The following is a 144179-nucleotide window of genomic DNA, read 5'->3' as shown; positions in this document are numbered from 1 at the left end:
TCTGAGTTTTCATGATCTCATTGATTCTCATTACGAAAATTCTCATTACGAAAATTTGCATTACGAAAATTCGCAATCAACACTACTCCTAAAGTCAAAGATATTGCAGCCTTCTCATTGGCCCACAAGCTAGAAGCAGGGAGGGATCATGTGTACTAATAAAAAAAAAAAACAAAGTGCCGATATTCAGGATAAAAATTCGCAATTCGAATATTCGTGATCAACACTACGCAGGACACCACTTTTGAAGTCAGACCAATGTGACCAGGTAGTCAGTTGGATTGCAGCAGATAAGGCTTCCAATCGGTTAAGCACCACCCTGTCTTCCAACAAGTCCAGTCTCAGTAGCCAGGAGTCTGGTCAACACAATCCTCACACTGATCCTCCTTCCCCCCACCATGTACAGTCTGGCCAAACAAGTAATACCAAACTCGGATATTCCGAGGACCTTTTTTCATTGCCATTCCTTGATTTGGCCCTCTTGCCAAGCACGCTTGAAGAGGGACATCATTCCCAGCAGTGACCTGGGAGTTCAGGATGCATCCAGACATCCTCCCCATGCTGTTCCCGAACCATTTCGGTGGTGTTTCCATCAATTTCTGACCTTTTCCTATGAACCAGGCACCCTCCCCTCTGCCTGGTTTAATGCTCGGGTTCTCCCATTGACTTCCATTAAACACATCCCGATGTGTTCGGCCCAAGCCCCCGAGCACTATGGTGCTCGATCAACACTACTTACCACAGGTATTCATTCTGTGAGATATTCTCAAATCATGACTGGTAGATGGGCCCTGAGGACTGGAGTTAAGGGACACTGCTCTAATACTATAATTACTTACATACAGTTAGGTTCATATATATTTGGACACTGATGTTGTTTTTATTACCTGTTTACTAAAACATATTCAAGTTATAGTTATATAATGGACATGGACATAAAGTCCAGACGTTTAGCTTTCATTTGAGGGTATCCACATTAAAATTGAAGGGTTTAGGAGTTTCAGCTCCTTTACATGTGGCACCCTGTTTTTACAGGACCAAAAGTAATCGGACAATTGACTCAAAGACTGTTTCATGAGCAGGTTTGAGCTATTCCTTCATTATTTCATTCTCAATTAAGTGCATAAAAGGCCTGGAGTTGATTTAAGGTGTGGTGCTTGCATTTTGAAGATTTTGCTGAGAAGTAAACATACGGTCAAAGGAGCTTTCCATGCAGGTGAAACAAGCCATCCTTCATCTGCGAAAACAGGAAAAAAAAACATCCGAGAGAATGCTGAAATATTAGGCGTGGCAAAATCTGCAGTTGTGGTGGATGATCGCAGAATAATTACCATGGTGAAGAAGAATAAGAAGGCTAGATTGGACTTTGCTAAAAAAAAAAAAAATCTTAAAAAGTCACCAGATGGGAACCCAAAAGAGCATTTTACTTGTTAAAGACTAAACTTCAGACAGAAAGGCCCACAAACAAACAGCAACTGAAAACCGCTGCAGTAAATGCCTGGCAGAGCATTAAAAAGGAGGAAACACAGCGTCTGGTGATGTCCATGAGTTCAAGACTTCAGACAGTCATTGCCAACAAAGGGTTTTCAACCAAGTATTAAAAATTAACATTTTATTTACAATTATTTAATTTGTCAAATTTTTTACTTTTGAGCCCCTGGAATAAAGGGATCGCGTTTTAAAAATGCCTTAGTTCCTTACATTTTTATGCAATCATTTTGTTCAACCCACTGAATTAAAGCTGAAAGTCTAAACTTCAACCGCATCTGAATTGTTTTGTTCAAAATCCATTGTGGTAATGTACAGAACATAAATTAGAAAAATGTTGTCTCTGTCCAAATATAAATGGACCTAACTGTATATCAACAATTCCTTCTTGGTGGGTTATTTTTTGTCAATGAGTGCACATTATGGATTTATAAATAAATGTACAATTATTTTAACTTCCTCACAATATTGCTGTGTTTGCTATTTGTTATTTGTAAAAAATGGTTTAATATTAATTCTACTGGCATTGGGTTGTTTGACTAAAATACTATATACCAAATACAGCTGTGCACTCGCACAAACATACTATAGGTGTGATATAAATACACTTATAAATGTAAAGCCCCTATTGTATTAAAACCATGCATAACAGTTATTATAGTTATGCTAGTTTAATATAGAGTCCAAAGAAGCAGGAAAGCCTCAGCCTACCTCGGCCTATAAGACCTGTTAGAGCTATGAATAAGAACTCACGTTTTTTTCAATAATTTCTCAGGATATAAAGAGCTTGTCAGGGATTGAGCAGAACATATGCTTATTATGCTGTGAGCCATACTGAGATTTTGATAGTCATGCCTAGGAGCACGTAGGTTCACAGAGACTCCTTGTTAGGAATAAATCCTCTCTCCTGTGAGGTCCAGGGTGAAATGATGTGGCAGCTTTCCAGGAAACAGCAATGTTACTCAGCAGTTTAGTTTATACGTGCAGGGGCGTACATAGAAATCATTGGGCCACATAGCAAGAATCTGAATTAGGCCCCCTAACCCCGCCCACCCCTGGCCCATCCCACCTCCTGCCCTGACTCCTCCCCTGCCACACCCCCATTTGTCAATAAGTATGGGTCCCCCATTCCACGCTGTTACGGTGGGATCCCCAACAATCTAATATTTATCCCCTATCCTGTGGATGGGAAAAACTTCAAACAACAATATCCCTTTAAAGCAGGAATGTCCAACCTGCGGCCCTCCATCTGTTGCAACTACAAGGCAGGGCATGAATGTTTTTTGCAAGTTAGTTTTGCACCAGCTGGAGGTCCAAAGTTTGGACATCACTCTGACTTAAAAAAGTTCAAGTGTACCTAAAAATGTTTATTAAACCCTATTGTAAGTGCCTTAAAATGACATTTTTTATGACTTTTTCTCTCTGAGAAATAGGTGCTGAATTCATATCAACATGCTTATTCGTCGCATATAATTCCCTCGCATATATGCCCTTCGCATATATTGTTTTACAGGGTCAGCTCACCAGCAGGCCCTCTCATATAATTTTTTCGTGGGTAAATTCACCAGTAGGGCCTTGCCTACAATGTTTAAAAAGGGTCAACTTAGCTGCAGGCCCTGCATATAATGTTTTACAGGGTCAGCTCACCTGCAGGCCCTCACCTACAATGTTGAAAAGGGTCAGCTCACCAGCAGGCCCTCGCATATAATTTTTTAGAGGGTCAGCTCACCAGCAGGCCCACACGTAAAATGTTTTACACGGTCAGCTTGCTAGCAGGCCCACACCTAAAATCTTTTACAGAGTCAGCTCACCAGCAGGCCCTTGCATATAATGTTTTACAGGGTCAGCTCACCAGCAGGCCCACGCAAATAATGTTTTACAGGGTCAGCTAACCTGCAGGCCCTTGCATATAATGTTTTAGAGGGTTAGCTCACCAGCAGGCCCTCACCTACAATGTTTTACAGGGTAAGCTAACCTGCAGGCCTTCACCTACAATCTTTTACAGGGTACTCGTCCATAATGTTTTAGATGGTTAGATCAGCAGGCCTTTGCTCCAAATGTTTTTGAGGGTCACCAGCAGGCCATCAATCATAATTTTTCAAGGCTGTGTATGATGCCCTCCTTTATTAAGGGTGTATTGGAGCGTCTGTTCTTTGTAATTTGTGACAGCCCTTTCACTTAGTGCATAGGCTTTATGAGTGTAGGAGTCCCACTACATGAACAATTGTACCACAATGTGAATAAGGCTCTCCTTTATGTGATATACAGGCTGTATCGGAGTGCCTCTTCCTTGTAATTTTTGGCAGCACTTGCACTTTATATACAAGTAAATATACAGGAAAGAATGTTTTCTAACAATTTTTCCTCTAAAATCGATTTTATCTTCGGATTTGTGCGTATTATTATCAGTCTGTAAAAGTGGCATACTACTCGGACAACATCGTTCCCAGCAGTGACCTGGGAGTCCAATATGCATCTAGACATCCTCCCCATGCTGTTCCCGAACCATTTTGGTGGTGTTTCCACCAATTTCTGACCTTTTCCTATGATCCAGGCACCCTCCCCTCTTCAGAGCAGGGGGTGCCCGGTTTAATGCTCGGGTTCTCCCATTGACTTCCATTATACTCGGGTGCTCGGTATCCCGATGTGTTCGGCCCGAGCCCCCCGAGCACTATGGGGCTCGATGAACACTACTCAGCATCTGTACCACCAGTGTGCTCCCTACATCTCAACATGTCCCATGTCTTGATTGGGTGGGGCAACATGGACTACTGGGACAGTAGATAGTGAAGTAAACTGAACTGTAAGGGGGACTGAGTGTTTTTGTTACTGTAATTTTTCACAAAATCCATTGAAAAAACACAATTTTGCCATTATATTGTAAAAATTGGGTAAATAATGAAAATCTTGCTGTCTGCTTGGACTTCTACAACATTAATAATACATCTAATATTAAAGTGGCACTTCAAGTCCCAGCAATGATTAAAGGGCATTAGTGTAAGTCTATACACCACGGTCAAATGAGGTTTTTCAGTGTGATTTGTGTAAAATCCCAGGAAAAGACAGTACTGCCACGATCTGCATAAAATAAGCCCAAAGTAGAGAGAAAGAAAATAAACCTGCCAGGCAAAATATGAAGCAGCTGAGATGCTGGCCATGACGGAGCTGTTTGCTCTCACTATCTGTACAATAACATCTCTGGAGCTGCTACAGTCACTGAAATGGTAATCTTCATCCCTATCATCATCTGATACGTTTATGTGTAAATCTAGTTATTCAATTCCAGAGGTCCTGGCTGAGGACAAAAGGGCAGACGCCAACAACGGCCACCCTTGTGTGAAAACAAATCATGGACTCCTTGATTTCCAATTGGTAATTTAATAGTGCATATGATATGTCTGCCCCTGAGCTTGATGTCCCATCAAATACCTAAAGTAAACACACTTCAGATGTCACATCAAACTACCTAAGAGAAGCAAAATTGTGATATGACAGCAGCTTACCGTACTGAGACCTATGATGTCACAGCACCTTACATGATAGAGACTTGTGAAATCACCACCACTTGCCTGACTGAAACACTCTTGTGATATCACATTTACTTACCTGATTAAAACCGAATTGTTGTGATGTCACTACAGCTTGCCTAACAAAAACACACTAGTGATGTCACAGCTGCATACCTGATAGAAAACCATTTTTGATGTCATGCAGCATCTCACCTGACTGACCACTTGTGATGTCACAGCAGTGCAGCAGCTCGTCTAACTGAAACCCACCTGTGATGTCACAGCATCTGACCAGACGGAAACCCATATGTTGTGTCTCAGAAGCTAGTCACCATAAGCTGTGTGGCCAGCAATCACAGAATATGAACTGAGTTCCACTTCTCCACACCAGTACATCTCTTAATAACATATTCCAGAACCAATCACGTGTAACAATCTTCTCCTCGTCTTATTTATTAGAGGTTTAAATGTTCAAAAAACGCATTAACATGTAGTATATGAGTATGTTTCAAACCTGAGTGAAAACCATTGTTCTGTCGCAGTTGACAATAGAAACAAACACTTGCATTCGTTGAACTTCATTGCACATGCACTCAGCCGGTGTCCATGTACAGTTCAGAGCCTAGTTCACAAGCGCTGAGGCAGCATGATGCCTAAACAAATAAATGTTACAGGTGATCCTCACTATTGTGACACTGTGACAGAACAATGAACTTCATGTTTAATGCAGCCATCGATGGCAAACAATAGTAGTGTTCAGTAATTAATGCAGGTTCTGCCTTGGTACTAATGATGGCCACATCAGAGTTTGCAGGAGGGCTGGAGCACGCCTACTGCCATCATTCATAGTGCATAGTGTAGAGACACACAGGACCAACACCAGGTGTCATGGCCATCAGTTACTATGGCCGTTCCTGGCTGGTATTCGTGGAGGGAACATTGGCCAGCCTTCGGTATGTCCAGGACATTGTGGAACTAGTCCTACTGCCTTTTTCACTCAGGAGACATGGTGTTCGTGTTACATGCTCATGTGTCTATGCTACACAATGTGCTCTTCAGGGTCTCCAGCAGCTCTCCTGGCCACATCAATGGACAGATTTCTCCCCCATTGAGATGGGGCAACGGATCTCCCCAGCCAACAACCACCTTAGCTGGACTAAGGGTTTAAGTTGAAAGAGCTTTAAATGACATAACACAGGAGGATATCCAGAATCTCTATGACCGTTACCAGGCCAGAGTTGCAGCAAGGGGATATGCCATCTTGTACTGATGTGACCCTGCCTCAATATATATACCCTGCTGCAGAACCCAAAACATACTAAAACATATTACTAAGTTATGTGACAAGTTAGTGACCATTTAACTAGCAATTCACAAGTATATTCTCATTACGAAAAAAAATTAATTGGGGGTGGTAGTTGCACTATTTTTACATGAAGAATTTTCTCTAACCAACTTCTAAAGTACAGTATTATTTCCAAAAAAGTGTAAAAATGTTGAGTTCTAGAGTCTTCAATAGACTTTTTCCTTTTTCTAGTTTCTTGAGCAAAATAGTAATGAAGGTCCAGAGAACATGAAATGGAAGACGTTCTGCTATTCTTTCAAATTTGTGTATTTCTAAGTATTGAGTACATGTCTCCTCATGTGCACGCATACATAGTACGTTTACTATAAATACCTGTAAGTATTTTTGTCTATGCAGCCAGTGTGTACAGTATATGTGCACTGTATGCTTGTACATAGTGACTGCATGTTCTTACGAAATACATTGTGGACTGTTTTTTATTCCCAGTCCGACCCTCATTAAGCTAAATCATGCAGTGGGTTTAGCTTATCGGCAGTGCGACGTCTCACCACGATAGTTACTTCTGCTGTAATTTCATGCTACCCCACTAGAGGTCTCTATAACCACATACAATCTGTATACAAACCACATGATAATTGAAATCTTAGTTTTCATGCAGTTGTGTTTATCAACAATATTTATCAGAATGGTGTTAGAAAAAAAAACTGATCAAAACCTGCATGTGTGAATAGAGCCAATAGATCCGAGTCCCAGCACCTCTTTTTTCAACAATAATGAGAATTCTCAAATATTTAGTAATAATGTTAGTAACAAACAATAACCCTGTTTAGCCTGCTTCTGCGATTATACTGTCTTCCATCTGTTACCTACAGGATGGTAACATTAACACGATTTGTTGTATTACTGTGATTTTATTTGTCAAGATAACATTAACTACATCTGTATGTACTGTATACTGTACTTTTGGTAGGGTTCAGATAAAATGGCTGTGACTGCAGGAAAACTGCACAGGATGTTGCTTTATGTGACCATAGAGACGCATAGCTTTTCATATAAGCTGTAGACATAACATCATTTTCATTTAGATACATTTGGAACAATAAAGAACATCTGGTTTTGGACATATAACATTTAAAGATAAATCTGTAGCTCCTTAAACTTTACCCACCACTCCCTAACCCAGTGATGGCGAAACTTTTACAGACTGAGCGTCCAAACTGTAAACCGAAAACCTACATATTTATTGCAAAGTGCCAACACCGCAATGTAACCTGAATGCTACAGTCCAATATAGTATATCTTCCATGTACTTCATCATTTAGTTATAATAGCCTGCCTACATTCAATGTGCTGCCTGCCCTGTGCTGATGAATGGCAGGAAAAGTCTACGGCATATTGGTACACCATAGACTTTTTCCAGGATGTGGGTGCCCACAGAGAGGGTCTGAGAGCTGCCTCTGGCACCCGTGCCATAGGTTTGCCACCACTGACCTAACCTAATGATCTACTTAACATTGATCTCATTTTCGCCATTAAACAATTGACATAATTTTGAGAAGAACACAGGATTCCTTATTGATTGTCTTCTCTGTGGGGAGGAGCTGGCATTATCATTGCTGACGCAGGATATACAATCAGGTCCATAAATATTGGGACATCGACACAATTCTAACATTTTTGACTCTATACACCAGCACAATGGATTTGAAATGAAACAAACAAGATGTGCTTTAACTGCAGACTGTCAGCTTTAATTTGACGGTATTTACATCCAAATCAGGTGAACGGTGTAGGAATTACAACAGTTTGCATATGTGCCTCCCACTTGTTAAGAGACTAAAAGTAATGGGACATAATAATAATCATAAATCAAACTTTCACTTTTTAATACTTGGTTGCAAAGTCAATTACAGCCTGAAGTCTGGAACGCATAGACATCACCAGACGCTGGGTTTCATCCCTGGTGATGCTCTGCCAGGGCTCTACTGCAACTGTCTTCAGTTCCTGCTTGTTCTTGGGGCATTTTCCCTTCAGTTTTGTCTTCAGCAAGTGAAATGCATGCTCCATCGGATTCAGGTCAGGTGATTGACTTGGCCATTGCATAACATTCCACTTCTTTCCCTTAAAAAACTTTTTGGTCGCTTTTGCAGTATGCTTTGGGTCATTGTCCATCTACACTGTGAAGCGCCATCCAATGAGTTCTGAAGCATTTGGCTGAATATGAGCAGATAATATTGCCCGAAACACTTCAGAATTCATCCTGCTGCTTTTGTCATCAGTCACATAATCAATAAATACAAGAGAACCAGTTCCATTGGCAGCCATACATGCCCACGCCATGACACTACCACCACCATGTTTCACTGATGAGGTAGTATGCTTAGGATCATGAGCAGTTTCTTTCCTTCTCCATACTCTTCTCTTCCCATCACTCTGGTACAAATTGATCTTGGTCTCATCTGTCCATAGGATATTGTTCCAGAACCGTGAAAGCTTTTTTAGATGTCGTTTGACAAACTGTAATCTGGCCTTCCTGTTTTTGAGGCTCACCAATGGTTTACATCTTGTGGTGAACCCTCTGTATTCACTTTGACTTTGACACACACACACCTACCTCCTGGAGAGTGTTCTTGATCTGGCCAACTGTTGTGAAGGGTGTTTTCTTCACCAGGGAAATAATTCTTCGGTCATCCACCACAGTTGTTTTCCGTGGTCTTCCGGGTATTTTGGTGCTGCTGAGCTCACAGGTGCGTTCCTTCTTTTTAAGAATGTTCCAAACAGTTGTTTTGGCCACGCCTAATGTTTTTGCTATCTCTCTGATAGGTTTGTTGTGTTTTCAGCCTAATGATGGCTTGCTTCACTGATGGTGACAGCTCTTTGGATCTCATCTTGAGAGTTGACAGCAGCAGATTCCAAATGCAAATAGCACACTTGAAATGAACTCTGGACCTTTTATCTGCTCATTGTAATTAGGATAATGAGGGAATAAGACACCTGGCCATGGAACAGCTGAGAAGCCAATTGTCCCATTACTTTTGGTTCCTTAACAAGTGGGAGGCACATATGAAAACTGTTGTAATTCCTACACCCGTTCACCTGATTTGGATGTAAATACCCTCAAATTAAAGCTGACAGTCTGCAGTTAACACATCTTGTTCGTTTCATTTTAAATCCATTGTGGTGGTGTATAGAGCCAAAAATGTTAGAATTGTGTTGATATCCCAATATTTATGGACCTGACTGTATATATACAGTATGTTCCACAATGGTCTGTTAGGATGATAAAGATCGCTGTATGACTCAAAGCTGGGTGGACTGTTGTGCAACATCCTACATTCTGTCTGATATTTTAAAGGGTTTCTATCACTTGGTATCACATATTTAGGTGTCAGACACTAGCGATCCGCTAGTGTCTGCTCTAACAAACCATCCTAATATGATAGGTTTTGGTTTTGGGGCAGCCGTTTTGCTAAAATAACAACTTATATCTATATGCTAATGAGCCTCTAGGTGCTATGGGGGCGTCATTAGCACCTAGAGGCTCCGTCTACCTTCCTAAACTGCCGCCGCCCAGCGCGTCCCTCCAGCCCGCCCATCTCCTGCTGAATGCGATCCTCTCCGTGCGCGTCTCTGTTCTGCGCATGCGCAGTGAATGTCTGACCGCTTCCCTGCTCAGACATCTCCACTGCGCCTGTTCCTCGGAGCACTATGATGTCATCGGCGCAGGCGCAGTGGAGATGTCTGAGCAGGGAAGCGGTCAGACATTCACTGCGCATGCGCAGAACAGAGACGCGCACGGGGAGGATCGCATTCAGCAGGAGATGGGCGGGCTGGAGGGACGCGCTGGGTGGCGGCAGTTTATGAAGGTAGACAGAGCCTCTAGGTGCTAATGACGCCCCCATAGCACCTAGAGGCTCATTAGCATAAAGATATAAGTTGTTATTTAAGCAAAACGGCTGCCCCAAAACCTATCATATTAGGATGGTTTGTTAGAGCAGACACTAGCGTATCGCTAGTGTCTGACACCTAAATATGTCATACGAAGTGATAGAAACCCTTTAAGATGTGACTAGTTCCCACTTTGTGATTTAGCAGATTGCTTTTTTGAGAAGAAAGTATAACAACCCATAAGAAATGGATACTGTTAAGTCTAAGACTGACACCGAATTTAGCTCTCTTTCCAAAAAGAAAATAAATTTGAGTCTCTAATGCCATCTAGAAACATGTCACAGATCCCTAGTTAGATCCTGTCTCCTAAGATCAATATTGATTATCTCAAATTCCATGTCAGGATCTGGAGGGTACTATTACTCCTTATGTAAAGCGTGTAGTAGGTCTAAGGAGTCTTATAGGCTAGCAAGTGTTCCTCTGGGGTAAAAAAGTATGCAAATTAGCTCTGTTTCCAAAAACAAAAGAAAGTTGAGCCTCTAATGCCACCAGAGTCAATGTTTCACCTTTTAAATAGGCCTTGAGACATAATTTTGGATTACTGATATAGCTAAACCAGATAGTCATCTACAGACAGTTGTTTCAGGGTGTTTGCCCCTTATTACTGGCTTAACTGGGTAAAAGGCCTTTGTCAGGATCTGGGGGGTACTATTTCTCTTTATCAATCACCCAGAAACAGCTGTCTGTAGATGAGGTACTGGTTTAGCTATAATACTAAATTATGTAACATGGCCTGTTTAAGCGGTTGAACATTGACTTATAGGATAGCTACCTTACATTTGGTGGCTTTAGAGCAGGGCCGGTTCCAGGTTCATGTGGGCCTTTGGGCGATAAATCCCAGTGGGCCCCCTTGAGGCATTTTTTTACATTTACATGTCCCCCTGTGGCTCCCACACGGTATAATGACATCCAGTGGCCCCTATATAGTATAATGACTACTAGTGGCCCTTTACACAGTATAATGACTCCCCAATGCCCCCCCCCACACTGTATAATGACCCCCAGTGGCCCCACACACAGTATAATGACCCCACAGCAGCCCTCCATTCAGAATAATAACCCCCAGTCGCCCCCCATTCAGAATACCCCCAGTAGCCCCCACACTGGGGGAATACTGTATGGAGGGGGCTCTGGGGGTCATTATACTGAATGGAGGGTCATTGGGGATCATTATACTAAATGGGGGACACTGGGGGTCATTATACTATGTAAAGGGCCCTCACAGTATAATGACCCCACAGTGGCCCTCCATTCAGAATAATGACCCCCAGTCGCCCTCACACTGGGGGTTATACTGTATGGAGGGGGCACTGGGGGTCATTATATTGAATGGGGGCTCTGGTGGTCATTATACTAAATGCAGGGTCAATGGGGATCATTATACCAAATGGGGGGAACTGGGGGTCATTATATTGTGTAAGGGGCCCTCACAGTGTAATGACCCCCCAGTGGCCCCCCTCACATACCTATCATTGCTGGAGCGCAGGGCAGCCGGCGGTCCTGTCATTCACTAACCGCAGCTCCCTGCGCTCCTTCTCTCCTCAGGCCCGCTGCAGCAGTGAGACACACGTCATGATGTCACCCCTGGGCCTGGCGTGGAGGAGAGAAGAAGCTGTGCAGTGATGTAGCTAGAACTGACTGGGCCCCACAGCAAATTTTAGTACCCCCCCCCCCCCAGTGGGTTCACATCACGCTTTTCCTATCGGTTTGATGTATACAAATGTGCAGCACTCCACGTTTTTGTATCCTGGAGAGTCCATTAAAAAAATGCATACGTTAACGTATATGTTTTTTTACAATGGAACTGTATGGTGAACAGACGCCACTGTAAGGCATCAGTCTGACGCATCTGTTACTGCATTCATTTTTGGTATACATTAAATGGATGGCACAAATGGTATGTAAACCCAGCCCTAATAAGCACCAGTACACAGCGGAGCAGCGTGGCGGAGAGGGCAGGCCGCCATGTACTGACAGAGTGCTCCCTGGTCCTGGTGGTCAGGGATGAGGACTGTGTTTCCCAAGGATCATTTTTCTATTGGGAAATACAGGGCACAGTATAATACACTAGAATCTATATACTATAAAGATATTAGCCCTACCCCCGAATAATAATACAATTAGGGGGTCATTTATAATAGAGAAATACGTCTATGTTAGGCGTATTTCTGACACAGATGTGGTGCAAAGGTCCTTAGCACCGCAATCTGTATCTTTTCCCGCTCATGCCAGGTCTAAAAAAAAGGATTGTGGGCAGGGAAGGGGATACAGTTATGGCAATACAGTTATTGGATACCACCGCCATACAATGATAAAACCACCATACAGTGACCGGATAAAAGGGTATAAGAGGGCACAGTACAGGAAATGACTAGGGGCACTGTACAGGGTGTGGTAAGAGGGCACAATGTAGGGTATAAAGGGGCACAGTACGGGGTGAGGGGAACAGTACAGGGTGGGGGGCACAGTCACATGACCCTGTGATATTAGAAGGTCCTCATGGTGAATGCGGTTCAGATGCCACCATAATGAGAGGCAGAGGAGTGATACAGGGGCTCGGGATGGACAGGAGGGGTGGACACAGCAAGTAGGTGGAAGGGGCCCCTTGGGGGATTCATACAACAAGTAGTGGCAGGAGGTCTGTGCAGGGCAGCAATAGGAGATAGCAGGGTGGAACAGGAGCTCTGGATACATGAGGGAGGAAAGGAGACATCAGGGGATCCATGAGGATAAGATAGGACAGGATATGGGGGGGGACAGGTGTCATGGAGGCAAACTGCTTAATGAAACAGTAAAACAACTAAATAGAATGAAGCAGCGTCCAGCAGCAGATCAAAGAGTCCCCCCCCCCCCCCCCCTCCTGTCCCACCGAGAAGAGACAGTCAAAGTGCAGACTCACTGACAACCTGTGTTCACACTTCTGCTCCAGCCCTGCCGGTCTCTCTCCTCAGGCAGCATGTCTTGTGTAGAAGGGGCCTGTCTGTGTCTCTGCAGCAGCCGGCCTCATGTGACTCAGAGGGCCCACCAAAGGGGTACTGTATAAGTGAAATTACAGAAATGAGAGCTTCCATCTGTATTGATGGAAGTGGTCATAGCAGCTCAGTTCTGTCCCCCCCCCCCCCCCACCCCCACCCGGAGCATTGGGCACCGGCACTTGCCCAGGTTTACCTGGTTATGATGCCGGCCCTGCTTTAGAGGCTCTACTTTTTTTTCCCAAAGGAGCACTGGCTAGCCTATAAATCTTCGGACACCTACTAGGTGCTCTCCACAAAGAGAAATAGTACCCCCCCCCCCCCAGATCCTGACATGGAAGTTTAAATACTTAAACACTGATCTTGGGAGACTGGATCTAAGTAGGGATCTATGACATGTTTCTGGGGTTATTCCCACTGTCTTCACGCAGCACTTTGTTTATTGATATTGTTAGGGGTACTTTGATGTAATTTATTTGAGTTACACGTACTTTGCTTTGAGAAACACTAGTCTAGAGCTTAGGTTCTTATTTTGTGGTACTTGGTCCTCAGGGAGAACAAGTCGTATATTTTGGCAGTATTCATACTGTCCTCACAGAGTGCTGTTAATGTGGAGCATATTGTATGACGATAGCTTTGGGAATATCTTGATATGAGTGGCGGGTACTTAGCTGAACATTCAGAAACATTGCTGTAGGACACCACAGTCTTGGGGAGGCAGCTTTTCTTTTACAGGAACATTTTGCTGTGTGTATTTATGTCTCAATCTACAAAATCATAGCTCTCAATGTACATTGCTGGTAAGTGGGAACACAGACCATCATCCTATCTTGCAGCCAAGGTAGCTTCATAAACTAAATGTGTGCAGTGATAGAAGCCATAAGTAGACTAACACAGGTATATTAATATTATAGCTGTTTTATCGTGACAAACCAAACTTCATTGTTAGTGGTAAATTTGGGTCAACGTGTTTTACATTTATTTAAAAAAAAACAAAAAAAAAAACAGAAAATTTGGCAAAATTAACAATTTTCTAAAACGTAATTTCTCGGCTTTTAAGACAGATAGGGATATCTCACAAAATAGGTATTCACCATGTCTACTTTATGTTGGCATAATTTTGTAAATGTGATTTTATTTTTTAGGACGTTAGAAGGCTTAGAATTATAGAAGGAATTTTTCACATTTTCTGACTTTTTTAAGGACTAATTCAGCTCTGGGGTGTGCTTTATATATTTTTATCACATTTGTGGATGATGGACAAATATTGTATGATCCCTGTTTCAGCTCGATCTATCATTTTTGTGTGTTACACAGTTTTAGGCACAAGTGTAAGATTTAATGTGTTTTGTTTCCTGTTTGTCACCAAATTCCATGAAGATGGACGTTGTTCTCAACAACATTTAGTATCAAGACAATTTCAATCATCAGGTTGTCTGCATTCATAAAATGCATATGGTTTTAAGGAACATTCACATTTTAAAGGGGTTGTCCAATTTTGGAATATGCAGGAATAATGACATGATCAGTTTTCTCATGGATTATTTTTCTTTAGCATTTTATTTCTCCAGAACATGTGAATGGGTTATACCACATCACTTACACTGCATGGAGAACGTTAGCGGATTTCAAGGGGATTTATACACAGAACTGCACATTAATCTTCATAAGGCTTAGAAGGGGGTGAACATATAGTCAATAACTATGGGAATGGTCACTTTTGCTCTGTATTCCTTAGCTGCTCTATGGTTAGTGAATTGTAATGAAGTTCAGTCAAGAATCACTCTCCTGGTTCTCTTTCTATTTCTCTGGCAGCTCTTTCAGTGTGTCATTCGGTGGCTCAACTTCTTCTCCTTTTTCTCGTGCTGTTGGGGTTCCTCAGGGTTCAGTCCTTGGTCCTCTAATCTTTTCTCTCTGCACAGCCCCTATTGGAGAAACTATCAGTAGATTTGGTTTCCAGTACCATCTCTATGCTGATGACACCGAACTATACACTTCATCCCCCGACATCACCCCTGCTGTATTACAGAACACCAGTGACTGTCTGTCTGTCCGCTGTTTCTAACATCATCTCCTCTTTCTATCTGAAACTGAATCTTTCAAAAACTGAACTTCTCGTGTTTTCCCAATCTACTAACCTACCCAAACCAGAGATCTTCATCTCAGTGACTGGTACTACCATTACACCTAGGCAGCATGCCTGCCTTGTCTGTGTTATGTTTGGCATTGGTCTTTCCTTCACCCCCTATGTTCAATCACTGTGGAAACAGCAAAAACACTCATTCTGATCCATTCTCGGCTGGATTACTGTAACTCATTACTAATTGGTCTCCCCCTCAGTAAACTCCCCTTCTCCAATATATCCTTAATCCCTTGAAGACCAGACAATTTTCCGTTTTTTCTTTTTTGTCTTTTACTCCCAGCCTTCCCAAAGCCATAACTTTTTTATTTTTCCATTAACATAGCCGTATGAGGGCTTTTTGGGGGGCGGGACAAGTTGTACTTTCTAATGGCACCATTTACAGTTGCATACAATGTAGGATAAAATTCTGAATGGATTGAAACTATAAAAAATACAAAAGTCTGCCACAGTTTTATGGGTTTTGTTTTTACATGGTTTCCTATGCAATAAAACTGACCTGTTACTTTCATTCTCAAGGTCAGTACGATAACAATACCACATATGTATAGTTTTTTTTTTTTTTTTTTATAGTGAGAAAAATAGAAATGTTGAGAAAAACTAATTAGTTTGTTTGCATCACCATATTCTGGTTAAATGAAATTCAATTGAATTAAATGTCATTATTTTTATGTGTATGCAGCTTTGTCAGGGCTCATTTTTTGCGGGGTTATCTGTACTTTTCATTGATACCATTTTGGGGTGTGTATGACTTTTTGAGCACTTTTTATTTATTTTTTGTGGGAGGTGAAGCGAAAAAAAGTGGCGAATAATCAATTTTGACTTTTTTCTATTTTGCCATTTGCAGTATGGGATAAATATTACTATATGTTAATAGTACAGCGTTTTCGCACACGGCAATGCCCTTGTTTATTTTTTTAATTGTTTATGTATTTTTGTTTTTATTTTGGGGAAAGGGGGTGATTTGAATTTTTATATATATTTTTTAATATTTTTAAAAACATTTATTTATTTATCTATGAGAGGCAGGCTCTCCATAGGAACTACGTTATTGTTGATTGTATACATTATTCCCGAGTGCCTGCTGTTAAAACAGGCACCATTTTTAAATACCTGATCACGACTTAATTTACGTGAGATGGTCGGGAAGGGGTTAAAGGGTTTTCCCAAGATTTTGTTTTACTGATGACCATCAGTATCTACCGTATTTTTCGCCCTATAAGACTCACCGGCCCATAAGACGCACCTAGGTTTTTGAGGAGGAAAATAAGAAAAAAAATATTTTGAACCAATAGGTGTGCTTTTGGTGGGTTTTGAACTAATTGTGGTCTGTGGATGGCACTGTTATGGGGGATCTGTGGGTGACACTTATGGGGGATCTGTGGGTGACACTTATGGGGGATCTGTGGGTGACACATATGGGGGATCTGTGGGTGACACATATGGGGGATCTGTGGGTGACACATATGGGGGATCTGTGGGTGACACTTATGGGGGATCTGTGGGTGACACTTATGGGGGATCTGTGGGTGGCTCTTGTTGGGGTCTCTGGATGGCACTGTTATGAGGATCTGTGTATGACAGTTATGGGGGGGATCTGTGGATGACACATATATAGCATCTTATGCTATGTGTCATCCACAGATCCCCTCCATAAGTGTCCCTGTAGTGAATGACCCTCAATACACGCTGGGGGCCGGCATCTGCTTTTATAATGACAGCGGGGCCCGTGCAGTGACTGTATTCTACTACACGGGCCCCGCTCACTGTATAATCCTATGTCTAATAGTTAATTGTATGTAATCACATAAGGAGCGCTGTGTATTACCGGTACTTACAACTACAAGCGCTCGCCTGCTCGGTAGGTAGCAGAGAGGAGGGAGGAGGGAGGAGGCAGGCCGGGAGGACGGACGCCGCCTGCTTCATTCATAAATGACGTATGACTCACACTGCCAGCGTCCGTCCTCCCGGCCTGCCTCCTCCCTCCTCTATGCTACCTACCGAGCAGGCGAGCGCTTGTAGTTGTAAGTACCGGTAATACACAGCGCTCCTTATGTGATTACATACAATTAACTATTAGACATAGGATTATACAGTGAGCGGGGCCCGTGTAGTAGAATACAGTCACTGCACGGGCCCCGCTGTCATTATAAAAGCAGATGCCGGCCCCCAGTCCCGCCTCCCTCACAGCTGATACACCCGCCGCACGGCATCGCGGCGGGTGTATCATTGAAAACTCAGCAAAATCAGCAGCATTCGCCGTATAAGACGCACTGCTATTTCCCCCCCACTTTTGGGGGAGAAAAAGTGCGTCTTATACGGCGAAAAATACGGTAATCGGTGGGCACCTCGGCCAGCTTTTCCTAGGCCATATGACATTAGGTTAATTGGTCACTGAGTGAATAGGGCTGCGCTGCAAATAAGAAGAAGGCCGCAGCACTACTGTGAACATTGGTGCCTTCTCAAACACCTGATTAGCTGTTGTCGGACCCCTACTGATCAGATACTGATGAACTATCCAGATGTGAAGCATTTTAATGCAGCAGCCAGGCTCATCTATCTGTCTAAACACCACTACACCCTGTGCCAGTCATTACACTGGTTGCCCATACATTAGGTTTCAATTTAAACTGCTCATTCTCACCCACAAAGCTATCCACATACTGCATCGCCTATATCGCCTTCCACATTTTAGTCTACCGCCCTTATTGTGCTCTATGTTCACCCAATGGTTCACCTACCATAATCCAATCCTCCACTTCCGTCTTCAAAACTTCTGAGCTGCACTTGTGTTCTGGAATGCCCTACTCCAAGCAATCAGGTTAATGCACAACATCCAGAGTTTTAGGCGCTCCAGAAAAACAAATCTTTTTAGTGTTTCCTATAACATCCCCTAATCTTACTCTTTGCCACTCATGCCCAGCCCCATCATCAACCCCCTAGTCAACTCTTTAACGTCATTCTTCTGAACCTGATCCATCATCAAATACTATCTACTACACCCTATGCACTCAGCAGCATTAAGGCTGTATTAGACCTGCAGATGAGGCTGAAGATTGTTAGGAAGGAAGCATTCAAAGAGACCGCCGCTATTACATGAAGCCATCTCCTCCACAGTATGGGGAGGAGTGATCACTAATGCTATCCCTCGTCCCATACAAAATCATTATATGCTGGCAGCAGACCGTGATTAAACAGCACGATCTGCCACAGGGAAACAATGACTTTTTAGACTGCATAAAAAATGTGATTGTCCGATGAACTAGTATTTGGTCGTTCATCAGGTAATCAGCTATGTTTTTACAGACGCAGATTGTCGCTAACGCGCGTAACGAAGACAGATGTCGGCTGGTGACTGGCTTATGTGGCCTTATATCTACTCTCCTACTGTGGCTGGGCCATTATAGAAAACAAGCTCTTGTTACCTTTTGTGTAACCTCTATCTCCTCATAGATTGTGAGCTCTTTCAGTAAGGCCCTCACTCCTCATGTTATTTATGACTCTGTTTGTACCTGAACCCTCTGATTGGAAAGTGCTGCAGTATATGTTGGCGCTATATAAATAAAGATTATTATTATTATTATTATCATCATTATTATTATAGATAAGACCACTTTCAGGAAATAATGCTGCTTACTTCCTCTGACCAACCTCCTGTTTCATGAATACTTGTGAAAAAATATATTATGGGAAGTTTATAGTTTCAGGAGCTTTGGATCACTTTGTAATTTAATACTAATTGTACCGCTTAACAATGTCTGAGGTTGCCCGTACACAATGCGGTCCGGCAGAGGGATCAGCATAAGGGCTAAGGCTACTTTCACACTTGCGTTGTTCTTTTCCGGCATAGAGTTCCGTCACAGGGGCTCTATACCGGAAAAGAACTGATCAGGTATGTCCCCATGCATTCTGAATGGAGAGTAATCCGTTCAGTTTGCATCAGGATGTCTTCAGTTCAGTCGTTTTGACTGATCAGGCAAAAGAGAAAACCGTAGCATGCTACGGTTTTATCTCCGGCTAAAAAAACGGAAGACTTGCCTGAATGCCGGATCAGGCATTTTTTCCCATAGGAATGTATTAGTGCCGGATCCGGCATTCAGAATACCGGAATGCCGGATCCGTCCTTCCGGTATGCGCATGCGCAGACTGAAAAAAAGGTGAAAAAATAAATGCCGGATCCGTTTTTGCCGGATGACACCGGAAAGACGGATCCGGCATTTCAATGCATTTTTTCGACTGATCAGGCATTTTTAAGACTGATCAGGATCCTGATCAGTCTTACTAATGCCATCAGTTAGCATACATTTTGCCTGATCCGGCAGGCAGTTCCGGCGACGGAACTGCTTGCCGGATCTCTCTGCCGCAAGTGTGAAAGTAGCCTAATGCACATGAACGTGTGCGCCATGTGCCCATGCTGCGGACCACAAATGGCAGTCTGCAATGCACGGGCACAGGCGGATGTGGACCCATTCACTTGAATGGGCCAGTGATCCGCAACATTTTACTTTCGTTCTACAGGTTGGTATGATTACAAAAATACCAAACATGAATAGTTTTTTTTTTACCTTTAAACATTCTGCCACTGATGTATGTGAGAGAAGTCTCTGATGAGTGTGAGTTGCCATCCCTAGTACAAGCAATGAAAGGTAGTGAACTCGCTATAATCATTCCCTGGCAACACCAGTTGCATGTAGAATTCCAGAGAGGGAGATGCAACGGCTATGCCTTTAAGTAATTTATTGAATGTACCTTGAGGTTAAGTAAAATCCTTTCTTCAGCTCTGTGAAGCATGTCTGACAAACAGGAAAAGACTGAAGGACACAGGATGTGAGTTCACTGAGAAGGAGCAGTTACAAGATGAATTACATAATGAATTACAATCATATATAACTTCATAAAGCCAAATACAACAATGGGCACTAGATGGCAGCAAAGTACACTAAATATAATGGATAAAAGATATAACACAATACAATGAAATGAATTATAGTTGAGAAACCATTAGCTGGGGCAGCACTTTACTACTTTTGCACAATAATAGTATGTCATTGGAATTTTTTTTATCTTGCTGCATTCTAAGAAACATAACTTATACATTTTTCCGCTGATGTATCTATATGTGGGCTTGCTTTTTGCGGGAGGAGATGTAGTGTTCAATGGTACTATTTTGGCGTACATATGACGATTTATTTTGGGGTACATGTGACTTATTACCACTTGCCCTATTATATTGCTTAATGTTGGTTAGTCTTGAGCGAATCAAGCTTTGGATCAGAGATTCAAAGTCGATTTGTTCAAACACTTAGATTTTAATGCTGTCTCCGTACAGCATTAAAATGTATTGCCTCCGTGTAGGCAAAATTCATTTCACCCAAGTCGCACAAGACTTCGGTGAATTAATTCAGTAATCACTAGAGATAAGCGAATCAAAGTTGATGAAGTGGAATTCGATCCAAATTTCAGGAAAAATTAGATTTGCACCGAAGTCGAATTTCCTCGCGCTTCATGGTAACAAATCATCTTTTTTCCTAAAATGGCACATGGAGCAAAGAACTCTGGGAACGTGAGATCACCCACAATGCCATGCATACAGCCAATCAGCAGCCAGCCAGCCCCTCTGATGTCACAGTCCTATAAATAGCCTCAGACATTTTGGATTCAGCCATTTTCCAGTGTGCTTAGTGCAGGGAGAGACGTGACAGGCACTAGGGACAGTGATAGGAAAGACTTTATTGTGCTGAAAAAACGATTTAGAAGTTCAGGGAAAGATCATTCAAGGTCTAGGGAAAGGGAGACATTATCTAGACTATAAAAGGAGAACAGGGTCCAATAGGGGAGTGTACAGCCTGGGTAATAGGAGCGATTCTATTACACCCTGATGCACTAACTGGGGATCCAACTTGCACTATTTGATAGCTCAGTAATTCCAGTGCTGTGTGATATTAATAGGAAATATACTGTGAGGTAGTGACAGGCCTCATGGTTGTTAGGGGAGATATATGGCAGGATTTGCTGTGTCTTCCCCACAATCACCAGAACTGAAGAAAGACCAGGTGCAGTAATCACCTGGGGATAAAGGAATCCTCCGAGTGAGATGGGTGGGGACTGGCACACAGAGGGCTGGAGTGGCTCTGTGTGGTCTGAGCCGGGAGGGCTGAGAGACCACTATCCCCCAAGAGACACTAGTGTGGTAGCAGCCTGGAGGTTGGGCGGGGAAAGCCGCATCTCATCACGGGTGTGAACTGTGGTACACTTTAGGTGAGTCAGGGAAACCTATGTGTTTAGATAGGGCCCAGACGGGCAAGGTATTTTATTTTGGCTTTGCATGTTTTTTCTTTATGCCGTGTGCCACAATAAAGCACAGTTTGGCCCCTAAATCCTGGTGTCCGGGAAGAAGTGTGTGGTTGCAACCCCCGAAAAAAATAGCTAATCCCCCACAATACATAAGTCTTATTAGCTGTTCTGCAATGAATTTACATTGCTATAAAGCCATATACGGGGTGTATAAATAGGAAATATACGTACGTCCAATTAACCGTTCTGCTGTGAATTCACATTGCTATATAGCCATTTACATGGTGTATTAATAGGAAATATACGTACGTCTTAATATCCATTCTGCCGTGAATTTACATTGCTATACAGCCATTTACGGGGTGTATTAATAGGTAATATACGTACATATTATTAGCCGTTCTGCAGTGAATTTACATTGCTATAGAGCCATTTATGGGGTGTATTAATAGGATATATACGTACGTCTTATTAGCCGTTCTGCAGTGAATTTACATTGCTATACAGTCATTTACGGGGTGTATTAATAGGTAATATACGTACATATTATTAGCCGTTCTGCAGTGAATTTACATTGCTATATAGCCATTTACGGGGTGTATTAATAGGTAATATATGTATGTCTTATTAGCCGTTCTGCGGTGAATTTACATTGTTCTAGGTTTTTTTGGGGGGTGTATTAATAGGAAAAAAAAGTACTTCTTATTTGCCATTCTGCGCTGAAGTTACATTGTTCTACAGCCTTTTTGGGGGTGTATTAATAGGGGGGAAAAAGTAAGTCTTATTTGCCGTTCTGCAGTGAATTTACATGGCTATTCAGCCATTTACGGGGTGTATTAATAGTTAATATACATACGTCTTATTAGCCATTCTCCAGGGAATTTACATTGTTCTACAGTTTTTTTGTGTGTATTAATAGTAAAACAAAGTACGTCTTATTAACTGTTCTGCGGTGAAGTTACATTGTACTACATCCTTTTTTGGGGTGTATTAATAATTTTAAAAAAGTACGTCTTATTTGCCGTTCTGCAGTGAATTTATATTGCAATACAGCCACTTACGGGGTCTATTAATAGGAAATATACATACATCCTATTAACTGTTCTGTGGTGAATTTACATTGCTATACAGCCATTTACAGGGTGTATTAATAGGTAATATACGTACGTCTTATGCCGTTCTGCAGTGAATTTACATTGCTATACAGCCATTTACGGGGTGTATTAATAGGTAATATACATACGTCTTAGTAACTGTTCTGCAGTGAATTTACATTGCTATAAAGCCATATACGGGGTGTATTAATAGGTAATATACGTACGTCTTATGCTGTTCTGCAGTGAATTTACATTGCTATATAGCCATTTACGGGGTGTATTAATAGGTAATATATGTATGTCTTATTAGCCGTTCTGCGGTGAATTGACATTGTTCTAGGTTTTTTTGGGGGGTGTATTAATAGGGAAAAAAAGTACTTCTTATTTGCCATTCTGCGCTGAAGTTACATTGTTCTACAGCCTTTTTGGGGGTGTATTAATAGGGGAAAAAAAGTACGTCTTATTTGCCGTTCTGCAGTGAATTTACATGGCTATTCAGCCATTTACGGGGTGTATTAATAGTTAATATACATACGTCTTATTAGCCATTCTCCAGGGAATTTACATTGTTCTACAGTTTTTTTGTGTATATTAATAGTAAAACAAAGTACGTCTTATTAACTGTTCTGCGGTGAAGTTACATTGTACTACAGCATTTTTTGGTGTGTATTAATAGGAAAAAAAAGTGTCTTATTTGCCTTTTTGTGGTGAAGTTACATTGTACTACATCCTTTTTTGGGGTGTATTAATAATTTTAAAAAAGTACGTCTTATTTGCCGTTCTGCAGTGAATTTATATTGCTATACAGCCACTTACGGGGTCTATTAATAGGAAATATACATACATCCTATTAACTGTTCTGCGGTGTATTTACATTGCTATATAGCCATTTACGGGGTGTATTAATAGGTAATATACGTACGTCTTATTAGCCGTTCTGCAGTAAATTTACATTGTTCTAGGTTTTTTTGGGGGGTGTATTAATAGGAAAAAAAAGTACTTCTTATTTGCCATTCTGCGCTGAAGTTACATTGTTCTACAGCCTTTTGGGGGTGTATTAATAGGGGGGAAAAGTACGTCTTATTTGCCGTTCTGCAGTGAATTTAGATGGCTATTCAGCCATTTACGGGGTGTATTAATAGGTTATATACATACGTCTTATTAGCCATTTTCCAGGGAATTTACATTGTTCTACAGTTTTTTTGTGTGTGTATTAATAGTAAAACAAAGTACGTCTTATTAACTGTTCTGCGGTGAAGTTACATTGTACTACAGCATTTTTTGGGGTGTATTAATTTACTTTTCATTTATTTCTTTTATCTTACAGTATGTCAAACAGACAAGTGACAGGCCCTTCAAAGGGAACGGGCAGTGGCCAAAATGTAGCAGCAGAAAAAGGGGGGGGGGGTGGCAGAAGGAGTCACAGCGAGAGGCCTGAGCTCCCAGAGTCATCTGGCGGTCGTGTCTTGACCAGCAACCCAGCGGTGCTTCAATGGTTGACTTGGTCTTCGACTTAGTCGCAAGTGACATTAGACACCCCCAGCCAAAAGTCACTTCGTTGTCATGGCCCGGGAGGAGGCCCTGTGCCCCCAACCTGCCTCTGTCATTTTCTGTTCCCTCAGCGCGAGAAGTATTATATGCCGTAGGCTCAGCTCCACTTTTCTGCCCAGCCAAGATCTGGAGGAGACATCTGCCGCTTCCTCCGGTAGGTGGGCAAGTAGTAACATAGTAACATAGTACATAAGGCCGAAAAAAGACATTTGTCCATCCAGTTCGGCCTGTCATCCTACAAGTTGATCCAGAGGAAGGCAAAAAAAACTGTGAGGTAGAAGCCAATTTTCCTCACTTTAGGGGAATAAAAAATTCCTTCCCGACTCCAATCAGGCAATCAGAATAACTCCCTGGATCAATGACCCCTCTCTAGTAGCTATAGCCTGTAATATTATAGTGATGATGAGAGTCGCGTGGGAGCTGGTGTTGTGAGTGGTCAGGCTCCTGGTCCTGAGATCGTTGAGGGGGACATCAGTGACGTACAGACAGTAGCGGATGATGATGATGATGTAGTCCAGGGGGCACAACCTTTATTGGTCTGAGGGCTGCATTGTCACAACGCTCTATTTCAAGAGGCCGCAAATAAAAAAAATTGTTGATTGGCGCTCATTTGCATCAGCCTATTACACAGGCCAATGTAAAGTGACTGGGGAGGAATGATCGCTATCACAGTTATTCCTCCTTCATTGATTATCAGTAGCACATCCCTGATTACACAGAGAGATGTGCGGCACGATTATACTGGCCAGTTATCATGAATGAGCGCTCTTATGAACACTTGTTCCCAGTAATTCACCAGAATATCTCGCAGTGTAACAGGGGCTTAAAGGGATTTCCCAGTAAAAATGTTTTTGCAGCATAGCCCCTGAAACCAAAGAGTTATACTTACCTGCTCCCCGTGCTGTTTTTACTTGGCAGTGCATGGCTATGGTCACATGCACCTCTCCAGCCAATCACTGGCTTCAGCGGTGATAAGGCCACAAGCAGCGTGTCACTGCTAAAGCCAGTCATTGACTGGAGCGGTGTATGTGACCATGGCCATGCACTAACAGGTGTAAAAGTGCAGGAATTGGAAGATGGAGGCAAAGGGGGCCAGGACGGCATGAAGCAGGTAAGTATGAATCTTCTGTTTCAGGGGCCATGCTTTTAAAGTAATTTTTACAGGAAAAGTGGTAACATTTCCTTCCTGACGCCTTTTCATATATCAGCGATTTCCTTCACTGCAGAGGATGGCGCTTCCTGGTTATTACCACCTCCTTGGTTAACACTTTAATAACCAGGTCTGAACAGACAATTTTATGTGGGATTAAGCGCACGTGGTAATGTTGTAACTTTTTTATGTGTTGGGACTACCAAAATAATTTTTGCAACAATTTTTCATAGGTCCTTATCATTTTTTTTTTTTTTTTTTGCGGGAAACTGTACAAAACATTTTTAAAATGTTTTTTTTTTTTTTAAAACTATAGATCCTTTTTCTTTAAATATGCAAACGGACACCAAAATAAATTATTATAATTAGTTCCCTATTTTGTGTCGGTCGTTTTGTTATATAGTATGTATTAGGGATCGACCGATTATCGGTTTTACCGATATTATCGGCCGATATTGAGGATTTTGACAGCATCTATTTTGCCGATATACCGATAACGTATTGGGAACACAGATCGCGCTGCTCTCAGCGCTCTCTGTGTTCCCTCCGCAGCACAGGGGAGAAGGAAGCAGTGTCTCCCTCCCCCTGTGATGCCGCTGCCGCCAATAGCAGGAGAGGAGACAAGAGGAGGGGAGGGGCTGTGGCCGCTGCGCCACCAATGAAGATGAGTCTTTCATTAATTCATATACAGGAGGCGGGAGCTGGCTGCAGAATCACATAGCCGGCTCCCGACCCCTATGAGCGGTAGCTGCGATCCGCGGTAGTTAACCCCTTAGGTGCCGCGGATCGCAGCTACCGCTCATAGAGGTCGGGAGCCGGCTATGTGATTCTGCAGCCAGCTCCCGCCTCCTGTATATGAATTAATGAGAGATTTCTCTTCATTGGTGGCGCAGTGTGGCCCCCCAAGCCCCCCAGTATTAATCATTGGTGGCGCAGTGCGCCCCCCACCCCCATCCCAGTATTAAAAACATTGGTGGCGCAGGTGCGCCCCCCCACCCAGTATTAATCCCCTCTCCCCTGATCGGAGCCCCAGCCGTGTAATCCTGGGGCTCCGATCGGTTACCATGGCAGCCAGGACGCTACTGAAGCCCTGGATGCCATGTTCAGCTCCATGCTGCTGTGTGCACAAAGCACAGAGCAGCAGGGACAGTGTGAGCTCCTATTCACCCTGATAGAGATCTATCAGGGTGAATGGGACAAGGGTTCTAGTCCCTAAGGGGGCTAAAAGTTAGTAAAAAAACACAAAAATATTAAGTATAAATGAAAAAGAAAGATTTACAAAAAAAAAAATACACGCTAACAATAAACATATTAATTTTCAGCAGATTTGTGTAGGAATTTTTTTTTTTTCAAAAATGAAAATTCCCACAATATCGGTATAAATTATCGGCCTGAAAGTTCACAAATTATCGGTATCGCCCCTAAAAAATCAATTTCGGTCGATCCCTAGTATGTATAGTTTCACGTGAATGGGGCGATAATGGCGGCGGTTTTGGTTTCTTTTATTATTTTTTTATCTTTTTTTTTACTTTTTTAATATATTTCTACTACAGATAATATCCCCCAATTTTTCATTTTTATTTGTATTTTATTAATATTTTATTGTATTATATATTTTTTTTTTATAATTTATTACTTATTATTAAAATATATTTTTTCCATATAATGTGTCCCCCCAATGGATCCTAAAAAGACTGTTAGGGTAAAGTGAACACTCTTTTATTTTGCAATTTTTCCTTTTATTTTTTTTCTTTTATTTGTATTTTCTTTTATTTATTTTTATAATTTCATTTTTTTTGCCACATCAGATTTTATTTCTTTTTTTTTTCTTTTATTTGTGTGGGTTTTATTATATTATTTTTGTTTTCCAAAAACATTTTTTTAATAATTTTTTGATATATTTTTTCCACATAATTGGAAAGACCTTTGGGGACACAGACTTTTTTTTTTTCAGTATTTCCACTGTAACTGGGGCATCCAAAGGAGCCCCAGTTACAGGTGAACCCAGCCTACTGTGGGGGCATTGTACACAGGCAGAGCCTAACCCTGCAGCTCTGCACTCCTCTGCCCCCAAGCCGGGTCCACGCTGCACAGGGCACCGCTCACCTATCTGAGGAGAAGGCAGAAGCGCTGATACACTGCCTCTGCCTTCTCCTCAGCTACCCCGCTGTCACTGACAGCCGGGGACCCGTCCTGCTCCTACAGTGCAGGAGCAGGAGCTGTAATGCTCCATCATGTGGCACTGCGGGCAGAAACACAGCTGATCGCACGATCAGCTGTGTTTCTGTCCAGGAGGACGGGGGCTGCAAACCTTGGTTCTGGGGGCTGCATGCGGCCTGTGGGCCGCGGTTTGTGCACCACTGATATAGCCAATCGCACTTGGGAGCCGGGTGAAGAAGGAGCTTCATCATCACCAGGAGAAGAAGGTGGAGGCTTGCACGTAAGGCAGCGGCTGAGCCAGCAAAGTGATAGCGTGGCCGTGAGTCAGCAGGGTGTCAGCAGTGGGAGGTCGGAAGCCAAACATGCCCAGGGTAGACCGCCCGCTTCGCAGGAGCCTACCTGCCTGGAAAGTAGCGGTGCATGGGTTCACGGAGGCAGCGGTCGCAGGCAGAGTATTGGGGGGAAAAAGGCCATACTTGACGGTCTGGAAGTTTTTTGTCAAGCCGCGGGAGGAGGTAAACATGGCCATTTGCCGAATCTGTGGGCAGAAGGTGAAGAGTGGCCAGGGTGCCAATGTTGGCACCACGGCCCTGCGTCAACACATGCAGTGTCACCATAAATTGGCCTGGGAGAACTGTGGTGCAAATGTAGTGGTCCAGCCTAGCAGCAACCGCTGCATCACCCAGTGGCCCGCACCCCTTTTCCGCAAGTCAAGGCTCAACCACCTCAGTCGAAGGGAGCTGTCTGTCCTTCCCATCTACTGGTCCTGAAGCTCCTGCTCCTTGTCCTCCTACTCCTCATCAGTCATTTCGTCAGCAATCGTTCACCGAAGCAATTGCCAAGTGACAACAGTACGCGTGCACTCATCCAACTGGGCAGAAGCTGAACGTGCACCTGGCCAAGTTGCTGGTGCTGCAGTCCCTCCCTTTCCAAGTGGTGGACTCTGCACCTTTTAGAGAACTGATGGCTTGTGCCGAGCCGAGGTGGAGAGTCCCAAGCCGTTATTTCTTTGCGAAAAAGGCTGTACAGCCCTGCACACCTATGTTGAACAGAAAGTGGGCCAGTCCTTGAGCCTGTCTGTGTCTGCCAAAGTGCACGGCAGCGCCAACATGTAGAGCTGTAACTACGGTCAAGGAAAATATATGTCCTTTAAGGCCCACTGGGTAAATGTGGTTCCTGCCCAGCCACAGCAGCAACTTGGCCAGGTGCCTCCACGTTGTCACGCCGTTGCTCCTGCGACAATGTCCGCCTCTGCCTCCTCATCCTCCACCGTGTCCTCAGCCTTCACTGCAGGGATAATTCACAGTGCTCTTCCAGCATACCACGAGCGACAACGCGTTTCGGGGTGCTTCTGAGCCCTTTGTCAAGTCAGAGGTTTTTGTGATCGTTAATAAACCTGGTGTCAGCGGTGCGAGAGCGGCGCGGCTGGTGTCTCAGCAGCACGAGGAGAACGCTGACATGTACAGCGCGCGCTCTCCAATGTAAGATATCTTACATCGGAGAGCGCGCGCTGTACATGTCAGCGTTCTCCTCGTGCTGCTGAGACACCAGCCGCGCCGCTCGCACCAGATTTATTAACGATCACAAAAACCTCTGACTTGACAAAGGGGTCAGAAGCACCCCGAAACGCGTTGTCGCTCATCATCTAATAATAAAATAATATTAATACCAACATCTATTGAAGTCGTGTTTGCGCCAAGAAGGTACCGCATCTGTACTTATCTAGTACATATCCCCCCACTGAATCTCACATCACTCCTCTGGAGAACCAGCCACTCCACTCACGAGGATTGAAAGGTACCGGCAGCACCGACCTACCACCAGCACGAATATTGTGCCCTTTGATGCACCGCATCAAAAGGTGAGCACAAAAAATTGGCAACTTGCCATCTTTTTGTTTTAAATACCCTTTTAATCTCTCATTACCCTATGAGCGCCTCTCCCTTTCTCGCCACACGTACAGCATACCACATGTGCAGGGCACGGCGGTGCCACGTTTTTCTGCACCTCGTTTGCCTGGGCGAACAGAGTCACACGGGGAGGAATTGCTCCGTGTCCTTCATCAAGAAATCAAATCCTGGCTCTCTCGTTGACAACTCAAAATCTGAACCATGGTCACCGACGACAGGAAGAACATGGTGTCGGTGCTGCGTCAAGGAGGTCTGAGTCATGCCCCCTGCATGGCGCATGTGTTCACTTTAATTGTAAAGAAAAGAGATTCCTGAAGTCTCCCACCCATCTGCAAGACATCCTGAAAATGGCCAGGAAACTGTGCATGCACTTCAGCCACTCTTACACTGTAAAACACACCCTCCTTGAGCTGCATCGGCTGATATGCGACGTTTTCACCCATTGGAACTCCACCCTCCATATGTTGGACCGATTATATGAACAGAGAAAGGCCATAAACGATTTCTTGATGATACAGGCGGACAGAGGTACTCCCCTTTGTAACTTTGATGTTAGCCTTGGAAATGAAACCGAGTTCGGGAAATGGTTTTTTACAGTCCAAATTAATTTATGAAGTTATTACCCGATGTCTCGCAAGTCTTCGCGAAGAAATAACTTCGGCTCATCGGAGCCAATACATTCTAATACTGTACGAAGCTCCTGCTCCGTACAGTATTGGAGCAAAGTTTTATGCGAATCGACTTTGGATGTTTCATCCGAAGTCGATTCGCTCATCCCTAGTCATGAGTCATGACCTATCCTCATGGGGGTCCAACAGCCAGCATCCCCACTTATCAGCTGTTTAGAGAGGCTGAGGAGCTCTGGTGAGTGCTGTAGCCTCCTCGCAGCTTGCCTTAAATAGGACTGAGCTGCACCTAGACCACATGAACATGACGTCACAGGCCTAGGAACAGGTTGCAGCTCTCACAGCTGACTGGTGGGGGTGTCAGAAGTCAGACCCCCACTAGTCAGTTATTGATGACCTATCCTTTGGAAAACCTGGAAAACCCCTTTAAAACACCACCACAAAAAAAAAACTGTGTTTATAGGGTGCTTTAATGATTTCCTATTGGCCATCTGGCTGTAGCCTTTTTTGATAAAACTAAACAAAATAACCACACTAATGCAGGTACAGAAATGCACCCCTATTGCACTAATGTCAAACTGAGTTTGTTAGTTTGACAAATAAAATGTAGGGGGTAATTTATGACCCGATATACACCATGTACATCCATGTGCTCACCATTAAAGGGGTTTTCTCATCTGAGACAATGGGGCATATCGCTAGGATATCCCATCGCTGAGACCGGAGCCCCGAAAGTGGTGGGACCTAGCGATATGCCCCCATTGTCTCAGATGAGAATACCTCTTTAAAATGACACTAATCACATGAAAGAACTAATTTTCAGCTGCAGAAATTTCTGTGTGTGAAGGCGCCCTAAAACTGCTAAAAAAAAAGAAAAAAGTTGTCCAATAAGGCTATAAGACCATATAGCACCAAAAACAATGTGATGTCTATAGAATAATTCCCCAGAGTAGATATATGAATACTACTGCTGCTGAGGGGAGGCTGAGCCTCCTTGGACTCTCACATGAAGGTCAGATCCATTTGCTGATCTTATTGTCTGATGGATAATAACAAATGGACTGCAATAATGGAGCTAAGAAAAGCTGAAGCTGCTAGGAGGAAGCAGCCGAGAGTGGTGCAGCAGGCGGGGCTGTGGAGCTCAGCACCAGCTCTGGCACAGGGCACACTGCTGCGGCACAGCTCCCAGGCATGCCACCTAGCACAAGGTGAGCCCAGGGGAAGGCGAGCAGTGGGCAGAGCCTAGGGCGCACCACTGGGTGTCACCCAGCATCACATCCGGGTGTCCAGCTGCCGGAGCCTCCACCTGTGCCTGAACACTCTGCATGTCCTTGAAGACGTCTCCGCTGCTGCCCCATTACCTGGGTGCCTCTAGGGCGGTGCGGGTGCGCCTGGATGCCGCTGCAATGATGGGTAAAGTGAAAGCCGCTGTGACCGGGCTGTTAGGGGGGTCCCTGCCCAGCAAGCAAAGTGCATTGCCCGCCCAATGCGCGGCTCCAGAGAAGGAGACCCCAGTCGTTCCCATTGCCAACCCTCAGCCCCCCTGTCGGCCCCGTTTCCTGAAGTTGTCGCCGGAGGAGATCCAGAAGTCGGGCGATCACAATGCCAGGATGGGGCTGACCCTGAAGACGCCCGGAGAGCTGCACTGGGGCACGGGCTATGCAGAGTGAGTACAGGATCCTGCTGCCAGCTAGATAATGACAGGGCACTGGTCCTCCATGGGGGCACCCTGCAGTTTACTGGCTAGGTTATTTGCCTGGTGCAGTTCTGTAGCTTTCCAGTCTGACTGAGGTTGGGTTCATCTTTGGCCCTGAGTAGTGATCATAGGGTCACCTCTTATTTGGGGGACCCCTACCCGGAGGGTACATTTAATGCTCTTTTAGGTGTGGGGATTGGTATAATATTTGGCTAATATGTGATGCGTTTTTAATTGCAAAACATTTCTAACAAACTTTGTTACCTGGTTTAAAGGGGTATTCTGGTGCCAACTTATCCACCATCTAGTGGATAGGGAATTACTGTTAGATCAGTGGGGGTCCTCTGTCAACGCCATATGAACGTAGCAGCAGTCGAGCACGCACACCACCGCGCTTTTCATCTCTGCCTGAGATAACCACCATCTCTACCAGTCCGAAAGACTGTATGCTCGACTGATCCATTCAGATTGGGGACATGGGACCCCTGTTCTCAGGATTGGTGGAGGCAGGGGTGCACCTAGCCCTTTTGCTGCCTGAGGCGAAACCTGAAACAGTGTCCCCCTCCCCAATGCCAATTTCTTAACCTAACTCCTTCCTTTCAGCCCATGGCACTTTAGATGCCCCTCCTTTTTTCCTTTTACCCCTACCTGGTGCTGCCTGAGGCGATCGCCTCACCTGGCCTCATTGGTGGTGCACCCCTGGGTGGAGGACCCACCAATGTAAACAGATTGTCCCTTTAGGCTCCATTCACACGTCCACAAATGGGTCCGCATTCGTTCCGCAATTTTGCGGAACGGGTGCGGACCCATTCATTTTCTATGGGGACGGAATGGATGCGGACAGCACACAGTGTGTTGTCCGCATCCGCATTTGCGGAGCGCGGCCCCGATCTTCAGGTCCGCAGCTCCGCAAAAGATAGAACATGTCCTATTCTTGTCCGCAGCTTGCGGACAAGAATAGGCATTTCTATAGGGGTACCAGGCGGGTGTGTTGCGGATCCGCAATTTGCGGGTCCGCAACACACCACGGATGTGTGAATGGAGCCTTAAGGGCTCATGCACACGACCGTATGGCTTATTCAGTGTATTGCGGTCCATTTTTTACGGATCTGTTCCGTATTTTCCGTATGCCATATACAGTATACAGTAATGACATAGAGAAAATTGGGCTGGGCATAACATTTTCAATAGATGGTTCAGTAAAAACGAAACAGATACGGAAGACATACGGATGCATTTCCGTATGTGTTCCATTTTTTTGGCGGACCCATTGACTTGAATGGAGCCAAGCACCGTGATTTGCGGACAAGAATAGGACATGTTCTATCTTTTCACGGTACGGAAATACTGAAACGGAATGCACACGGAGACACTTCAGTTTTTTTTTCTGAACCATTGAAATGAATGGTTCAGTATATGTACCGCATACTGAACTAAAAAAACTGCCAGTATACTGAACGCAAAATACTGTCGTGTGCATGAGCCCTATTGGAAATAAAGCTTCATGATTGAAAAATTGAAAAGTTCTCCAACTTTCTAATAAACGTCGTTTTTCGATTACTTTTTTTTTTTTTTTTTCAAGATCTAGGTTTACTGTCAGTAAATGAAAACATGCAGAGGCTGACTGGTGCAGATCTAGCTCAGACGTGGGTCGATGCATTCAGGGCACGGCCACACATTCAGGTTTTTTTTATGCCGTTTTTGAAGCCTAAACCAGGAGTGGGATCAAAAAAGAGACCTTTTACCTGCACTTAATACTTTCTCTCCTTTTATGATCCACATTTGATTTTGGCTTCAAGAACTGCCTCAAAGAACTTGAACGTGTAGCAGCTCCCTTACAGCCTGGACTCGAGACTGATACCTTTTAGAAAACACATTTTTTTAGTTTCTACTGAAAGCAAACTTCTGCTTTCAGCTCTGTCCTCTGTAGTTACTGGTGCTGATCGGTGGGGGTGCCAGATGTCAGCCCCCCATCGATCTGATAATGATGACCTATCATCAGCCCCCCACCTATATCAGACATGTGTCCTAATAGGCCTATGGGCAGGTATGGTCTAAAACTGGAAAACCCCTTTAATTTCTTGAATGTGTTTAGATTAGAATCTGCAACTGCACAAGAAATTGGAACCTATGTTGTGTATGTACCTAGCCTTTCTACTGCCTGAGGCAAAATTGTAATCGGCAAACCCATGCCAAATTCTCAACTTAACCCCTTCCCTCCAGCCCTACTGTTAAAGGTGTACTTAGAAAATATTACATACAGCTCTGCTAAACATACAGGGTAATACAGCGCCACATATGTTCTTCCTACATCCAGTGAAGTCTTCTCTGACGTAGATATTCTCTTTCCTCAACTTGTCCATGCAGACCAGACTGCCCCCAATAGTAATCATGCCCCAATTGTGTCCATACTAATAATCATGTTCCCCATAGTCCCCAGTAGTAATAATTCTCCTTATAATGTGTGCAATTAAAAAGATCCTCCCTAACGTGTGCCAGTACAAAAATACCCCCTTATAATGTGTGCCTGTACAAAAATACCTCCTTATAATGTGTGCCAGTACAAAAATAACCCCTTATAATGTGTGCCTGTACAAAAATAACCCCTTATAATGTGTGCCTGTACAAAAATAACCCCTTATAATGTGTGGCAGTACAAAAATAACCCCTTATAATGTGTGCCAGTACATATATACCCCCTTATAATGTGTGCCAGTACAAAAATAACCCCTTATAATGTGTGTCAGTACAAAAATGACCCCTTATAATGTGTGCCAGTACAAAAAAACACCTCCTTTTAATGTGTGCCAGTACAAAAAACACCTCCCTATAATGTGTGCCAGTACAAAAAACACCTCCTTATAATGTGTGCCAGTACAAAAATACCCCCTTATAATGTGTGCCAGTGCAAAAATACCCCCTTATAATGTGTGCCAGTGCAAAAATACCCCCTTATAATGTGTGCCAGTGCAAAAATAACCCCTTATAATGTGCGCCAGTACAAATAATACCTCCTTATAATATGCACAGTACAAAAAACACCCCCTTATAATGTGTGCCAGTACAAAAAAAAAACACCTTACATACTCCCTTACCTTTCAGATCCCCCAATAAATGTATCCTTTTGTAATTACTTACATATATCATCATTACATTCACACAGAAAGTTTCATTTATTTCCAACAACACGTGGTGCGTTATTTTTTTGGCAATGGGTGTATCTGGTGATACACTTATTGTATGACATATTTTTGAAAGGCACGTAAAATTCATATATGTTCCATATATCTCAGGATAGCAAGTGTTTACTGCATTCACAGTACATCTTCAGTATGTGCGCATTTTGTTGGTAAGCATTTCTGGCATCTGACCAAAAGATTTGCAAAACAATCCATTATCCTGCAGATTGCAGCAGGAGCCAAAGTATCTCTGAGGCAATATCCAAAATTCCGCCATCATCCAGATCTCAGCACCAGAACCTGTCAGTGAGCCATGTTATTCAGTCTAAATGACACATAAAAATACAGGACAGAGTATGAAATGGCTAAGGGTTCTTTCACACTAGCGTTTTTCTTTTCCGGCGCTGAGTTCCGTCCTATGGGCTCAAATCCGGAAAAGAACTGATCAGTTTTATCCTAATGCATTCTGAATGGAGAGTAATCCGTTCAGGATGCATCAGGATGTCTTCACTTCAGTCTTTTTGACTGATCAGGCTTTTCAGAAAACCGTAGCATGTTGTATTTTTACCTCCGGCCAAAAATCTTGAACACTTTGACTGAACGCCGGATCCGGCCTTTTTCCCATTGACTTGCATTAACGCCGGCCCCGGCTCCGTGTGTTCCGTCAAACCGGATCCGGCTTTTGCATGTTAAACCCGAAAAATGTGAAAAAAAAGTTAAAGTCCATAAATGGCGGATCCATTTTTTCCAATGCATTTTTTCATTGTGATCAAAATCCTGATCAGGATTCAAATGTAGTCCGTTTTCACACGTTTTTCCGGATCCGGCGGGCAGTTCCGGTGTCGGAATTGAATGCCGGATTCAACCAACGCTAGTGTGAAAGTAGCCTAATATGTGTTTGGACAACTAAAATACCTGGAAGTCACTAAGGTGACTTTCTGTGGAGTCTTTAATAGACCAATAGCTTACAAATGTCTCAATAGACTAACAGACGTTTGACTTCTAAATGTAACAACTACTTTTAGGCCTCTTGCACACGACCGATATGGTTTCTGTTTCAGTTTTCGATCTGATCCATATCTGTTTTTTGCATCCGAGTGTATTCTGCTTTTCACTGATCCAATAGACTTTAATGAACTTTAATGGGTTGCTCAGGTCACTGAAATTGGGCATGAACAGGATATGTTCTAAAAATCTCGGAACGGATACACGGATCGGTTACAATAACTGTAGTGTACATTATGCCATTGAAATGCATCAGTTCTATTGCTATCAAAGTGACATCAGGTATAAAAATAGATGCCACTCGAAAACAAAAAAAAATATGGTTGTGTCCAAAGGGCCTTAGAGGCCCTTACGGTTACATCAAGGTTTCCCCAGACTCTGACATCAGTGAGACTGCGGTAAAGGAAGCATGGTTTATATAGTTTATAGTCTATGTAAGGGTCCATAAGGCATAAAGTTAAAAATGACACATTGCCTTTGTATTTTAAGCAAAAACTATTTTTAATTTTCCTCTTTTACATTTTCAAAATAACTAAAAAAGGAAAAGAGCCCAAAGAAAAACTTTGGGCACCCTACATGGTTAGTACCTAGTTGCACCTGCTTTGGCAAAGACCAATGTGCTAGAACAGTCGGCAGAGTAATACTTTGTGCCACAGGCTTGAAACTAGCCATAAGCCTCATTCACACGTGAGAATGTGGTCAGTGATGCCTTCATGAAGCTGTCCGTGAACGATCCATGTTGGGTCCGTGTGTCCGGAGAACATGTACAGCACACGTCCGTGGAACAATCACATGTGAATGAGGCTTTAGGCTGATCCGTCAGAAGAACAGAAAAATAAATAATAAAAAAAAAACAGACCTTTTTTTTTGAGCGTCAGTTATGATCAGTTTGTTTCACTTCCATCAGAGATCAGTTATTTTTGACGGGAGAAAAAGTACTGCATGCAGGAGCTTTTCTCCTGTCAAAAATAACTGATCTCTGACGGAAGTAAGGCTACTTTCACACTTGTGGCAGCAGGGTCCATCGGGCTGTTCCGGCGGGGGAACAGCCTGCCGGATCCATGCTAATGCTAGCCCACTGTGCTGCCGGAAGTCCGCTCCGGCCCCATTCAGTATAATGGTGGGGGGCCGGAGATCTGCCCGCAGCACAGCAAACAGCACTCTGCGGTTTTTGTCCGGCTGCCTCTCGGCTTGTTTGCCGTGCTGCGACCATTATAGTGAAAGGGGCCGACGATGGGCTAGCATTAGCACGGATCCGGCAGGCTGTTCCCCCGCTGGAACAGCCTGCCGAACCCTGCTGCCACAAGTGTAAAAGTCGCCTAACACAAACTTAGGCAAACTGATCGTAAATGATGCTCAAAAAAGACAAATCAGTTATCCTTAGTGCAAACTGATTCTCCAAATAATGATCCTAAACGGTGATGTGAACCCGCTCTTAATTTACTGAGACTGACACTGTGCAGAAAAAAATACTTGGAAGGAGGAACTATCTCCACTAAAAATAGTTTTGGTCCTCCTCGCTTAGTCACAAGACTTCATGCTTGATAAGTATGACATGTTGCCTCTCACCAAACCACAAAGGAAGTCAGAGAAGCTGCTTAGTCTAGTGGATATGCAGTAACTATGACCTAGTAGCTCAGTAGTATACTTTGCATTAATCATTGTTTTCTTATGAAACGTTATGTAAGGCTCTAATACACTTTGTGCTTCAGTTCCACACAACCATTATATTTGTTTGCAGTCAGTGAATTGAGCCAATTTTGTATATACCAAGGGAATGAGAACTAGGGATGAGCGAACCTGAGGTTTTTAGGTTTAGGTTCGGTGTTCGGGTTCTGGTGGAGTTTCCTTATGGATGGAATAGAATGGAATTCTATGACGGCATGCACCAGTCCTGTCCTGCATAACGGAAACCAGGCAGATCCGTTAGGCGGCCCATAGACGTCTAACGGAATGCCTCCTAAAGGCTTCCATTTTGCATTCCGGCAAAGAATTCTGTTATATTCCGTGGTATTGGAATTCCACCAGAACCCGAACACCGAACCTGAAAACCTCAGGTTCGCTCATCCTTACTAAGAACCTATAAGGGTCCTTATACATATAAGAGTTTGCTATAAATCTATAGTCAACTCAGTCCTCTTTGAGCTACAAATCAGGAAACATCTGATATCCCCCATTACACAACTAGAAATGTCTCAGCGGCCTCACTACATTTTGCCACTGTTCACATGGGAAACACGTCGGCTTTTGCGGTACAGGGCATAGAAAGGGTGTTTGCCCCGATCAGAGGAGGGGATCATAAACAGAGACGATTAAGCAGAGAAACCTATTGGATGTTTAAACTGGGAACATGTTTTCCAAACGGTCTGAATAAGAAACATGATTTGGTTCTCCAGTACCGATAACTGCGGTTTTTCCGACTTGGAGAAGGAGTTTTTTTTCCCCGTTTATAGGTGCACAGGTGGGGAGGGGTACTCAATCAGTGGTTACCCAGCCCCTTGCTATAAGAGGGTTTTCATTTTTAACTTATGCATGTCATGATGAAGGACCGCTATGTCTAAGGTCTGAAACGCGTAGGCGAAGTTTGTATATTTGATGTCTGGAGATTTTATTACAAGGAAATAAAGCTTTTTTACGGGAAGCTGGATTCGATTTTACTTAGTGTTAGTGTAAGTATATTTTCCTGGACTCCAAGCTGCTTTGCAAGCTGGCGGCTGTATGCGTGAGCGGACTGGCCATAGACCCTACAGGGAGATTTCTAATGCCCAGAGGGCCGCCCAAATCCTCCTCTTGGCCACCAGCCAGGTACATAAAGATCTGATGCTCTCAGCAATAAGTAATCTAGGAGCATCAGGCACTTATATGCACCTGGTCAGTGGCCACAGGCCCTTCCTGAATTCAACTGCATTGCCGACCTCAGTACGATGATACAGCTTCATACTGTGGTGCGGGCGGCAGTATTTTCTGCTGCACTGTGGTAATTTGTTCTGCTGGAGCAGCAGTTGATTCAGCTGGGGCGGTATTTTGTTCTGCACAACGTTAGTGCTGGCTCCCCCTACTTCTGTTGCCCCACCTTCTTTCAATTTAAATACGCCTACAACATGGGGCCACTTTTAGGTTTTTTTCCAGGACCACTTTAAAGGGAACCTGTTACCTCCAAAAACCATCCCAAGCCATCCTTCACTCACTGCGCCTAATACTAAAATGAACGGCACAGGCGCGGGATTTGCGGGGCACGGAGGAGGACCGAGGATGTCAATCCCCTTTACAAGGGCGTGCCAAACGGTGAGAGGACGGAGCCTCTAGGTGCTGCAGCAACGCCCCACTAGCACCTGGAGGCTCATTTGCATATAATAAAAGTAATTATTTAGCGCGAACGGCAGCAGACAGGGAGATATAAGTCATGCCGTTATGTTCTGCTGACATCAGCCCATCGATAAGGTCAGCCAGCTACATAACGATTTTTCTGATGACAGAAACCCTTTAAGTTCCCAGTCCGCCCCTGGCTGTATGTAACAGTGGTGGGGAAAAACCTTGTGCATTTTTCCCTTGAATTACTATGGTTTTGCAATGCAGTTTTTATTTGCCTGATAGTTACAGGTGAAACACTTTAATAAAAAAGTGCAATGAAATTAACAGTCATGTGCAGTAAAATCCACACGACTTGTCCATATTGCACAGTTCTTCAGCACATAAGAAAACCCCCGAGGTTGAATTCCCCCGTCACAGATTTCCACGACAATTTAAGTATGTTCCACGTAAACAAGTCCAGAGGGTGGCGCATATATTTCCAGGAGGAATAACAGAGTAACAGCAGAATTATTATTTTGAAATGCAAGTATTGACTAAAACAGATAACCTGTAGTCACATCAGTGTGTAACATAGTAGATCAAGCAACACGTTCCTAATGAAATAGTATTACCGATATTACAAGTTTGGTGACTTTCTAGATGGTGAATTTATTCCGATCTCGTCAACCTGTGTTTCCAGTGTGCGCGCTGCAGTGTGCTGACACTTCTAGGTTATGTCACATTCATGAAAAGTGTCTTGGATTTGAGGGTTGTAGTCAGGCTTCAGTAGTCAGAATCTCTGAAGCAGAAAACCAAATCTTGTGTCTATGAGAGTGTGTCTGTATATATTAAAGCAGATGTATAGAGAGAGCAGTGTATGCAAGACTGAGCGAAACTAGTGAAATATAGCTGGTTTGTGGTATTAAACCATACCTTAGTATTAGGGATCGACCGATATAGATTTTTTAGGGCCGATACCGATAATCTGTGAACTTTCAGGCCGATAGCCGATAATTTATACCCATATTCTGTAAATTTTCATTTTTGAAGCGCGATCCGTGTTCCCGATTCGTTATCGGAATATCGGCAAAATAGATGCCGATACCGATAACGTTCAAAATCCTGAATATCAACCGATAATATCGGTAAAACCGATAATCGGTCGATCCCTACTTAGTATCATTACTGCCCTCAGCAGTACCTACTGCCAGACTGCAAGTCCTTGCAGAAAATGTTTTCAAACGTTTCAAAGCTTTTTAAGAGGGGGTTCACCGTCACACTGGGGGACATTTATCAAACTGGTGTAAGGAAAACAGCTTAGTTTCCTATAGCAACCAATAAGATTCCACCTTTTATTTTCCAAAGGAGCTCTGAAAAATGAAAGGTGGAATCTGATTGGTTGCTATGGGCAACTAAGCCAGTTCTACTTTACAACAATTTTGATAAATCTCTCCCATTGGGTTGATGTTTTTACGCCACAATAATAGTATAAAAGGTTGCGGATTACGTCACATGCCATATTTGCAACTTTTTGAGCTTCTTGCCACATTTTTAAAGTGGTGGAACTCAACGGGAAAAACGTGTAATGTTGCTAAAAGGTTTAGATTTCAGTTTCTGGCACATGGAAAGCCACACAATGCACTAAATTGGGTTATCTTACTCCAGTGCACTTGTCATTGAGACTGGCGTAGGAAATGCCAATCTTAAAGGAAATGTGTCATCAGAAAATAACATATTGTTTAAATCACTTACAGCGGTCATACAATGACCACCAGTACCAGGTATCTCTTACTCCTGGTACTGGTGGTCATTGTATGACCGCTGTAAGTGACGTCACTCACAAGCTCCAAGCGAGCGCTAACCACTCCTCTACATACACCTCCACTTGCGGTAGCAGCGCGCCACCGGCCGGGGCACAAGGCAGCACGCCAAACCACAGTATATCTGGATTATTCCTGATTCCCAGCATAAAGAAAAACTGAATACAGAAACAAAAGCAAAGAAGAGATTATCCTGACAAATAAGTACGGGGACGCGGACAGAAGCGCACAAACAGAAGCCTTCATTTCAGGTACACTGTTTAAAACCAGTCAAGTACCTGCATATTGATATACCTTCGTGTGCTAGTCACCATACATTTGCAATACCTGTACACTAATAATTACCATTATATGTCCTTAAGCGCAGTATTATATTATATTACTAAGTCTTATATTAGTTGCCACATCTTGGTCTGTACAGATCACTTTTCTGCAGTTATCTATTTATCTATACACAGAGGTGATATCATTACAGGCAGGAATAGAATGACAGATAAGACAGGATCCACCATACACAATAGATGATTGCCAGAGCTTATCTAGTCTTTTCTTGTACAATGACCTTTGCACAGATCATAGAGCATGCCTAGAAAACTCTCCCATAGAAGTCAGTGAGGTCTCCTCCTGACCGTTGTGTCTATGACCAATGGGTCTACCGTAAAGCTATTTAAGTGTTCTTGCATGGCAAGACCACTTACTGTTTTTTCACATATACAGTACAGACCAAAAGTTTGGACACACCTTCTCATTCAAAGAGTTTTCTTTATTTTCATGACTATGAAGGCATCAAAACTATGAAAACACATGTGGAATTATATACATAACAAACAAGTGTGAAACAACTGAAAATATGTCATATTCTAGGTTCTTCAAAGTAGCCACCTTTTGCTTTGATTACTGCTTTGCACACTCTTGGCATTCTCTTGATGAGCTTCAAGAGGTAGTCCCCTGAAATGGTCTTCCAACAGTCTTGAAGGAGTTCCCAGAGATGCTTAGCACTTGTTGGCCCTTTTGCCTTCACTCTGCGGTCCAGCTCACCCCAAACCATCTCGATTGGGTTCAAGTCCGATGACTGTGGAGGCTAGGTCATCTGGCGCAGCACCCCATCACTCTCCTTCATGGTCAAATAGCCCTTACTTTCAAAGTTTTCCCAATTTTTCGGCTGACTGACTGACCTTCATTTCTTAAAGTAATGATGGCCACTCATTTTTCTTTACTTATCTGCTTTTTTCTTGCCATAATACAAATTCTAACAGTCTATTCAGTAGGACTATCAGCTGTGTATCCACCTGACTTCTCCTCAACGCCACTGATTGTCCCAACCCCATTTATAAGGCAAGAAATCCCACTTATTAAACCTGACAGGGCACACCTGTGAAGTGAAAACCATTTCAGGGGACTACCTCTTGAAGCTCATCAAGAGAATGCCAAGAGTGTGCAAAGCAGTAATCAAAGCAAAAGGTGGCTACTTTGAAGAACCTAGAATATGACATATTTTCAGTTGGTTCACACTTGTTTGTTATGTATATAATTCCACATGTGTTAATTCATAGTTTTGATGCCTTCAGTGTGAATCTACAATTTTCATAGTCATGAAAATAAAGAAAACTCTTTGAATGAGAAGGTGTGTCCAAACTTTTGGTCTGTACTGTATATTCTTATTATTATAGCCAATTTACCACCCTGACTCCTCCCACAGTTTTTACACTACATAGACAGTAATATACCGAAACGTGCGGATTGTTCCCGATTGGTGTGCTATTACTTTGTGGAACGTTTCGCCGAAGGGTTCACAAAATATTGGCGTTTTTGTGGCAAAATTGGTCCCATAGGAATGAATGGCGGAATGTTCAAAACTAGAGTGGGAGCTAAAAAATCAGGACATGATTTCTAAACTGTCACCACTCCCTCATTTTCAAGCCCACCTACACAAATCTTATATTAAAACGTTCAGCTATTCCTGCTGCCACAAAAAATGTCCATGGCTAAGCCATAGTCCTGATTGTTTTCACAATATGACCATTTGTTTGCAACTCACGCCGCCCATTGATATTTATTGAAACTCCACTCTAGCCACCTCAGATTTGAAGGGCAATTTCTAAACTGCGACTGTACCTTCATTTTTAATATTTCAGAGACATACATGCATCAAAATGTAGGTCTGGGTCTTGTGATTCTCAGAAAATAAATCTCTTCGCTGTAAGATTTATAGTTTTTAAACTACAACCGTTTGAAGATGGCAACCGCCAGTGAAGTGAGCAAGTTGGAGCAGTTTGTTTTTAACCGCTCTTCTCTGCCCTTGCTGTAGAGTGAGTTGCCATATGAACCCAGGTGTGTGAGCAGCTAGCAGAGTGACAAAAGCTACAGTGTGAGCTGAAAAATCAGGACGTGATTTCTAAACTGCCACCACTCCCTCATTTTCAAGCCCACCTACACAAATCGGCTGCTAATGTTTTTATAAATGTATGTTTTAATGTAACTGTGAAGCACTATGGGGAACAACATTGCAATTAAATGTGCTATATAAATAAATAAAAGTTGAAATGCATTTCTCACTCTATCAAGCTTGCCATGTGCATTTTTTAAATTTGATCAATCAATTGGTTAGTGTAATGCTTACTATCTTTACTCACTCCAAACACTCCACACAGTTACTCTGCCCACTCCATAAAGTTACTCTGCCCAGTCCAACCTTTCCACAGTTACTCCAGCCACTCCGACCACACAACAGTTACTTAAGCCACTCCACCCAGTTACTCCGCCCACTCCAGTTGTAGACTACTGGTGGAGGCAAGAACACTTCACACAATTTCCCCAGAAATTGTAGCTTTTCTAGTAAATGCTCTCTGAATGCTGTTAAGGACAGCTCAGGCAAGATGGCCACCCCCATATTCATGTTCAGGAAGTAGAATAAAAAAATCTGCAATCAGAAAATAAAATGAGATTAGAAGAAAAAGAGATGTGTCGCTATCTGGTTTTAACTGGCAGAAAAAATTGTTGACACGTTTCCTTTAATAAAGGATCACCCATTCTTTTAGTGATTAGGTTAAAGAGGACCTTTCACAGTTTTGTTTTTTTTTGTTAAAATGAGTACCTTTACATGGAGAGTACTCTCCACTGATGCTGCCAGAATTTTTCTATTTTTGATAGACCCCTCATCTGCCCCGCTGCCATCCCCCAAAGTTTTGGTGCCCAATATGTTAATGCCGAGCATTGTTACAGGGAGGAGGAGATGGCTGCGTTTCTCAGTGGGCGAAGGTGAGCTGTTTTTTCTCAATGGCTGTGACATGGTCCGTTGCGATTGGACCGCACCACAGCCATGGAGAAGGAGATGCCCACTAAGAAACCATGGAAAGGTATTCAGTTTAAAACAAAAAAAAAAACTGCACACGACCATATGGCTTTTTTAGTATTTTGCAGTCTGTTTTTCACGGATCCGTTGTTCCGTTTTTTGTTTCAGTAGTGTTTCCACTTCCGTTCCGTTTTGCCATTCTGTTTTTCCGTTTGGTTTCCGTTTTTGATCCGTTTTTTGCGGATCGGAAACGGAAGCATACAATAATGTTTAAACAGTAAGTACATAAAATAATTGGGCTGGGCATAAAATTTTCAATAGATGGTTCCGCAAAAACGGAACGGATACGGAAGACATACTGATGCATTCCGTATGCATTCCATTTTTTTTTTCGGACCCATTGACTTGAACGGAGTTACAGATCGTTATTTACGGGCAATAATAGGACATGTATGTTTGAACGGAAATACGGAAACGGAAGGTATACGGAGTACCTTCCGTTTTTTTGCGGATCCATTGAAACGAATGGTTCTGTATACGGAATGCAAAAAACGGAACGTAAACGGAAAAAAAAACTAGTTTGATAAATCTCCCCCATTATTTTTTTAAAACGTTCCTGGGGAAGGCCCTAGTAGAGACACATAGTAATGGCTGTATATACAGGGTATCAGTGTGTGTATGTACTTCATGGCAACTGCAATAAATGGGGCTTAAAAATTCCACAGACTTTTAGGCTAGCGCTACATGGCGACATGGTCATTATTGCATCTAATGAAAGTGAACGGGGTCACATTGGAACCCACACGACAGTCGCAGGAAATCCGGAAGGTTTGGATTTCTTGTGATGGTTGCAAGATGATCCTATTTGCTTTGATTAGTTGTGATGCAGGCAGCGCTACACTGCAGTCTTCTGCCATGCGATATGTGTTGTACACTTGAAGGCACTATTAGGACACAGTCTCCTGGAAGTGAAGGAATAAAACCCCCTCTTCCAGATACCAGAGCGTGACACAGGAGATGCCTACTGAGCCTTATATTTGTGTATAGTGTTATTGTCGTGCCTTTTCTAGGCCTCCTCCAGCCATACAGTAGATCAGTAATCCTCTACCCTCCGCTGACCCTGTCCCAATCTACACAGAAACGTCAGTCTATAGTGACAGTTTCAGGGTCCGTGTGAAAACCAAAATATGTCAAGATTGGTTATATATAGTCATATAAAATAATGGAAGGAAAGCTAATAACTTGATTTACATTATATGGATGTTTAATATATATGGATTTATAATATTTTCTGGGGATATGTTCACTTTAGGCCTCATGCAACGCCCGTGCCCACAAACAGCGGGTCTATAATATGCGGGCACCGGCCGTTTGCTCCCCGCATCACAGATGCGGACCCATTCACTTGAATGGGTCTGCAATCCGGGGCTACGGTGCCCCACTACGGAGTACTTCCGTGGTGTTTCTGTCCGTGCCTCCGCACCGCAAAAAAATAGAACATGTTCTGTTTTTTTACGGTGAGGATGGATCACGGACCCATTCAAGTTAAATGGGTTGCGATTGATCCCGGCCGCCGCACGGATGTTGCCTGTGCATTGGGGACCACAAATTGCGGTCCCCAATGCACAGAACGGCTGCACAACGACCGTGTGCATGAGGCCTTAAAGGGGTTTTCTGGGCTGATCGGTGGGGGTCCCAGCCGCTCAGCTGTTTGAGAAGGCACCGACACTCTTGTAAGTGCCACAGACTTCTCACAGCTTACCAAGCACTGTTCTTGGTATCACGTTCAGCTCCATAACGGTACTTTCACACTAGCGTTAAGATTTTCCGGTATTGAGATTTGTCATAGTGTCTCAATACCGGAAAAAAACGCTTCCGTTTTGTCTCCATTCATTGTCAATGAGGAAAAAACGTAACTGAACAGAACGGAATGCTCCAAAATGCATTCCGTTCCGTTTGGTTGCGTTCTCATACCGTAGAGCAAACCGCAGCAAGCTGCGGCTTTCTTTTCGTCATGGGATGCGGAGCAAGACTCTGTTTAACTCTGACACAATAGAAAACTGATCTGTTCCCTATTGACTTTCAATGGAGTTCATGACGTATCCGTCTTGGCTATTTTAAAGATAATACAATCGGATCTGTTCATAACGGATGCAGATGGTTGTATTATCAGTAACGGAAGCGTTTTTGCTGAGCCCAGCAAAAACACTAGTGTGAAAGTAGCCTTAAAGTGAATGCGATACCAAGTAATAGTAAAATCCCAGAAAACCCCTTTAATCCAAGTATAATCAGGTCCATAAATATTGGGACATCAACACAAGTCTAACATTTTTGACTCTATACACCACCACAATGGATTTGAAATGAAACAAACAAGATGTGTTAACTGCAGACTGTCAGCTTTAATTTGAGGATATATACATCCAAATCAGGTGAACGGTGTAGGAATTACAACAGTTTGCATATGTGCCTCCCACTTGTTAAGGGACAGAATAATAATCATAAATCAAACTTTCACCTTTTAATACTTGGTTGGAAATCCTTTGCAGTCAATTACAGCCTAAAGTCTGGAACGCATAGACATCACCAGACGCTGGGTTTCATCCCTAGTGATGCTCTGCCAGGCCTCTACTGCAACTGTCTTCAGTTCCTGCTTGTTCTTGGGGCATTTTCCCTTCAGTTTTGTCTTCAGCAAGTGAAATGCATGCTCAATCAGATTCAGATCAGGTTATTGACTTGGCCATTGCATAACATTCCACTTCTTTCCCTTAACCCCTTAGGCCCCTTTCACACGAGCGAGTATTCCGCGCGGATGCGATGCGGGAGGTGAACGCATTGCACCCGCACTGAATACTGACCCATTCATTTCTATGGGGCTGTGCACACGAGCGGTGATTTTCACGCATCACTTGTGCGTTGCGTGAAAATCGCAGCATGCTCCTCTTTGTGCGTTTTTCACGCAACGCAGGCCCCATAGAAGTGAATGGGGTTGAGTGAAAATCGCAAGCATCCGCAAGGAAGTGCGGATGCGGTGCGATTTTCACGCATGGTTGCTAGGTGACAGTCTATAAACTGTATTATTTCCCCTTATAACATGGTTATAAGGGAAAATAATAGCATTCTGAATACAGAATGCATAGTAGGTGATCAATTGAGGGTTAAAAAAAAATAAAAAAATAAACTCACCTTCTCCTCTTGTTCGCGTAGCTCCCGGTCTATTCTTTACTTCTCAAAAGATGAACTATCGGCTAAAGGACCTTTGGTGTCGTCAGATCACATGCTCCAATCACATGGTACATCACCGTGGTGATGGACCATGTGATTGGAGCATGTGATCTGACGTCACCACAGGTCCTAGCCGATAGTTCATCTTTTGAGAAGTAAAGAATAGACCGGGAGCTACGCGAACAAGAGGAGAAGGTGAGTTATTTTTTTTATTTTTTTTTAACCCTCAATTGATCACCTACTATGCATTCTGTATTCAGAATGCTATTATTTTCCCTTATAACCATGTTATAAGGGAAAATAATAAAATCTACACAACACCTAACCCAAGCCCGAACTTCTGTGAAGAAGTTCGGGTTTGGGTACCAAACATGCACGATTTTTCTCACGCGAGTGCAAAACGCATTACAATGTTTTGCACTCGCGCGGAAAAATCGCGGGTGTTCCCATTTTTTGCAAATCTGACCAGTGTCACTTTAAGTGGTGATAACTTTAAAACACTTTGACTTATCCAGGCCATTCTGAGATTGTTTTTTCGTCACATATTGTACTTCATGACACTGGTAAAATGAAGTTAAAAAAAAATCATATCTATTTATAAAAAAATACAAAATTTACCAAAAATTTGTAAAAAAATTGCAAATATCCAAGTTTTAATTTCTCTACTTCTATAATACATAGTAATACCTCCAAAAATAGTTATTACTTTACATTCCCCATATGTCTACTTTATGTTTGGATCAATTTGGGAATTATATATTTTATTTTTGGGTGATGTTACAAGGCTTAGAAGTTTAGAAGCAAAGCTTAAAATGTTTCAGAAATTTTGAAAAACCCACTTTTTAGGGACCAGTTCAGGTCTGAAGTCACTTTGTGAGGCTCACATAATAGAAACCACCCAAAAATGACCCCATTCTAGAAACTACACCCCTCAAGGTATTCAAAACTGATTTTACAAACGTCGTTAACCCTTTAGGTGTTCCACAAGAGTTAATGGCAAATGGTGATAAAATTTCAGAATTTAGATTTTTTGGGCAAATTTTCCATTTTAATCCATTTTTTCCAGTAACAAAGCAAGGGTTAACACCTAAACAAAATGCTATATTTATTGCCCCGATTCTGTAGTTTGCAGAAACACCCCATATGTGGCCGTAAACCGCTGTACGGGCACACAGCAGGGCGCAGAAGGAAAGGAATGCCATACGGTTTTTGGAAGGCAGATTTTGCTGGACAGTTTTTTTTGACACCATGTCCCATTTGAAGCCCCCCTGATGCACCCCTAGAGTAGAAACTCCATAAAAGTGACCCCATCTAAGAAACTGCACCCCTCAAGGTATTCAAAACTGATTTTACAAACGTTGTTAACCCTTTAGGTGTTGCACAAGATTTAATAGAAAATAGAGATACAATTTCAAAATTTCACTTTTTTGGCAGATTTTCCATTTTAATATTTTTTTTCCAGTTACAAAGCAAGGATTAACAGCCAAACAAAACTCATTATTTATGGCCCTGATTCTGATTCTGTAGTTTACAGAAACACCCCATATGTGGTCGTAAACTACTGTATGGGCACACGGCAGGGCGCAGAAGGAAAGGAATGCCATACGGTTTTTGGAAGGCAGATTTTGCTGGACAGTTTTTTTTTTTTTTACACCATGTCCATTTGAAGCCCCCCCGATGCACCACTAGAGTATAAACTCCAAAAAGTGACCCCATTTTAGAAACTACAGGATAGGGTGGAAGTTTTGTTGGTACTAGTTTAGGGTATATATGATTTTTGGTTGCTCTATATTAAACTTTTTGTGAGGCAAGGTAACAAGAAATAGCTTTTTTGGCACCGTTTCTTTTTTGTTATTTACAACATTCATCTGACAGGCTAGTTCATGTGGTATTTTTATAGAGCAGGTTGTCACGGACGCGGCGATGCCTAATATGTATGCAATTTTTTTCTTTATGTAGGTTTTACACAATGATTTCATTTTTGAAACCAAAAAAATCATGTTTTAGTTTCTCCATAGTTTGAGAGCCATAGTTTTTTTCAGTTTTTGGCCGATTATCTTAGGTAGGGTCTCATTTTTTGTGGAATGAGATGACGGTTTGATTGGCACTATTTTGGGGTGCATATGACTTTTTGATCGCTTGCTATTACACTTGTGTGATGTAAGATGATAAAAAATGGCTTTTTTTACACCGTTTCTTTTTATTTTTACGGTGGTCATCTGAGGTCATGTGATATTTTTATAGAGCCGGTCGATACGGATGCGGCGATACCTAATATGTATACTTTTTTTTTTTATGTAAGTTTTACACAGTGATTTCATTTTTGAAACAAAAAAAATCATGTTTTAGTGTTTCTATAGTCTAAGAGCCATAATTTTTTCAGTTTTTGGGCAATTATCTTGGGTAGGGTATGATTTTTGTGGGATGAGATGACGGTTTGATTGGTACTATTTTGGCGTACATGCGACTTTTTTGATCACTTTTATTACCTTTTTTGGGAAGTAAGGTGTCAAAATTTCAATTTCCTCATAGTTTTTATTTTTTTATTTTTATGGCGTTCACCGTGCGGGGAAAGTAACATGATGTATAGAGCCAAAAATGTTAGAATTGTGTTGATGTCCCAATATTTATGGACCTGACTGTAGATATGTACTATTTCATGAGGTTTTCAGTTGATCTGATAAAACTTTATTTTCCTATACACAAACTGAAATGGTAAAGCACAACAAAACGTGCAATAATGAGTCTGGTTTATCTACAACTTTCTTATTCTTTATCCGATCAATGTGGTTATTTCAACAGTTGTTTACCGGAAAGTTCTATGGAGATGATGAGACTGGCCTACTGTCTATTGTTACGATTACTGACATATAGTGGTTTTCCTTCATATGCAGTTATAACCCCAATTTCCTGTTTTCTAGTTGTTCTCATATTTGCATCACATATGCTTATGTATGTATACTTAAAGGGTTTTTCCATGGCTAACATATTGATGACCTATCCATAGAATAGGTTATCATTATCTGATTGGTGGGGGTCCAAGCACCCTGCACCGCCACTGAACAGCTTTTAGTGGCAGCTGTAGTTCAGGGAGAAAAACCACTGCTCCGTACACTGTGTAGGGCCCATTCTTGGGTTCTGCATCTCAGCCCACAGTAAGGCCTCTTGCACACGACAGTATGTATTTTGCGGTCCGCAAAAAACGGACCCGCAAAAAATACGAATGACATCCGTGTGCTTTCTGTATTTTGCGGAACGGAACAGCTAGCCCCTAATAGAACAGTACTATCCTTGTCCGTAATGCGGACAATAATAGGACATGTTCTATTTTTTTGCAGAATGAAAATAAGGAGTAATTTCCATTGAAGTGAATGGTTCCGCATACGGTCCGCAAAAAAAACGGAACAGACACGGAAAGAAAATACTTTCGTGTGCAAGAAGCCTTACTTGAACAGCTCAGCTTCAGTACCCCAGAATGGTCACTATGTGGTGTACAGAACTATAGATTCCAACTGCATACTGTAATAACCGACGTCACGCACAGGGAGGAAAACAGGGAAAGCCCTGCCCAAGGGAGAGGGAAAGGTGGTGACCCCTAACTCACCTTGCGGCTGGCACCTGACTGCCCTGACGTCCCTAGACGGGTTCCTCACCCGTGCGGCGATCACGTGCCTAAACCCTGGCTTTCCCTAATATGAGCCCTGGATAGTGAACAGGCCGGTGGGATCGCTAGTCCACACCACTATCACTAAGAGGGAAACACCAGGGAGAGGACAGACAAAACATACAAACACATACACCCAGGTGGGCGACCACAATAAACCAAAAAAGGTCCAACAGGGATCTGGAGGGTGGCGTACTGGACCAACTACCAGCGAACGCAGCAACACAGCTCCAAAAGGTCAGAATAGATGTCCAGGCAGGAAGCTCTATCTCTGGCAACCAGAGAAGTGTGAGAGAGAAATATAAGGAGGTCTGGGAGTGCTGGACAAGGAACAGCTGAGGAGAAGGAGCTACGGATCCCTGAGTGAGCCAAAAGGGTTTGCAAAGCAAACCCAGAAAGCTACCATAAGGAAAACAGCCCTATCTTAAATAGAGCGTGCAGCCAACCGCTGTGACTTCCTGACCCCGGGTATAACGGAGTCAGGCGTGGTCCTCGACACCCTCGTGACACATACATTGATTCCTTCTAGAACTGTGGCTGTGTCACTATAAGTAGGTAAGCAGGGAAATAACCAAACACAGGAAAACAAACAGAACAAACGACTAGGCCCAAAAGCTAGGGAGAAAAGGGTCACCTCCTAGCGATCCCTAGAGGCCTAGATAAAGCACACAAAGGGGAATAACGGACAGGACTTATCTTGAGCAGAGCTGGAGCAGACAATCCACCACACATCAAGAGCTCCCAAGAAAGAACTATAACCCGCACAGGCCACTGGGGGAAGGAGGGATAAATAGCCACACTAACAATGAAACCTAGTACACCTGAGGGAAGGTGGATCCAGCTCAAACCCGAATCAAAACAAACAGAGAAGTCAGACACGTGCAGCCAGTCTGACAGACCTCCACACATTCACAGGGCAAGGCGTGACAGGCTGCCGGTAACAGCTTGTCGGTAGGGGTGCCTGGTCTTGGTGCCCTACCAGTCTGATATTGATGTCCCATCATATGGATAGGTCTTCAATGTCTTTTAATTGTGTTTATAAAAAATGTAAAGGGCGTTAGGGTCCTTGAACCCCTTCCCGACATGTGACGTAATAGTATTATGTCACATGTCAGGTCTTTAAAGATCTCAGCAGACACCTGGGCCTAATGTCCGCGACCGGCAGTAATGCCGATCGCAAACCTTTAGCCTCTCAGATGACATGGTAAACTTAACCATGGCATATGAGGAAGTAAAAACCCAGCTGCGCTAATGCATTGGAGTCTATGAGAGAAGCAATCGGATGATTGCTTGGCATAGGTCGCTTTGGGAACTATAAAAAAAAAGTGTAAATAAATATATAAAGCACTTCAAAAATATTAAAAAAAATTTAAATATATAAAAATTCAAATCACCCCCCCTTCCCCAAAATGAAAATAAAAATACAGTACATAAACAATAAAAAAATAAACACCATGGGCATATGCGTTTGAAAACACCTGTACTATTAAGATCTAAAGATATTTATCCCATATGGCAAACGGCAAAACGGAAAAAAATGTCAAAATTGGCAATTTGACAATTTCTGCTTCACCTCCCGCAAAAAATTTAATAAAAAGTTATCAAATTCATACACACCCTAAAATGGTTTCGATGTCAAGTACAGATCACCCCACAAAAAAGGAGCCCTTACACAGCTCTGTACACATAACTACAAAAAAGTTCTAGGGGTCAGAATATGGCGACGAAAAGAAAAAAAAAAGTTTTTAAGGTTTTTTGTTTTTTCAGTATTAAAATGCAAGACAAACTATACGTATGTGGTATCGCCATAATCGTACTGACCTGGAGAATGGAAGTAACATGTCAGTTTTAAAAAGAGCATGTTAGAGAGGCTGAGTTTCTCAGAAGCAAAGTTGGGCGAAAAACTGTCTAAAAATTGTGGAACGATTTCAGAAAAAAGTTCATCAAAGGAAAACTGGGAAATCTTTGAATATTAATTAGAAAATTTATTAGAATTTTAAAGCTGTTCTCCAGGTTTTTAATATTGATCACCTATACTCAGCATAGTTCATCAATATCAGATCAGCGGGGGTCCGACACCCGGAACCTTCCCCCCCCCCCCCCGATCAGCTGTATGAATAGGCGGTGCCCGCAGTGAGCAGAAGCCGTCTTCTGTCTCTCTTCCTGTTTGCTGCGCTATGTCTATGGCAAAGCAGCAATGAGCAGGAAGAGAGACTGAGACGGCACGTGCACACTGCGCGCCTTCCCTTTATGCAGATCATCGGCGGGAGTGCCGGATGCCGGACCCCCACCGATCTGATATTGATGACCTATCCTTAGCCCGGAGAACCCCTTTAAAGAGTAGAAGGCCACCAATCAACCCACAAATAAGCAAACAATTGTTGGCTAATCGGATCATAAATGGTAACTTTTGTCAGCAGCACATTGTTCAGTGTAAACAAGAGATGTGCTGCCATAATATTATCAAAAGATTCAGAAAACCTGGGGAAATCCATGAGCACAAGGGACAAGGTCAATGTCGGGTCAGTATCAGATGCTCGTGATCGACAGGCCCTTAGGCTGCACTGCATTAAAAACAGGCATGATTCTGTATTGGAAGTTTATCTCCACAGTCTAAATTTTTTTGTACGCATCTCCTCTCAACACAGGTATGCTCCACAATATTCTCTTTTTTCCTCCATCAGAGGCTGATGTTAAAGTTTTTTCTTCATCCTTTCTTCTGTCAGGACCCCACCTAGCAACATTTGTTATGGCCTGTTAACTACTTGTGCAGGTCACATACAAAAAAATGCATAAAATACATTTTTAGGCCACTTTCACACTAGCAAGTTTTCCATGCGGGTGCAATACGTGAAGTGAACACATAGCACCCGCACTGAATCCTGACCCATTAATTTCAATGGGTCTGTGTACATCAAGCATGTCAAACTCAAAGGCTAACATGGGCCAAAAAAACAAAATTTAAGTTTATGTGGGCCGCATCAAAAAAAAAATCGTACATTTTCATAGAACATTGTTGCTTCATGACTGCTGACCCCCAACATCCCGTTGCCCAATAACACAAGTGAGACCTATATATATATACAAATATTAAACTTCACTATAAGACGCACCTAGGTTTTTGAGGAGGAAAATAAGAAAAAAATATTTTTAACCAAAAGTTGTGCTTTTGGTGGGCTTTGAATTAATGGTGGTCTGTGCATGACACTATTATGGGGGATCTGTGGATGACGCACTGTCATGTGGGGGATCTGTGGATGGCACTGTTATGGGGGACCTGTGGATGGCACTGTTATGGGGGATCTGTGGATGGCACTGTTATGGGGGATCTGTGGATGGCACTGTTATGGGGATCTGTGGATGGCACTGTTATGGGGGATCTGTGGATGGCACTGTTATGGGGGATCTGTGGATGGCACTGTTATGGGGGATCTGTGGATGGCACTGTTATGGGGATCTGTGGATGGTACTGCTATGGGGTGGGATATCTGTGGATGGCATTGTTATGGGGTGGGGGGATCTGTGGATGGCATTGTTATGGGGTGGGGGATCTGTGGATGGTGCTGTTATGGGGGATCTGTGGATGGCATTGTTATGAGGTGGGGGATCTGTGGATGGAACTGTTATGGGGTGGGATATCTGTGGATGGTACTGCTATGGGGTGGGATATCTGTGGGTGGCTTTGTTATGAGGTGGGGGGATCTGTGGATGGAACTGTTATGGGGGGGATCTGTGGATGACACTGCTATATGTCATCCACAGATCCCCCTCATAACAGTGTCCCCCAATACACCGGCCCTCTGCTCACCGAAGTATTTATAAACGTGAATCCTTATCCTGTTATTAAGTTGAACTAACGCTGCGCTCTCCCATGTTCCCCTGTATCCCCACAGCACTTACGAACACGCTTCCATAGCAGGCAGAGCGGACGGCACCAGTAACGTCACTCACTGACGTCGCGCGTCTGCTCCGCCTGCTTCATTCATAAAGTGGGCGGAGCAGGCGCTCGACGTCAGTGAGTGACGTTACTGCTGCCGTCCGCTCTGCCTGCTATTGAAGCTTAAGTAAGTGCTATGGGGATACAGGGGAACATGGGAACATGGGAGAGCGCAGCGTTAGTTCAACTTAATAACAGGATAAGGATTCACGTTTATAAATAAAGCACTTACTTAAGCTTCAATAGCAGGCAGAGCGGACGGCAGCAGTAACGTCACTCACTCACTGCTCCGCCCACTTTATGAATGAAGCAGGCGGAGCAGACGCGCGACGTCAGTGAGTGACGTTACTGGTGCCGTCCGCTCTGCCTGCTATGGAAGTGTAACCAGAGCAATGAATATCTTTGCCGGGCCGCAGAGATATTCATTGCGGGCCGCATGTGGCCCGCGGGCCGCATGTTTGACACCCATGGTGTACATGAGCGTAGTTCTTCACACATCATTTCTGCATTGTGTGAGAATCGCAGCATGTTCTATATTCTGTGCTTCTCTAGCAGCCCTGGACCCATTGAAGTAAATGGGGCTTCAGTGAAGTCCAGGTGCAATGCGTTTTTCACTGAAGGTTGCTAAGAGATGTTGTTTGTAAGTCTTCATTTTCTTTTCAACGCATCAAAACTGATTGCACCCGTGAGGAAAAAACTGAAACACTGAATGCAATTGCAGACAAAACTGACTGAACTTGCTTGTGAAATGGTGCGAGTTTCACTGAACGCATCCTGAGCCAATCAGTATCGTTCGTGTGAAAGAGGGAGGCTTAACCCTTGAAGCAGTGAACCACTGCCGTAGCAGTGGGACACAGCATCTTCTCTTCTAGGAATATTGCTTGTTTAGGAGGAAATAGAGTGACACGTGGAAGCACCATGCAGTGCCTACACCCTTGGAACCTTGTGTCGCCTGTGCTTGAGGCCTTATGTAGAAATAAGGGAAACTTAATGGGATTGTCTCAGTAATGATAATAGGGCATATGGGCATTATAGAGGGGAGTCCCCCATGCACAATTTCTGTATAAGAATATTACAGCCCAGTATGGTGAGATTTTTAGGTCAGTGTATGGCTATAATATTAAGCAACTGTAGGATGACATTTTATGGACACCATATGGAAACCTTTAGTGCTGTATAAAACAAAATGAATCCGGGTGACTGTGATTAGAAAATCCTTTTACTATTTTTACATTTCCTTTAGTCAGACTGTTATTGAACATCATCTGTACTTTTATTGCAGAGTGATAAATGCTGGAAAAAGTCATCACAATGAAGACCAGGCATGTTGTGAATTTGTAGTTGCCGAAGATAGCTATAAGAAATATAATAGTTTACCCAGTGACCAGAATTTAAACACAGATTTACAAACAGTCTGCACGGTAAGTGTTCTCAGAAATAATAACCATTTAAAATCATTAACTTTTTCAGACTGGTTAATTTATTTATGACATTTCATGTTGGCCATTCAGATAATATATATTCTCCATGTGACCAAGAAAAATGATATAGTTGTGTGGAGACAAAATTAATAGATCCGACGTTATGACTGAGTCAATAAAAGCTAAGGTAATACTTGTTTAGATGCCGCGTTGCTTGTCTTGAAGTACTCCAGTATTATGTGACAGCTATTTCATTACTTACTTTTATCCCAGACAATTATCCAAGCAGACTCTTTCCACCAAAGACTTTAGATACCAAATAAGTGTCCACACACATCAGATGGTTGTTGGCCAAATCTTCATTCCTCTGACAGCTATTCCAACTCCCACATATTATATTATATTCAAAGTAATAGCATGTATTATCAATGTGGAGAGGGGAATAAGAGGTGTCTGGCAGAGGCTCATCTCTCACAGGAACAAAGGATCCAACATGCCTGATAATTCTTTCTCCCGATTCGCCATCAGTATAAACACCCACATAAACATTGCATAGCCAATCCTTCAGACATCGGCAAGATTGGCCAATTTTCATGTAATGTGTATGGGCTCTTTAAGAAAAAACATGAACCACCATACCAGTATCCTAAAGGTTTTGTTTCTGTGGTTACAGATGTAACAAGGACTAAAGGTGCTTAAACACATTTCACGTGTTTGGTGGTGTCCCAGCTCTACACTGAAGGGAAAAAAAGATTAAACATGCCCATTCCTTTATTCCCCATCAAATACAAAATATGGAAGTTGGAGCCTTATGTTAAATGCTAATTAAATATGAATCACAATTATACTCAAGGCAATGCCAGTGTTTCCCATGCTTTAAAAGGATCCCTTCCACAGTACCCCATGTCTAAGCAATAATGTCCATTCGGTTCCAGTTTGTTTTGGTCTGCATTTGATCCTGCTGTTTATGGATACAGCTCTTGATTGTTTTCCTGACCATCTTCTGCCTGCTACCTGCATTGGCCTCCACTTACGACTGTACTCTGCCAGCCTCGACCCTCACTGAGAAAGTTCATACCTCCTTGCATGAGTTAAGGATGGAGAACAAACAATCCCTTAGACTTCGTTCTGTGGTTTAGGCCAACATTAGTTCCATTAGTGACGTAGTGGGTACACATCTCTAGTTGACCATGGTTGCACTCAGATTGCCCCCATAATGATGCCATCCACATTTTCATCAAACAGCCTCAACCACATATGCCCCTCATGATGTACCAAGCAGTGTGCCCCAAATGTCTTCCCATTTACTAAGTGCTGTACCCCTCTACAGTAAGCAGTCACTAACAAGTAACCAGCTACTTTTGGGACAGAGCTACTGGCAAAATCATGTCATGCCATCATGTATCATGGCCACTAGAAGTGCAGCATTATTGAAAAGTATTTCCTAGTATATTATCAATAATATGGGAGTGAATCATTTCTTTTTTCTATACTTCAGGTCGGTGATGGAGTCAGTTTCTATTACTGGGCACTCTTTGATGGCCATGCAGGATATGGGTGTGCATTGACTGCATCAAAGCTCCTTCACCTTCACATTTGCAATCAACTAAGAGACCTTGAACATATTCTGCAGCAGACTACAGCCGCTCCTCTGTGTCTGGACCCTGATACTAAGACTAGACCTGAAAATGTTTTGGGCACGTCAAATGAGAAAACGAATCCTCCTATGGAGACAGCAGTTCGCTACCATCTAGAAAAACAAGTTTTTCCTGAAAGTCTTGTCATTGGTGCACTGGAAAATGCTTTCAAACAAATGGTAAGTAGATAAAAATGCTCCTCACTACAGGGCCAAAGGTACTTTTATGGCTCTAAGCTGTCTTGAACACTTTACTTGACGATATGTTAGACAGGCCTTTTGAGTGGGCCTTTTGGCTTATAGCTTCTGTCAAAGAATAGAGTAAACTCATAGGTATATGTCAGCTTGATTACAGAATAAAACAGTTCATCAGTCAGTGCTGAGAGGGGCGAATTCTTGGTATTCTTCGTTAGACTCCATTAGCCAAAATGGGCAAAAATCTTTTTGTCTATAGCATTAATAGCCCAGAGGACCTGTCTGTATATTATTCTGCCCTTGCATATATGCTTTGCTAATACAGACACATTTGCTTCATGCAGAAATTAAGCAATGGGATGGTCTGCCCTATGTCACACTAATAAATTACATCACAAAAAATTGAAGGGAGCATGTCATCAATGAAGACTATATATAATCAAAGGCATACACATAAGAAATAAGGCGGCACCCCTATATCAAAAACATAATTCCCTTTATTGTATCACAAAAACAGGTAAATTAGGCTAAAAACACTTAAAAACTATAAAAATGCTAATAAAGACAGATCCCAATTCCTAATAAAGTCCAGGATCCTCACATTCAAATAAGGCCAGCATTCCTCAAACTAGCAAAAAAGTGGTAGTAGAGTAAGAGCCATCTAAATGAAAAAAACATGTGGGCTACCCAAGTGATGCTCCTGCAAGTTGCCACGTCAGTATGCACAGTGGATGTGTGTCATGATGATGTGTCGATCACATATGTGTGCCGATATACCAAATGTTGTCAGGGTCGGACTAGCCCACCAGACTACCAGAGAAACCTGAAGTGGGCCCAAGCTCTGATACAAAAATGGGTCTCTTGTAAAACTGGGCCTCCTAAGGCCTTGCAGAAGAATATTAGTTGGCCTTGGACCGTATAACCACTAGATATCCTATTAAACCTTATTGATGATAAAGTCCCTCAAAATCATTTCCTCTGGGGCCCCATTGAAATTCAGTCTGACATTGAATGTTGGGGATGCATCAGAATATCCAATGCATGGCAGCAATATACGCATGGCAATTTTCCCTTACCCTGTTTAACCCCTTTTGTTTTGAGATATAAATTGCACAGGTTTTGAGTAACACATGGAGTAGCACTCGCAATACTAACAAATCTTAATTACCATTAAACAATGAAAAAAAGAGGACAACCTCGTTGTGGAAAGAACTTGGCCGTGGTCCTTTAATAAATGAATAAATGATATTCATTGTACAGAACCATTTAATAAAATACTGATCTAACTTGTTCTTCAATTAACTGACCATGTCCCACCAGCGAAGCTGAGTGACTAACCCATTCCTACTAAGGCTACTTTCACACTAGCGTTTTTGCTGGATCTGGCAGGGTTCAGCAAAAACGCTTCCGTTACTGATAATACAACCATCTGCATCCATTATGAACGGATTCGGTTGTATAATCTTTAACATAGCCAAGACGGATCCGTCATGAACACCATTGAAAGTCAATGGGGGACGGATCCGTTTTATATTGTGTCAGAGAAAACAGATCCGTCCTGCTCCGCATCCCATGACGGAAAGAAGACCTCATTAGAAGAACGCCGATCAACATGCCAGATGCAGCCATGAGCCACACACAAGCAGGTCTCTGTATGGTCCCCTACAGTCACATGTAAGTGGAGGATTTTATCACTATACTGATAAGTATTAATGAATTTGTTTATTGTGTTACACCCCCTTATTGTCCTTTTGATAAGATAGAGAATCAGCAATGGGGCGAGGGGTTAGCACTCTAGGGGTGCACCACCCACCCAATCAGCTTTAGGTGATATGTGTATAAATGTGTGTCATTTGTTGTATTGCACTGTGCTTGACAAAGACTCATTGGAGTCGAAACGTTGCATGTTGGGTGAGGAATAAACACCAAAATATATTGAGAAGTTGGAGTGCTGCGGTTTTCTTCTTCTAATTTGGTACCTTGGGGATCCAAGGTCAGGATCAGACACCGCTGGCACCGCCACTAAATGGACTGAGTGAAAACATCTCAACAGGTAGTGCTGTCCTTCTTTTTTCTTGTTGCTGGAAAGAAAACCTCACCATTCTGCAGTTTGCCCTCCGGTATGAGAACGCAACCAAAAGGAACGGAATGCATTTTGGAGCATTCCGTTCTGTTCAGTTACGTTTTCTCCCCATTGACAATGAATGGGGACAAAACGGAAGCGTTTTTTTCCAATATTGAGACCCTATGACAGATGTCAATACCGGAAAATATTAACGCTAGTGTGAAAGTAGCCTAATAAAGGACCATGAGATTCATGGGAGGGTGGTGGGACGACGTCTTGCAGCTTGGTCTTCTTCCACGACGGATGAGCTCCGGATCACAGGTGCCTCAATTTATACAGTGCCTTGAAAAGTATTCATACCCCTTCAACTTTGCTTTTCATGTTACACCCAGAAACTTTAATGTATTTTATTAGGTTTTTATGTGATAGACCAACACAAAGTAGCAAGTACTGTATGTGTGAAGTGAAAAGAAAATGATACATGGTTTTCAAAATATTTAAGAAATAAAAATCTGGAAAGTGTGGCGTGCATTTGTATTCAGCCCCTTGAGTCAATACTTTGTAAGACCACCTTTTGCTGCAATTACAGCTGCAAGTATTTTGGGGTATGTCTCTGCCAGCTTTTCACATATAGAGGATGACATTTTTCTTTGCAAAATAGCTCAAGCTCAGTCAGATTAGATGGAAAGTGTCTGTGAACAGCAATTTTTAAGTCTTGCCACAGATTCTCAATGGGATTTAGGTCTGGACTTTCTAATACATGAGTATGCTTTGATGTAAACCATTCCATTGTAGCTCTGGCTGTATGTTTAGGGTCATTGTCCTGCTGGAAGGTGAACCTCCACCCCTCAAGTCTTTTGCAGCCTCTAACAGCTTTTCCCCAAGGATTGCCCCGTATTTAGCTTGATCCATCTTCCCTTCATCTCTGACCAGCTTCCCTGTCCCTGGTGAAGTGTGCAGTGTTAGTTTTCCGCTACATATAGCGTTTTGAATTTAGGCTAAAAAGTTCAACTTTGGATTCATCTGACCTCCTCTACATGGCTTGTGGCAAATTGCAAACAAGACTTCTTATGGCTTGTTTTCAAATATGGCTTTCTTCTTACCACTCTTCCACAAAGGCTAGATTTGTGGAGTACACGACTAATAGGATCTCTGCGCTCCTCCAGAGTGACCTTGGACCTTATGGCTCCTTCTCCAATTAGTGCTATCCTTGCCTGGGCTGTCAGTTTAGGTGGATGGCCGTGTCTTAGTAGGTTTGCAGTTGTGCCATATTCCTTCCATTTTCGGATGATGGAATAATAATAAACCTGCTTTACACTTCTCTGTAACTTTATCCCTGAACTTTCTGGTGTGTTCCTTGTCTGGTGTGATGCGATTTGAGCACTAATGTTCTCTAACAAACCTCTGAGGCCTTCACAGTACAGCTGTAGATACTGAGAATAAATTACACACAGGTGGACTATTTACTAATTAGGTGACTTCTGAAGGCAATTGGTCACACTGGATTTTTCATATAGAGGTATCAACGTTCAGGGGGCTGAATACAAATGCATGCCACATTTTTCAGATTTTTATTTATTAAAAATTTTGAAAACCATGTATAATTTTTTACATCACACATAGTTGCTACTTTGTGTTGGTCTATCACATAAAATCCCAATAAAATATATTTAAATGTGTGGGTGTAATATGAGAAAATGTAGAAAAGTTCAAGGGGTATGAATACTTTTTTAAGGCACTGTACATCAATTTCCCGCTTTAATCCTCGTCTACTCCAGTCAAACTTCATACTTTACCCCAGCAACAGCTAGACAACCCGAACTGACCAATAAGATCGCTGACCGCCAACTGACATTTACCTGAACAGAAGAGATAAAACGGGAGGGGGGGGGGGGGAACAAGGACACACCTATGCTCAGTGACACCACAGGGGGCCCACCGATAATTTGCTATTCCCCCTTAATTCATTACTCCTTTCAGAAGTTGTATAGTGGAAATGTGCATGGAGTTTCTTAAACCGACAAGGCAACCTGCAAGGGCATCCCCCAATCCACTTCTTGGGTGACCTTTTTTTTCCATTTAGATGGCCCCTGCCACTATGATTGAACAAAGCCCTTTCATAGCAGTTAAACCCCTACTGATCACAAATGGATGGCAGATTAATATGCTATACATGTTTATGCTCAGAATATGTCTAACACAAATGTAGTCAGTGTAATTGAGTACAGTTACAATCTGACTTTAGACTAGTGTGTCATAATTAGGGATCGACCGATTATCGGTTTTACCGATATTATCGGCCGATATTGAGGATTTTGAACGTTATCGGTATCGGCATCTATTTTGCCGATATTCCGATAACGTATTGGGAACACAGAACGCGCTGCTCTCAGCGCTCTCTGTGTTCCCTCCGCAGCACAGGGGAGAAGGAAGCAGTGTCTCCCTCCCACTGTGATGCCGCTGCCGCCAATAGCAGGAGAGGAGACAAGAGGAGGGGAGGGGCTGTGGCCGCTGTGCCACCAATGAAGATGAGTCTTTCATTAATTCATATACAGGAGGCGGGAGCTGGCTGCAGAATCACATAGCCGGCTCCCGACCTCTATGAACGGCAGCTGCGGTCCGCGGTAGTTAACCCCTTAGGTGCCGCGGATCGCAGCTACCGTTCATAGGGGCCGGGAGCTGGCTAGGTGATTCTGCAGCCAGCTCCCACCTCCTGTATATGAATGAGAGACTTATCTTCATTGGTGGCGCAGTGCGCCCCCCCCCCAAGCCCCCTAGTATTAATCATTGGTGGCGCAGTGCGCCCCCGGCCCCATCCCAATAGTAAAAACATTGGTGGCGCAGTGCGCCCCCCCACCCAGTATTAATCATTGGTGGCAGTGGCCACAGGATCCCCTCTCCCCTGCTCCTCCGATCGGAGCCCCAGCAGTGTAAGTCTGGGGCTCCGATCGGTTACCATGGCAGCCAGGACGCTATTGAAGCCCTGGCTGCCATGTTCAGCTCCCTGCTGCTGTGTGCACAGAGCACAGAGCAGCAGGGACAGTGTGATCTCCTATTCACCCTGATAGAGCTCTATCAGGGTGAATAGGACAAGGGTTCTAGTCCCTAAGGGGGCTAAAAGTTAGTAAAAAAAAAAACACAAAAATATTGAAGTATAAATGAAAAAGATTAAAAAAAAAAAAATAATAATAATAATACACGTTAACAATAAAGATTAATTTTCAGCAGATTTGTGTAGGAAAAACATTTTTTTCCTCAAAAATAAAAATACCCAGAATATCGGTATAAATTATCGGCTATCGGCCTGAAAGTTGACAAATTATCGGTATCGGCCCTAAAAAATCAATATCGGTCGATCCCTAGTCATAATATGCCTGGTTTGGAGAACAGGGTGAGATTTGTCAAAATTGGTGTAAAGAAAAACTGGCTTAGTTGCCCAAAGCAACCGGATTCCATCTTTCATTTTTCAGATCTCCTTTAGAATCTGATTGGTTGCAATGAGCAACAAAGCCAGTTTTACTTTACACCAAAACCACCCTACTGAATCAAATAGTATTAGGGTTATGTAGACAGACGTGTCCATTGCCGTCATCACCAGGGCTGTCTTTAACAAGGGGCAAAAGGGGCAGCTGCCCCGGGCCCAGTTGCTCCTGGGGGGCCCAAGGCAGCTACCTCTTGAGCCCTGCTAGCCACTGCCGCGGGTGTCAGGCTGTCAGCTACACAGGGGGGTGCTGCCATGCCTGCCGGCACTCCAGGCAGCGTACTGTGAGAGCTGTGATTCTCTAGGACCTTAGATGACATCATCACCATGTGACCAGTAACCTAGCAATATTACTGGTCACATGGCTATGAGGTCATCAAGGTCCTACCAGGAGTGTTGCTGTAGAAGTTTGCCTTAACTGTGGAGCTTTTTTTGTGAAGATTACATCAGAAAAAGGTGACAGGGGCTGTTATGCTAATATACTGTAAACTACTGTATAGTGGGGTGCTGTATAGTGTGGGTCCCTGTATACTGTGGGGGTCCCTATATACTGTGGGGGGGCCTGTATACTGTGGGGGGCCTGTATACTGTGGGGGGCCTGTATACTGCGGGGGGCTGTATAGTGTATACTGTGGGTGCTGTATATTGTGGAGTGCTATACTGCTGTACTGTATAGTGTGGGGGGCTGTATACTGTGGGTGATGTATATTGTGGAGTGCTATACTGCTGTACTGTATACTGTGGGGACTGTATATTTTGGGTGCTGTATATTTTGGAGTGCTATACTGCTGTACTGTATAGTGTGGGGGGCTGTATAGTGTGGGGTGCTGTATCGTGTATAGTTTGGGGTGCTGTATACGGTGAGGTGCTATACTGCTCTACTGTATACTGTAAGGTGTATACTGTGGGGTGCTGTATACTGTGGGCTGCTATACTGCTCTACTATATACTGTGGGGTACTGTATAGTGTGGGTTGCTATACTGCATTCTGTGTGTGGTGCTGTATACTATAGGGTGCTATACTGCATACTGTGGGTTGCTGTATACTATAGGGTGCTATACTGCATACTGTGGGGTGCTGGGGTGCACTGTAACACTAGGGTGAGCCGAGCCCTGGTCTCCTTCCTGCAGAGCGGTGCCAACTTCCAGCCTGAGCCCAGCTGCCCAGAGCACTGATTCTGAGCCGCTGGAGTCTTCTGAACTGGAAGTATTTACAGTCATTCACTGTACTCTACCAGGTGTGTGGATTTTTTGTGTGTGTGTTGTGGTGGAGGGTGTGATTGCCTGCTAAGGTGTGGGAAGGCGGGATCCAGGGGGCCCAAGTAAATTTTTGCCCAGGGTCCAATCAATATTAAAGACGGCCCTGGTCATCACCACAGTATTCTATTGTGGTTTTCTGCCCTGGAAACACATTTTCTATCATGTACTTATCAGCTGGCTCAGCGATAATATAATTCTGCACTAGTTGATAAGACAACAGTGGCCCATTGTGATTTTGACAGCAGCTGCCGGATGACAACTAGGTGTCTTCTTAATCTGTAGCTGCCTAGCTGTCAAGAATGAGGACACGAGCAGGAGGTTAAATTGTCCCTAATGGCCTGGCACAACACTCGGTAATTTGCAGCAATTCTTTTTTCAAAGAATGACAGACAGGACAGTACAAAAGATACAAAAAGGAACAGGCATCATTTAAAAGACATACAGCTGTATTATAGTATGACAATAATACCACATGAACTTAGATAAAACTTTCAATGTTACATACAGTACAGACCAAAAGTTTGGACACACCTTTTCATTCAAAGAGTTTTCTTTATTTTCATGACTATGAAGGCATCAAAACTATGAATTAACACATGTGGAATTATATACATAACAAACAAGTGTGAAACGACTGAAAATATGTCATATTCTAGGTTCTTCAAAGTAGCCACCTTTTGCTTTGATTACTGCTTTGCACACTCTTGGCATTCTCTTGATGAGCTTCAAGAAGTAGTCACCTGAAATGGTCTTCCAACAATCTTGAAGGAGTTCTCAGAGATGCTTAGCACTTGTTGGCCCTTTTGCCTTCACTCTGCGATCCAGCTCACCCCAAACCATCTCGATTGGGTTCAGGTCCGGTGACTGTGGAGGCCAGGTCATCTGGCGCAGCACCCCATCACTCTATTTCATGGTCAAATAGCCCTTAATTTCAAAGTTTTCCCAATTTTTCGGCTGACTGACTGACCTTCATTTCTTAAAGTAATGATGGCCACTCGTTTTTCTTTACTTAGCTGCTTTTTTCTTGCCATAATACAAATTCTAACAGTCTATTCAGTAGGACTATCAGCTGTGTATCCACCTAACTTCTCCTCAACGCAACTGATGGTCCCAACCCCATTTATAAGGCAAGAAATCCCACTTATTAAACCTGACAGGGCACACCTGTGAAGTGAAAACCATTTCAGGGGACTACCTCTTGAAGCTCATCAAGAGAATGCCAAGAGTGTGCAAAGCGGTAATCAAAGCAAAAGGTGGCTACTTTGAAGAACCTAGAATATGACATATTTTCAGTTGTTGCACACTTGTTTGTTATGTATATAATTCCACATGTGTTAATTCATAGTTTTGATGCCTTCATAGTCATGAAAATAAAGAAAACTCTTTGAATGAGAAGGTGTGTCCAAACTTTTGGTCTGTACTGTATATTAGAAGCCTTTAGAACTTTTTTTTATATTTCCACATCTATGGGGGGAATTTATCAAGCCCTGCACTCCAGAATTCTGGCTTTAAAAAGTCACAAAATAGAGTTTTTCAACTTTTTGTGCCTTATTTGCACAAACATTTTGCGAAATTTTTTATTTTTTCACCACTCACTCCAGTTGTGAAAAGTGGGTGGAAAAGTAGGTTTGGCTAGCTATGTTATTTAGATTCACTCCAGATTTATCAACTGAGACTTTTAAAATAGTCCCAAAAAAGAGGTGCACTCTTACTCTAGTAAAGAGGTGGTCTACAAAAACTGTAGTAACATACCTAGACAAAAGTGTCATAGTAAAAGATGTGCCAAATTTATCAAACATCGTGGAACATTTTATAAATAAGCCACAAATTACACCAAAGCAGAAATTCCCCTTATGTGTTTGTTCTAGAAATTTGTGTATGAAAGACGATTAATATTTATTATTTCCTTGGAATGCCAAACATTCTGTAAATTTACCCTAATTCTGTCATCTTTTTCATTTGGCTCTCATGTTGTTGTACTGTATAATTGCATAATTGCACAAGTTTTAAGGGGAAAAAAAATCTTTTGGCCCATACTTTACCTCCATATTTATTCAATTTCATACGGTGCTACCGTATATTCCATTGAATGCCATTATTTTAAGGGGAGGACACCTCGATATATAGTATTAGATGAGGCATTATAGATTGGCACAATGCATGATGTTGTACGGGTGATTAACATTCTTTAAAACAATTGGGTATTTTTGGTATACTCCCACCCGATATGTTCAAAGCAGTATAAAAAAAAACTAGTTATTTTTAATTTTATAGTACAGGATAGTTGTTATTTGTTATTTTTTTCTTCAAAACTATTTTTTCTTCAAAAGAATAGTTGTCATATGTAAAAAAAATGATAAAAAAAAATCACAGGCAAACATGAAGAAGGAACCTTTTATTTCTCAGTGCACAATTTGGTAAAAGTAGCAAGATGTGAAATGCCCAGAAGCAATGCAAAACTCATGGAGAATGAGGAACAGGCCACACTAAAATAAAAATCACAGGTTTATTGTCAAAAATTGACCAAGAAAACCTTCTGTCTGATTTGCATAGATATAATAGGTGACAGTGACAGAGAGTTTTCATAGTCTAGATTAGTGGTCTTGAGCTGGTTCACATTAGGAACAAGCCTAAGTGAGACACCAGCAAAACAGCGGAGAGTTAGGGTATAACTATGCGGCGCTGTTGAGTACCCCGTGGCCAATTAGGGCCCAGCTACCTCTTATTTAACTAAAGAAGATTATTAATGGCAGCGCAGTATTGAAGGTAAAAAATTAATGTAAATAAAGACAGAATGCAATGATTTGCAAATCTCATATAGCCATATTTTTTTCACAAAAAAAAAATCTGACGTTTAAAATGGGAAACATTTTTCATTTCACAAAACCAATACTCATTTAGAACTTGATGGCAGCAATGCATCACAAAAAGTTGGGATGGGTTAAGAGAAGGCTGGACAAGTAAGTGGTACTAATAAAAAACAGTAGAAGGAGCAATTTGCTACTGAGTCACATGACTGGGTATAAAAAGAGCATGGTAAAGAGGTAGAGTCTCTCAGAAGCAAAGTTGGGCAGAGGCCGACCAATCTGCGAAAAACTGTCTAAAAGTTGTGGAACAATTTCAGAAAAATGTTCCTCAGCATAAAACTGTGAAGACATTGAATAGTCCACCATCTACAGTAGATAATATCATCAAAAGATTCAGAGAATCTGGAAAAATCCACGTGCACATCTAGAAACACTACTGGTGTCTCAGGAGGATGGGGACTGTAACGGACCGTTTCAGCAGACAAGGGGTTAAAATCCGTTTAGGCGATAAGCCCCTTTCTGAGAGACAGGCACAGCTACTGCAGAACACCAACTCCCGAACTGGATACAAAATAGCACTCCAAACTGGAACCTCACGAATAGCTGCTAGCAGACGAACAGGGATCAGCTTACACTCCTGGCAATCGGTCGTCTAACAGCATACAGCGGATCCCCCCAATAACGAGACAAGGCTCCGTGTTGAGGGTCAAGCAGTGGTCTGACTGTACTTCACGTACAGCCTCTTTTATTCATAAACCACAAACATAGTACTGCCCACAGGGGTTTGAAATACAACCAATCAGTAATTTACAACACATACAATGTAACTACAGCAACCAATCGTTCACACCCCCAGAGGACCAGAATGAAGACTGTGACATAGGACAGATACAACATATCCCCACAATGCATCATGGTCTCCTCCTCTCTGTCCCGGAGACAACCTGAGGAGCAATCCAATTATCTCTGATGACAAAGGGAGATCGCCAATACACATGTGAGGACAACAGAACAGACATCACCATTTAAACACACAATGGGACAATGGCACAATAGAAACACACCCAGCATTTTCCTCCCAAGCTGACAAGTTACACTTATTATAAATTGTTACAACTTTGTGAGTTTACATTGGCCATACATATAACTTACATCAATTTAAACAGTATAACTTGGGGACAAACCTATCCAAAATTCACTTGAATAGGTTCAAGGGTTTAAAAGTTAGTATATGGCCCATAATCCAGGGGCAAGAGGCCAGCAGCCAGTCCTCTCCAAAACCCAGTGGCGAGGTTGGTTTCGCCACACATCTCCCCCCCCCCAGGGAAGACTAACCAGATACCTGACCTCACGCCGGTCGGTACCTGAGTTAGTCTGGCAGCCCACCCACAACCAAATACTGGACCTGTTGACTTTAGTAGCCTGTCTCTGTCCAGTGAGTCCACCAAGGTTATGTTGGAAGCTGGTACTCCCGGTCTCTGTGTTGCTCCCTGGCTTGGAGTGGAGGTTGCTTTGTGGGCAGGTATCAGCGGTACTCTGCCCTGGTGCCAGCGCTACCACGGAAGAAGCCTGGTTGGAGCCTGGTTGTTGGAGGGGGAGACCGACTGTCTCTACCCCCTGTGCTGTAAGTGCAGAGACCACGGTCCCATCTGCACTGTTGTGGGGCTTACTGTCTCCCCCTGGTGCGTTAAGCTGCCGCTGGGGAGAGGGGGTAACAAGCTCCTCTCCCATACATACTTCCAGCCGCTGGGGAGGGTGACCGACCGTCTCCGCTCCCAATACAGTGTCCTGTTGCTGGGGAAAGGAGACTGGGCTCTCTATTCCCTGCTGGACACTCTGCCGCTGGGGGACAGGACCGACTGTCTCTGCCCCCTGTAACTCCGCCTGCCGCTGGGGAAAGGAGACTGGGCTCCCAATCCCCAATAATTCATACGGCCGCTGGGGAATGGAGACTGGGCTCCCAATTCCCAAAAAATCATGCTGCTGCTGGCGGGCAGGAACAACTACCTCTGCCCCCTGTAACTCAGCCTGCCGCTGAGGAGGGAGGACGCTGCTCTCCTCTCCCTGCATTTCACACTGCCTTCCCGGCATATCACTCTGCTGCTGGGGGGCAGGAACAACTACCTCTGCCCCCTGTAACTCAGCCTGCCGCTGGGGAGGGAGGACGCTGATCTCCTCTCCCTGCACTTCACACTGCCGCTGGGGAATGGAGACTGGGTTTGTCACCTTACTGTCCTGCTGAGCCTTCTCACTGGCGTGGAACAGCTGCTGGTAGCCCTGTTCCAGCTCCATCTCTCGGGTCACCAGGTGGACCAGGTCCTGCTCAATCTCATGAGTGTCGTCCCAGTCATACCTGCTCTCCCTCCATTCCAAGAGATCATGGAACCGGGCTTGTGTAGGGCTCCCAAACTCCAGCTCTGAAAAAGTCTCCCATAACAAGCCAGGGCCATCAAACTCCTCTCCCTCCGGCTTGTCATGCTCAGCTGTCCTGGGTAGGTACTGTGCCCCATACCACCAGAGCGCCTGGTAGGCATCTTCCAGCCACAGCTCCCGCCATGCTAGGAGTTCCAATTCCTTTACCCATTCCTCCCGGTGCTGCTCTCCCAGGAAGGGCATCCGCAGGGCTACTCGCTTCTGCAACCTCTGGTCTTCCGTGGGGAGTCTCTCGTCCTGCATATACTCCACAATACCCAGTACCTGGTACCAGATGCCTTTGCAGACTGCATCTCGGTCATCCATGACACCCTCATCGTACTCCACTGCTGTTTCCATTCTGGTGCTGTCAGGGTCGCTGTACTGGGACATGCGTTGCCCTCAAATTGTAATTCCAGGGAATGATGTTTCTTTGTAGCTGTCCTTCTGGGCTGTGGGAACGATCCCGCTGCTTGCCACCAATGTAACAAAGCATTTCCGCAGACAAGGGGTTAAAATCCGTTTAGGCGATAAGCCCCTTTCTGAGAGACAGGCACAGCTACTGCAGGATACACCAAACTCCCGAACTGGATACAAAATAGCACTCCAAACTGGAACCTCACGAATAGCTGCTAGCAGACGAACAGGGATCAGCTTACACTCCTGGCAATCGGTCTTCTAACAGCATACAGCGGATCCCCCCAATAACGAGACAAGGCTCCGTGTTGAGGGTCAAGCAGTGGTCTGACTGTACTTCACGTACAGCCTCTTTTATTCATAAACCACAAACATAGTACTGCCCACAGGGGTTTGAAATACAACCAATCAGTAATTTACAACACATACAATGTAACTACAGCAACCAATCGTTCACACCCCCAGAGGACCAGAATGAAGACTGTGACATAGGACAGATACAACATATCCCCACAATGCATCATGGTCTCCTCCTCTCTGTCCCGGAGACAACCTGAGGAGCAATCCAATTATCTCTGAGGACAAAGGGAGATCGCCAATACACATGTGAGGACAACAGAACAGACATCACCATTTAAACACACAATGGGACAATGACACAATAGAAACACACCCAGCATTTTTCTCCCAAGCTGACAAGTTACACTTATTATAAATTGTTACAACTTTGTGAGTTTACATTGGCCATACATATAACTTACATCAATTTAAACAGTATAACTTGGGGACAAACCTATCCAAAATTCACTTGAATAGGTTCAGGGGTTTAAAAGTTAGTATATGGCCCATAATCCAGGGGCAAGAGGCCAGCAGCCAGTCCTCTCCAAAACCCAGTGGCGAGGTTGGTTTCGCCACAGGGACCATCCAGCTTATCATTGCACAGTTCAAAAGCCTGCATCTCTGATGGTATGAGGGTACATTAGAGCCTGTGGCGTGGACAGCTTACACATCTGGAAAGGCACTATCAATGCTGAACAGTATATAGATGTTTTAGAACAGGCCCAACCTGCGGCCCTCCAGCTGTTGCAAAACTACAACTCCCAGCATGCCCGGACAGCCTACAGCAGGATATGGTGGGAGTTGTAGTTTTACAACAACAGCTGGAGGACCGCAGGTTGAGTATGCCTGTTTTAGAACAACATATGCTCCCATCCAGACAACATCTCTTTCAGGGAAGGCCTGTTATATTTCAGCAGGACAATGCTAAACCACATACTGCATCCATCACAGCATCATGGCTTCACAGAAGAAGAGTCAGGGTGCTGAACTGGCCGGACCTTTCCCCAATAGAAAACATTTAGCGCATCAAAAAATGAAAAATACAGCAAAGACCCAGGGCTATTGAGCAGTTCGAATCCTAAGATAAGATACAGTGCAATCTGTTGGCAGCAGGAGGAGATGAGAGATGGATATATAGAGGATCATTTATCAAACTGATGTAAAGTATAACTGGTTTAGTTGCCCATAGCAACCAATCAGATTCCTCCTTTCATTTTCCAAAGAAGCTGTCCAAAATGAAAGGTGGAATCTGATTGGTTGCTATGGGCAACTAAGCCAGTTCTCCAGATAAATCTCCCCATAATTTAGCAGGAAAAGGTTAAAATACTGTATTGGCTCCGATGAGCTGAAGTTATTACTTTGCGAAGTCTCTGGTAATAACTTCAGAAATTAATTTCTACTGTTAAATACCTTTACCGAACTCTGTTTCGGTTCCAAGTGGTGCTACCTCAGTAGAAATTAATTTCTGAAGCTATTACCCGAAGTCTTGCGAGACTTCGCGAAGTAACAACTTCAGCTCATCGGAGCCGATACATTCTAATACTGTACGGAGCGCTCGATCCGTACAGTATTTTAACAAAGTTTTATGCGAATCGACTTCGGATGTTTAATCCAAAGTCGATTAGCTCATCCCTACTGATGACCTATCCTCAGGATAGGTCATCAGTATCTGATTGGTTGGGGCGCGTCACCCGGGATCCCCGCCGATCAGTTTTTTTGAGAAAGCAGCAGCGCTCCTGTGTGTGCCGCTGCCTTCTGGCAGATTATCAAGCACAGCACCATACATTGTATAGTGGCTGTGCTTGGCATTGCTCTGCCTGCTCAAACAGCTGATTGGCAGGGGTCCCTGGAATCAGACCTCACCGATCAGATACCGATCAGAGGATAGGTCATCACTATTAAAAACTCGGACCCCCGCGTAATTGAAGTGAAAGGGGCTGAACTGCACCCAGGCCACATGCATAGTTGTGACGTCACTGGCCTGCGGGCCTGATCTGTGGGGGTCCCAGGTGTCCAAATCAGTAATAAAAAGGTACGGAACCCCTTACGTTACTAAAAGCAGAGATATAAATGAAATACAGGTTATACTGAATCCTTTCCTGCAAAACTATATATTAATCTGCTCAGCTCCTCCTGCTCTATAACATGCAGATTGCATTGCATTTTGTGGTGACAGCTCCTCTTTAAAGGGGTTGTCTGGGTTCAGTTCTGAACCCGTACATATCCCCATTTTCACCCAGGCAGCCTCCCTGATATGAGCATCGGAACATTTCGGAGCCTTTGCCTTTTTTTGGAGATCTGGTGACATACTGGGCTGTCCATGGGAATGCTAGGTGGAGGCTTCCGCCTAAACAAACAGCCCTTGCCCTGCGCTATACAACGCAGGACAGGGGAGAGCACCGGAACATGACATGCTCTGATGCTCATATCAGGGGGGCTGCTGGGTAAAAATGGGGATATGTCCGGGTTCAGCTCTGAACCCAGACAACCCCTTTAAGCTTTAGATGGAATAAAGCTTTATTTTCAAAACTGCGGTCATATTCTAGAATGCAGTATTGCAAGAAGTCTAAGCAAATGGGAGAGATCGGAATCACAACCAAAACAAGGGGCTATATGAATGTGTCAGGAAAACACACACAAAGACTGACCCGTGAAGCTGCACTAGAAGACAGGGATACAGGAGGGGTTATTCTTCCTGATGTTTGAGTTATACCCCTCCTTCACTACTTCCAAACCTTACCTGGACTTCAGTGCTTCAAGGAATACATTTATGGGGGACTCATCCATGGTTGAACAGAGACCAGTTGATGGAAAACATGGTGCAATGCTTACTTGGAATGTGGTTGGAATGATATACATTATATCTCTGGTTTGCCATGTGGGCGACTTATAGAGTCACCCCTTTTCTGTTATTTCCAGATTACTGATTACTTCAAATATTGACTTTTTTGAGAACACAGGAGCAAGAATAGCAAATATTATCGACTCCAGTTCAATGACCGTGTATGTGTAATTTATCCCAACAATCAACTGTTTTTTAAAGAAAGTAGGAGGAAATGGGTTATAAAGTGTTATCCCGATGGAATCTGGTGCCTTTAAAGATTCATAGACTTAGGCCTCATGCACATGGCCGTTTCCGTGCATTGGGGATCACAAGTGAATGGGTCCGCATCCGTGATGCGGTAAGCACACGGCAGGTACCCGCATATTGCGGACCCGCTGTTTGCAGGCCACAATACGGCCACGGCCGTGTGCATGAGGCCTTAACCTGTTGATTTCCCTCAACTGCTGATAATGTGGGGTAATGAATGGTTTGATTGTGCACATATTCTGGGAGATCCTAGTATTGGAACCCCAGACAGAGGTAATTAGAATGATGGCACAACAGACGAGCTATACTGAATGACTGGGACTGAGACTTCCTATTATATCACAGTGATATTTCCGCGGTATAAGAATTCTGTCCTTGGGCATCTAGTGAATGCAGCAAGAGCTTGTATCCCCGCTTTGTAGAATGATCTAAGACCACCTACAGGGAAACAATAGTTTGGTGGATTGAACGAAATAATGCACATGGAAGACTTGACTTCCTCCATTAGGGTAACTGGGGTATGATTTTGATGCATCTTGGACAAAATGGATAGAATTTCTATCTTCATCTGCATACAGGTATAAGTCCAGGTTGGAAATTAGGAGGAAATATGAAGATTGTAGAGGGGGTTTCTACCCTGTATAAATATTATAAAAAATGGTGGAATGGATTGCAGACTGATGTGGGTTTGTATAGACGTCAGATACAATCTAATTGAGTTGTATCGGACGTTGTGTTCCACGTGGAGATGGTGGAACTGTGGCACACCTGGGCAGAAGTAACAATTTTATAGTCAATAGTACTAAATTGGGATTTTGTGGTGACATTTCTCAAACTTTATATTCCACTCTAGTGGTGTAATAAAGTCACACATTATCTATCGACTGTGCAGTCTAAGTTTCCAAGTAGACACTCTGTGTGGTACTGCACTTTGCTGTGTGGATAACAGTGTACATAAATATATGAAATCTGTTATTTTTCCGCTCAGTTTCTCAGTTGTGTAGAGCTGACATCGTTGTCTTTCTATGGTTACAGGACACACAGATTGAAAGAGAGCGAACATCACATAGCATTGAAGGAGGCTGCTGTGCTCTTGTGACGGTCTACTTGATGGGCAAGCTATATGTAGCCAATGCTGGTGACAGCAGGTACAGCTATGTGCTATGAATAAGTATGTCACATGGTAAACAGCACCATTGCCACATATTGCAAACAGTCCTGATTTCAGCAAGTTTATACTGACCACGTAGCTTAGTACTATTGAGCAATAAGCATGAGGAAGCGTGTGATGCAAATCATAAAACAAACTGTTCTAACCAGAGGTAGTTTTTATGGAAGAAGGAGACTTTAGGTTTCTAAAGCTAATAACAGTGACCCAAGAGGTGTTAGTGACCCCCATAGTCAACTAATGTATCAAATCTAGTGTAAGGGGAAACTGGCTTAGTTGCCCATAGAAACCAATCAGATTACATCTTCCATTTTTCAGAGCTCCTTTGGAAAAGAAGTGGGATCTGATTGGTTGCTGTGGTCAATCAAACCAGTTTTCCCTTAGACCAGTTTTGATAAATCTCCCCCCATATATCTGCAGGGGTGACAGTACAAATCCTCCCAAAATTTGAGTATTTTCACATACATTGGGAGGATTTAGGGAGATGGAGATTGGAGGAACCATTATTAAGTACTAGACATTAAGCCCGTTACAATAAACGTAAAATTAGTAGGAACAGTCTATGATAAATAGCAAGGGAACTTGAGCACACTCACTGGTGGCTGAGACTGGTGGCCGAGACTGGCGGCTGTGGCTGAGATTGCTGACTGCGGCTGGTGGCTGAGACTGCTGGCAATGACTGGTGGCTGTGGCTGAGACTGCTGGCACTGACTGGTCTGGTGGCTGTGGCGGAGACTGCTGGCTGCAGTTTGTGGCTGAGACTGCTGGCACTGAATGCTGACTGTAGCTGAGAATGATGGCACTGACCGGTGGCTGAGACTGGCGGCACTGCTGGCACTAACTGGTGGCTGTGGCGGAGACTGGTGGCTGCGGCTGAGATTGCTGACTGCGGCTGGTGGTTGAGACTGCTGGCAATGACTGGTGGCTGTGGCTGAGACTGCTTGCTGCGGCTGAGACTGCTGGCACTGACTGGTCTGGTGGCTGTGGCGGAGACTGCTGGCTGCGGCTTGTGGCTAAGACTGCTGGCACTGAATTCTGGCTGTAGCTGAGAATGCTGGTACTGACTGGTGGCTGAGACTGGCGGCTGAGGTTGAGACTGCTGGCACTGACTGGTGGCTGTGGCTGAGACTGCTGGCACTGACTGGTGGCTGTGGATGAGATTCCTGACTGCGGCTGAGACTGCTGGCACTGACTGGTGGCTGTGGCTGAGACTGCTGGCACTGACTGGTGGCTGTGGCTGACACTGCTGGCTGCAGCTGAGACTGCTGGCACTGACTGGTGGCTGTGGCTGAGACTGCTGGCACTGACTGGTGGCTGTGGATGAGATTCCTGACTGCGGCTGAGACTGCTGGCACTGACTGGTGGCTGTGGCTGAGACTGCTGGCTGCAGCTGAGACTGCTGGCACTGACTGGTGGCTGTGGCTGAGACTGCTGGCACTGACTGGTGGCTGTGGCGGAGACTTCTGGCTGCGGCTTGTGGCTGAGACTGCTGGCACTGAGTGCTGGCTGTAGCTGAGAATGCTGGCACTGACTGGTGGCTGTGGCTGGTGGCGGAGACTTAATTAAGAATGAAATAATGAAGGAATTGCCCATGAAACAGCCTTTGAGTGAATTGTCCAATTACTTTTGGTCTCTTAAAAAACAGAGTGCCACATGTAAAGGAGCTGAAACTCCTAAACCTTTCATCCAATTTTAATGTGGATACCCTCAAATGAAAGCTAAACGTCTGGACTTTATGTCCATGTCCATTGTATAACTATAACTGGAATATGTTTTAGTAAACAGGTAAAAAAAATAAAAAATAATTTGTGTCAGTGTCCAAATATATATGGACCTAACTGTAGCTGCTCCAGAATTGGTATTACATGGGGAATGCAAGTTGTTACTTAAACTGACAGGTCCTCTTTAAGCAACAGTAGGGCTGTCTGTCTCATACAGATCTGCTGAAAACCTAGTGGTCTTGTAGTAAAATACATGTTGGATTTACATACAGTCACAACACTGAAAAGCATGGAAAGAATCTCTTCCTTTTTTCAATCCAGACTCTAAAATCTAAATTGCACGTTTATTAAAAAGAATATACAATGGGGGAAATGTATCAAAACTGGTGTCGAGAAAAACTGGCTTAGTTGCTCATAGCAACCATTTAGAATCCACCTTTCATTTTTCATAGGAGCTCTAAAAAATAAAAGATGGAATCTAATTGGTTGCTATGGGCAACTAAGCCCGGTTCTACTTCAGACAAGTTTTGATAAATCTCCTCAAATGTGTATAGAAGTTGGTCTGGCTTCTTTAAGTGCTCATAATGTGTTGCACGTTTCTGGAATGTATATAATGAAGGTATTTTCAGATGTCATGGACAATCTAGCACAGCAATATAATCTACACAGATTTGCCACCTATCAAGGGTTGGAATATTTTAGGCAGCAAGTGAGCAGTCAGTTCTCGAAGCTGATGTGTTGGAAGCAGGTAAAATGGAGAGACAAGGACCAACTTGTGAGCTAGACGAATGGCTTAGAGCAGCTCCGAAATGGAAAGTGATGTTATGGTTTGCTACCAGTATGCTGTGGCTAGTATCTACCAAAAGTGGTCCAATGAAGAACAACAGGTGGACTTGTGAAAGGCTCATGTGTGCTCAGGACTCATTGATGGGTGTAGGGAGCGAAGGTGATCCTGCAAAAGAACTACTGTAGCAAACATTGGGGGGAAAAAGTTGAAAATAAATTAATGGTGATAAAAATGTAACCTCCAGTACATCAAAGTGCCCATGTTGACCCCTGTCCACCTCCAAAAGACCTACAATGGGTACTATAAGAAATGAGCCTTAGGGATCATGCACATGGCTGTTGCCCGGCTGTGGCCGTATTGCAGCCCACATACAGCGGGTCCGCAATACACGGGCACCGGCCATGTGCATCACAGATTGCGGACCCATTCACTTGAATGGGTCCGCAATCCAGGAGATGCGGAATGGAGGCACAGATCGGAAGCCCACAAAAGCACTACAAAGTGCTTCCGTGGGTTTACTGTACGTGCCTCCGCACCACAAAAAAGTAGTGCATGCACTACTTTTTTGCGGTGCGGTCTGTCGGATGCAGGTCACGGACCCCATTCAAGTGAATGGGTCCGTGATGCCCCATGGTGGGTGCCCGTGCATTGCAGACAGCAATTTGCTCTTCGCAACACGGGCTTGGTCAGCACACGGTCGTGGGCATGAGCCCTTAGAGTATTGATAGAAGGTGGTCCAGTCTGATGATTTACACTTTCTTTTATATCCTGTGGGCAGCAGGGTTCATGTGCATCATTTACTTGGAGAATGGATGGCAACATGATGCACAATAGGAGCAGGCAAGCAGGTGAAGGCAGTGTGATGCACTGGGCAATGTTCTGGGAAACCTTGGCTCCTGACGTCTATGTAGATGCCACCTAAACATTGTTGCAAGTACACCCTTTCATGGCAAATGTATTCTCTAATGGCAGTTGCCTCTTTCAGAAGACTAATGCACCCTGTCTATAGAAAAATGCAATTTGGACACTCCGAAATCTGCTTCAACAGTTTACTTCAAAATATAATTAGTACATCACATACAAATGGAAAAGGTCCATACAAAATAGCCCACGTGTGAAAAAATCCAAACCTTCAACAACGGTAATCCACAGGGAGACCCCGGTAGAGGTGAATAAAGTGTGATCACATGCAGATTGACATTTGGAGTACTTTTGTATGGACTTTTCCCAGTTGAATGTGATGCATTTATTATACAGTATATTGAAGTAAAGGACTGACGCAGATTTCAGAGTGACCATGTTGCCTTATGGATATGAGCGTTGAGAGCCTCACGTGTACAATTATTCATTGGTGTGGTTCACTGGTGATTGAATTGTAACAAAAAGTTCAAGGCCTTTATGTGGCCCCCAGAATCCCTAGATCTCAGTTTCGAATGGTCATCTGTGTGGGGTGTGCTGGAAAAAACGAGGGCCCACCTCTCAACTTACAGGCATTGTGCCCTTGCCTCAATAGTCAGAGCTCTTTTGGCTGCACAAGGGGGACCTACACAATATTAGGCAGGTGGTTTTACTGTTATGGCTGATCCAAGAGTAGTGGTAAAAAGCTGTACTAATTTCAGGGCACATTGCATATTTTGTAGCATGTCCATGTTCACAAAGCATATTTTCCTTATGTCAAAATTGGAATCCACTGTTACTCCACCTTCCAGTGTCTTCAGGTTGAACTCTACACTGTAGTTCATACGGAGTGTTCTTTTGCCACATTCCACATTTCCACAATAAAAGAAAGCAATTCATTTATGGTGCAGATTCCACATGGAACTTTCCCAGTGGGAGGCCTAAAAGCCACATCACAATTCTCACTAAAAACCACTTCAATGAAAAAAACACATAAAAAAAATAGCACGGAAAGCGCATGAAATTTTGATGTGGATTCTGCGTTTACATTTTCAGCGTGCTAATACAGCTGTGCGAACAAACCCTTATGTTGCAGAAATGTTGTAGACCAGGGGTAGGTAAGATGATGTGCCTTCTGCTTCTATATGGTTTTTATTTTGACGTGTATTTACAGGGCCATAATCATCCGACAGGGGAAAACCATTGAGATGTCACATGAGTTTACTCCGGAAACAGAAAGGCAGAGGCTGCAACTGCTGGTAAGAACATAATGCTCTCATTTACTCAACATATTCCGTATCTTCTCACTAGTGATATTTCCTGTGTGTGCACATTTTTGTTCCTTACAACTTCTAATGTACGGTATTTATGACTAGAATGGCGAGGACGTTTCCCGAAATAATAATGCAATACGTGCTTCTTACTATTACAAACACTACTGCACAACCACAACGTCCCTGACAAATCAGGTTCCAAAAATAGTCATATGAGCCTATTGTATGTTGTGAAACAGCGCTGGGGACTAGTGACTTTCACAGTGTTCCTGTGGTAAAATTCCCAGCATGCCCTGTTAGAACATGTTCACATATGGCTTTTCCTACCATTTTGCCACTGCATCATTTTTATTAACACCGCTGGTTTTGCAGGGAGGCTTTCCAGAATGAATGTAAGTGAAAAGTGGATGTGCTGCCCATGAGTTCATATTTTAGAGGGGCCAGCTAAAAATGGAAACGGCAACCAGATGTTTTGCTTCAGATCGCTGCATAATTTTTGCTTTCCTTTGATAAATATGTTCCCAATATTTGAAGCCTCATCAGCAGGACTCAATCCACCACAGTCCTCCTACAAAAACCATTTTCAAGAGTCTTGCCCCTTTGCGATTTGTTTTGTGGGACAATCCTGTGAAAAACACGTTTTTTTGGGGTAGTATGTCCCTTTCTAATAGTAAAGCCTCTCAGGCACGCGCATTGTGCCAAGTACTGTTTCTTTAAACATCAGTTATTGTTATGGCAATGGGTGTGGGACCACTGTGGGCTAATCGTAAGGGTTTTATCCTGGCAGTCCCCTGGTATTTAACCTTAAACCCCTGTACAGGGATCTGGACTTCACTGCAGAGGAACCATCAGGCCGCTATCTCCTGGAGTAGTCTCTCTGTGGTTAACAGCTGAAAAACAGTGGTCATAGACAATAGTGCAGGGCACTGAGGGGTCAGACAAAAATGTAGTCAGGGACAGGCTGAGGTCAGGACAGACAGAGTATGTGCTAAACAGTAAACGGTCCAAGGTCAGTGCAGGCAGCGAATGGTCAATACAGAGGTCAGGCACAGGTCAGGCAGCAAAGGGTCAGAGTGAAAACAGGCAGAGGACCAAACACGAGCAGATAAACAAATACAGCACACTTTCGCAGGAACTAACAGGCTGAGGAACCTATAATCAATCACTTTCCCACAGCGGAAGGTACCCTAAATGTGCTCGCCCTTTAAGAGCTGGAGAGAGTGTGTGCAAGAGCTCTAGAGGCAGAGGCCTTACCAGCAAGCATGCCTCAGCCTGTGTGGAGGGACAGAGTAGACCCGGCAGCCGGACCCGCCAAGAAGAAGGCAGCTGGTCGCCACTTTACCAGTTCTATATGGGAAAATCCCTGCCATTGCCCCTGCAGTGGCAACAATACCATTCCGTGCCAAGAAGGTAGAAATCCCGGCCCCACCACCATTGCAGGTACTAAGGATTGTCCCAATAGTGGCCTTTAGGCCACTGTTTGACTTTTCAAAGACCAGTCCCTCTTTAGTGCTTTTTAAAGTAATCTTGTTGAATTAGTAGTAGTAGGTCAGAGCAACTGAACTGGTATTTATTTATTTTTTTATTTCTTGAAGACATTTTGCTAGTAATGGCTTTCTGAATTAGATTAGTTTGTATGAGAAATCTCTAGCATTAAATACTGGTGACTCATGCAAATGCAATCAACATCTTACCTCCATCACTGAAGCACAAGTCACCAGTTTTTAATGCCGGAGATATCTCAAACAAGCCAATCAAATAGAAAAAAAATGAGAAGTTGAGAGCCAGTTGGATGACTAGTGAAACATCTTCAAGAGTTGCTCTCCCTGACTTATTATTGCTGATATACCATGACCTGGATAAATGAGAACCTTGGCAGTCACCTTGTTGATGTACTAAAGACATGCCCATTGTGCAATGGCACATTGCATCTAACAAGTAGGTCTCCTTTTGCATTACCAGGTTAGTGGAAAATTATGAATATCTCATTTACGAAATGAAGCAAATTTGAAGCATATCTCAGATACAAAATGAAAAGGTCTTACCATGATTCTGCTGGTGCTGTTAGTCACATCCACAAACTTTTGGCCTGTTCTAGGCAGCATAAAAGCTTAGTATGGCCCACTTAAAGGTGTATTCTGGTTGTAGCAAGTTATTCCCTATCTACAGAAGGTGGGGGGGCTTACAGCTGGTGCTCAGCTACTTCCAGAGCTCCCTTAAAGATGAAGTTGAGAGCCAATTGGATGACTAGTGAAACATCTTCAAGAAAGAAGAGAAAATACAAGTCCAGTTGCTCTCCCTGACTTATTACTGCTGATATACCATGACCTGAATAAATAAGTACCTTGACAGTCACCTTGTTGAAGGGAACCATTAATAAAAGTAATTATTTTATAACAGAATTATATATAAACATATATAAAGAAGTGATTAATACTTTGTCAATCGTGAATTATCTTTTAGGCCTCTTTGAAGCCAGAACTGCTGGGTAATGAGTTTACTTGCCTTGAGTTCCCACGAAGGATTCAACAGAAAGAACTTAAGAAAAGAATGTTGTATCGTGACCACACAATGACAGGCTGGTAATTATGATGTATAAGTTAACAAAATAATGTAAATATAACATTGCACCCAGTCCTATCCCATTTTTACAATCTGATTAAAAGTAGACTCCATCAGGGTATATACAGTATAACTTTGAAATAATGTACTAAAGACATGCCCATTGTGCAAACAATGGCACATTGCTTCTAACAAGTAGGTCCCTTTTTGCATTACCAGGTTAGTGGAAAATGATGCATATCTAAGATACAAAATGGAAGCAAACTTGAAGCATATCTCAGATACAAAATAAAAAAGGTCTTATCGTGATTCTGCTGGTGCTGTTAGTTGCATCCACAAACTTTTGGCCTGTTCTAGGCAGCATAAAAGCATAGTATGGCCCAATTAAAGGTATATTCTGGTTGTATCAAGTTATCCCCTATCTACAGAAGGTGGGGTGGGGGGGGGGTCTTACAGCTGGTGCTCAGCTACTTCCAGAACTCCCTTAGAAATGAATGGAGTGACAGTGCGCATGCTCGACCTGCTGCTCCATTCATTTTTTGGAGCCCCACAGGGTACGGGTTCCTGTTCTCGAGATTGTCTCAGCTGTACATGGAAATAACTTTTGATACAATCGCAATACCCCTTTAACTCTCCCTAGATTACACTCTAAATGTCCCTAGTCTGTACTTCTGGTGCAGTCTATCAAAGCTATCTCCCTGAAGAGGTCGCCAATGCCAAGGAGTGCACACGTTGTGTGTAAAACTTGTATAGCCATGTGGCTATGGGAAATTGTATGATTCAAAATTTGTTGTCTTATTCCAATTTCTAGTAGCCCATGTTTTGTTTTTGTATGGAACCATGCCTTACCTATTGAGAGGGGAACAAGTTGAATACAACTCCCACAAGTAGAATACTCGCACCCACAGTATTTTGTACACCTATCGGTCATTACTAGTTCCCTGATGAGCAATGAAACCTATGTAGGGACACATAAAGGGCAATAGGTGCACCATTGAACCCAGGTTCCAAATCTAGGGGTTGCCCTTTTCAGGATGTATCTTCGATGGACTGCACCTGAAGTACAAACTAAGGCTACTTTCACACTGCCGTGTCTGGGTCCGCCTGTGAGATCCGTTTCAGGGCTCTCACAAGTGGCCCCAAACGGATCAGTTTAGCCCCAATGCATTCTGAATGGATAAGGATCCGTTCAGAATGCATCAGTTTGGCTCCGTTCAGCCTCCATTCCGCTCTGGAGGCGGACACCAAAACGCTGCTTGCAGCGTTTTGGTGTCCGCCTGGCGGTGCGGAGCCAAGCGTATCCGTCCTGACTTACAATGGAGTCAATGGGGACGGATCCGTTTACATTGACACAATATTGGTGCAATTGTAAACGGATCCGTCCCCCATTGACTTTCAATGTAAGTCAGGACGGATCCGTTTGACTTACATTTAGACTTTATTTTACTTGGTTATGCAGACGGATCCGTACTGAACGGATACCAGCGTTTGCATTTATAGGTGCGGATCCGTCTGTGCAGATACCAGACAGATCCGCATCTAATGCAGGTGTGAAAGTAGCCTAAGGAAGTCTAGTTTGCAAGGTTGGGAGAGTTAAGTGGGCTACATCAAGTCTTTGTCTCCTGAAAAGGGATTTCGGGATTACTATGGTTTTTAACAGCTATGCTCATGTAGTTGCATACCTACCTCTTGTACATTTTCCCCGTGCTTTTTCTTTTTCAATGTGGACTCTCCTGACCTGTTTCACCATATAACAAATCACTGGTTTGTTTACATCCCATATGTTGCACTTCCTGTTCCTGTATCCAACCAAACCCATGATGCATTTCCGCATTATCTGCCACGTCCCTAAAAATGCCCAGCTAGTTTACTCCCATCCTGCTAGTTACATAGACAATCCCCTACTGCTGCTTTGACATGCCCATAGACATGGTCTTGTGAGCACAGCCCAAAACAGAAGATAGGAGCAATAAAATTGACAGAAATGCAATACAAATTTACAACTACCTTCATAAATGATGTTGATACAAACTGGAAAACACTTTTAGGCCGAATGCACACGGCCGTGTTCCACGGCCGAGAGCGGTCCGTGGTATGCCGGGCTGGATTCCTGTTCAGAGCAGGAGCGCACGGCGTCATTGGTTGCTATGTTTGTAGACCAGACCTTTTCAGCTGTAGGAATAAAGCATGTCACTGCTCTGAGGTGGAGAGTCACCTAATAATAAATGATTGACAAGGACAGCAGAAGTGGGAGAATCCTTGTACACAGACATAGGGGATCATTTATTAAGACCAGTGTTTTAGACACCCGTTTTAATAACCCCTGTGCTGGCAGTGGATCCACTAAAGTTATGAAGAGGCACCGGCGTCTACATAACTTTGGCGTATCCCCGCCTGTCTAAATCTATGCCAGCTTCTTTGCTGGCGTAGATTTAGAACATTTTCTATGCCTAAAACAGGCAAAAAAAATAAGACGGGCCTAGTGGCCCGCCCCCTTCCCCCACAACAGTTCGCTTTTTGAAACCTGGCGTGAGCAGGGAAAAGTTACAGATTGTGGCGCAGTTAATCTTTGCGCTGCAATCTGCGTCACACATAAGCCAAAATTTGGCATATATCTGCTAATAAAGGACCCTCTTTGATTTGTAAAATGGGCTCCAGGAATATATACAGAAAACTATATTTCGGCCAAAGGCATGGTTTAGACGACAGACTGAATTATAGTTACGCTATTTTTCTTTCCTGTAGTCCAAGCAGCAGCACAGCAAGGGGTTAATCCCTGGGCTACTGGTAGGACAGGTGCTCAGAATACAAATGATTTACAGGTAACATAAGACTCCCCCGGGCCACAACCCCCTTGTGTCAATGAAAAAAAGAATACGGAAATGCAGAAAAAACAACGTTAATGGGAGGGATCAAACCTGTGCTGCTGCTGGGACTACAGGAAAGCGTAGCACAGGTATAATTCAGTCTTTCCTGCCCATCCTACACAGCAGGGAAGGGTGAGATACAGTGCATGAATATGATCTGGTGGACTCTTCCCAGCTTGGATATAACAGAAAGTTATAGTCTCTCTTAGTCATCTGACCAAGGTGAGTTTGGAGGCTTTTACGCCCTTGTTGATTTGTAGAAACATCACAAAAATATTTTCCGACCTTCTGAAGGAACTGGTTCATTGTTTTAATAAACAATGACCAACATCTAACGGATACAGATCTTCCACCAAAAGAGACAGAGAAATCTCCTCATTAATATTTCTTGAGACTGTCTGGTGGCAGTCTCTGCATAGTCTCCCCTCACAACCATCAAGAAGTGTAATGTCACAGTTTGAACATACAAGATGTCTTCTTTTAGAAGAGACCTTGCCACTTCTGTTACTTTATCCTCAATCACCTTCAGATTCCCGGTTGGACATCCGTAAAGAAAAGTTTACCAGGAATGATAGCAGCTAAAAAGCACTTACAATAAAGAGGCAAACAGAAAACACTGCAGCCTAAGCAGGAAAACCAAAACCCTAAGACCTCTTTCAAACTAACGTATTTTCTTTCCGTGTCCGTTCCTTTTTTTTGCGGACCGTATGTGTAACCATGCACTTCAGTGGGTCCGCAGAAAAAAAAAACAGAAGTTACTCCGTGTGCATTCCGTTTTCTGTATGTCCATATTTCTGTTCCGCAAAAAAAAAAAGAATATGTCCTATTATTGTCCGCATTACGGACAAGGATAGTACTGTTCTATGAAGGGCCAGCTGTTCCGTTCCGCAAAATACGGAATGCACACGGATTTCATCCATTTTTTTTTGCAGATCCGTTTCTTGCGGACCGCAAAATACATACAGTCGTGTGCAAGATGCCTAAGGGGAGGGGAAGAAGCACAAGCTCTGCCCAGAACACTCACTACAGCTTCCCAACAGTAGAGAAAAGACTCTAACAAAATGGCTACCGCTGAACCAACATAAACCCACAAGTGGCCTTAGATCACAGGCTAAACAGAACCAGAACGACAGACTAAAAAAATATAACCAACCATCCTCCAGTGGACTGGAACAGCCCTCCCAAACTGCTGAAGGACTTGCTACAACCAAGATGGCCACAAAGCGACCAAGATTTAGGAGAAACTCTTCTCCTGGAAACCTGCCATACTACGTTCAGAAATAAGAAAGCAGCACAACAGACATACCACATCACTGCTAACCCCATCAGCTCTGAAAACGCAGTACATGGCAGAACAAGACTGGGTAGTGATAGCAAAGGAACAAAAACAAGGCCACCTGTCCCCAGAGCCGATAGGACAAAAAGACACAAGGGGAGCGTGACCTGGAGGCATCTATAATTAATCTGTATTCTGGTCGCCTGTCCTACAGTAGCAGTAACCAGGGGATTAACCTCTTGGGGGGCTGTTGCGTGGGGCGAACAGGAAACAGAATTTTCTTGTTAAAACTGTAGAGAGCAGTTGTTTCTTTCAGTACCTTATTTACTACTTTACATTGTGCTTCAAGGTCTCATTTCATCTTAAGATTTATGCGGTACTTTATCAGTTTGCTATAAAGATCATCATCATTTTTTCACATCAGGAAATTTATGGTTGGTGAATAGAAAAACACAATTTACTGTACACATAAACCACCTCCTGCCAGGATAAGAGCTCTTGTTGGTTTAACACCTGTAGGATGCACTTAGTTTGAGTGTTAAAGGGGTTGTCTCACTTCAGCAAGTGGCATTTATCATGTAGACAAAGTTAATACAAGCCACTTACTAATGTATTGTGATTGTCCATATTGCCTCCTTTGCTGGCTGGATTCATTTTTCCATTACATTATACACTGCTCGTTTCCATGGTTACAGACCACCCTGCAATTCATCAGTGGTGGTCGTGCTTGCACACTACAGGAAAAAATGTCGGCCTCTCTGGTGGCCAGGACGGTGGGAGCTCACATAGGCTGGTACTTTTTCCTATATTGTGCACGGACGACCACCACTGATGGATTGCAGGGTGGTCTGTAACCATGGAAACGAGCAGTGTATAATGTAATGGAAAAATGAATCCAGCCAACAAAGGAGGAAATATGGACCATCACAATACATTAGTAAGTGCCTTGCATTCATTTTCTCTACATGATAAATGCCACTTTCTGAAGTGAGACAACCCCTTTAAGGACACAGCCTAACTTAGGAAGTGTGTAGTTTGGGTGGACATTATAGGGGTTCTGCAACTTTGGGGCGCAGGGGGGGTGTTGGCATACCTTCCCTCCTGGGCGAAGGGAGGCATACTTACCTGCTTCCCGGCGCTGTCTCCCGGCTGCTTTGTGCCTCAACCTCGGCTTCTCTGCTGTACTCTATAAATGTAAAACTCATGTTTGACGCCATTGCAGCCAGTCGCTGGCCACAGCAGTGACCTTTCTTTGTGTCATTTGACCATTTTCCATCATGCATGGTCAACACTGTGGCCAGTGATTGGCTGCAGCGACATAAACAGGAAGTTTACATCCAGAGAACACAGTGGCACGGCCGAGGCCAAGGAGCCGGGAGCCATAGTCGAGAAGCAGGTAAGTATGCTTCCCATCACAGGTCTGCCCAGTAGGGGTGGTTTGACAAACCCCTCTCCCCCAAAGTTGCACAACCTCTTTAAGTAGGAAACATATATTTTAAATAAGTAATGTACACGCTCATTGTTTCTTTACAGGGCTTATAAAACTATTGAAGAAGATGACATGAAGTTCCCACTTATTTATGGAGAAGGCAAAAAGGTTTGTGTTCAGCTAATGACCCGACTGGAACCACTGCTAACCTATTAAACCAAACGAAGACACAATGATAATTTATTATAAATTTAACATAGCTGTTGTTATTTCCAAAAGATTTTTGGCAACCCTTAAAGTGGTTCTCCGGCCCTACCTGAAAAATGTGCCCTTAAAGGGGTATTCCCATCTCAGACAATGGAGGCATATCACTTAGGATATGACCCCATTGTCTGATAGGTGCGGGTCCCACCTCTGGGACCTGCACCTACATCGAGAACGGATCCCTGAAAGTTGTGGAGGGCGCACTGCGCATGCGCAGCCACCCTCCATTCATTTCTATGGGCTCCTGAGTTATTTAGCATGTCACATAACAGTTCAACAGTGAAAATCAGGTGGAGTGGCAACAGGGTCAAACGGCAAGCCATCTTAGCAGGTTAGCTGTAAAGGATACGTGATTTATTTTTGGAGGAGTTTCCAACCTTCTTACAAATTACAAACAAAGACGAGCTTCACCCTGTGCTTGCCTTCTTTAGCACTGTTTACATTACTACCTAATCCCAGAATGGGGCTCAAAGCATGGGATATAGATGTCACTTGGGGAGTGGGGGAAACCCCCCCACCGTGCGGTGTCAGAGGGTAAAGGGGATCAGCCTGGCCAAAATGAGTAATAAGGGAGCAGGTCACCTCCTACAGCGTGGCTAATCCTCTCCCTGACTCCTTACCGTATGAGCGGACCCCGATGGTAGGACGACTCATACTCAGGATTCCTAGAGACCCTAAGTCGCCCTGGTAATCCCTCACCAAGGAGCAGGGAAGAGACGACCTGTTCATCCCAGTAATGGAGGAACAGGAGTCTGAGGCCAGGCTGCAAGGAGAGGGGAACACATACAGCATAAGAAGATGGCAGGTAAGCGAGACCAGTAACACACTTACCTGCCACAGACACACTGACTGGAACCCGTGCACTAGTGCTGCTGTCCACACCAAGATTAAAAGGACACAGCACACATCAAAAACCACACAGGAACCCAGGACAACCATAGCTGCAATAAACATGAGACAGGGGAATGTCTAGTAAAAATGCTGGACACCAAACACCACCAGACATGTAACACCAAACTAGACATACAAACACCCTGAACATAACCCACTCCATACAAATAGGGACAGGAAGGGAAGGAGACACTGGGATAACATTGATGACCACAAGGGTGGCCCTCACTGGACAGATGTAACACCCTGGACAGTGAACCACCAGCATACACCAAAGCTGGAGGAACCCAGGGCTTCAGGCATCCAGCAGAGGCTAAATAGCCCAAGCAGCCACACCCACACACACATAAACCCAGTGTTCACAAAACACTAGGAAGGGAGTTAACCCTTCCAACACCAGACAGAGGAAGGAAGCCACTTAAAGGGGAAGTGCACACACAAGCATACCAAACACGTAACCACCGGCAACAGCATGCGTGGCAACCATGTCACGGCAATCACCCAGAAGGCCGAGACACTGCCACCGCATGTTCTCACAGCAACACGTTGCCGCGGGCAACCGCAAGTGTGGCAACAGTGTCACAGCGCAAACCAAAGGCCATGACAATAGATTACTTATTGCAAGCAAGGTCAATATATTGGTAGAAAAGACATAAAAATAATCATAACAAATAATCACATTGTAAAATATAATATTTGAGCATACAAAATGAGTTCAGTGTACACAGATACAAGCACTGGTGCTGGGAAATGTATACCTCCTAACAGTCCTGGGTTTTGTCGGACTGTCCTAAGAGAAAAGATGATCTTCAAACAGACTTCACTGAGGCATAATGGCTGTCACAACCTAATGCAGTAGTATTTATACTGTAGGTATATTACACAGCAGTGCTAACCATTTTTGTGCTAACTACTTCTTGTTATTCCACCAGGCTAGAGTTATGGCCACCATTGGGGTGACCCGGGGATTTGGAGACCATGATCTTAAAGTCTATAACTCAAACATCTACATCAAGCCATTTTTATCTTGTATCCCTGGGGTATGTATACCTTACGTTTTTTTTTATTTTTAGCTGAAATGTTTATCATATTTTTTAAACTATTGCCAGTCTTTCAGGAGGAAAATTCGCTGAGATTTGAGGAATCGCTGGAAAGTCTAGCTTTGTAGTCTATGTATGCATTTCCTTTATAAAATTTTAGTTTAACAGTTCTTGACATACTGAGTATATACAGTACCTATTAGACTAGACTCGCACATCTTATGCTAGACAAAAAAATCCATAGCAAAATCTGCAATAAAATGCAGATTTTGTTTCTGATTTAGCTGCAGATTTCACTCATGGCATTGCAGTAAATGAAATCTGTGGCGTATTGTTTTACATGATGAGTTTATGGCATTTGGTAACCAGTTCAAGATTGGACCATTTACCCCCTTTCCTGACCATTGTTTAAGTAAATACGCTTTTGAAAGCCATATTTTTTTCCCATTCGGATATGTAAATAATTTTATGCAATTTTTATTTTAGTAAAGGAAAAGGAAAAAAGGATAATAGTCAGTTTTTCACAATTGTTATGTTAACAGCACAATGTGCAATTAAAATATTTTTTTAGCATGTCCCCTTTCCATGACATTCCTTTTGATATATGGGATGTGTGGGTCATGGCTGCAGCGGGTGGGGCTAAAAGCTGCACTGTGGTGGCTGGTGGTGTTTTTTTTCCCTTATTATTATTTTTTATTTTACACTTTGACCTTTGAGGGACATTTAACATAAAAACAAATTTACTGCTGATTTCTCCTGTAACTGGGGCTGACATAGTAACCCCAATTACAGGGGGAATACAGCCCTTGGAGAGGTTGTCCCGGCAGACTCCTACACAACGACTGGCACTGGAGCGGTAAGCGGCATTACTGCTCCCTGATCTCTATATACAGTACAGCACTAATTGTTGTGTATAGATCGATGGGGAATGTAGGGAATGCGTTGAAAAACTGTCACTGTCTTCTCTACGGGGAGCCCTGCTGTCACTGACGATACACAACTGCAGTGTCTACACGGACGTTTTAAAACATCTGTGCAGAGATATTTGCCCACCGTCCAGGCAGTCGACAAGGAGTCAAAGGGTTTGTCTTGTTTCAGGAGGATACTGGACAACACTCGGGATCTGCCTGCAATACAGAACAGGTAAGTACTTATCTGACAGAACCCACGCCACCACTGGTTCTCCTGTTTGGGCTCTGTTTACCCGACTGCAGTGGTGACTGCTGCAGCCTATCACTGACCTCAGCGATGCACCAGAAGAGGACAGTGATTGGCTGTAGCGGTGACGTGTTGTTGACGTGACATCCTACTGGCAGAACTAGAGCAGCCGCACAGGATCTGTCAAGTAAGGTCTTACCACTTCTTTACTGCAGGAAGTTCCTGAGCATTGTCTGGTTTTCGCCCAAGACCGGACTGCCCCTAACCAACAGATTCACTAACATTTTACTGTACTTTTTTGTGGATTACGCAAATTCTTCTGAAAATATGGAAAACCACATTTATACAGTATAATCTGCGCCCCTAGCCTATGATCAGAGAAAAAGTGATGAACAAGGCATACATGTATCTGGGATTCTTGAGTTGTGTATTTGTCCCTCTGGTTATGGCTGATTTCTGCCCATAAAAATGTTTACTTTCAGTGGTCCAGGAAGCAGACCTGCGGTGAATGTAATAACAGAATATATTTTTATGAGTCATTATTAAATATAAATAATGCTTTCAGCAGACATTCATACATATATTTTAGTACAAAGCAATTCAGTTTACAGTTGGTGAGCCTGAACCTTTTGTATGCATCCATATTAGCCCCTTAATGGGTTATGTCATGATTGATGCAAAAATTTTTAATCAGCCATCATATAGTACGTGACAATTTCTTTCTAACAAAGCTAGAACCAGCCCTGTACCTCACCAGAGCTTTATTTCAGGCTTGCAGCTCCGGAGGCATGTTCTTTCTCAGTGAGCGTTTCCTTTTTGCTGTAGCTCTTTACATGTAACTGCCAGAGCTTCTCACAGACAGTGACAGTTGAAGATTTAAACTGAGGATGTGTGACCACCTCAGTCAGGTGGACAAGAAATAAGGAAAAGAACAAACAACAGGTGGCGCTATACAGATACATTTTGTTGAATAGCTCAGCAACTGTACTAAATTATTAATTACATACAATTACAAAAACATTGAGATCCAGGTGCTGGTTTGAAAAATGTAGAACATTTTTTGTGGCACAGCCCCTTTAAAGGAGTTTTTGGGGAGGAAAATTGCAAAGGATTCTCTAATTTTGAAACAATTGTCACCGTCCCCCCGTCCCCCCTCTGCCATATCTGTGGAGGGAAGCATACTTAACTGCTCCCCGCCACTCGGTTCTGACACCTTCAGTTTGCCTCAATCCTGTTCCCTGCTTATCAAGTTCCAAGTGGACGTGGGTCACATGTACTGCTGCAGCCAATGACTGGCTGCAGCATTGACGTGACCAAAGTGGCATGTAATTGGGTCACGTGCTGCTTGAAGGACACGTCACCGCTTCAGCCACTCATTGGCTGCAGCAGCACATGTAAACTCTGTCCACTCCGGAATTTAAGAAACACAGCAAAATGAATGAGCCAGAACCAGGCGGTAGGGAGAAGATAAGTGTGCTTTCCTCCACAGGTCCGGCGGGGAGAGGGGGGCTGTCAAACATTGTTTTAAAGCTGGACAACCCCTTTAAATATTCTACTGCCTTTAAGGTGATCGATGGTAACTTTGTTCTCACGCCAGCATGATAGCATGACGCCCATAGGTAAAGCTTGTCTAGTGAACAAGCAAGCCTCTTTGGTTACATTCTGTGGACAAAAGTGACTGCAGCATGCCATTGTTGGCTTTTTCTCTTGTGTATTGTGTTCATTGTTATAAATAGTTTTTTCTCCTAATTTAGCATTATTTGGGCACACTTCAACATTTATATGGACTTTTACTTGGCTTGGAACTACTATATTGAGCACCACTGATGGATTGGATGTGCCTGAGTTGAACACTTGGTAATTGTGGTGTTGGATATATACAAGTCAAGTGCCGATAAATCTCTTTTTTGCCCTATTTTATGCATTTTAGTTACTTTAAAATAAAGGGGTTTCATGTGACAACTGAATACATATATCAGACTGGGAATCAAACCTGTTGTGTGCAAACGGGCTCTAGAAACCTCTGTCCCCTAATATGCCACCACTCTTTCCTTTTATATACCATCACTCTTACCTGTGTGTCACCACTTTGCCCCCTTTATACCTATTGTGCAAAAAAATACAATTGGCACTACGAAACTCTTGATGGTCATTTGTTTAATTTTTCATGAAACATTCAAATATAAAATGTGGAAGCATTTACAGGATGATAATCCTCCCTAGAGATGTGGACCCCCATCTGCGTGTTGCTCATAGGTTGCCCCTTATTCAGGTGTCATGTTCTGCAAGTTTCACATTACACGTGCTGAGATTCTACTTCAGTTTGTTGTGGCATCATTTCATTAATTCAATATAAAAGTCAGGCAGATTATGGCATGAAGATGAACGTGTGAAGCAGCAAGGGCAAAAGTCAGTACCTGCTTAAAATACCCAGACATCGTAATTAACCCTGAGAACAAAGGAATAATAAGTATTATAATTCAGGTTTTCTGCAGTATGCTGCAGTCCATAAGCTTCAATGTTACTCACACAGATTACATCATTATTATACGTAACCACTGATCTAGCTACACCTACAACGACCTCTAATTGGACTTCATGCGGAAATAATTTATTCCTTGGGCCTTCCATTAATCCACTCCAATCTTAGTACCAATCTCTATTTTTCTTTCCAAGGAGCCATCTGAGACATAAAACCATTTATCACCTATACAACACCAAGGATTGAACATGATCATAAACAGGCTAATGGCCTTCTTCAGTTTCAATAGTCAAGTAGATTTATCCTAGCCCACCATTACATCATGACCCTTTTAATCGATTACTTAAGAATCTCTATTTTATTAGCCATAGTATATCATGATTGTTCCCTAACCAAGTTATTCCTTCACTTTAAATTCCTTTCTGAGATGAGAACACAAGATGTCTACCTAATACCACATGGCTGACCATCAGATCTAATCCTGATTCTCCAACAGAGTGCTTGAAGGAAACTCGCACAAACACGGGGAGAACATATAAACTCCACTCAGGTGTTGTCCTTCGTTGGGTCTGAACCTAGGAACCCAGGCACCAGTGCTAACCACTCAGCCACCATGCTGTTGTGTCATAATTGGCTTTGTGGCTTTTAGCATTATCTTGTTCTTCTTCTGTTAACTGTCTGTTTGGACATGGCATTGTTTCAGATATAAAATAATGTTTTCATCTGTAGTCCGTTCATCCGCCAACACACAGACACACACACAGTTTGACTGTTGGCATTCAGTTAAAAAAAGATTACATGACATCCATGGACTAATTGAATAGGAATAATGGTGGAATTATTGCTATTAACAGCTCACTCACTGTGTGTGTATGTACTTGAATTACATTGAAGTCCGTCTCTAGGTGGTGTTGTCATGCCTATAACAAACAATCAGAGCTCAGTTTTCCTTCTATTAAACTGCTCTAGTCATATGAAAGCTGAGCTCTGATTGCCTGGACAACAAAGACAGTTTTTCTTTTAGACAGTTGTTGTAGGGTACCTCTCACAGGAGATGCAGTCCAGGAAGAATTACAGTGGATATAAAAAGTCTACACACCCCTGTTAAAATGTCAGGTTTCTGTGCAAAGATAAATCAGACAAAGGTAAATCATTTCAGAACTTTTTACACCTTTAATGTGACCTATAAACTGTACCACTCAATTGAAAAACAAACTGAAATCTTTTAGGTGGAGGGAAGAAAACAAAAAAAAACAAAAATAATGTGGTTGCATAAGTGTGCACACCCTCTTATACCTGGGGATGTAGCTGTTTTCAGAATTAAGCAATCACATTCAAAATCATGTTAAATAGGAGTCAGCATACACCTACCATCATTTAAAGTGCCTTTGATTAACTCCAAATAAAGTTCAGATGCTCTAGTTGGTCTTTCCAGAAATTTTCTTAGTCACATCCCACAGCAAAAGCCATGGTCTACAGAGAGCTTCCAAAGCATCAGAGGGATCTCATTGTTAAAAGGTATCAGTCAGGAGAAGGGTACAAAATAATTTCCAAGGCATTAGATATACCATGGAACACAGTGAAGACAGTCATCATCAAGTGGATAAAATATGGCACAACAGTGACATTACCAAGAACTGGACGTCCCTCCAAAATTGATGAAAAAACAAGAAGAAAACTGGTCTGGGAGGCTACCAAGAGGCCTACAGCAACATTAAAGGAGCTGCAGGAATATCTGGCAAGTATTGGCTGCGTGGTACATGTGACAAGTATTCTTCATATGTCTGGGCTATGGTGTAGAGTGGCAAGACGAAAGCCTTTTCTTATAAAGAAAAACATCCAAGCCAGGCTACATGTAATGGTCGCATACACACACACACAGGGGGGAGGGAAGTGACCACTGCGCTCCACCCTCACCCCTGGCCCTGCCTACTTGCCTCGCAAGTCCTAATGACAGGGGACAACTGGACGGCAATCCCTAGCTTGGAATAAGTGCAGGGACGACAGACAGACAAACAACAGAACGTGAACGGACCGAGTCAATACCAGGAAAGCTACGAAATACAAATGGAGCAAGCAGAGAATAGTCAGGAGAAGCCGGGGTCATAAATACCAGGAGAGCGGTGAAGTACCAAAGGAGTCAGCAGAGTATCGTCAGGAGGAAGCCGGGATCAGAATACCAGGAGAGCAGCAAAGTACACAAGGAGCAGGCAGAGGATCGTCAGGAATTCAGCAGGAGGTAAGTACGCCAGGAAAGACAAAATTGCAGGTGGAACCTAAATAACAGGCAATCTGTGGCCAGCAGACTGCCTGTTTAAATAGGGAGCCAGAGGGGTCATGTGACGTGGCCAGCGTCACATGACTCCACACAGACTACACAGCCGAGCGCCGAGTGATCAGCTCGGTGCTCAGCCCTAAAACCATTCGCATGAATGCACATACAGTCAGGTCCATAAATATTGGGACATTGACACAAATCTAACATTTTTGGCTCTATACACCACCACAATGGATTTGAAATGAAACGAACAAGATGTGCTTAAACTGCAGACTGTCAGCTTTAATTTGAGGGTATTTACATCCAAATCAGGTGAACGGTGCAGGAATTACAACAGTTTGCATATGTGCCTCCCACTTGTTAAGGGACCAAAAGTAATGGGACATATTAATAATCATAAATCAAACTTTTACTTTTTAATACTTGGTTGCAAATCCTTTGCAGTCAATTACAGCCTGAAGTCTGGAACGTATAGACATCACCAGACGCTGGGTTTCATTCCTGGTGATGCAGTTAAAGTACATCTTGTTCGTTTCATTTCAAATCCATTGTGGTGGTGTATACACTGCGTGCAGAATTATTAGGCAAATGAGTATTTTGACCACATCATCCTCTTTATGCATGTTGTCTTACTCCAAGCTGTATAGGCTCGAAAGCCTACTACCAATTAAGCATATTAGGTGATGTGCATCTCTGTAATGATAAGGGGTGTGGTCTAATGACATCAACACCCTAGATTAGGTGTGCATAATTATTAGGCAACTTCCTTTCCTTTGGCAAAATGGGTCAAAAGAAGGACTTGACAGGCTCAGAAAAGTCAAAAATAGTGAGATATCTTGCAGAGGGATGCAGCACTCTTAAAATTGCAAAGCTTCTGAAGCGTGATCATCGAACAATCAAGCGTTTCATTCAAAATAGTCAACAGGGTCGCAAGAAGCGTGTGGAAAAACCAAGGCGCAAAATAACTGCCCATGAACTGAGAAAAGTCAAGCGTGCAGCTGCCAAGATGCCACTTGCCACCAGTTTGGCCATATTTCAGAGCTGCAACATCACTGGAGTGCCCAAAAGCACAAGGTGTGCAATACTCAGAGACATGGCCAAGGTAAGAAATGCTGAAAGACGACCACCACTAAACAAGACACACAAGCTGAAACGTCAAGACTGGGCCAAGAAATATCTCAAGACTGATTTTTCTAAGGTTTTATGGACTGATGAAATGAGAGTGAGTCTTGATGGGCCAGATGGATGGGCCCGTGGCTGGATTGGTAAAGGGCAGAGAGCTCCAGTCCGACTCAGACGCCAGCAAGGTGGAGGTGGAGTACTGGTTTGGGCTGGTATCATCAAAGATGAGCTTGTGGGGCCTTTTCGGGTTGAGGATGGAGTCAAGCTCAACTCCCAGTCCTACTGCCAGTTTCTGGAAGACACCTTCTTCAAGCAGTGGTACAGGAAGAAGTTTGCATCCTTCAAGAAAAACACGATTTTCATGCAGGACAATGCTCCATCACACGCGTCCAAGTACTCCACAGCGTGGCTGGCAAGAAAGGGTATAAAAGAAGAAAATCTAATGACATGGCCTCCTTGTTCACCTGATCTGAACCCCATTGAGAACCTGTGGTCCATCATCAAATGTGAGATTTACAAGGAGGAAAAACAGTACACCTCTTTGAACAGTGTCTGGGAGGCTGTGGTTGCTGCTGCACGCAATGTTGATGGTGAACAGATCAAAACACTGACAGAATCCATGGATGGCAGGCTTTTGAGTGTCCTTGCAAAGAAAGGTGGCTATATTGGTCACTGATTTGTTTTTGTTTTGTTTTTGAATGTCAGAAATGTATATTTGTGAATGTTGAGATGTTATATTGGTTTCACTGGTAAAAATAAATAATTGAGATGGGTATATATTTGTTTTTTGTTAAGCTGCCTAATAATTCTGCACAGTAATAGTCACCTGCACACACAGATATCCCCCTAAAATAGCTAAAACTAAAAACAAACTAAAAACTACTTCCAAAAATATTCAGCTTTGATATTAATGAGTTTTTTGGGTTCATTGAGAACATGGTTGTTGTTCAATAATAAAATTAATCCTCAAAAATACAACTTGCCTAATAATTCTGCACTCCCTGTAGAGCCAAAAATGTTAGAATTGTGTTGATGTCCCAATATTTATGGACCTGACTGTAGATGCACGAGGGGCGCGCATAGTATTATCAGGAGCGCGGGCGACGCTGGACGCGCTGATGATGCGCGCTCGCTCCGGACGTGCCCGCCTCCTAGACGGTGCCGTGACACTACATTTTGCAAAAACACATCTGAAGTCTCCCAAAAGCATGTGGGAAAAGGTGTTATGGTCTGATGAAACCAAGGTTGCACTTTTTGGCCATAATTCCAAAAGATATGTTTGGCGCAAAAACAACACTGCACATCACCAAAAGAACACCATACCCACAATGAAGCATCGTGGTGGCAGCATCATGCTTTGGGGCTGTTTTTCTTCAGCTGGAACTGGGGCCTTAGTTAAGCTAGAGGGAATTATGAACAGTTCCAAATACCAGTCAATATTGGCACAAAACCTTCAGGCTTCTGCTAGATAGCTGAACATGAAGAGGAACTTCATCTTTCAGCATGACAATGACCCAAAGCATACATCTAAATCAACAAAGGAATGGCTTCACCAGAAGAAGATTAAAGTTTTGGAATGGCCCAGTCAGAGCCCAGACCTGAATTTGATTTGAAAATCTGTGGGGTGATCTGAAGAGGGCTGTGCACAGGAGATGCCCTCGCAATCTGACAGATTTGGAGTGTTTCTGCAAAGAAGAGTGGGCAAATCTTGCCAAGTCAAAATGTGCCATGCTGATAGACTCATACCCAAAAAGACTGTGCTGTAATAAAATCAAAAGGTGCTTCAACAAAGTATTAGTTTAAGGCTCCATTCACACGTCCGCAAAATGGGTCCGCATCCTTTCCGCAATTTTGCGGAATGGGTGCGGACCCATTCATTCTCTATGGGGACGCAATTGCAGAGCGCGGCCCCGATTTTGGGTCCGCAGCTCCGCAAAAAGATAGAGCATGTCCTATTCTTGTCCGCAGCTTACGGACAAGAATAGGCATTTCTATGGGGGTGCCGGGCTGGTGTGTTGCGGACCCGCAATTTGCGGGTCCGCAACACACCACGGACGTGTGAATGCAGCCTAAGGGTGTGCACACTTATGCAACCATATTATTTTATTTTTATATTTTTTCTTCCCTCTACCTAAAAGATTTCAGTTTGTTTTTCAATTGAGTGGTACAGTTTATAGGTCACATTAAAGGTGGAAAATGTTCTGAAATGATTTATCTTTGCCTCATTTTCTCACAGAAACCTGACATTTTAACAGGGGTGTGTAGACTTTTTATATCCACTGTAGGTTTCTTATGACTAGTCGGGAGCATTAACACTTTCAAGACACAAAGGAAAATGCTTAAAGGGGGAAAAGCCCCCATTCAACTTATATATATGTTCATCCTAAACTATACATACTGTACATGTCTAATGTTCATTGGATGAGTTAAACTCTCTATGCTACCCCATTGGATAACATCATACATGAACTGTGCATGATCACCTAGTGGTTAATATATAGCCAACATCTGCTTTGTCCTGACCAGTCAAATTTTTAGCCCCTCACCCAAGTGAGTGCCACCCCCCACCTTTGGAATGTAATATCTGACATAACAGGCAGCGATATAATATATATTTGTTCATTTCTCCTTCATTGCCCCCTGTTGTTGGCTTTCCCACCACAGATACTGACATTCATACAGCACACAAAATATCTCTCACATTGCGCTTCAATATATGATGTTCTCTTCGTCCAATCAACAAAGTTCACACACCTAATTCTTGACTTCTTGGCTAGCAACAGGCGTAGGCGAGCATAATGGTGGCTTTTAAGAATAGTCTTTTGCTGCATGAGAACAACAAGCCTACACGACACAGTCATAATACTGGAGCAGATGCAAACGTGACACTCTTCAGTAGTGGCATGAACCAAGTTGAAAGATTTCAAGGACCACTCTGAGAACCAGTCACCTGTGACTCCAGCCTCATCAATCATCTGCCTTTTCAATGAATGGAGGTGCTCCATGGCCTTAACAAGATTCTCATTTTGCTCATCATCATTAGCTGGGATAAAGGTACAGCAAGAGCCCCCAATAACTGCTTGAGAAACGAGAATCATATTGAGAGCGTATCGGTTCTTCACGGCTATTAGTATCAGACCTCTAAGCTCCTCCTTGCTGGTATTCAAAGCCTCATCTGTGATATTTATTAACTTTAATAACTAGTACCTGTTCTGCTGGATCCATTTTGCATTTGCTGCTGCTTGTACTCCAGGAGTCAGACAACTTGCAAAGAAGATTTCAGCTTTTGAAAAGATTTTAAAAGGCATTTGGAACCTCCTTTGGAGGTTAATATGGACTTTATTTTCTCTTTATTCATACACGCTCACCTGGAACCCAGATATGTTTAGGGATTCCCAACAGACGGTGGATTAACTTTACCATTCGCCACACGTCTGACCAGACTACCATACTACCACATTGTCAATGTACATCCCTCAGTACAGCAGTCTCTTCACTCAAGTATTTCTCACATGTAACCGATTTTTGTCCCCAACCTTTGTCATCATTACAATAACATACATCAAATTCCTTCTTTTTCGTGACATTTGAGACTTTTCTCTTCTGGATCTTCACTCCAAGTTATTGATGTTACAAAATCTCTCCATACGTCTTTACATTGGTTGGTATCATTCAGGCCCATTTCACATTTGCGGTACCCTAATCCGGCAGGCTGTTCTGACCGGTAACAGCCTGCCGGATCCATGAATACCGGGCGCTGCTGTGTGCTGCCGAGATACTGTTCAGCCCCATTAACTATATGGGGACTGGCGGAGATTCAACCATTACCAGGCAAATATGCAATAAAGCGCCGGCCTCTATTATAGTGAATGGGGCGGACGGTATCTCGGCAGCGCACTGTAGCGCATGGTATTCACAGACCCGGAGGCTGCTCTCGGCCGGACTGCCTGCTGGATCTGCATACCACAAAAGTGAAACAAGCCTTACAAAACTAGTATTGGAAGTTCCAAAGAGTCTCGTCTGCACAAGCCAAACTGCTAACATAAGGAAACTAGTAACATAGTTCTGTGCCTACAATTTTCACTGTCATTCATACACTTGTAAATAGGAGTTTGTAAGTCTCCAAACGCAGACATCTTAGCATAAGATACTTTATTCCCTTCTTGATAGTGGAATTTACCCAAAGGTCTTCTACTGTAATATCAGATGATTGAATTTGCCCTCCTAATTTGCAAACAGCCATGTGTAATGGACATTGAGTGTCCATATGACTTTTCACTTCCGACCACATCAGTTGTTCTTCTTCTGCCGCATGAGGCAAAGCCGCACAAACATAACACGATGCATTGCTAACTACTTGTTTCATATATCTATACCACAACTTCTCCTCAAAATAATTGCTATGGCTTAATTCAACTGTAATATTATCAGGGTCTATGATACCTAGTAATAGTCCTAAATCTGCATACACCTAAACTTGAGACTATACGTATCACTGATTAAAGTTACATGTATGCTTATTGTCCATTATATAACAATATGAGAGAATGTGCCCCTTCCATCTTTTGGAACTTTTCTGCAGTGAGTTAAATGAATCCATGCTGATCTCTCTCTCACTTTGACAGCTGACGGTGTTGTAAGAATTACTACAAAAGGGCCCAGAAACGTCGGCTGCTTCCACCTACCTTTCTGGTTGTGGACATGAACATTATCTCCTGAGTTCAGTGGCAGAGGTTCCTCTTGATTGGATGGCTGTTTACCGGTCACCTGTTGAAAACTAAATCTAGTAGCTTTGGTTAATAATTTCTTGTTTGAGTTTCAACTTTTAAACAATGATCAACCCTCCCCTGTATGTGCAGCAGATGGTAAGCGGACAGCTTGAACCAATTGTCTAATTAATGGAGCATGCCGGACAGGAGAACCATCAGATATAACAAATCCAAGTCTTTCCTATTTTTGTATCCCACTAGGTTACAACATAAGCTGAGTCAGTGTACAAAGATAAGGCCCGATCTGAATACATGTGTAGTGCCATCAAGGCAGCTATCAATTCTAGTGCCTGGGAAGAGTAGGTAGATGGCATGGCCCCTTGTCCCACTACTACTGGCTCATCATTTTGAAGCGCTACAGCAGTACACCCAGTGAAACATACACCAGTTTCAGGATCCAAATACAAGGACCCATCAGTGTACTCATGAAATAGGCTCTTCAAGTGCGATTTGTGTGAGAGGTTGAGGACACTCATGAACTATATTCCCAGCATGTACTTCGCCGCCTATCTTTCTGTCTTTCCACTATCTGCCTCCAAATATGCACTATGTGGGTCTGACTTTCTGGCCATGGTTTGCCGTCCAGTGCAACTACTTTATTCAACTTCCACTGTAACTCTACAGCAAACTCTTAATGGGGTTATCTGGTAAATGATAATGATCTCAACATAAGTCATCAATATCACATGGGCAGGGGTCCGAGCTCCCCTGAATGGCTGTTTCAGGGAGCTGTGACGCTCACTGAAGCTCTGGAGAGTGCCGTGACTGATGTATGGTGACATCTCTGGCCTAAGATGAGGCTGTGGCGCTCATTAAGCAGCCAGTCTCTTCTAACAGCTGATCGGCAGGGGTCCTGGGAGTTAGACTCCTGACAATCCTCTATTGATGACCTACCCTGAGGATATCAATATATTTTCCCAGATAACCCCTTTAGTAATAGATTGATAAAATAAAATATGTCCATTTCCTGTCCCATTCCTGTCCCACTTTCTCTTTCAATTTTTACTACATTTTCTCAATATACTCAATAAAATTTTCCTGACAGAACTAAATGTAATCTTCCCAAAGTCCCTCCTATCTTGATGCATCTCCCTCAATACATCTCCCTTTCCAAGTAATAGTTCAATAAGGATTAAACAAAACCCCATCCTCTTTTATCGTTATCCGATCATGACCAAAAGCTAATTTAAAAATCTAATTAGTTTTTTTCCCTTATGTTATCAGCTAACAATGCTGTAATATCCCCAAGTGTCAAAGTCCATTTACTAGCCCCTGCTGACAGGGAAGGTAAACTACACGTCAGAATTTTTTTTATCAGTATTCTGCCAAGGCTGATACTCTGAAAACTAGATAGGAGTCTGCAACTGGTTTCTTTTGATATTTTTCCCATACACTCATACCTTCCTTCATATGTTTATAATTTCATCCTGGATCCCCCCCAATGACTATATACACAGTGTTTAGCTAATATTTCAGTCCACCACCACCACCAGATCATCGCAGAAAGTGTTGCAGTAATATTTTCTCTCTTTCTCTGCAATTACCTGTCGAGGAGTCTGAATTTTTGCAACTGTTACAACCATTGACCCTTCATTCTCCCTTTTGCCCTCGTCTTCCTCTGACTGGTCACTGTGTCTGTCTTCAGACTCCAGTGCAGTTTCACCCATCTTCCTTAAAGGGGTTATCCGAGACAAAAAAAATGCCCCCCATATGCCCGGGCCCCTCACACTGAATCTACTTACCTGGCTCCCCGCGCCGCTCTGGAGTCTGAACTGCACTGGAGTCTGAAGATAGACACAGTGAGTGGTGGGGTGGCATGGAGGTCAATGGGAGACAGATGACAGGCAGGGAGGTAGAATAGAGGGGGCTTTAATAATTTAGGAGCCTCTTGCTAGGAGACAGTAAGTGAGGATGTCCTGTTACTCCACTTCTCACACCATTTTTCTGTTTTAGATCATCAGGATATTCTTGGCACATGATTGATAGTGGAGATGTCATGGTCTTATGTTATCAGAACACCAAACCACAAAAGAAATTAGTTAATTATGCCCCTAATGGAGGTGTAACAGTTAGTATTATAGTTAGTATCTGTCACCTCACTTGCCGTTCTCAAGCTAAACCGACTGGCACACCACTCACTGATCAATGAGTATCTCTTTATCTTGAAGCTAGCTGAGGTGACAAAATGGTCATGTATTCTGCTCCCTAGTAAAGCCCAAGGCACCACACCGTAGGTGAGTCTGTTTACCAAAACATAGAGTTTCAACCACTCCGCATATACAACAAATGGTTAGTACAACAATTACAGACAGTTAACACAAGTGACATGTACTGAGGAATACTATACCATCCAATGGATTTTTGCACGCTGTCTTCGTCTTTTGCTCTGGTTTATATAACCAATGAGCCGTGTTGCTAACTGTAAGTGACCCCTTCCTAATTTGGCCTGAAACAAAATTTTTGGTCTGTAACCAATAGGATATCTCTTTCTCTCTTTAGGGGTTTAAAACTAGGATTAGACGGCAGTGACGTGAACCTGTTTACCTTTCTTATTCTCTTCTGGAATTTAGAACTAGTGCTGGACAACTAGTCTAACCTGACTGTTATGCATTATTTTCTCTCTTAAACGTCACTAATTTCCAAACATTACATATTTTTAAACATCACTTATTATTAAACATTACTTTTCAGAGTGGTATTCGAAAATGTACCCAACTAACCCCCTCCCCCTCTTACTGGACTTTGGTGGCCACTAGAAAAAACTGTGCAGATAGACTTTAGCAAAGCAAGGTGTCTTCTTACCTCTAAATTTGTGCAAGCCAGAACTGCTGAGATTTTCCTGATAGTTTCACTGCCAGCAAGTAGCGTTCAAGTTTCTGGGATCATGTTGGGGTCACCAAGAAATGTTGTGGAATACCACTCACAGGAGTTGCAGTTCAGGAAGAATAAGGTTTATTACCACTAGCTGGGAACATAAACACTTGTAAGGGTACTTTCACACTTGCGTTGTTTGATTCCGGCAGGCAATTCCGTTGCCTGAACTGCCTGCCTGATCAGGCAAACTGTATGCAAACGCATGTCATTTTTTCTGACTGATCAGGCATTTTTCAGATCAGTCTGAAAAATGCCTGATCAGTCAGAAAAATGCATTGCAATACCGGATCCGTTTTTCCGATGTCATCAGGCAAAACGGATCCGGTATTTATTTTTTTCTCATTTTTAAAGGTCTGCGCATGCACAGACCGGAAGGACGGATCCGGCATCCACTAATACATTCCTATGGAAAAAAATGCCGGATCCGGCATTCAGGCAAGTCTTCAGTTTTTTTCGCCGGAGATAAAACCGTAGCATGCTACGGTTTTCTCTTTTGCCTGATCAGTCCAAATGACTGAACTGAAGACATCCTGATGCATCCTGAACGGATTACTCTCCATTCAGAATGCATGGGGATATGCCTGATCAGTTATTTTCCGGTATAGAGCCCCTGTGATGGAGCTCTATGCCGGAAAAGAAAAACGCTAATGTGAAAGTAGCCTAAGGGCTCTTTCACACCTGCGTTATTGTCTTCCGGCATAGAGTTCCGTCGTCGGGGCTCTATGCCGGAAGAATCCTGATCAGGATTATCCTAATGCATTCTGAATGGAGAGAAATCCGTTCAGGATGCATCAGGATGTCTTCAGTTCCGGAACGGAACGTTTTTTGGCCGGAGAAAATACCGCAGCATGCTGCGCTTTTTGCTCCGGCCAAAAATCCGGAACACTTGCCGCAAGGCCGGAATTAATGCCCATTGAAAGGCATTGATCCGGATCCGGCCTTAAGCTAAACGTCGTTTCGGCGCATTGCCGCATCCGACATTTAGCTTTTTCAGAGTGGTTACCATGGCTGCCGGGACGCTAAAGTCCTGACAGCCATGGTAAGTGTAGTGGGGAGCAGGGGAGCAGTGTACTTACCGTCCGTGCGGCTCCCCGGGCGCTCCAGAGTGACGTCAGGGCGCCCCAAGCGCATGGATCATGTGATCACATGGATCACGTCATCCATGCACATGGGGCGCTCTGACGTCATTCTGGAGCGCCCGGGGAGCCGCACGGACTGTAAGTATGCTGCTCCCCCGCTCCCCACTACTACTATGGCAACCAGGACTTTAATAGCGTCCTGGGTGCCATAGTAACGCTGAACGCATTTGGAAGACGGTTCCGTCTTCAAATGCTTTCAGTACACTTGCGTTTTTCCGGATCCGGAGTGTAATTCCGGCAAGTGGAGTACACGCCGGATCCGGACAACGCAAGTGTGAAAGAGGCCTAAGAGTACTTTCACACTTGCGGCAGAGAGATCCGGCAAGCAGTTCCGTCGCCATATCAGGCAAAACGTATGCCAACTGATGGCATTAGTAAGACTGATCAGGATCCTGATCAGTCTTAAAAATGCCTGATCAGTCGAAAAAATGCATTGAAATGCCGAATCCGTCTTTCCGGTGTCATCCGGCAAAACGGATCCGGCATTTATTTTTTTCACCTTTTTTTCAGTCTGCGTATGCGCAGACCGGAAGGACGGATCCGGCATTCCGGTATTTTGAATGCCGGATCCGGCACTAATACATTCCTATGGGAAAAAATGCCGGATCAGGCAAGTCAGGCAAGTATTCAGTTTTTTCCGCCGGAGATAAAACCGTAGCATGCTGCGGTTTTCTCTTTTGCCTGATCAGTCAAGACGACTGAACTGAAGACATCTTGATGCATCCTGAACAGATTACTCTCCATTCAGAATGCAAGGGGATAAAACTGATCAGTTCTTTTACGGTATAGAGCCCCTGTGACGGAACTCTATGCCGGAAAAGAAAAACGCTAATGTGAAAGTACCCTAAGACACAGAAAAATTATAGAAGGAGAAGAGTTCCCATTCAACTTGTATACATGTTTATGCTAAACTACACATACATGTCTAATCCTCATTGGATGGTTTAAACTCTCTGTGCTACTGCATTGGATACAGTCATGCATGAACAGCGCGTGATCACCTAGTGGTAAGCATATAGCCAACATCTGATATTCAATTACATAATTTATCCTATCAGTCTAATTTATGACCCCTTACCCAAGTGATTGCAACCCCCACGTCTAGAATGTGTACGTATGTATAGCACTTGAATGTAATATCTGACATAACAGGTGGCATTATACTATGTATTTGTTAATTCCTCCTTCACCCTTTTGATAAATCTGCTCCAATAAATACACTTTACAGGGCACTAAAGATGTATGATGTTCTTACTGTTACCATAGATAATACAATGGGCCTAATTTATAAAAAAAAAAAACGGTGCAACAAACAGTGTCTCTTTTAAACAGTTTTGATGAATCTGCTCCACCAAATACAGTTTATATGTAAAACAGCACATACATTAGAATAGTCCATGCAGGGAGATGAGAGGTAGACTGAGAAGCTGTGCCTGAGCAGTTACAGTTAGTCCTATGCATGTCTGCTTCAACCTGCCACTGATTGGCTGATATGGTTACACCATGTAACTGCTGAAGCCAATCAGAGAAGAAGTCATTGGCAACACTGCTTGTCATAGTGTAGTGCACTATGCTTTTCTATACTATGAAAAAAAGCTATGCTGCCATATATCATCTCAGCAAATGCCAAAAGGACCCTCCTTTGGCATATGCTGGATGCATGTGAGCCTGTGGACACATTGAAATACCCCTGATGTGTACCACTAAGGTGTACAATTGCAAGAAAAGTAAGTTAACCATTTGGATATACGTGTATTTCTACATTGATTACTAATAAAATGTTGCTTTATTGTTATTTAAGTCACAATAAGTCCCATCTACATAAGCCAACTGAGCAAACAATTACGATATGTGTCTGCACAATAGAGGACCTAAGACCTGCATTTATGTGCAGCAGTCAGCTGCCCTGTATGGGGATGAGGAATCGTTTGCTTATTCCCATACAGATTCATGCTTTCTTGGCAGTAGATTCCTGTTTACACAACTTGATCTGCTTCCTGGGATCGATGCTTTCACCAAATGAGCAAGCATTTGCTCGTTAATCAGGTGGTAGGCTGCACCTTTACACAGTACGATTATCGGGAATGAGCGTTTCTACGAACGTTTGTTCCCGATAATTGGTCCAATAGTCATCCTGTGGTAAATGACCTTAACAACCACAATCTAACTAAACTAATAACATACAAACAGTTGTACCACACTGAGGAAACATCCACTGTGCAGGCAGAAAAAGTGAACCCTCAATTGAATAACCTGTAGATCCCTTTTAGCACCAATCACCCCCACCAACTGTTTTCTTCAGCTGCAAATAAGATTTACACAACACAGAGGAGGAATTCTGTACCCTTCCTCCCTGCAAATGTGTTTCAGTTCATCAATATTCCTGGGATGCCTTGTGGGCACAGCACTTTTCAGGTAATACCACAGCTCCCCTGAAGGGTTAAGATTAAGGCTATTCCAGAATAAAAAATATTTGTTTTAGTTCCTTTTTTAGTTCATTCTTTAGTTGATTTTACTCGTGCTTTTGGTTTATTATCTTGTTGCATCACCCAACATATCTGCTGTCCTTCCAATATCCTGTAAAATGTTTTCCTGTAGTTTAGCAAGGCAGCACCAAACCATGATGCTCCCTCTACAAAGTTTAACAGTTGGGATAAGGTTTTGGTGTTGCTTTATAGTGTTATTTTTCCTCTAAACATTCAAGAATGAGCACCTTACCAGTTACAGGAGATGCTGGAAGTGGTTTCCGCCAGTGACTATGCAAAGTTGTACCCACCTTCAGGAACACATTTGGGCAAGAGACATGGTTTAACTGTAAGACAGTTTTGATGAATGAGGTCCTATAGGCGTTATCCTGTACAAACCAAACTAGGCGAGCAGGGTTCTGTTTCCTATGTCCCACCATCTTTTCTGAAAGCGGTGATTCTGGAATAATAAAGCAGATCCTTAACATACAGAAAATGAATACACGAAAGCTATTGTGTTATTGCTTATATCCACTTAACATGCAATATGAATAGCAGCTGAAACATAAATCAGCATATAATACTGTGTAGACAATAGACTATGAAAAATGATGTTCTTGACACAGTACTATGCAGTGTTGCACACAGAACTCCAAATGCTTTTCAACAAGTACATGTCGTGCTGGCCTTGAGGCGGCACCGTTTCCATTTTAATGAAAACATGATTTTGATGTATTTTACTAATGTGTCTGTGTGCACTTGTCTGGGATACTGATGTTTGTTCATGGTACAATGTAATACACCAGTCAGTCACCCAAAAAGCATAGGTTCAGTATTATTATTATTTTCTGTTTTTGAAAGCATTAATATGATTTCTTGGATGCTGATGCCTTTCATTAAGTGCCTCTAATGGACTTATTCATGAATAAGATAAAAGATTCCACAGCACTCAGTAGAGCGCCAGCAGCTTATGACCTCAGCAATTTCCATTTCTATGTCTACAGTGTGTTGACTGCAACTTCATGGAGTTAACAGTGTTAGGGCGGGTTCACATTGGCGTTACAAATTCGGCTATTGTTCTCAGTTATAACATAGTACATAAGGCTGAAAAAAGACATCTGTCCATCCAGTTCGGCCTGTCATCCTGCAAGTTGATCCAGAGGAAGGCAAAAAAAAAAACTGAGGTAGAAGCCAATTTTCCCCACTTTAGGGAAATAAAAAATTCCTTCCCGACTCCAATCAGGCAATCAGAATAACTCCCTGGATCAACGACCTCTCTCTAGTAGCTATAGCCTGTAATATTATTAAGCTCCAGAAATACATCCAGGCCCCTCTTGAATTCCTTTATTGTACTCACCATCACCACCTCCTCAGGCAGAGAGTTCCATATTCTCACTGCTCTTACCGTAAAGAATCCTCTTCTATGTTTGTGTACAAACCTTCTGTCCTCCAGACGCAAAGGATGCCCCCTCGTCACAGTCCTGGAGATAAATAGATGATGGGATAGATAGATCTCTGTACTGACCCCTGATATATTTATACATAGTAATTAGATCTCCCCTCAGTCGTCTTTTTTCTAAAGTGAATAACCCTAATTTTGATAATCTTTCAGGGTACTGTAGTTGCCCCATTCCAGTTATTACTTTAGTTGCCCTCCTCTGGACGCTCTCCAGCTCTTCTATGTCTGCCTTGTTCACAGGAGCCCAGAACTGTACACAGTACTCCATGTGTGGTCTGACCAGCGATTTGTAAAGTGGTAGGACTATGTTCTTATCACGGGCCCCTTTTGATGCAACCCATTATCTTATTGGCCTTGGCAGCAGCTGCCTGACACTGGTTTTTGCAGCTTAGTTTGCTGTTTATTAAAATTCTTATATCCTTTTCCATGTCAGTGTTACCGAGTGTTTTACCATTTAGTATGTACTGGTGACTTGCATTATTCCTTCCAATGTGCATAGCTTTATATTTGTGAGTGTTAAACCTCATCTGCCACTTATCTGCCCAAGCCTCCAATTTATCCAGATCCCTCTGTAGTAGTATACTGTCCTCTTCAGTGTTAATTACTTTACACAGTTTAGTGTGTACCGTTAATAACCACCCTCTGTTTTCTATCACTGAGTCAGTTACTTACCCACATACAGACGTTTTCTCCCAGTCCGAGCATTCTCATTTTATACACTAACCTTTTATGTGGTACAGTGTCAAATGCTTTGGAGACGCCCAGATATACAACATCTATTGAAACGCCGCTGTCAAGTCTAGTACTTATCTCCTCATAGAAACTGATTAAATTAGTTTGGCATGACCGATCCCTCATGAAGCCATGCTGATATGGCGTTATTTTCTTATTTCCGTTGAGATCTTCCAAGATAGCATCTCTTAGAAAACCTTCAAACAGTTTACCCACAACAGATGTTAAACTTACCGGCCTATAGTTTTCGGGGTCTGTTTTTGGACCCTTTTTGAATATTGGCACCACAATTGCTATGCGCCAATCCAGTGGAACATTCCCTGTCAGTATAGAGTCCGCAAATATCAGAAATAAGGGTCTGGCTATGACATTACTTAATTCCCTTAGGATACGGGGGTGTATGCCATCAGGTCCTGGCGATTTGTCTATTTTAATCTTTTTAAGTCGCTGTTGTACTTCTTCCTGGGTCAGACAGGACATGGTTATAAAGGAAAATAACGGAATTTGTAATACGGAATTCAAAATGGAAACCTTTAGAGGCATTCCGTTTTGATCTGTCATAACAGAGGTCTATGGGCAAGGATACTGGCACTTTCTTTTCCATCCTGGATGATATTTTGTGTAGAATAAAACAACACTATTCAAAAAAAAGAGAATTAGATCGCACATCCACAAGCTTAGCTGTGATCTATAACTGCTCCTCAGCAAAATTCACATCTCAGCACAAAAAATAGTGTACGGCCCCCTATACTGCATGCTATATAAGAGGCATTAGTGTACACTAATTTTTGCGCTGAGAAGCGATGTAAAATTTTGCTGAGAATCAGTTATACAGTAGATCAAAGCTAAGCTTGTGGATGTGCGATCTAATTCTCTTCTTTTTTTTTTCTCTCTATTTTTTTAATCATGTATGATTATTCTGTCCAGGATCAGCACTCCTCCCATTCGGTTCAGGTGCTTTTAATTAGCAGTAGCCTGAGTATAAGTGTGAAGTGACCTACCAGCCCTCAGTCTGAGTCTCTGAGAGCAGGTAACAATGTGAGCTTTGACAATTGTTCACACGGTGCGGTTCTGGGTGGCGGCTGTTGTTGCTGTGGCGCTGCGCTGGTGGGACCCAGTGCCAGGGTGGCATTGCCAGGCAGCAGGGATGCTGTTTGGCGGCTGGATCCTGCCGTCTGCTGGTGCGGAGCTGTGGTGCCGGCGGTCACCAGGCAGTGCCGCGCCAAATTTAGAGTAGGTCCCACTCCAAGAGGCAACCTTGGCACGGTGAGTGGGCTTATGCCTTTTGATCAAAAAGTACACTAATGCCTCTTATATAGCATGCAGTATAGGGGGCCGTACACTAATTATTGCGCTGAAAAGCGATGTTAATTTTGCTGAGAAGCAGTTATAGAGCTAAGCTTGTGGATGTGCGATCTAATTCTCTTTTTTGAATCAATAAAACACAAACTATTTTTTTTTTTTTTGCAGGTGAAGGTTTATGACTTGGTTGGATGTGAACATAATGCCGATGATGTCATGGTAATGGGCACTGATGGACTGTGGGATGTCATTACTGACAAAGAAGTGGCAGATGTTATTCAAAGGGTCTTTTCTTCTTATGGCACCGAAGAACCAAATAGGTAAGTAATAGGCAGTGTTACTGTATGCATTTACATGAATATCTCTTGACTCATCAGAGTCAAGATATGGCCGTGGCATTAGGCTGAAGGAACATCCCTGCAATAATTTGGTGGTTCAAGCCCACCAGAGCAAGAGGTGCTGCTTGTTAATGCCACTCCAGTGTGGTTCACAGAGGGTAGTCCCAATCAGAGGAGCACTCTCTGTGAAATCTATATGCTCTACTAGGCCAGATGAAGAGGGGTTGTCCTAAGTTTGGAAATAATTTGAATATTCACACACTGTTTTGACAATGCAAAACTGCTGACAGAACTAAACAGGGGATGGGGAATCAGGTAAAACATACCTTTTTGCAGAGCTTTTTATTAGCAATAGTCTGGATATGAACTTTTATTTGTCCTGCAAATGCCCTGAAGGCAATGCATTGAGCTGCTTCACAACCGCTCCCCTGACAGTTACAGTCGTCTCCTGGTTGGATGCTACAGCTGTCACTCGAAGCCGTGGGGATGGTTTGTGAAGAAGCTCAATGAAAAGAGCACTTCACAGTGAAACATCAGCTCCTGGGCACTTGCATGAGCAGTACCCTGCAAAATACCGCAGGCGTTTCTTTCCGTGTACATTGAGTATTGTTACAGTGCTGCCCTGTCTAACAATCTATTGGTTTTTACTTCTGATTGGATGTTATTTAAATATTGGTGTCAGTCTCCATGGTTTTATGCTTGGGAATGAAGTAAAGAAGTCTAATGGATGATGGATGGTATGGCCTCCATAACGTGACAAGTCGTTAAGCTTGTGTTGTAACTGGCCCTCTAAAGCCTCATCCATTAGTATGGAATTGCTGCAAATTTTTGGTCTGGATTTAGGGACAAAAATCCACAGTGGATTATAGTACTAGCAAAGATCTGTACAGATCTATTCCACATGCTGCTTACAACTTTCCTGTGCTGCATATTTTTAAATCTGTATGTCAATTTCTGACATGTTGTGGTCAGGGATTTGTTGCAAATTTTACGACAGAGTTTAATGCACAAGTCTAAAGCTACAACAAATTCCAGTTGTTGTAGATTGTGTTGGGCATTACCAGATTATCTACAAGACAATCCACAAGTCCCAGGGGCAGACTGGCCATAGATTGTACAGGGAAATTTACCAGTGAGCCAATTCCCAGAGGACCACCTTAGCCCTCCTCTCGGCCACCAGCCAGAGAAGTAATGCTCCGTCGTTCCCAAAGTTAATGCTGGGACCATCAATTACTTATCTATCTGACCGTGACTACAGTTGCCTTCCTGACTCCTGAATTCACCTGCATTGCCATCCTGAGGCAACTGGAATAGGAGGACAGAACGTGGCAGCTGGATCTAGCAACTTCTCGGGGCAGCTTCTCGGGAGGTATTATTTGCTGCTGGGGCATTATTTTGTGTTAAACTGTGGCTTTTGATATTGCTGGAGCAGTATTTTATGCCATAATATGGTATTGATGGCCCTGCCTGCTTGTGTTGGCCCAGCCTTCTTTTTTTTTCCAGTGCCACTTTAAGTTCCCAATCTGCCCCTGTCTGTTTTTTTCTTTAATTTAGAACTTATTTCCTTAAAGTTTAAAATAAAAAAAAACACTATACTCCTTCCCCTCCCAGCATTTTGCCTGGTTTCTTGCCACTCTATTTAAATCCAACCTACTGTGATGGCATCTCATCACACGTGACTGCTGGAGCAGTGGCATGGGATGAGACAGCATTAACTGAGGCCAGATATACAGAGGTCAGCAGCGAAACCTGTGTTGCCGTGGAAGCAAAAGGTGAGGGGAGTATAGTGTTTTGTTTTTATTTTGTCTGTCGCACTAAAATCCCCATAATTCTATGCTGATGGCGCGGCACATTGTTGTGAGAGTGCTGCAGAAATTTTCCACAGTAATTCCGCTATGTGTGGATGTACTCTTAAAGGAGGTATACAATTTTTTTTTTTTTTTAAAGTGGCTTCCGTCCAGAAACAGCACCAACGGCCATGGACACATTCAGGTGAGAGATTCTGAACTGCATCTCAAACACCACCCACAGACAGAGTGGTGATGTTTCTGGAAGGAAGCAGTCAAAGCATTGTTCTATTTTACCTATCTTTTTGTTCTACCACTAAACTAACAGTTATCCCTTCCCTACCCAGTGGATTGGGAATAATTTGTCATAGCTGAAATACCCCTTTAGCACTTTAATTACCAGAGCCGACCAGTGCACAAAGCACTGAATATACACATGCAAATCGTGTAATACATGGACCTACAAGGAGGCATTTTTTCCACTTCAGTGATCTACTGGTCTCTTCTCAAAGGTCTACTGGAATCTAGTTTTTGTGGAGTCTGAGTTAGTTGATCTAAGATCAAGAAATTGTTTATAGTTAGAACAACCATCGGTAGTTGCTTATTTTCCATGACTATGCTCTTCTTCATAGTTATTTTTGTTTATTCTATAAGTAACGTCTAGTAGAACCTATAATGTTGGAATCGGAACAGTGGGAGGTACGTTTGGTTGATCTTTGGTTATTTTTACTCCTTGTTTGTAATTATATATAACTGAGCGAAGTCAGATCCAATAAAATGATCAACATGCCAAGAAAATACAAGGTCTTTTAATACTGCATTCCTATTTAATAGGCAGCAGACTGCCATCTAGAGGCAGGTGACATAATGGCTTTATATGGTCTGGTAAGGCTAATACCAAATAAAGAATCTACATTTTGTTCCAGGTATAACCTTGCTGCTCAAGAGCTTGTCCTTCGTACAAGAGGTGTTCGCAAGGAGAATAGCTGGAGGCTACCAACCGGGAAGCTGGCCTCTCTAGACGATATATCTGTGTTTGTTATTCCACTGGCTGGACATGAGAGGTGAAGAAAAAGTACCGGATGGAGTTTAGGAGCACAAACTTGGTATATTTCCTCAACAGCAGGAGGCACAGCAAGCGCTAAGCACTTTAACTTAAAACACTTTCCCCAAAGACTATTTTGAAGCATAATTTTTTTTATTTATATGTATGTTACAGGTATGAACAAGCTTAAAGCCGGTCTAATAAAAGCACATACATTACAACCATTTGTAATCATTACAAATTGATATGAAAGCAGACACTTTTATGACTAGCTTTGCTTGTACATGTGATGTAAATCAGTGACAAAATCCACCAGATATCATCGTATGCATTGAAAAGGGTGAAATCCAAGGTGGAAATCTGCAATATGAATGGACATGCTGTGGCTTTTTCACCAGTTTTATGCTGCCAAAACTGGTGATATAGGTCCTGACTGGGTCCCTGAGCTACAAACTACCGAGACTGTAAGTGAGGTTTTGCTGAGTCGAGTGAAGTTTGTTAGTGTGCGGTAAAATGCAAGTTTTCAGGTAAGTGCATAGTTTAACACGAGGCCATAGTTCATTCAACACAAGAACGGAGGAATTACGGTTCGGCCAATTTCACGCAAGCGTATTCAGTCCAACATGTGACTGTTACATTTCTCTTCTGCTCTGAACTCACACCATCATAATGATTTATGATGCTGTATGTTCTTGCCTGACCACGGGAGTACGGTTCAATAGTAGGTAGTCAGAGAGGATAATGCTGAGACCGGGAATGCCAGTGTGTTGTCTTCTGGTCTCTTGGGTTCGGCATATTGTCGATCAGATAGATTGCTGGGTAAGGCCTGATCATGGTACAGATCAGTTCCAATGACAAAGTCAGTGGGAGAGGGAAGGTACTTAAATTGGTTTTAGGAAACTCGAACATAAGCTAAAGTTTAGGACCTCAAAGTGTTTTCAGAAATACTACCTGTGGCAAGAAAGGCAGCAGGAGCTTGAGGAGTTAAAATGAAGATGACTCTTACTGGTAATTGGATTTTCCTGAACCCACGACAGCACCACGAGAGAGAGGATCCGTCCCCAAAGACAGGAAACTTGAGATACAAAAAGGCGGAGACTCCCCTCCGACTTCAGTATGTCCTTTCCAAGGATTTGAGGAACTCCGCCCCATAAGGTTAGTATCACATAAATATCTATATACACTTTTTTTTACTGCGACACCCGTGAATAATCATCCAGCACCAAAAAGAGAGAAGGGAAAAATATGGCTGCTGCGTTGCGTGAAAATCGCAGCATGCTCTATATTGTGCGTTTTTCACGCAACGCAGGCCCCATAGAAGTGAATAGGGCTGCGTGAAAATCGCAAGCATCCGCAAGCAACTGCGGATGCGGTGCGATTTTCAAGCACGGTTGCTAGGAGACGATCGGGATGGGGACCCGATCATTATTATTTTCCCTTATAACATGGTTATAAAGGGAAAATAATAGCATTCTGAATACAGAATGCATAGCACAATAGGGCTGGAGGGGTTAAAAAAAAAATTATATAACTCACCTTAATCCACTTGTTCTCGCAGCCGGCATCTCTACTGTCTTCATCTGTGGTGACGTCACTGTAATCATCACATGGTCCGTCACATGATCCATCACCATGATGATGGATCATGTGACGGACCAGGTGATGAGCGCAGTGACATCATCAAAGGTCCTATTCCTCAAAGATGAAGACAGAAGAGAAGCCGGGCTGCGAGAACAAGTGGATTAAGGTGAGTTAAATTATTTATATTTTTTTTAACCCCTCCAGCGCTATTGTACTATGCATTCTGTATTCAGAATGCTATTATTTTCCCTTATAACCATGTTATAAGGGGAAATAATACAATCTACACAACACCTAACCCAAACCCGAACTTCTGTGAAGAAGTTCGGGTTTGGGTACCAAACATGCTGATTTTTCTCACGAGCGTGCAAAACGCTCTACAATGTTTTGCACTCGCGCGGAAAAATCGCACATTTTCCCGCAACGCACCCGCATCTTATCCGGGCCAAAAACATGACGCCCGTGTGAAAGAGGCCTAAGTCGGTAAAACCCACGCCGACAGCTCACTTCCGGATTCCTGTGCATTTTTAGCACCTCCCCTCAGCACATGATGCGTCACTACGCATACATGCGCTCCAGGCCTCTTTCTGGATACCGGAACTTCCTTCAACAGAGCGGAGCAGAAGCATCTCCCCCCGGACTTAGAAATTTTCATCTTGCCGCGTGCGCGATGCTTACTAGTGCTTGCCGATAGCACTGAAGCATCATGCCCATAAGCGCTCAGAGGCCTCCAGCCATCGCGCTTCTGTCAGACCCCTCGCGCACCACTGTGCCACGACCTATGACGGGGACCACAGGTAACGAAGGGCAGCCACAGGAAGAGAAGGATATACCACAGGCTTTCCCTCCAAAGACAGGAAACCATACTGAAGTTTGAGGGGAGTCTCGGCCTTTTTGTACCTCAGGCTTCCTGTCTTTGGGGGGAATCCTCTCTCTCGTGGTGCTGTCGTGGGTGAGGGGAAAATAAATGGTTTAGAAAGTGGTGCAGGAAGGAAGGGTTTGGGCTAACTTCACTGTCGACTACAAGCTATATGGTTTGGACTGGATGTATCTTAAAGGGGTTGTGTCACTGCATTTCTCATGTAGACAAAGGTAATACAAGGCACTTACTAATGTATTGTGATTGTCCAAATTGCCTCCTTTCCTAACTTGATTATTATTTTTTTTTAACATTACTCATATCACTGTTCGTTTTCAGAGGTTTTGTGACAGACCTAGGGTCAGTCACGTGAGGATCGAGCCATGTGTGCTAGGTGAATGACGTCGACGGAGGAAAATGAAAGACGCCAGCACACAGGTTAAAACTCCCCACATGACCCCAAATTGAGAGTGTCCTAGGCCCTTCATTTATACCCATTCCGAGGGTGTAACCTCTTAAAGTATTGACCTGATTAGTTTACACATATTCCAACAATGACTTCTGATTGGTACACAAATAATCTACTAAAGGGTTAATTGCTGAGACCATGCTTCTTTAGCAAGAAATGCATACTGGCTACTTAGCATGTATTCAGCTAATCTTATCTTAACACACACTTGCTAACTTCTATAGGTTTTAGCCTATTTCATCATCGTCACCTTCTTATGATGCACACAGAAATTTAAACACAAAAGTCTCTTTTAAAATGGCAAGCTGGGTACTTCTTTAACATTTCCCTCCTCTTGTTTGAATTTCTGAGGAATTTGTATGATTAATTGTATATTTGTGGTTTTATATGAAACATATTTTGCGCTTCCATCCAGTCACCAGATATTTGAGTGCCCCCTGAATATCTTTATATTTCAATCCAGATTTTAGGTATGCCGTGGGGTGTGCACCTGGCCACAGTCTTCTAGGTTGGTGAGCCACTGTATTTTTATTTTTATATAATACATTAATAAGTGCCTTCTATTAAAGGGTTTGTGCAAGAATAGGTGGGGTTTGCAGAGAGAGGAGAGCTAGCGCTAGGAAGTAGGTAAGTCATCTTTCCTTGCATTGCAGGCCTGGAGAAGAAGGAGCAGAGAGTGATGGACGAGCATCAGCCGGGACGATTGGCTAAAGCGCGTTCGCGATCAAATGTTCACGGACTGCGCGTTCGCCTCGCGCCTATTGACTTTAATAGCAGGCGAACCTGAAAAACATTCAGGTCATATTTGCAGCCACCAAATACAAACTATGACTGCACAAATAGTCCCACAACATGGACAGTGACATACCAGAGGGTGATCATTGGCAAAAATTCCCACAAAAAATATGTATTTTAATCAGGGGCCATTTTTATGCGTCTTAAAGGGAAACTCTCAAAAATGTGCCCTGCTGGAGCCTAGAAAAACTTTATTTCCTATCGGTTTGATGTATACAAATGTGCAGCACTCCACGTTTTTGTATCCTGCAGAGTCCATTAAAAAAATGCATACGTTACCACGGAACTGTATGGTGAACGGACGCCACTGTACGACATCAGTCTGAGGCATCTGTTAACGCATACATTTTTGGTTGGCAAAAATAGGAAGTGAACCCATCCTTAGTGTCAGAATAAGCACCAGTACACAGCGGAGCAGCGTGGCGGAGAGGGGAGGCCGCCATGTACTGACATAGCGCTACCTGGTCCTGGTGGTCAGGGATGAGGACTGTGTTTCCCAAAGATCATTTTCTATACAGGGCACTGTATAATACACTAGAATCTATTTAATATAAAGATATTAGCCCTACCCCTGAATAATAATACAATTAGGTGGTCATTTATTATATAAAAATACGTCTATGTTAGGCGTATTTCTGACACAGATTGTGGTGCAAAGGTCCTTAGCACCGCAATCTGCATATTTTTCCTGCTCATGCCAGGTCTAAAAAAGTATGGCGTGGGCAGGGAAAGAGATACAGTTATGGCCATCCAGTTATTGGATACCACCGCCATACATTGATTGGATAACACCTCTGTACAGTGACCAGATAACACCGCCATACAGTGACCAGATAAAAGGGTATAAGAGGGCACAGTACAAGGAATGACATGGGGCACTGCACAGGGTGTGGTAAGAGGGCACAATGCAGGGTATAAAGGGGCACAGTACGGGTTTAGGAGCACAGTCACATGACCCTGTGACATTAGAATGTCCTTATGGTGAATGCGGTTCATACTCCACCATAATGAGAGGCAGAGGAGTGAGACAGGGGTGTGATTATGTGGCTAGAGATAAAAAATAAATAAACAGTACAGGCCCCAAAAATTAGGCAATAGGCATTCATCTGACAGCAAAGAACTTTGGATTCTGTGGCTGGAGGTACATTAGGCGGTCACAGGATAAATATGTAACTTTCGGCCAGTATATGCCCCAAAAATTAAGCAATAGGAATTCACCTGACAGTAAAGAACTTTGGATTCTGTGGCTGGAGGTACATTAGGCGGTCACAGGATAAAAATGTAACTGTCGGCCAGTACAGGCTAAAAAATTAGCCAATAGGCATTCACCTGACAGCAAAGAACTTTGGATTCTGTGGTTGAAGGTACATTAGGCGGTCACAGGATAAAAATGTTGGCCAGTACAGGTCTAGCAACCCTCAATCAGTATTTGGCAGAAACAGGTATATGGTGCCCCTCAATCAGTATTTTGTGGAAGCAGGTATATGGCAATGGCACCCCTCAATTAGTATTTTGTGGAAGAAGGTGTATCGCAGCCCTCAATGAGTATTTGGTGGAAGAAGTTATATAGCAATAGCACCCCTCAATCAGTATTTTGTGTAAGAAGGTATATAGCACCCCGCAATCAGTATTTGGCAGAAACAGGTATATAGCACCCCTCAATCAGTATTTGGCGGAAACTGGTATATAGCACCCCTCAATCAGTATTTGTCGGAAACTGGTATATAGCACCCCCCAATCAGGATTTGTCGGAAACTGGTATATAGCACCCCCCAATCAGGATTTTGTGGAAGAAGGTATATCGCAGCCCTCAAGCAGTTTTTTGGGGGGCAACAGGTATATCACACCAGTTAGTTACTCCAATAGCGTTTGTTCCTCTATCTAGCTGCAGTATCGCAGCAGAACCGCACACAACTGCTGCACAATACAAATACACTATAATATAATTTCTATCTTAGAAAGTATATTATAAGTATATCACACCCCTCTATATCACACCTATTGATACCACACCTATACCAGTCCTTAAAAGGACTTTTGTGGCACTATTAGCTAGCATTTGGTGTCCCTAACTGTCCCTGTTCCAAAATGCAACCTCTCCCTACACTGGTAAGACACATAATGTAAAATGGCTGCCAGATAGGGTTGGGGGGGTGTCCATGTGCTAAAACGTCTCAAATGGCTGTCCTGTCCCACCTGATGGAGTTCAAAAAACAAAATGGCTGCACACCGTTATATATACAAACAATAGAGCTAAGAAATGGGGGTCATTCTAGATAAAAGTGGTACAATACCGACTGTAAATGAATAATGGAAGCTCTTAGCGCACATACGTGTCGGGCCCACCTACCAGGCGTCAAGGTGGCTTCCGCAGATGAGTCCCTATCACTAAAGATACTGCCTCACTTAGGACTTACTTAAGCCTACAATATTCAGGGCAGTGTAGGAACCAGCTACAAACGTACTCTGCTCAGAAGTCCCAGGTAGATGGGCATGTTCAGTCTAAAAGGGGTGCTACACTCAATATATTGCAAGAAAATTTAGACTAAAACCTTCAGAATCACATGAAGCAAACATAATTACAAAAAACAAAATGGCTGCACACCGTTATATATACAAACAATAGAGCTAAGAAATGGGGGTCATTCTAGATAAAAGTGGTACAATACCGACTATAAAAGAGTATAAATGATGGATGTGTCATGGGTCAAAGTTCGGCGCTGTGCAAAAAAATATGGTGCGTGCGAATATCGCCATATGTTCGCATGTTCGGTGAATCACGAATGAGCAAAGTTCGCCGCAAAACAACCGCCGGGCGTCTCTACCAGGAAGCAGGTAAGTCATCTTTACTTTACAAGTCCAGCCAATTGGGAAGTTTTGCCAAAAATCCCTCCCAGTCTACATGATAAATGCCATTTGCTGAAATGAGGCAACCACTTGAAGGGTGAGGGTGCAGAGGTGGTGTGGGAATGAATGGCAAGACAGCTGGAAAGGCTTTTAAACTAGGATCTGGGGGCAAAGAGGGGTGTTATAAAAAAATGTCGGTAGAGAGAGCAGATAGAGAGTGAGATCCAGAAAGATTTAATGGGGATTTAGTGGGGGCTGAGGTTAGCAAGGAAAGTAGGGAGGTGTCTAAAAATAAGTGTAGACCTCAGCTGTTCGTGACATCAAATGTTCGTTGGTTAATGCAAGTAGTCTGGCAGATGAAATGGATGAACTGGACATTTTAATGACAGACCATGATGTAGTGGGCATAACGGAAAGCTGGCTGGATTACAGCCATGACTGGGTGACAGATGTTGGGGGCCACACTGCACACAAAGGAAAGAGGTTTGTCTTTTTGTGAAATCCAACTTAAGATGTGCTAAATAACAATATTGGAGCAGGCTCTGACAGTGTGGAGTCTTAATGGGTCAATAAAGGTAAAGTGCTAATTGGAAATATCATTTACGGAAACAGTAATCAAGGTTTTCCACTGAATATAAATATCTTAACACAAGAAGTTTTGCTGCACCTCAACAAATTAAATATTGATAATGCCTCTGGCCGAGACGCCATCCTTCCACGAGTATTGAGCTCAGTAATTGATAGACCACTGTATCTCATCGTCTTAGACTGTCTTTTAATAGAGTCAGTGTCGCAGCATGGGAGGATTGGCTGATGTTGTACCAATATTTAACCCCTTAAGGATGAGTGCCGTACATGTATGCCACACCGAACATAGCAAGGGTGCAAAGTAAACCATTCTCTGTGCATAATCATATGATGACTGGGCTAAGATGGCTGCTGCCCCCCATATCCAGAAAGGCTTGGGGAGGGGGGGGGCCTGCAGTCCCAATCGCTGTGATTGGCCGGTCGATGTTGACCTACCAATCGCAGTTTCCTCACTGTAAAATCCACTGAGGGGGCTGCAGGTGGCCAAAAATTGTGATATGAGCTGCACAGGACAGCACCAATCACCTCCACCTCTCTCCAAAGGGTGGTGGTGTAGTGTCCCCTGCAAGGGCTGCAATTGCCCGATATGTCATACCAACCAACCGCAGCAAAAGAGGGACTTCTAAGATGAACCCTCTGCACGCTGTCATTCCAGCCAGGAACAGCGTGCAGAGAGTGATTGGTGCTTCTTTGTACTACAGTTGTTTTGCTAGGACTTGTGGTGCACCACTGCGATTTACTGCTGCAGTGATCCTTATCATCACTAACAGCAGTTCCAGGATCCCTTATCCCATCTCCTAATTCCCTATCCCCCCCCGTCTGCTTTTGGCAGATGCTGAGCCATTGATGAACGTTTTTAAATACAATAAAGGAGTTTTACTTGAAGTTGCTGGAATACTGGATTTCGTTCTTTTTAGATATAAGGATGATCTGGGCTTGTCCGTGCATCAGTGGAACATTTTAGCAAAGTGAGCTTGTTTATTTTAGCTAATTTATCACTTTCCTAAAAACCTGGCATCTACATACATAAAGAATTGTATCCTTTATGCAGCCTGTAATTTTACCACCTTATTTCAATCTAATATACTCTGCACAGTTTAAGTATTCACTTTTCACCATTTACTGCACGTTCATATCTGAAAAACCCTTGTGGGGTCAAAATATTCATTTTACCCCTTTGAAAAATTCGTTGAGGGTTGTAGTCTTCAAGATAGGGTCACTTCTTGGGGGTTTCCAGTACTGTAGGGGTACCTCAGGGTCTCTTCCAGTAACTGTCTCTTCAACGGCGCCCAGAAACCATTTCAGCAAAGTCATATGACCTTCCCTTCTGCAGTTTTTCCATACAGAAGTTTACGACCATATATGGGGAGTTGCCGTATTCAGGAGAAAATGTGTGACAAATTGTATGGTGCATTTTCTAAGGATACCCCTTGGGAAAATGGAAAATTTGGGTCTAAAGTGACATTTTATTTAGAATTTTTTTTTTTTTCATTCACGTGTTTCTGAATTTTATGATGCTGCCACCTATAAGCTTCACTGTAGAGATGGTATTGGGTAGGTGATGAGCAGTGCCTGGTTTCCTCCAGACATGGCTCTTAGAATTGAGGACTAAAGTTTAATTTTGGTTTCATCAGACCAGAGAATGTTGTTTCTCACAGTCTGATGGTCCTCATATGCATACAATTAAGGAGCTGACTTTTCATAGTGACACAAATTAGGAACTGAAATGGCATATCTGTGGAATATTGAAATTTTCATTTTTCACCATCCACTGTATATTCATTTCTGGAAAACACCTGTTGAAAAATGTCTTGAGGGGCATAGGTAGAAAAATGGGGTACTTTCTTGGGGGTTTTCACTGCAGCTGTACCTCAGGATCTCTTCATAGGTGACAAAGCGCCCCAAAACCATTTCAACAAAACCTGCCCTCCAGAAGCCATATGGTGCTCCTTCCCTTCTGAGCCCTGTAGTGTGCCCATACTGCAGTTTACAAGCACATGTAGGGTGTTTCTGTGAACTGCAAAATCATGGTAATCAATATTGAGGTTTGTTTTTCTGTTAAACCCTTGCTGTGTTATAGGGAAAAATAGATTAAAATGGAACTTCTGCAAAAAAAAAAAAAAGTGACATTTTTAAATTTCAGTAATATGTAGAGGATATGGTCGGCACTGCTGTAGGTGTGGGATTTAATTTGGTGCTGCACTGATCGAATGTGAGTAGTAGTGGTGCTCAGCATAAAAAACAAGTAGTATTTGCAACAAAGGAGAGAAAAGAAAAAAGAATGCAGCTTTAGTTACATAAAAAGGTCAGTGTCATGCGGGCAAAACACAGCTAGAAGGCAACAGCCGCTTCGCGATTGTTGCGCTTTTTCAAGCCATCAGTTACTGAATCGGAGTGGTTCATAAATACTCGCACGCCTTCGTCACTGATTAAATGAATGACATATGTATGAAGACCAATCAGAAGACAAGGCAAAAAAAAAACTCACATACACTACTAATACTATAAAAACACTGATAGGTAGTTTTTATTATTTAACCCCAGAGGGCCCGTGGCTCCACTTTTTATAATCCAGGCTGCTTCTTTCTGAAGTAAAATACGACCTCTATCACCACTATTAGGGGCTGGACAACTTCAATCCCTGCACATTTTAAAACTTTACTATTACCTCCATGTATTTCGTGTACGTGATCAATCAATCTAGTAGCCCCAATTCTATAGATCTCCTATGTTCTCTGAATATGATGCCCAAACAGCTAATGGTTTTACTAATGTAGAACCTCCCGCAGGGGCAAAAAATTGCATAAACTACAAATTGCGTTGTGCAAGAGATAAATTGATTGACCACGCACTCAGTACCTCCTAACTTGAAAAATCTCTTTCTAAATCCTGTCTGACCCAGGAAGAAGTACAACAGCGACTTAAAAAGATTAAAATAGACAAAATCGCCAGGAGCGGATGGCATACACCCCCGTATCCTACAGGAATTAAGTAATGTCATAGCCAGACCCTTATTTCTGATATTTGCGGACTCTATACTGACAGGGAATGTCCCACAGGATTGCTATACTGACAGGGAATGTCCCACAGGATTGGCGCATTGGGAAATGTGCCAATATTCAAAAAGGGTCCAAAAACAGAGCCTGGAAACTATAGGCCGGTAAGTTTAACATCTGTTGTGGATAAACTGTTTGAAGGTTTTCTAAGAGATGCTATCTTAGAGCATCTCAACGGAAATAAGCAAATAACGCCATATCAGCATGGCTTCATGAGGGATCGGTCATGCCAAACTAATTTAATCAGTTTCTATGAGGAGGTAAGTTCTAGACTTGACAGCGGCGAATCAATGGATCTCGTATATCTGGACTTCTCCAAAGCATTTGACACTGTACCACATAAAAGGTTAGTATATAAAATGAGAATGCTCGGACTGGGAGAAAACATCTGTATGTAGGTAAGTAACTGGCTCAATGATAGAAAACAGAGGGTGGTTATTAACGGTACACACTCAGATTGGGTCACTGTCACTAGTGGGGTACCTCAGAGGTCAGTATTGGGCCCTATTCTCTTCAATATATTTATTAATGATCTTGTAGAAGGCTTGCATAGTAAAGTGTCAATTTTCACAGATGACACTAAACTGTGTAAAGTAATTAACACTGAAGAGGACAGTATACTACTACAGAGGGATCTTGATAGATTGGAGGCTTGGGCAGATAAGTGGCAGATGAGGTTTAACACTGACAAATGTAAGGTTATGCACATGGGAAGGAATAATGCAAGTCACCTGTACATACTAAATGGTAAAACACTCGGTAACACTAACATGGAAAAGGATCTAGGAATTTTAATAAACAGCAAACTAACCTGCAAAAAACAAAAGGGGCATAGGGGGCCATTTGGCTGCTGAAGGAAATGGCCGCATAGAGGAACAGCTCCTGCACCAGAGCGACGTTTACCCAGTGAAAAACCTCAGCCACCTCGTTTTAATCGGTGGTCCCACTACCCATGACCCATCCTGACAACATGGGGAAGACTAAAAAGACCCTGCCGAAGTTAAACAATGCAAATCTGGCTTTCTACTTCGAGAAGGGAAGAAATAAAGATTGCACTGACTCACAGAGCAAGGAGGAATCTCCCGCCTCCGCCCGCAGCGACTCTCAAGCACAATCTATTAGATCGCTGTCTCCACCATCAGAACCAAGCTCTCCGGTATATCCAGAACCGGCTCTGCCATCTCTCCCTCCCACTCCTGAAGGAACGCGACCCCCACCATTACTGGATGCGGACCTGCAGCATGGAGCCCAGAACGACCAGACGGAGCAGCCACAATCCAAAAGCTGCAAGCAGCGCGGTTCGAGACAGGAGAGGTCCGATAACTCTCAGGTCAGTGTCAATGTTGCTTTGGAGAGTTCCTCACAATATGACAACCGAGCGGACCCTCTATCTAAAACTACCAACCTCAGACAAATCGCCAGCAGAGGCGTCTTTTAAGTAGTGACACCCATCGGATCAAACACCGTCTGTTTTCTAACATTATCCACTCACACCATTCCAAAAAAGCTAGAGGGGTTGTCATTGCAATTAAAAATACAGTCTCCTTTACACTCATATCCCATCAGGTGGACAAAAATGGAAGGTTTGTCATTCTGGTCTGCTCAATAAACAATATTGTGTACACCTTGGTTAACCTATATGCCCCTAACATGTGCCAAATCGCATTCCTCCACAAGGTAATGAGACTAGTACATTCTTGAAAACAAGGTAAACTGATCTTATGTGGGGATTTTAATTCTGTTATAGACCCCTGCCTAGATTCTACGAACACGTCTAGGCGTCCCTCAGGAGGCCTGGCATCCTTTATCAACTCAGAGGGCCTTATTGATCCTTGGCGTGCTCAACATAGTCTGGAGAAGGACTATACCTATTTCTCTCTGTTCCATGAATCATACTCTCACATAGACCTATTCCTTGTAGACCAAGGACTACACTCTTCCATACAGTATCGTCAGAAATTGGTCTTATTAGCAACTCAGATCATGCTCCTATCACTATTACCTTAGCAGATAAATATCAGACTAACTCAGCCCCTGTATGGAGAAATAACTCCTTCCTGTTCACCCTCCCTTCTTATCAGAAGGAAATTGCACAATCACTGCAGGAGTACTTTTTATTCAATGTAGGATCGGTCCCGAACCCTTTTGTAGTATGGCAAGCACACAAGGCCTATATTAGAGGTCAACTTATCAAAATGAACCACATAGAGAAGAAAAAAGGAGGCAGACAGCTAAAACACTATTAGGAAAAAGGGGCATCCCGAAAGATGTTTTCCCCCCCAAGACCTTGCCGCATATATCAAGAATCTCTTCTGCAAGCTCTTGCCAAAGCGAACAGAGCACAACCTCATTATTGATAGAGCTCATAGGGTCCCAAAACCAAAACATCTTGGCCCTGACATACCGAGAGACACTCTAGCGAGAATCCATTTTTTCCATGTGAAAGAAGCCATAATGTTCACTGCTAGAAAAGCTGGCACACTACCTTCTCCTTTTCAATCCGTGAAGATCTTTGCTGACCTATCAGCAGTGACCCTAAAACAAAGGCGAGATCTCCTGCCTATAACTGTCTCCCTACGCAATTCCAATATTCCGTACCGCAGGGGTTTCCCCTTGAAATTGCTTTTACACAGAAATGGAAGCATGCATGTGATCTGCACCCTGGAAGAAGGAAAGAGCCTACTTCACAACTGGAGAATCCCGCTATCTTATCCGGATCCCAAATCTCCCACTACCATACCCGCGATCCCCCAAGATTGGAAGCAAGTTAGCCGTGGGAGAAGCCGGAAAACATGAAGGAACTCCTAGAAGCAAAACAATAGCTTCCCATCGGCTATCCACATCTGTATGCTGAGGGCTTTCCAAATATACAGACTTAACTGTAATGGTCCTCAGGCCATGGTGGGCCTTATTGTCTATTGCAATACAGGTTTTCTTTCTTTAACATGCTTCCATTATAGGTGCAGTTTCCTCTTTACCGGCGTTGCAGATGTGTTGACTCACCTAATTGTTCTGCATTCCCGGTTACTTGCAAGAACTCCTGCCTCACCTAACTCTACACAGGTCATACCGTTCAGGTCGCTATGTTTTTGTTAATGTTATTGTTTTTACAATGGCTATGGTATTCCATCCCGCTAACCTTTCTAATAGGTTTTCAGACACACTATGTTGACTCTCCCAGGCAATATCCCATCACTATAGAGCGGAATAATACTGCATTATGGAAGTTAAGATAGTATCCCTGAATACCAGGGGACTGAACTGTCCTCAAAAAAGGGCATTTGTATGGAGGGAAGCGTTGTCTCTAAAAGCTGACATTCTATGTGTTCAGGAATCACATCTTTTAAGTAGTGACGCCCATCGGATCAAACACCGTCTGTTTCCTAACATTATCCACTCACACCATTCCAAAAAAGCTAGAGGGGTTGTCATTGCAATTAAAAATACAGTCTCCTTTACACTCAAATCCCATCAGGTGGACAAAAATGGAAGGTTTGTCATTCTGGTCTGCTCAATCAACAATATTGTGTACACCTTGGTTAACCTATATGCCCCTAACATGCGCCAAATCGCATTCCTCCACAAGGTAATGAGACTAGTACATTCTTGAAAACAAGGTAAACTGATCTTATGTGGGGATTTTAATTCAGTTATAGACCCCTCCCTAGATTCTACGAACACGTCTAGGCGTCCCTCAGGGGGCCTGGCATCCTTTATCAACTCAGAGGGCCTTATTGATCCTTGGCGTGCTCAACATAGGTATAGTCCTTCTCCAGACTATTTCTCTCCGTTCCATGAATCATACTCTCACATAGACCTATTCCTTGTAGACCAAACTACACTCTTCCATACAGTATCGTCAGAAATTGGTCTTATTTAGCAACTCAGATCATGCTCCTATCACTATTACCTTAGCAGATAAATATCAGACTAACTCAGCCCCCGTATGGAGAAATAACTCCTTCCTGTTCACCCTCCCTTCTTATCAGAAGGAAATTGCACAATCACTGCAGGAGTACTTTTTATTCAATGTAGGATCGGTCCCGAACCCTTTTGTAGTATGGCAAGCACACAATGCCTATATTAGAGGTCAACTTATCAAAATGAACCACCTAGAGAAGAAAAAAAAGGGGGCAGACAGCTAAAACACTATTAGGAAAAATATCCAAGCTAGAACAGACTAATAAACAGAGGCCCTCCCCTCTCATCTCAAAAGAGCTGAGAATTGAAAGGGACAAACTAAGATTGGTACTACAACAGGACTACGAAAAAGGCCTACTTAGACTGAGATCTACCTACTATGCACAAGGTAACAAAGCTGAGCGACTATTAGCTAGACAACTTAAAATCGAGCAAGCTAAATCTAGGATCCCTTATATTACCCATCCGCAAACCCGAGCAAAATTAATAGATCCTAGAGACATTGCTGCACAATTTAGGCTCTTTTATTTGAATCTCTACAATCTTAGGGACACCACCCCCTTACCGGAGAATTACTCCTCTCTGGTCTCGGAATTTCTGGCGAAAGCAGCTCTACCTTCACTCAGTCAAGCTCAACTAGAAGCTCTGAACTCCCCCCCTACTGATTTAGAGATTCAAAGACTAATATCAGCCCTGCCTCTAGGAAAATGACAAGCTGACAGCTTATCAAATGAATACTATAAGCAGTTCCATTCTAGATTATCCCCTCACCTATTATCCATTTTTAAACAGTGTATGTCGGGCACTCCTTTCCCAACAGATATGCTCCAGGCGTTGATTGTAACGATCCCCAAATCTGGCAAACCCAATGACGTTCCGCAAAATTTTTGACCGATTTCTTTATTAAATTCAGACATCAAAATATTAGCGAAATTTGGGATCACTAGACTTTCCCCTATTCTCCCCTCGTTGATAAAAATGGACCAAACCGGCTTCATTAACGGGGCGCCTAGCTTCGGATAACATCCGTAGAGTGATGAACCTTTTCAATTATGCTGAGTCTCATAAACGCCCCTTACTGGCAGTAGCATTAGATGCGGAGAAGGCATTTGACCACCTGCACTGGTCATTTGCCTTCTCTGTACTGGAGGAGATTGGGTTTAGGGGCTGCATCTTGAATGCCATATCCAGGTTATATTCCACCCTGACAGCAAAAGTTTTCGTGAATGGCATACTCTCTAATAGCTTTCAAATAACTAATGGATCCCATCAGGGTTGCCCGTTATCGCCCCTCCTTTTTATCTTGGCTCTAGAACCCCTAGCACAACATATCAGACATACAGCCGAGATTCACGGATTTGCGGTGGGATCATCTACCCACACTATTTCACTATACGCGGATGACATTATTCTCACCTTATCTAACCTAACGGAGTCCCTCGGCGTCGCATTAAAAATTATATCTCATTTTGGGTCCTTATCCTACTACAAAGTAAATGAGTCTAAAACGCAAGTACTTCCAATTAATATCCTATTACCTGACGTCAGAAAACTAAGAGCTCTCTATCCTCTAGACTGGCAGACTTCAGAACTGATGTACCTGGGCATTAAACTTACCTGTCCCTGCTCTTTCTTATATAAACAAAACTATGAACCCCTCTTGTCCACCCTAGCACAAGACCTTAACAGCTTCTCCATGAAGAACATATCTTGGGTTGGTAGAATAGCATAATTTCAGATGATGACTCTGCCAAAACTAATTTATGTCTTTCGAGCCCTTCCCATTCCTATCCCAGAATCCTTCTTCAAAAGGGCACAAGCACTCCTGAATAAATTCCTGTGGAAATCTGTCCGCCCGCGAATTGCCAATAACCTGATGACTAGGAGGAGGAAAGCGGGAGGTCTGGGCCTTCCATCCATAAAAGATTACCACTGTGCAATTGGCATATCATTGGTCCCAGATTGAATCAGAATCCATTACAGGGAGCTCCTTAAGAGACTACCTGATTCAACTGCTATGGAACCCCAGACCTCCTAAACCCACTCTACTTACTGTGGCTTTTGTAGGGTATGTGTGGCAAAGATTTCACCACTCCTATGGTGAGACGAGCTTTCTCCCGGATAGGCTGGTCTCTACCAAGATACTGGAAGGTGGCTCTGATGGCCCTGACCTATCCACCTGGCGTAGGGCGGGTATCCATACCCTGGATCAGATTGTTGGAGGTGGTGTTTTGCTTTCCTTTGAATTAATACAAGGCAGCTTCCCCATTCCACATAGAGATTTTTATAAATATCTAAGAGTAAGACATTTTTATAATACCTGCCTAAAAGTACCACTGAGTTTGAAATCCTGACATAATTAGACTCTTCCAAAACCCTCTATTACATAAAAAACATTGTACTAGGCATGTTTATGACCTGCTTAATGACAAAGCAACGTTCGTAAAATCTAATATTTTAAAATGGGAATCAGATTTAGGACAGGCTTACTCAGAGGAGGAGTGGTCTCAAGCTATTGGCTTTATGTCCTCCAACTTCAAATGTGTCACGCATTATGAAGCAGGGGTGAAGACCCTACTGAGATGGTACTTTACTCCAGACAGGCTGAGCCAAATGTATCCGGGTGTGTCAGTTTGTTGCTGGAGAGAGTGTGGAAACACGGGCACTCTGAACCACATTTTATGGTCCTGCCCTAAACTGCATAATTACTGGCAACAAATTTTTAATTTGGTGTCACAGCTCTCTGCGGCCGCAGTCCCTCCCTCCCCGGAGCTAGCCCTTTTATTTATAGACTTCACCCTACCCACATTAATCTACTGGGTCACATATTACATAGCGTCAAACTAGTTATTACTAGACATTGGAAGTCAGCAACACCTCCAAGCATACAAGAAGTCATACTCGCTGTAAACACTATGTGTAGGTATAAAAAAAAGTCTTCCTCCTTCCATTATTGATCCTAGAAAGAGAGATAAAACTTGGAGCCCGTGGATGGCTCATCCCCTCTACACTCCGTGAAGAAAATCTTCATCACATAGACTCCCCTAAATGCTGATCTCTGCCTGAGAGGGAAACACCTTTTATCCCTGTTTACTTTGTTTCCCTTTAAATTTGTTTATTGGTTCAATTTAAACTGAATGATGATATACTGCTTTCCTGTCTAAGGGAGAGTGACTTCGGTGGCTTCCCCTTGGATGCCTTATAATGAAGTTACACTTTATCTGTCAGAGGTAACTCATAGGCCTATCTTTGTATTTATAACATTTCTAATCACTATGTGTACATGTATGATGCAAGTACTTCCTTTGTGCCGAATGATTCACTGTATTGTCCTCTGAACATCTATGTGAAACTTAATAAAAGTTATTATTCACAAAAGGGGCATAGATGCCCGTGATAAGAACATAGTCCTACCACTTTACAAATCGCTAGTCAGACCACACATGGAGTACTGTGTACAGTTCTGGGCTCCTGTAAACAAGGCAGACATAGCAGAGCTGGAGAGGGTCCAGAGGAGGGCAACTAAAGTAATAACTGGAATGGGGCACCTACAGTACCCTGAAAGATTATCAAAATTACGGTTATTCACTTTAGAAAAAAGACGACTGAGGGGAGATCTAATTACTATGTATAAATATATCAGGGGTCAGTACAGAGATCTATCTTATCAGCTATTTATCCCCAGGACTGTGACTGTGACGAGGGGACATCCTCTGTGTCTGGAGGAAAGAAGGTTTGTACAAAAGCATAGAAGAGGATTCTTTACGGTAAGAGAAGTGAGACTATGGAACTCTCTGCCTGAGGAGGTGGTGATGGCGAGTACAATAAAGGAATTCAAGAGGGGCCTGGATGTATTTCGGGAGTGTAATAATATTACAGGCTCTGGATACTAGAGAGGGGTCGTTGATCCAGGGAGTTATTCTGATCGCCTGATTGGAGTCGGGAAGGAATTTTTTATTTCCCTAAAGTGGGGAAAATTGGCTTCTACCTCACAGTTTTTTTTTTTGCCTTCCTCTGGATCAACTTGCAGGATGACAGGCCGAACTGGATGGACAAATGTCTTTTTTTGGCCTCATGTACTATGTTACTATGCATGTATTTACACATGGAGCAGTGACCGCATACAAAGTTACCTTTAAGGGGGCGTTTTTCTAACCAATTTCGATGTTTGGAAATAACTCCTCACAATGACATCCCTGATTGTTTTACTTCTAAAGCTGACAATAGGAGTACGGTACATTGTGTTTTTTCTTTCAAGACATTATCCTGTGCTAAAATGTGCCAATTGTTAAGAATAGCACTCCTGATGGCGACAGCCATAGGGGAGTAGTCAAATGTGAACACTGCTCTATCCTTATTAGCTTCAGACCTAGGGTTAACCTCTTGGGGGCTGGATGCATTTATGTATGCTCTATCAATTACCTTGTCTGGATAGCCGCGTTGCAAGAAATGCTTTTTTAGTATTTCTGATTGCTCAAAATATTCATCCTGATCTGACACAATTCTTTTGAGTCGCAAAAATTGGCCGTATAGTACAGATGACTTTACATGAGGTGGATGGAAGGAATCGTAGTGCAGTAGTGAATTCGTGGAGGTCGGTTTTCTATATATATTGGTGTGATTTCCACTTTAACGTCCAAAAATTCTAACTCCTCACAATTAATCTTACTCGTAAATCGCATATTCATCTGGTTTTTAGTGTTAAGATACTCCACGAATTCATCAAACTGCACGGCGGTCTCCATCCATATGATGAACACATCATCAATGAATCGAAAAAAAGTCTTGATGTAACATACAAATGGGTTATCAGCTGTAAAAATGTATTTCTCTTCAAAAACCGAGAGGAAGAGGCTAGTAAAGTGCAAGCCACCGGGGTCCCCATCGCTGTCCCTGAGCGATGTATGAACCAGTTCTTATTAAACATAAATGCATTATGTGTTAAAATAAAATGCAATGCTTCAGAAACAAAATCCACAAAAATCTTTCTCTCCAAAATTTCACGGACACACTGTACCCCCAACTCCTGCGGTTTTCGAGTATATAAACTTTCGACATCGATGGATGCTAATGCAAAACCATCCTGCCATTCTAGTTCTTTTATTGCATCCAAAAAGTCACTGGTGTCCCTCAAAAATGAGGGAATTCCCTTCAATCATGGGCATAAAAGCCAATCAATATATTGGGAAAGAGGCTCAGTAACTGAGTTGGGGGTACGGTGTGTCTGCGAAATTTTGGAGAGAAATTATAAATCGGAGATTTTTGTGGATTTTGTTTCTGAAGCATTGCATTTTATTTTAACACATAATGCATTTATGTTTAATAGGAACTGGTTCATACAACGCTCAGGGACAGTGATGGGGACCCCGGTGGCTTTCACTTTCCGAACCTCTTCCTCTCGGTTTTTGAAGAGAAATACATTTTTACAGCTGATAACCCATTTGTATGTTACATCAAGACTTTTTTTTCGATTCATTGATGCTGTGTTCATCATATGGATGGGGACTGCCGTGCAGTTTGATGAATTCGTGGAGTACCTTAACACTAAAAACCAGATGAATATGCGATTCACGAGTAAGATTAATTGTGAGGAGTTAGAAATATTGGACGTTAAAGTTGAAATCACACCAATATACAGTCAGGTCCATAAATATTGGGACATTGACACAATTCTAACATTTTTGGCTCTATATACCACCACAATGAATTTGAAATGAAACAAACAAGATGTGCTTTAACCGCAGACTGTCAGCTTTAATTTGTGGGTATTTACATCCAAATCAGGTGAACGGTGTAGGAATTACAACAGTTTGCATATGTGCCTCCCACTTGTTAAGGGACCAAAAGTAATGGGACAATTGGCTTCTGAGCTGTTCCATGGCCAGGTGTGTGTTATTCCCTCATTATCCCAATTACAATGAGCAGATAAAAGGTCCAGAGTTGATTTCAAGTGTGCTATTTGCATTTAGAATCTGTTGCTGTCAACTCTTAAGATGAGATCCAAAGAGCTGTCACTATCAGTGAAGCAAGCCATCATTAGGCTGAAAAAACTAAACAAACCCATCAGAGAGATAGCAAAAACATTAGGCGTGGCCAAAACAACTGTTTGGAACATTCTTAAAAAGAAGGAACGCACCGGTGAGCTCAGCAACACCAAAAGACTCGGAAGACCACGGAAATTAACTGTGGTGGATGACCGAAGAATTCTTTCCCTTATGAAGAAAACACCCTTCACAACAGTTGGCCAGATCAAGAACACTCTCCAGGAGGTAGGTTTATGTGTGTCAAAGTCAGCAATCAAGAGAAGACTTCACCAGAGTGAATACAGAGGGATTACCACAAGATGTAGACCATTGGTAAGCCTCAAAAACAGGAAGGCCAGATTAAAATTTGCCAAACGACATCTAAAAAAGCCTTCACAGTTCTGTAACAACATCCTATGGACAGATGAGACCAAGATCAACTTGTACCAGAGTGATGGGAAGAGAAGAGTATGGAGAAGGAAAGGAACTGCTCATGATCCTAAGCATACCATCTCATCAGTGAAGCATGGTGGTTGTAGTGTCATGGCGTGGGCATGTATGGCTGCCAATTGAACTGGTTCTCTTGTATTTATTGATGATGTGACTGCTGACAAAAGCAGCAGGATGAATTCTGAAGTGTTTCGGGCAATATTATCTGCTCATATTCAGCCAAATGCTTCAGAACTCATTGGACGGCTCTTCACAGTGCAGATGGACAATGACCCAAAGCATACTGCAAAAGCAACCAAAGAGTTTTTTAAGGGAAAGAAGTGGAATGTTATGCAATGGTCAAGTCAATCACCTGACCTGAATCCAATTGAGCATGCATTTCACTTGCTGAAGACAAAACTGAAGGGAAAATGCCCCAAGAACAAGCAGGAACTGAAGGCAGTTGCAGTAGAGGCCTGGCAGAGCATTACCAGGGATGAAACCCAGCGTCTGGTGATGTCTATGCGTTCCAGACTTCAGGCTGTAATTGACTGCAAAGGATTTGCAACCAAGTAATAAAAAGTGAAAGTTTGATTTATGATTATTATTATGTCCCATTACTTTTGGTTCCTTAAGAAGTGGGAGGCACATATGCAAACTGTTGTAATTTCTACACCGGTCACCTGATTTGGATGTAAATACCCTCAAATTAAAGCTAACAGTCTGCAGTTAAAGCACATCTAGTTCATTTCATTTAAAATCCATTGTGGTGGTGTATAGAGCCAAAAATGATAGAATTGTGTCGATGTCCCAATATTTATGGACCTGACTGTATATAGAAAACCGACCTCCACGAATTCACTACTGCACTATGATTCCTTCCATCTACCTCATGTAAAGTCATCTGTACCAAACGACCAATTTTTGCGACTCAAAAGAATTGTGTCAGATCAGGATGAATATTTTGAGCAATCAGAAATACAAAAAAAAGCATCTCTTGCAACGCGGCTATCCAGACAAAGTAATTGATAGAGCATATATAAATGCATCCAGCCCCCAAGAGGTTAACCCTAGGTCTGAAGCTAATAAGGATAGAGCAGTGTTCACATTTGACTACTCCCCTATGGCTGTCGCCATCAGGAGTGCTATTCTTAACAATTGGCACATTTTAGCACAGGATAATGTCTTGAAAGAAAAAACACAATGTACCGTACTCCTATTGTCAGCTTTAGAAGTAAAACAATCAGGGATGTCATTGTGAGGAGTTATTTCCAAACATCAGAACGAAATTGGTTAGAAAAATGCCCCCTAAAAGGTAACTTTGTATGCGGTCACTGCTCCATGTGTAAATACATGCATAGAAAGAGATTTTTCGAGTTAGGAGATACTGAGTGCGTGGTCAATCAATTTATCTCTTGCACAACGCAATTTGTAGTTTATGCTATTTTTTGCCCCTGCGGGAGGTTCTACATTAGTAAAACCATTAGCTGTTTGTGCATCATATTCAGAGAACATAGGAGATCTATAGAATTGGGGCTACTAGATTGATTGATCACGTACATGAAATACATTAAGGTAATAGTAAAGTTTTAAAATGTGCAGGGATTGAAGTTGTCCAGCCCCTAATAGTGGTGATAGAGGTCGTATTTTACTCCAGAAAGAAGCAGCCTGGATTATAAAAAGTGGAGCCACGGGCCCTCTGGGGTTAAATGATAAAAACGACCTAGCAGTGTTATTATAGTATTAGTAGTTGGTGTGTTTTTTTTGTTTTTTGTTTGTTTGCCTTGTCTTCTGATTGGTCTTCATACATGTGTCATTCATTCAATCAGTGACGAAGGTGTGGGAGTATTTATGAACTAAATTTATTCAGTCACTGATGGCTTGAAAAAGCGCAACAATCGCGAAGCGGCTGTTGCCTTCTAGCTGCGTTTTGCCCACATGACGTTGACCTTTTTATGTGAATAAAGCTGCAAAATTTATTTTTTGGGGAGTGCCGCATTCTTTTTTCTTTTCTCTCCTTTGTTGCATTTTTAAATTTCGCCTCCATCTTACTTCCTGTGTAAAAGGGTTGACAAAGGGTTAACAAAGTTTCTAAATTCCATTTTTAATAAATTGAGAGGTGTAGTTTCTAAAATGATCATTAATGGGTGGTTACTATTATGTAGGCCCCTTAAAGTGACTTTATAACTAAATTGGTCTTTATAAAAGTTTTGGAAATTTTCTTGAACGTTTGAAAAATCGCATCTTAAAATCTAAGCCTCCTAACATCCTAAAGACATAAAATGACATTTACAAAATGAATCCAACATAAACTAAACATGGTAAATGTTAAAAGGGTCATCTAGGAATAAGTGCCAACTGCCTGCCTCTCTAAACAGAAGCTTCAGAATTACCTGCTCCTCATTGCTGTGGTCCTCCACCCTGCCTCAGTTGTGTCAATGTTCCGGTCCCTGCAGTGTTGACATCCGACGCGGCAAGGTCTTAGGGCTCTTTCACACTTGCGTTGTTCTGTTCCGGCATAGAGTTCCGTCGTCGGGGCTCTATGCCGGAAGAATCCTGATCAGGATTATCCCAATGCATTCTGAATGGAGAGAAATCCGTTCAGGATGCATCAGGATGTCTTCAGTTCCGGACCGGAACGTTTTTTGGCCGGAGAAAATACCGCAGCATGCTGCGCTTTTTGCTCCGGTCAAAAATCCTGAACACTTGCCGCAAGGCAGGATCCGGAATTAATGCCCATTGAAAGGCATTAATCCGGATCCGGCCTTAAGCTAAACATCGTTTCGGCGCATTACCGGATCCGACGTTTAGCTTTTTCTGAATGGTTACCATGGCTGCCAGGACGCTAAAGTCCTGTTTGCCATAGTAGTAGTGGGGAGTGGGGGAGCAGTATACTTACTGTCCGTGCGGCTCCCGGGGCGCTTCAGAGTGACGTCAGGGCGCCCCATGCGCATGGGGCGCTCTGACGTCATTCTGGAGCGCCCCGGGAGCCGCACGGACGGTAAGTATACTGCTCCCCCGCTCCCCACTACTACTATGGCAACCAGGACTTTAATAGCGTCCTGGCTGCCATAGTAACACTGAACGCATTTTGAAGACGGATCATTCTTCAAATGCTTTGAGTTCACTTGCGGTGTTACGGATCCGGCGGGCACCTCCGGCAAATGGAGTACACAACGGATCGGGACAACGCAAGTGTGAAAGAGGCCTTAGTCACACGCTCTGCTGCAGTCCGTGATTGGTTGCCTGTGGTCATGTCACCGCTGAAGCCAGTTATTGGCTGTCTACGCTACTCCAGATGTCAATACTGCGGGGACCAGAACATGGAGATATCAGAGGACCAAAACGGCAGATAGCAGGTAAAGGGTGTATTTGATCAAATAAATTGGAGTTATGACTTCAGTGTTAGAGACGTTTGGCATCTCTGGTCCTATTCTCTTTGCCATTTACTCTAACCCCTGTGCCAAATAATTTACTAAAGGTTTTCCCTTTAGATGAGTTAGCCATGACCCAAGGCACCAGGCTGGGCTGCCCGCTTTTCTACCTATTCTTTATTTTGTCAAAAGACCCTCTGGCAGAACTGTTTTGGAACAACTCCAAGATCCCGTGGCTAGAAGTGGGCTCCTACTTTGTCTACATGATAGATGCCATTTGCTGAAGTGTGACAACCCCTTTAATGTTCCTGACCTCTTCACCCTACTGTTGGAGGAAATGTGGTTCCCTTCTTCATACCTTATAGTCATGTCCAAGCATCGTTCCATTATGGCAATCCACTATTGTTTCAATCTGAAGCATAATTAATTTGGACATCCACCTTGCACCAGAGGAGGCACTTATGTTTATTGGCCTTAATATCTTCTCATGTTCTTACCATCCAATTGTTATGCATATTCTGACGGTGACCAACCTGGTCATAACCCGCCACTGGAAAAAAAAAAAAAAAAGTCTCAAATTAGGTGCAGCATCTGGCATTGCTCTTGGTTATCATAAACCAGCCTACACCACCGGTCTATGATAAATCTGCCCCTTTGTGTCCTTATTGCCTTCTCCAATGGAATAGATGTTGACCTGTTACCAATAACGAGCTGTCTATTGGGGCTTTTTAATGTCCACAGTCATCCTCAGGCCGCATGCACACAACCGTATGCATTTTGTCATCTGCAAAACGTGGATGCCCAGATATGGATGACGTCCATGTTGATCCTTGTGCTTTCCGCATCTGTATGTATGTTCTTCAAAAAGATAGAACATGTCTTATACTTGGCCACAAAATGCAATCCACATACCAATTGAAGTAAATGGGTCTGTGAAATTCCGCCACCGTTTTATGGGTTTTGTTTTTCTCAAACAGCTGATCGGTGGGGTCCCAGGTGTCGGACCCCCACCGATCAAGATAGGTCATCAGTATAAAAATCTCAGAAAACCCTTTTAATACATGCAAATACATGTAATGAGCGCCAGCCAACATGCTGTTATTGTCAGTAGTTACCAGGCAGAATATTAGTCCATATAAAATTACTTTTAAAGGGGTTCTCTAGGAATAACGACATTTTGTGCCAGCAGTCTGTCTCTATGAACGAAAGATTCGTACTTACCTGCTCCCACTCCAGAGTCTCTATGTTACATCCAGTCCCTGCAGCGTTGACAACCGACACAGCATGGGCATGGTCACATGTTTGCTGCAGCTAATGACTTCAGAAGAGCAAGTGACCATGCCCGTACTGCGCTGGATGTCAACACTGCATGGACCAGAACATGAAGACACCAGATGCAGCACGGAGGACTGGAGTTGTGGGGAGCAGGTATGGATTTTCTGTTCCGAGAGCAGACTGCTGGCACTTTACAAAATGTCATTATTCTCGAAACATGCGATGTCATCACGCCGGGAGCGCAGCTCCTGCTGTCTCCAGCGGGGAGCACATGCAAGTGGATGAGGTTAGGGCAAATTGGGTTTTTATATATATATATATATATATATATATATATATATATATATAGAAGAAAAATGGCGGCACTGACTGCAATCAGAAAAATTGGGTGCACTTTCCAGGGGAATCGACCTCTTACCCCAATCAATGAATCCAGAAAATGGACGGCACTCCAGTTGGATGAAAGTGAAGTTTTTCTTTATTCAACCATACGGTGCAACGTTTCGGCTCCAAAAATGAGCCTTTCTCAAGCAAGGCTCATTTTTGGAACCGAAACGTTGCACCGTATGGTTGAATAAAGAAAAACTTCACTTTCATCCAGCTGGAGTGCCGTCCATTTTTTCTGGATATATATATATATATATATATATATATATATATATATATATGCACTGGGGGCTGAAAGCTTAAAAAAAAAAAAGCCAATGAAACCTGCAGAAAATGGGCAGGAAAAACTGACAGTGTATCGGGTGCGCCTGATGCTTGTAGGAGTTTATAACCATGAAAACATGACTCTGCATAGAAGCTAACAAAAAACACAATGTAGTTAAGACAATCTGCAAAGTTGCTCCATTTTTATGATGCATTTGAACAATCTAAACCTCATTCACTTGAATGGAGCTGACCAATGCACTTTATGTCTCGTGTACACAGCCATATTGCCACTCCATAAAAACAATTTGTTGTATGCTTCATTTGGCACTGGAGATATTCTCCCCCAATACTAATGTTACTAGAAGTGCACATCTCCGTAACACAGTGACTACAGATACATCTATGGTAACAACAGGGACTGGATATCACTACACAGACCCTGTGCATATGGCTTTGCTGTGTGTGGGAGACATAGGCAATCATTTCACAGATTGTGGTATTTTACAACTCTTGTTCTACTGTCTTGGTACATCAAGGTTTCCCCAATGATCTGGTAGCAAAACCAAGGTAGTAAAGTGATACTGAAGGCTGCGAGGTACGTAAACTGAGCACCAGGATCATTAAACAGAAAAACAGACATCAGTAGAAACCAAGACATCTTAAACATCTTAGGCCTATTCTCACATCAAGTAAACTGTATTGCCAAAACACAATACAGTCATCTTCCACAAATACAGAAATAAAAAAAGGCAAAACAGTGCCCAAAGAAACCCATTCAAGCCCGGTTCAAATCCCCTTCATAGCAGAAATAAAATCAATAACGAATACTGTAAAAAATATCTAGTGCGACACTGTGGCCATTTGAGAGTTTATTCTGGACAATGGCATTTGGGCAGTTTGTGCTATACAGTTCAGTACATGTATGAAGAAGGGAGGAAAAAAAGCTTATACACTGATCATAACATTAACAGACTTCCAATCCTGTAAAGGTATACACTGGGATCTCTATGGATTGTGGACTTTTATTTGCACTGGTGCTCAAATGGATTGAGATGTAGGGAACTAGGAATTGTCATGTCCATTCCTCAAAGGGGATGTGCCATAACCAAACCACTTTTCACTGTAAAGTTTACTTTCATCAAGTACTCTAGCTCCCATTGCTCCTTGGATTTCTTTCCAGAATTTCCTCATTTGCAGTTTTCTCTTATCCCCCATGCTTGAATCCTACTTCCTAGTTCGTCATGTGACATCAAGCCTTAGGGCAGTGAGATGTGTCCTGAAATCACCAGGACATGTGACACTAACCAGTTCATTTTCTACCTGCACATATTCAAAATGCTCTGTGTAACTGGATTTATAACAGATACAACTTGTGCTAATGGCAATCATTTGTTAGCCAGATAGATCAACATAAGGATGACTTTTGTTCTGTCTATCCGTCCATAACTAGTGTTGAGCGCGAATATTCGAATAGCGAATATTTATCGCCACTTCGAGAATTCGCAAATATTTAGAATATAGTGATATACACTGCTCAAAAAAATTAAGGGAACACAAAAATAACACATTCTAGATCTGAATTAATTAAATATTCTTCTGAAATACTTTGTTCTTTACATAGTTGAATGTGCTGACAACAAAATCACACAAAAATAAAAAAATGGAAATCAAATTTTTCAACCCATGGAGGTCTGGATTTGGAGTCACACTCAAAATTAAAGTGGAAAAACACACTACAGGCTGATCCAACTTTGATGTAATGTCCTTAAAACAAGTCAAAATGAGGCTCAGTAGTGTGTGTGGCCTCCACGTGCCTGTATGACCTCCCTACAACGCCTGTGCATGCTCCTGAAGAGGTGGCGGACGGTCTCCTGAGGGATCTCCTCCCAGACCTGGACTAAAGCATCTGCCAACTCCTGGACAGTCTGTGGTGCAACGTGACGTTGGTGGATAGAGCGAGACATGATGTCCCAGATGTGCTCAATTGGATTCAGGTCTGGGGAACGGGCGGGCCAGTCCATAGCATCAATGCCTTCGTCTTGCAGGAACTGCTGACACACTCCAGCCACATGAGGTCTAGCATTGTCTTGCATTAGGAGGAACCCAGGGCCAACCGCACCAGCATATGGTCTCACAAGGGGTCTGAGGATCTCATCTCGGTACCTAATGGCAGTCAGGCTACCTCTGGCGAACACATGGAGGGCTGTGCGGCCCTCCAAAGAAATGCCACCCCACACCATTACTGACCCAATGCCAAACCGGTCATGCTGGAGGATGTTGCAGAACGTTCTCCACGGCATCTCCAGACTCTGTCACGTCTGTCACATGTGCTCAGTGTGAACCTGCTTTCATCTGTGAAGAGCACAGGGTGCCAGTGGCGAATTTGCCAATCTTGGTGTTCTCTGGCAAATGCCAAAACGTCCTGCACGGTGTTGGGCTGTAAGCACAACCCCCACCTGTGGACATCGGGCCCTCATATCACCCTCATGGAGTTTCTGACCGTTTGAGCAGACACATGCACATTTATGGCCTGCTGGAGGTCATTTATCAGGGCTCTGGCAGTGCTCCTCCTTGCACAAAGGCGGAGGTAGCGGTCCTGCTGCTGGGTTGTTGCCCTCCTACGGCCTCCTCCACGTCTCCTGGTAGCGCCTCCATGCTCTGGGCACTACGCTGACAGACACAGCAAACCTTCTTGCCACAGCTCGCATTGATGTGCCATCCTGGATAAGCTGCACTACCTGAGCCACTTGTGTGGGTTGTAGACTCCGTCTCATGCTACCACTAGAGTGAAAGCACCG

At 43.1% G+C, this 144179-nt stretch overlaps 1 protein-coding gene across 1 annotated transcript; it reads left to right on the top strand.

Annotated features, from left to right (window-relative positions):
* The first annotated feature begins 31373 nt into the window (after positions 1 to 31373).
* On the top strand, positions 31374 to 115731 carry PPM1J (protein phosphatase, Mg2+/Mn2+ dependent 1J). The gene is made up of 10 exons (XM_040423888.1): positions 31374 to 31817; positions 56543 to 56681; positions 58180 to 58497; positions 75420 to 75532; positions 80132 to 80216; positions 82695 to 82813; positions 88470 to 88533; positions 90453 to 90560; positions 112509 to 112660; positions 115392 to 115731. The coding sequence occupies exons 1-10, from the start codon at positions 31477 to 31479 to the stop codon at positions 115531 to 115533; spliced, it is 1581 nt and encodes a 526-aa protein (XP_040279822.1). The 5' UTR covers positions 31374 to 31476; the 3' UTR covers positions 115534 to 115731.
* The last annotated feature ends 28448 nt before the right edge of the window (positions 115732 to 144179 follow it).

This window comes from Bufo bufo, chromosome 3, assembly GCF_905171765.1.
Source record: "Bufo bufo chromosome 3, aBufBuf1.1, whole genome shotgun sequence".
NCBI classification, from domain to species: Eukaryota; Metazoa; Chordata; class Amphibia; order Anura; family Bufonidae; genus Bufo; species Bufo bufo.
This window is presented reverse-complemented; position numbering and strand designations above follow the sequence as displayed.

Bases quoted from the DNA above. Each gene is read 5' to 3' on its own strand.
- PPM1J (XM_040423888.1), top strand. From the start codon at position 31,477: ATGTCCTTGAAGACGTCTCCGCTGCTGCCCCATTACCTGGGTGCCTCT. The intron at 58,498-75,419 runs GTAAGTAGATAA...CTATGGTTACAG, and splicing joins AAAATGCTTTCAAACAAATG to GACACACAGATTGAAAGAGA. The intron at 88,534-90,452 runs GTTTGTGTTCAG...TTATTCCACCAG, and splicing joins TTTATGGAGAAGGCAAAAAG to GCTAGAGTTATGGCCACCAT.